The sequence below is a fragment of the Melozone crissalis genome, unplaced genomic scaffold (assembly GCF_028551555.1).
Source record: "Melozone crissalis strain CALT ecotype California unplaced genomic scaffold, PUWL_Pcris_2 ptg000016l_1, whole genome shotgun sequence".
NCBI lineage: Eukaryota > Metazoa > Chordata > Aves > Passeriformes > Passerellidae > Melozone > Melozone crissalis.
The window spans coordinates 30,096,715-30,215,694 of record NW_026535794.1 but is presented as its reverse complement, the minus strand read 5'-3'; the positions used below and the strand labels follow the sequence as shown (position 1 = coordinate 30,215,694).

Genomic DNA, 118,980 nt, shown 5'->3' with positions numbered 1-118,980 from the left:
AATAAATTTGTCTGTGTTCTTTGGAATCTTCTCTGCAGAGAAAAATTGTACAAAACTGTTTGGCATTTTAATTTATTTCTTTAGTGAAGTGGAGCATTGTAGATTGAGAAAGGGAAATTAGGACAGGAAAATAGGCCATTTAAGTAGTGTGGCTAGAGAAACCCACAACTAGGTCAGAAATTAGCTCCTCCAAAAGCACAAAGACATAGCTCCTGTTCAGTTTAATAAATCTAACAAGTGGTTACGAAGGAAGTAATGGTTTGTTCATCTTTGCTCTTGGAGAGACAGATAATGAGTGTATTCTTTGACAAACTTCTGAGCAAAATCCAAATGGCATAAACCTCTTGGATCGAGCCTAAAAGTTAAATTGCTATTAGGAAACTACCTAGAAGGGAGACTTACTCAAGCAGAAGCAGCTACAGGCAAGTGCAAAACTGTTGTCCTGGATGCCCAGCTTTGCTTTTTGAGCCATTCTTTACCATTCCCACCAGATACACCATGCAATGGTGGAAAATAACAGTGGAGTGTAACAATGGCATGTCTCCTTGTTTACTCAGTTGTTGCCTGTGTCTTTTGAATTGTCTCATGGGTAGTGCTTGCCAGGGAAGACAGGCTTGGTGAAGTTTGTCCCTCTAAAGATTGTGGACAGGTGAGGGTGAAAAAAAGCAAAACTACAAAACAAAGAACTAAAATAACCCCAGGACACAGACTTTAAAGGCAAAGTGTATTTCAGAGACCAGCCTGCTAAAATAGTAAAAGAGGCAAATACTTATAAGTTCAGAAGCTATGCCTTGGGATTTCTAAAGATCTTAACTGTAAGAATTGTCTTTCATCACATTTAAGATCCATTCTGAATTAAGCTGATAGAGGATTAGGATAAGGACAGTTTGTTACACCCAATGTATTAAAGAAACAATCAGAAGCTGAAAATAGCAGTATAATGGTATTTTGAATAGTAGTATATAAAATACTTGACTGAAAACCCAGTCCTTCTATTCAGGACCAGGATTCAGAAATGTTCTGAAATGGGGCTGCTTTTAGTTAAGCCTGGAAGAGAAAAAAGCAGAATTCTAGATCCTGAAAGTGAAGTGGTCTAGGGCTTCCTTCAGACAAATCCAAACTTACTTGGCCTGTTACATGTAAGGCACTTGTGTGTCTCTCTGGAGAGGTGGATAACTAGCAGGAAAGTGGCCTCTGGGAGACTGTGTGTATCATCCTTTATTTCCCCTTTATGGGAAGGGGATCATGGCAATGTGCTGGTACCTGACCCACTGCCACATCTCTTCTTCAGGTCTGAAATAAACCCAGCAAACTTAAACAGCAAATGTAAGTTAACAACTCTGTGATTAACAGGACATTTTAATGCTTGTGGACTAACACTGGGGTGTAAGCTGTGAGAGAGTAAATAGCTTTCAGATTAATTGCAGGTGTTATTGGGTTTATGCTATGTCTGCTGTGGGTTCTCATTACCATTGCATCCTGAAGAGTTCCCATTTATCACATTCAGGTGGGAACTATCACTTCATCAAGGGAAAATGGATACCATCTGCTGAATACCCTTCCAGGTGATTCCCTGGGAGAAATTCTTAGAAGCAGAGATCCTAACTCTTTATTAAGTGCATAGCAGAACAGAAGAGGACGGTTTGACCAGGACCTTGTATGCTGGACGTGTAAGGGTGGGGAGAAAAGCTGCACAAAGGAAATTTGAGCACCAAGATTCTGATGTAAGTTGGTTTGCTAAGTGATCATCACTTGGTGTGTGTGTTGGCTGTGTCACTGTTCCTCCTGTGCATGTGACCTGCGTGATAAGAGCTGTGTTGTGCCTATCACAGAACCATGGAGAGCACAGGTTGGAGGGGACTCCTGGGGACCATCTAATCCAACATTCAGCTTGAAAGCCAAAGCACTTTTCCCAGAGAGGCATTCAGTCAAATTTTGAATGGTCCTAAGGATGAAGGGCAACCCCAACTTGTTCCAGTGGTTAAGTACTCTCACTGTGAAAACCTTTCCATTATCAGGATTAACCTTGTTGCAACTTGTGGCCACTGTCTTGCTCTTCTGCTGTATCAAATGAGAAACTTGGCTCCGTCTTCATTTTAAGTCCTTTCTGGAGTTAGAAGAGTTTTTCACTTTCTGGAGTGAAAGACTGCAGTAAAATCTAGCCCCAGCCTTCTTCTTTGTAGGCTAAATAAACACAGCTCCATTGTCATTCCTAGTTCATTTGTCCAGGAGCCAGAACAGTGATTTTTTTTTTTCCCTGTGATACCACAACTGGTACTTTCCTTTAAAATCCTACTAAAGAACAGAAGAGAAATAGAGACATTTCATCCAAATCAGCAATCCCCCAGTGAAACAAATTCACAGGGCAAAGAGAAACACCAGAAACACCAGAACTTGGTATCCTGTCTATCTGTTATATCTTTCTGTGCTTTCTGTAAAGCACAGTCAGTGTTCTCACCCTGCTCTATTAGCATGGCTTAACTGTGGTAAAGGTGAGCTGCTGTGCTCCTTTGGTGAGGTGAGAACTTTACAGAAATAGATTATTTGGTTATGAGCAAAACCTTGAAATCATGAGCAGTAAATGGCTCAAAATTCAGAAGTTAAATTTAAAGAACCCAATTTCTTTCCTAATAGCAAATCTTAAACCAGTGTCATAAGTAATTTAGACACCTGGCGTACATTTTGAAGCAGTTGGTTCAGTGATAATGCTATATGCCTCTAGCAAGTCATCTTTCTTTAAAATATCTCATTAGAATAGCCTGGCTTCTTTTCTTGCAAACAGAAGACCTATAGCTGTGAGCTGCCAGTAATGTGAGTTAAGCCCTTCAGAGCATGCGTGAGGAGCGTATGGAAAAAGCCACGGCCCTTTAGTTAGGAATCGACCTGCTGCTGCTGCCAGCTCTGCTGCATCACCACCATCATCTGTGTGCAAGCTGGGGACAAGCTGGGAAGCAATTTCCTCGTCTGGTCTTTTCCCTTGACGGCACTAAAAGCGTACCAGGTCCTCACATAAAAATTTAAAGCAACAAGAGAGCTCAGGAGTATGTTCATCTATAAGAGCAGCTTTTTATTTTCCAGTAGTCTTCTTGTAAGCAGATGACACTAACAGCAGAATGGGTATCTAGTAACATGGAAATAGAAGAAACAAACCTTGTTTGTTACTGGAAGTGTCAGATGGTAGCCCAGGGTTTGACAGTGAAACCCTGGATTCTCATGCTTATTCTGAATTCTCTGCTTTGCTGTTGATCTATATAAATCCAGCTCCAGTACAGTGGCAGACATATCACTGTGAAAATCAGCCCATTTGTATTGGTGTGGAGTGCATTTCTGGCTTTATGTAAGCTGAGCAGTATATAGGCTTACACATTTAAACTTAGCTTCCTATTTTATCTTACAAGTTAGCTGCTTATGGAGTCTACTGCCAGTGCTTTTTGCTATCAGTGCCCAAACATCTGCATTAGGGACATTACCCAAGCTGACAGTCAGATATGGGTATCTGCAATAAGTAATTAATCCCTTAAGCACACAGGAATTTTCTGTCAGTTGAATTGTCTTGGTACAATTTCTCTAAAATAAAGATAAAGCTGATAGGTCATGGCTTATCTTTCACCAAAGTTTCTTCTTGGCGTCACAAGATTTGTCTCTTTTTACCATCTGCCTTCCCAGTTTAGGTTTTGCCCTTTTGAAACTGTGGGTTTCTGTCAATGTTAATCAAGACAGCCATCAGTTGAAATGGTTTTATATTAATTAGCCAGCTATTAACTTTGGTTTGTTCTTTTTTTTGATATGCAGTTGTTTTTACTATAGTTTACACAAAGAGAATTGTTCTGCAATGTGGTAATACAGTTTCCATTTAATTGTGTATTTCACAGAGGTCAAGAACCCCTCTGCAAGTGGGTAGGAGAAGCAAACAGGAATGAAGGAAGAATAAAGTGGGTTTTATACTGTTCTGTTTTTTTTTTAATGTAAGTGAAGAATCCTAAAATAGAGTATTTACAGTTACTGTGCTTTACAGAATGTACACTGAAATCTAAAGGTGAATCTAAACTTAATTCTGCAGGCAATTTTAAGTGATGGTGGAATTTCAAGTTTAAAATAATTAGTTTACTTCCTAGTATCAGTTGGAAAGTAGTTTTGACACCATCTTGTGTTTTATTTACACCTTCTATATATGAGTGAGAGATGGCAGCTCGGGAAGCTGCCAGCCTGTTGCCACAGAGGTGGCTTTTCTCCTAGAGAAAAGTTGATGGCACAGTTTCTCTGGAGCAGCCCAAGTCCTGGCAGCTGGCAGTGCCCTTGGTGCTGCTTCCTTGTTGATGCCACTGAGACAGACACAGACACTGACAAAGCAATAACCTGGGTGCAGATGGGAAACAAGGCTGCTTCAGCAGTAGGAAACCATTTTAAATATGAACCAATCTTTTTAGAGGACTCAGTCTTAAATTAATACCTACTCTGAATAAAGTGCTCTTGAAGACTCCTTTTCCCCAGGAAATATTTCTTCCAGTGATTTAGGGAGAGCAAGCAGTCAGTCATGTTAGGAGTGGGGAGATCTGGAGCACTGGCACCTCTGGGTGCGCTGTGGTGCTGCCTTGCACCCATTCAGTGGGATTGCTGGCATGAGGGACAAAGGATTGCTATTAGGTAATACAAGTGGTAATAGAAACATGCTGACAAAAGTGGGACAGACTTTATGGTCCTCTTGTCAACAGCAGCAGGCCAGAGTTTGTTTCTAGTCTCAGTTCTGGCTATGGGTGCAAAAAAGCTATTCTTTGAGAAAGAAAGGAATGGAGCTCAGGTCTCTTACCTGCTTCTCATTGCTGTACCTGTGCTGGGGCTGAGATAGCACCACGTCACCCTGCTAAGTCTGTGCTGTCAGAACTCATCCAGCATTTACAGGCATCTTAATGTCTTCCTAAAGTGTCATCTCCATTTCTGAGTCAAAGGGCTGTAAGGTCACAGGTCTGACAGAACAAAGATCCCTTAAAGGATTTACTCCAAATGCTGGATAAATCCTTAACTACTAAGACAATTCTTCATTTCAGTATTTTATTTGCACTCTTGTGTCAAAGGCATGTGCCCTTCAATAACCAAACACTGCACTAACCAAATCACCTCTGCCTTTGGGGTAGAGTACACTTGATATTTTTATTCAGCAGTAAATTTTTTTCCACAGTGCTTTATCACTTTATCTGTTTAATATTATTTTCCTGAGCTGGATGATTTCTTGGGGTTTTTTTCCCTCTGAAGAATATATTTCTGTCTATTACAGACTAGCACAGCAGTAAAAAGTGATTGGTAAGAGGTGTCTGAGTAATAAAATGATTTGTCTCCAAACAGGAAGGTGTCTCTGGCTGTGATGAGAGAATCTTGTTCATCTTGGGGCAGTTATCTGGATTCTTCCATTTTATGGGCTGGACTAAAACCCCTTGGGAATTCAGAATATCTCTGAGTTCCTGATATTTTAAGTGACTTCTGGTGAGAAAAGTTAACATGAATTTCAGTATGGAAACAAATTTCCAGCTTAAAGGTCATCTACAGCATGATTCAGACTTCCCACTGTTGCAGGACAGGCAGGTTGTTGCTCTGCTGTCTGTTTGTAGAAGGCCATGCTTTTGTGCTTTTCCTCTAGTTTACATTTATGTTCCTATCTATACAATTAAAATTGTCCCTAGTGGATTCTTCCTTTGATATGGGAAGCTGCTGTCCTTTTGCTTCCTCTCTGAGGATTAGTGTTCCCCAGAAAACCACACTTTTCCTCTGTGCCTTTTTCAAGTTAAAACTGCAGGGTTGCTTTGCAGCATCAGCACCACCATGTGTTTCTCTTCAGTCAGTTGCCCATACAGCTTTCAGACCTCTCCCACACCCTGGTGAAGCCATTTGGAGTTTGGGGTCATGAGAACCAGTTGCTTTAAAACTTCTGCAGTAAATATATCCATGTCTTTGATTTATCCATGCTGATTCTTCTTGCCTACATCTGATTCTTGCATTTCATCCATCCTAGTCAAGTTTAGTAAGGTGAAGTTGCACACAGGCAGAGCATAAACAAACATTTGGGGTTTTAGTACTTGAAGGGAGGATAGTTTTATTATGTTTAAATAAATCATCCAGATGTATGGCTGTATCATCTGAGCTGCATTTTGCCTGAAGAATCCTTCAGTTTAAAGGATTACCATGAGCTGCTGTTTCAAGAAAGTTTCTTAAAAAATAAATTAGTTGCTGTTACAGCGACTAAATTATAGCATAAATATGACAGAAATGCTACAAAATTCACAAAATTGTAGCCAGTTATTATGAAAATACTAAAACTCACCCTCACAAAAAAAAAAAAGATGTAAGGAGAAATGTGGATGTGATTATGCATAAAATGCTGTTAAAAGCTGAAGTAGGAAAAAAAAAAGTAGAAATAAAGCAGTCTCTGTCCATTAGTAACAGCGATCTGATGTGACTGTAAGAGGAGCAACACATGGGAGTGTTACATAAATGCTGTTTAGTGCAAGAAGGGACAACACATGGCCTTGAATGATGCAGGTATCCTCAATTATCTTTCTGCCCTGTTTTTTGTGTCCTATACTTATATTGGGAATGCTACCTCTCTCTTTCTCTCTCTGTCTCTGTCTTTGGACTGCTTGCTGGCATTTCCCCTGACAAGCTGCTGGCCTATTTGGGATCCCTAGGGACTGCATCCCTACAAGTCTGGCTGCTGTGATTGTTTTAGTACCGTCGCACATTTCCCTGCGGAGCAGTGCCAGATGTGGTTCGTGTGCTTTGCTTCCCCTGGGCCCAGCAGGGAGGCTGTGTGCCAGCTGGAGGGACACCCAGAGGGGGCTGAAGCCATGGCTTTGGTGCCTGCCTCAGCCCCTGGGAAAGGGGGGATCCCCTTTCCTTCCTCCAGGTGAGGGGCTCAGGACGTGTCTCTGCACAGGCTCAGAGCAGACAGCTCTGGTTGCAGGTCCAGAAGTTCAGCTGAGTGTGACAAAATGCTTCCCACTCTTTCTGGAAATCTGGGCCAACCTGTGAGGTTGAGGGAAGGTAAGAAACCACAGTAAGTGAGAGGTGATCTGTCTGGGAGCAGAAGACATTTCCATGTTGGATTTATTGAATTATGTGTGGTTTGTGATGGGAGAGAGAAATCAGGACTTTCTCAGCTGGAAACAGGATGAGATACCCTTTGATTAGAAATCAGCATTAATGGGTTCTTCTGGAAAAGCTTTACAGGTTCAATTTTCTGGATCCATTAATTTCTTAAAGCAAAATGCATAAGATACAAAGTCTGATAACAAGAAGGAAAAAACAAAAGGTTGTTTCTATTGATCACAGAATACCATTGTCTTGATAAAATCACAGAAAACTGGGGTTTGTTTTCAAAAGGTGGGAGAAGTATAATCTTCCAGATCTTCCACTGCTTCCATTTCTTGATACCAGAAAAATTTCTGGTTGTGGAGCAGAGTGTCATCTCCAGGCTCTTTCAGATGTCTTTGCATTGCTGTTATCCCATGGGCCTGGATCGTAGGGACTGCAGGGAACAGAGTTGATGTAGGGATGGGCAGCAAGCCTCATGATAAATTCACCTTCTCTGTCATCAGTAAAAGAGAGAGATTCTGTATAATTTTTTTACCTTTTCTTTTACTGACTGTCCTACTTACTCCACAAATTGTAAATTATCTGCTTTCTCATTTCCCTTTAGAATCTCCTTTAGTGTCACAGAAGCCATCTATTTTCTCTCGGGTGGTCTTACTGATACAAATCTAACTAAATTTTAGATCAGTTTTTCACAGTCAGTTTTTATTTTTTCAAGGCTGCTGCTTCTATTTTGGTCCTGGGCAAGGAAGTGTAGTTGAAAGCTTATTGATTTTTCCCAGCTAGACTAGTGCGTTTAATAACATAGGTCTGGCTAAAAACCTTATTTTGATCATATCCTGGGATACATCAACAATACTGTTTTGTTATTTCTTCTAGCATAATTTATGGCTGTCAGTGCTATGCAAATATCCCAGCAGTAAGTAGTAATGATATGGAGAGTGCTATGTTAGCCCATTTCATCAGGGAAAAATAAACAGAAAAATCTCAGGCAATCGATGCACTTTGAGATGCATTGCAAAACAAATCTATCTTCTTGTTATGAAGTTGCCATGATGCAGTCTTTTATTCACTGTGGATTGAATCAATTTATTTTTTTATTCATGTGTGTTCCTAAATCAGTGAAATTTGGTGTTGAGGGTGTGTTTCTCCCTGCTGGTGATGTTCCAGAACAGTTTGCAGTTTCCTGCAGTCCTGTGGGGTGAAGGGTGCTGAGTAGCACTTGAATCTTGTAACACCATCAGTAGGAGAGTTGTGGTGAGTGCAGGGCACAGCAAGCAATTGTTAACATTGAACACTTATCTGAGACACTTGGGCTGAGGCTATTGAGTTTCTGGCAGCCACGGAGGGACAGATCCAGGTACCCAAATGTTACCTGTCAGCCTGCAGCTGGGTCATTTTAGCAGCTCCAGCCCTGGCCTCTTCTCTCTGTACTGCCCAGCAAAGCCTGTCCATGGGTGGGGACACATCTTGTATGTCTGGAACAGAGCCACACGTGGGTGCTGCTTGCTGATGGCTGAGAGTGTGACAAGTGCAATTCTGTCCTGCCCCCGTGTGGGACAGGCAGCAGGAAAACAAGCACATCCCCTTCACTCCCTAATCCTGATCTCCTGCCATGAGCACTCAGGGCACTGCTCTCCCAGCATGGCCCCTGGGGCCCCAGGGCAGCAGTGCTGAGGTGAGGCTGAACCTGCACAGCTCCTGCTGAGCTTTTGTAAGCTCAGGACTTTTCTTATCAGGGAATAACGTTGGGAAACTGGAAAGGAGCATCTGAACCCCCTGCTAGTGTGTGGCGTGATGTGAGCTGCCAGTCCTCTGTGGGAGGAACCTGAGGCTGTCACCGTGGTGTTAATCAGATTCCTGCCAGGAAAAAATAGCAAGTGAGCTATTTTAGTCATCCAGGACAGCAGTGCAGTGGCTCTGTGACATGTACCAAATATAGATTACATGCACAGCCCAGGAGGGCTCGCCTGCCTGAATCGTGTCTTCTGCAGGTGTTGGCATAACTTCCCCTCCTGGGATTTGTTTTCATTTACATGAAGCTATAAAGGCCCATGGGGCTGGTAAGGAGCAAGAACTAACTTTTACTTAAAATATCATAGCAAAAAAAAAACCAAAAGCCTGGTGGGAAAGTGCAAGAAGTCAACTCTTGGGATCTTGGGGGTTTCCCCCCCCACACTTCAAAGTCAAAAGATGTGGCTTTTTTGGGAAAATACATACTTATGTAATTTGTCCTAATTTTGGTTCTTAATAACCAGCATAGCTCAGTGAGAGCTGAATGGTTGCTGCAATTAATCCATGTAATGTTATTTGTAGCTCTTTTTGAGAAAGGACTGGTTTGTCCCAGCCCACAAGACTTATTTTAGATAATCACCATTTTTAAGTGCAAATGTGATTTTAAAGGTAGTTATTCTTGTCCATGAAAATGACAGGAGTTTAAAAGCCTGAGGCTTAACTGAGCTTAAAAGCCTCAGTTTACCAGTGCCTCAGTTAAGGGCATGCTTGGGAGAAACAGTTCATTTGTTCTCCAAATGTTGTTCAGACAAACCTGGCACAACTGATTCACCACCTGCCCCCCATTGCAGCCACTCTAGGCTGAACCCACTGGTTCTGGTTCTGCTAGGTCACATTTTGAGGAAGAGGTTCAAAGCAGAAATCAGAGTTCACATTAGTGAACACACCGACATTAGTGAACATAAAGGATTGGGCCACGTTTTCTTGCCCCTTGCTTGCCTTGAAGTGCTTGTCTGTCCCTGCTGAAGTGCACAAGCTGCCCTGAAATAAAGCTGTGCTGTTCAAATACAGACACAAAGCAGTTTGTTTCATGCTGCTAATGAAACACCAAAGCTGCTTGTCAGTGCCCTGACCCAGGCATCACCCCTGGGGAGCTGTGCTGGGAGAGGGAGCCCCACGAAGAGCTGCAGCAGCCACCCTCAGCCCAAGTGTAACCTGGAGTGGGGAGGAAGGGCCTCCAACACTTCCTGGTCCATCAGCCCCTCAGTGCTGCTCACTCAGTGCATGGGTGTGGAGGGATAAAATGTAAGAAAATAAAGATAGTGCAGAAGGTAATCTCACACCTGAGGAGTTGCAGCTGTGCTAATCACCAAAGATTAGGAACAGCCCTGCCCTTAACAGGCCACAGCTGTGTCCAATAAGGAGAACAGTGCTACAGAAGAATGGGTTAGCTGGTTGAGAAGGGAGCTGCAGTTCATTGGTTGTGCTGTGGAGAGAGTTGCAGTTTGTTGGTTGCTTTGTGAAGAAGGAGGAGTCAGTGCTGTGAGGAGCTGGCTATGAGAAATTGCTGAGAAGGTATGGAACTTTCACAATAAGATGACAACACATGGGTGCTTGTTCTATCAGAGTTCTGCCTGTTAAACTGGGGATTATGGCAGCACTGAAGGAAAACACACTCCCACACCCATTAATGAGACATTGTTTAATGCTACCTTGTTACTAAATGGACTGGGGAGGGAGAAGGCTTTTCAAGACTTGAGAAAATGGCTCCATATTGCTTGAAGAGCCACTTTTGTGGAAAAAACTGTGTACACACACAAGACCACCTACATACCCCTCCCTCTCCCAGGTGTGGTCATGGAGTGGACCCTGGGATCCTGTAGGGGTTCTCACCTGCCAGATGCTGGTTTCCCTGGGTGTTAAATGCTCAGCCAGCCTGCAGCTCCCATAGGGATGAGTTTGGGGAGTTTTCCATCACTCATTTTGGCATGGTTCTGGCTGCTGGGTTTGGGATGTGCTGGCCAAGCAGAAAAGGGGGATGCTAGCACAGCAGGTTATTGCTTTCTTGGGGGTAAATCTCTATCAGCCAAAGCATGGGAAGGGTGAAGCAGGATTGCTGTTGAAAACAATGGAGGGAGCATCAGCTCAATAATGGTTTGTGATCTGTGGGGTTACTGACTGCAGTGGGCTGGAAACTCCCTTTGCACAGGGCTTGGCATAGTTAGACATGCCTGCAATGCAATAAGGTAGCTGGAGCAGCAAGAAATAGGAACTTTGTCAGATTCATAACCAGCCCTTTAACCAACCTCACTGTTGCATCATCCCAAGGATGATGTGGTCTCTCTCCTGGAGAGCATTTGTACACCAGAGGAATGTTTTAAAGCAATGTAATTGGCTTTCTTAGTTAAAACCTCAGGGAGAGGCCAGAAGAGAAGAATCGCCTTCAAATTCAGCAATCCCCATTTTAAAGTGCACTCTATTGCAATTTATTGTAAAGTAAAAGATGTCTAGTTCTGACCTTAAAATTGCAGTTTCAAAATTGAATGTAATGTTATGTGAGGCACATTTTCTATGAAGTATCTTTTTAATTTTGCAAGACAACTGATTCCATATTTAAAACATGTATTTGGTGCTGACTTGTAGCTTTGATTTCTCCAGCAGAGAAACACTAATTCAAGAGCTGTGTTGAAGAAATGCCTTGGGTTGGGAATATTTTTAACTGAAATGTAGACTCTCTGAAGGCTTCAAGGGATGGGCACTTTACCTGAAGGGAGTCACACCAAAAGCTCTGCCCAGCTTCTCATCTACAGGTTTCCTGGAAAACCTTATCATTGCACACTTTTGTACTGATACTCAGTCTGAAGCAAACCAGATCTATTTGTACTTGTGCCCCTACCTAGCTCAGTTACCAGCATATGTGTGAAATGCTGGATGAAAAAATACACATGTAAGTTCCCATCTGATATCAGAGATTAAGTGGGAAAAGTCCTGAAAACTAGACGGAGAAACTGTTAGTGCCTAATAATTTTCCTGCAGGAGGGCAAGCTGAGAGGGGCTCCCAGGAACCACACATTAGGCATGATATGAACACAGAAGATGCAGGGTTTTGGGCAGTGTGACTGAAAAGTGAACAACTCCTGTCAGCCAAGAGTGCAACTCCTCACCATGCTCTAAATCACGAGTCTCAACTTGGCCAGCAGCCCTGTGCTAAAAACACCCATTTCTCTCCAACACAATGTCTATAAATGGAGCTAGGACAACTGTGTCAGCAATCACAGAGTATCTCAACTTGGCAGGGACCTGAAACCATCATCAGGTGCCCGGCTTGGAGGCACCTGACCTTCAGTGCAGTGACCCACCCAGCTCTGCTTGCAGCTGCAGTGTGCTGGGGCACAGGGGCACAGGCACCCCGGATCTGCTGCCCTTGGCCTCACAGAGCCTCTTGCACAGATGACTTGTGTCTCCAGCAGGTGGCCCAGCCAGCCCTGCCTGGCTCTCCCTGGCAGTCTGAGAGCAGGGAAAGGGGATTGTGATCTCTGCACACTACTCCAGACTGGCACCTTCAAAATCAGCCCAAGTTTAACATTATACAGAAAAGTGGTTTTATGTACACCAAACTAAATATTCCTTAGTATCTCAGGAAACAGCAAATTTGAATTTAAGATGATTTTAGCAATAGTGGCTGCGTATCAGTGACTCAGTACTACCACGTCACAGCTGCAGCGTTTTGTGCATATGTTTTCATGCCCAGCAAATTTATTTTCTGTAATAACAAGGACCAAAATGGAAAGTATGCAGCTAATGCATCAGTTCTGCTTTTTAATGTGACTGGCTCTGGTCTTCTCAAACTTACTGGAAACATCACCATGACATTTTTCCCCTTCCAAAGATCGATGCCTGTTGGGAAAATAAATGCTGTACTGGATGGAAAGCTGGCACTCAACAGCACTTGATTTCCACTTGCTAACTGCTGTTTACAGTAAAGCCAGATACATACTGAGAATCATCTGTGGTTTATATGAAGTGTTGACTTTCCCTCAGAAAGATCTGTACTATCTGCTAGCTTACTGGTTTCTAATGACAAAATACAACACTCCATTAATTGATTATGCCCTGCCATGCTTTTCCCCTGTAAGAATACAAGCCTGGCTTTTTTAAACCTGACGTAAATAAATTTCAGATTTCACACGTAATGACTTCTAGTCGTGCATGTTTTGAAGCTAATCCTTCTAAAATGAGACAACTTCTCTTTCTAAATTCAGCAATCACCAATAACTGACTGTAGTTTGAAATGAGCAGAACATATTATTCTATATATCATTTGCATAAACCGTACCTGAAAAATTGGGACTCCACAGCTTTGTTCCTGTACATATTCTCTGAATTAAGGAAAAGAATTGATCAATATCTGCTATGCAATATGGTTAATCTGTCCAAAGGTGAATGTAAGGATGGGAATAAAGATTTGGCAGTGATTCCCTACACCAGTTAACTATAGCTGCTGATTTTTTGAGGAAGAAGTATGAAAATGGCCTCTTGGCATTCTTGGGTAATTTTTACTTGGAGAATCATAAAAACTGTGGCAAGCCAGAACTTTACATACACACTAATACCACAAAACTAAGATATAAAAGCCATTTATTCAAAAAAATGTGGTGGTGTCAAATCACATACACAAGCCAATATTGAGCTACAAACACAGACCAAACAGTTCTATAAACAGAAATTGGAGTGTTCATATACCATAGTACCTGAAAAAGACCGTTAATAAAAAGGAGTCCATAAGTATTTCATTTCACTTTTTCTATATGGCTCCTTGCTGAATGTCTTTGCCTAAGTTAGTGTACACTGAGCCAGAGGTAGAGTCCCAAGTAAAGCATCTAATGCCTCAGGGCTCCATTAAAAACCTTTATTCTTCTAAACAAAAGGAAAGTCTAGTCTATAGTTTTCTGTATGACACTGAAGTAAAGCCTCTTTGCTTGAACAGTACGGCATTCCCAAGCGCATTTGGCATTAACCTAGATTGAGACTGTGCTCTGTGGAACCACCTCAGTTCTCCTCCCCTTCAGACTCCGACTCTGGAAGAGAAGAGAGTGAAACACTTCATGTAGGTTGCACAAGGACACTGATGTGAGTAATTATATAAAAATAACAAGATATCCTTCCAAAACAAAAATAAAAATTTTCACCACACCTAGTACTTCCTAGGAAAGGCTGGTAGATCAAACAGAGAAAACAAGAAAGAAACACACAGCTTCAGGAGATGAAGATTTACTCTGCTGCCCTCCATGGTGGAGCTCTTCATTTACAGATCTGTCACTAAAATTTTCAACATGTTGCTATGAATGATTCTGGTCCTCATCCACGGAGCCCCAATGTGTACTGGAGCTGAGTTTAATAAAGGATCAGCATTATTTGCTCACTCTGCTAATCTTTATGAGTAGACTGTACTACTCTCACCCAGGAAGCACCCTTGAAACTATTTGCTTTGCAAATATCAATCAGCATCATCATCCAGCTTATCTAGAAAGGCTACCCTACAGAAGGTATGAAACACGTACAAATCGGTTTTTTAAATTGTTTTTATGGCACAAGATAAAGTTCATTAGTAATAGAATCAGAAGAAGTAACCTAGAAGCAGGAGTACACATGCTTGTTTTGTAACCTAAAGCTACTTTGCATCATATTATATTTCTGTGCTCACCTGACAGGAAAGGGCTCACTGCCAGCAAACATTACACCACAGATCAGATTTCTGAGGGCAAACATGGGCTGCGTGTTTTTACAGAAACATTTTGTCTCCGTTTGTACTGGACTTTGTAATTAAGGACATCTGGCAGGGGGGACATGCAGGAAAGGATAAAAATAAAGAGCAGCCGAGGCACACAAGCAGAAAATTTTTTAGAAAAGCTTAATTAAACCAAGCTTGCCCATCCAAAATCCAAGTGTGAAAGCAGCTGCCATTTTTATACAGCCACCTGAACATGTGAATTGCTGCTTTTTTCTGTTCCTAGTGCATATTTCCTCCAAGTTTATAAAATAAATTACATTAAATGGATGCAAATGGACCCTAATAATTCTATCCATATCTATTACACATGGATTTACCTTCCCAACTGATGGGGAATTTTTTTTTCTATGCAAAAAAAGGTAACTTATTCAAGTTAGAAGTAGAAGTATTTTTCTATCAAGAACATGAGGAAAACCAAGTTAGGGACTAAAGAAACTAGTTCCCCTTCTAAATAACCATTTTAAAGCAGAAAATACAGACCACATAATGTTAACCTGACCATTCAGCCAAAGCCAGTTGCAAGAGCCAGGGTGCAGGCAAGCTCATGCTCTGTGCCATTAAACATGACAAGAGCAAAAAAGGCACTGAGACAGGAAACTGCTTGGCTGCAGGTGCTAGCACCAAGGTAGTCGATGCTGTCAGCAGTGCAGAGTTCCTCCCTGCAGAAGCTGAAAGAGTTTATCTATAGACAAGTGGTACCCAATGAATAAAGGACTTCACAGGGACACCACAATCACTGAAAAAGGAGCAAGTGGTGTTAGGCTTCGCCATGACTGGAAACAATTGAGATGGTCATGCCTGCTGTTTTGTATTGTGAGTCCTGAATACTTCATATCCTGGTACAACTAAAATGTGAAAAAATAATTTGTTCTGCAAAGAGACTACTATAGTTCTTCAAATGAACCCATACCTTCTTCAGCATTTTGCAGCCACTCCACAAATTTCTTCATCTGGTCAAGAAAAACACTTTTGCCTTTAGCAACGTGTGCTTCTTTATACCACTTGAGGATAGCTTCTTCACTCAGAACATCAGCTGAAATACAGATCAGTGTTTGTAAAAAAATGTATTTTTTAGAGATTAGCAGATTTTGAACATGAGAGGACAAAGATTTTTTATAAGGCAGCATACAGCTAATATGATTGCAGTGGAATAAGCTTTGCATCATCTATATTAGGCTTCAAATACAGAATATTTGATGCATATAATGGGTTCCAGATGCAATAAAATGTGTAATGTATTAGGCTTAAAATAAAGTATCAAATATTGTGCTTCTGTCAAGAAGAGTTCTTTCTTCATCTGTTTTAAATATACCACATAAGATTGCTGGATAAAAGAAATATAATTATCAGCCTGCACATCTTGGAAGTTACCACAATAAGAATTACCATGCTTTTTCTTGCTGTTGTATCACAGAATTGTGCATGTTTCTAGAAGTCTGAAGTGACAGATTCCTCCTGACGGAACACTTAAGAGACAGCCAGTAGGGATTTTTCGCAATTATTTTCCCCTAAAGGTCTTATATTGTTTTTAGCTAATAAGTTTTAAGGTCACTATTCTGACCACCCATCTAAAGGGACTGGCTTGGAGGGACAGCACAGCTGACATTTTTATGTCAAGAATCAGGAACAAAACAGCTGTCAGTGAGGAGACATGAGGCTGAGTACAATTCAGAATAAAGAAATACTAATAAATAGCAAGGACACTTATTGTTACCAATATATGCAAATGTAGGTCTAGCAACAGACCTCTAGCCCCAGGACAAAGCTCCTGTGATCCAGCCAAGCCAAGTAGCTCAGTAATTGATGGTTGTAAAGGCAAAATCTGGGATCCACAATGGCATTTTGGCAGTTATGTAATACAAGTGGCAAGAACAAACAACACCATCAACAAGAACAAAAAAATCAAACTGTATTTGTTCTATAAAAAGACTAAAGACGGCTTTCTACACCTCATTAAAATTTCCATTCTTTTTGTCTTTGAACAAACTACCCTCCCTGCTCAAAATCACATTTATGTACTTCACTGCTTCCCAGAGCTTCTAGGGGCTGGCCCACCCCCTGGGTATCTGCTTGCCAAGGCACCAACCCTGACCATCACCTTCTGCTTCAGCCCAAAGTTAGAGCAGATGTGGCAGGGAAGGGAAGCAGACAAACTGAAATAAATGACACGAAAACCCCAAATCATCTGATCAAATGAGACAGAGGAGACACATTTCACATATGCTGCTGAATAATAAACAGATGGAAGCAACCAGGGATACATTTGAACTTAAAACTATTCCAAGACATTCAACAGTAACTGAATGTGAATTCTCCTTGAAAATTAGGAATTTAGTAAGAGTGTGTGACTGGAAATTACCTTGTCTCTCAGGAACTTTTCCAAAATAAAACCTCTTCTGCAGTTTACTGCAGCTGACAGTAATGCTGAGAAAATGCAGGGAAAGGGGGACTGAGCTGGCTCTAGGCTTTTTTCCATATATATAAATTGTGCTTGGTGAACCTACAGGAGGGACCAAAAATTTCCACCATCTTCCTGAAATCACAACCTGCCACAAGGAACTTTTTCTCCAATGTTACAGAAACACTGGAGAGAAGAATAAGGTTTTGAACATGTTGCATTAACTTCTTGCTGGTAGTCCTTAGTAGCAGCTCAAAGGCATTACAGTATTTCATCAATCTGGATTTTAATTTAGCAAACCTGAAATATTTCACATGGACTCATAAACCTGAAGTTTAATGTAAAAGTGCATGTGAAAAGATTACATTTACCTCAGAGTCCTGAGGTTCACACAACTATATCTGCAAAATTACTCAGGGTATGGCACACAGGACAGGCAAAGAAAATCAGGAGAGATTTCAGAAAAAAAAGCAACACCCAAAAAAACTAAAGTAGAGCAACCCTGTCCTGAGCTCAAGCTCTGGGGCACTGTGGACATTGACAAGTATGAAGCTGTTGTATAGAAGTGCTGAATCCCATTGCTTCATGACAGGTGACATTTTGATACTGTGCAAGGAAGCACCTTCAGGTAGGAACATAGCTCAGTTCAAAAGTAATGAGACTCAAGTCTGGTTTTTGTCTTTATTTTGATTTGAAGCCTGTAAGCTCAATGATTTTGTAGCCAAAAGGGAGAGTGGAATTTCTCCCTCCCTTCCCAAAACCCCCATCTGATAAAAGCACCATGCACTCTCACTGTGTGCCTCAAAGATTAAAACATTCTCAAGTCTGGAAGATGAAAAATTTGCCTGTATTTAACTCCATGGCAATAAACCTCCTACCCTAACAGAGAAGAACAAAATGTCCTGAACTACAAAAAGGGCAACTGCAATGCTCCTTTAATTTCTAAGAAATGTTATGTGTAATACATTCATGTCTCCAGTGCTCATAAGGGATGGCATTCTCCCACCTGCACAAAGCTGCTCAATTCAACAATCATGCAGGACAGGGTATAGTTAATCATACCTCTAAGTTGCTTTGAAGCAGTGGGAAGGGAAAATGGAAGGAGGAGGAAGGGAAAATGGAAGGAGGATGAAGGGAATGACTCATTTTGTATATATATAGTTATTCCTCATTAAAGTTGATTATAGATATACTTTAATGGCTGAAGCTGAGCACTGCAGTTTGTGGGCGTGTGCACATCATTCTCACTGCAGTGCCAGGTGATGTCAGCCCCACAGAGCTGCTTTTCCTGCAGGTGCAGCCAACTGCCACTCAAACCACCCACGAGCAGAGCCTCCAGGGATGTCCCTCATGAAAGGGAGAAGCTGCAGAGCACAGACACTCAACAGCCCAGTCTCTTTTCTTCAGGGTTAACTGGAAAGTTACTTGAAGTTCAGGTCTCAGCTTTGCACTCAATCACCCGGTTCAAATGAATTCCTGCTTTTAACTCAAACCACATAGCCAGGGGCAGTAAAGGGAAAAGCACACCCTGGCAGCTGCCAACACAGTCAATCAATCTGCAAAATTCAACTCTATTGCAGCTAACTCAGCTGGCAGAACAGAGCCTTCACACAAGGCTTCTTTCAATGCAAGGAATGTCACCCACAGTACAGTTAAGGCCCTTCTGGTTTGTTTTGAGTTTTTCCCAGGAAAATTTTGCATCAAGTACCACAAAAAGTACTTGACTAATTAAGATATTTAAAGATAATTGTAATCCATCAAAAAACTGTATGAAGTGAAACTTGAAGATTCCTTTCTTCTAAGTGTTCCCTGCAGAATCTGAGAATCTCTGTCAGTCTGCATCATTTGGTTGCTGTATCTCTGTACTACAAAAGAATATCTCTGAGGTCTAATTATGCCTCAAACCAGAGTCCTACTTGCAATCAGTTATTTCTTGTATTTTGTAAATCTTGTCTTGAATTCTAATGAAAAAGTACAGAGGCTTTGTGTTTGCCACTCAAAGGGTGAAATTCTGATCTTCATGAAAGGAACAATCATTAATTTCAACAGTGTCAAGATTTCACACTTGAAATTTCAAGGCTATACATAAACTAAAGGAAAGGGACCCACAGGTGAATATGATATATAGCATGTATTCCAATAACAACAGTGCTTATTTTACCCACAGTGAAGGGACACATTGCAACACAGAAGGAACTAGCAACAACACACATCTTACAATGCAAGCAAGGAAGCCAGCAAACTTACTGAGTGCCACTCAGAATTCAGCAATTCTTATTCTGCAGCTGGCTTTTAGATCTTGGTCAAAATGCAGCTGTTTGATAAACAATTGTACTGGCTTAAAGTGAAAACCAGAGGAGCAACATCATAGCTGGGGATCAGTACAGAACTGCACAGGTTATTTTTGTCTATACTGTCTCAGGAACACAAGGGTAGAGTAATAATAATAATAATAATGTTAACAAGCTTTAACCAACTACAGAACTGTAGCTTTTGCAAATTACACCTACAAGCCAGTAAGAAGCTGCTGTTACTTAAAGGAAAATAGGGCTTGGGTTTACATTGGGGAAAAAATGGATGCTCCATCTTGTTTAGAGACAGAATAAGAAATTTTAAAAAATCAACACCACAGACTTTCAAGATCTTCTAGGTGCTAATGAGCCCCAGCTGTCAACATGTTTAGGTATTATCAGGTAATTCACAGGAAAGCAATCCAAGGGCTATTTCATGATGGAAATATGGAAAGCATTGAGATGCAAGATGTTGGACATCCTGATGAGAGTAGTCATAGCTCTAAATTAGTCAAAGTGTGAGTGGCATTAGGTGCCTATCATCACTGCTGGCTATTTTTATGCCCAGGAAGCACTCCCACCTCATAATGAGTAACAAGCAACAAACTGAATGTGGATTCATGCTGGTACAAAGCTGCATTTTTATCTGCTCATTCAGATATTCAGATACCTTTATTTGTCACTAGATGAAGTTCATTAGGGACCCTGAAACCTCTCCAGACCTTGTGCATGTTACCCTTAAGAACAACAGGAAGGGGAAGAGGGGTGTCTGCTGCTCCCTCACCACTGACACAGCCAGCATCAGCTTTAGAGGCTTTTTTCCTGGCTATTAGGAAACAGAAGATACATTGTAACTAGGAATTAACTAAACAAAGCACATGTCTACAAAAGACTCGATGGCTTGTTTTTAGTGGATAGATACGAACTGGGCAGAAGGAGAGGGTGAAATCTACCAGCACTGAAACAAAGAAGAGGCAGGCAGCATAGCACTGCACAAACCACACCATGAGCCACTGAAGCTCGACAGAGTCATGTAGAAGAAACAGGAATTGAAGGCCTAGTGCTCCCAGAATCTTCCCTGGTTGACAAAGCAGCATGTCCTCACCTAATGGACACTGTTAACCCCAAAGCTGCCAAAACCATTTGGAACTGATGCTCCCTGCATCCGGCACCCAGCAGGGCCCTATGGCAGTGGCTGTAGGGTCAGGCAAACAGTTGCCAGCAGGCAGCAGGTTTGTCCAACAGAGCAGATCCAACTTCAGCCTAAACAGGGGCAGGGAGGGCTGGCAGCTGTGCTTCCACATGACTGCATCAGATGGCAGAGGCAGCAGGTGCTTCCACATGCCTGCCCTAGGTATTCCAGGCAGGAATACAGGCACAGCACATATTGGACAGACCATACAGTAGCTCCAAACACTCCTCGAGACATCATGTGAATACTAAACAGTGTTGAGGCACCTGTATGCTGAGGCTGAAGTCTTCTCAGCCCTCCAAACAAGCCTGCCCAAGAAATCTCCTGAGTCAGGACAAGAGCACATGGGGTGAGCAGAGTAGATGGGAACTAGACTCTTCAAGCATATTAAGTTTAATATTCAATTCAGTGATTTACTTTCTTTTTGATTTTAGAATGCTTTGGAATTTCAGGACTGCTCTTGCAGGCTAACACAGTAATGAATCTACAAAAATTCTGAAAGCAATCCTACACAAGACTATTTCTGGCTTGACCATCAGTTATGCTCTGAGTGCACAGCAATTGTGCCTCTCATTCACCATGTCCAAAGCAAATGTTCTTTTCCAAAGAAAACTGAATCCAGTGACTGCTGCAGCTTGCAGGTTCAAGTTGTTCTACAGTCAGTAATAGTATTTACAAACTGTAGGATTTGAGGGCAGAAGGACAAGGTGCATTGCTTTTTCATTTATCATGGAGGCCACACTATATTGAAAGAAGGATAGAAATAAATCCACATGACTCACTTCCTTCTGCCTTCTGAAACCATGAAATTACTGTAACAACTGGAACTCATTTGCCTTGAACATGTACCTGGACTCAACAGGGTGAACAAAGATCAACCTTAGGTTTCTACTCCTGCTGATTTTTCTTCTCCAACTATTTATAGCAAGAACAAACTGTTTGGCACCCACCCATCACACACGGTGCAAGACCATTAGTCTCTATGACAACCTGATCAGAATAAACTTGTGAAGAAGTCAATTTCACAATAAAAATGAAATCCATCAAAACTATAGCACCTGCAAAAAATTGGCAGGAAAAGAATAAGAAAAGCTCCTTCTGGTAGGGAGCGAGTGAAAAAAACTTCCAACTCCAAAGCCCTGAAAAATCTTCCTGCTAGGAGGGTTTGCACTTTCAACGTTTCTTAAAACCAAGCTCTGATCTGTTGAAATCTGCCAGAAATTTATAGAAATGTCTTCCTAGAGCTGATTTTATACAAGGACTAAGCTGCACTTGAAAAGACTGGACAGTGCTTGATCCTGCTCACACTTCTTGAATGGGATGAAAGCAACAGAGGGAGACAAGGGCTTGTTTTGGCTTTTCCTGCTGCCACACACTCCTTTGAACTCTCAAAGCATTCCAGAGTTCAACACCAACACAGCCTTCTCATATGCACTGCTTGGTTCAACATCACAAGAGAGTGGTTGACACTGAGAATCCAAGCACAGACTACAACAGTGGATCCCACACTTTTACCTTTATAGAAGAGTACCACTATCTTCTGAAAGGCTTTCATGAAATGGATGTTGTCATAACAGTACTCCTGCACCTTCTGGAGTAGGATCAACTCTGACTGGCCTTGAGTGCTGAACACAGCAAGTAGGGGGGCATATTGCTGAAAGGAAGAGAGGGTAAAAAATAAAATGCATGTCAGTATACTTAAAAATAGATACACTTTTTTAGAATAAACATCATGAATTTCATCCCTGAAAATGTTTCACTGAAATCTTAGATTTACTTGTACACTGCATTTTCTAAAACACATACAATGCATATACACAAATATCCATGATTTTCTGTAGCATGTCCTGCACGCTTAAAGCTAAAATTCAGTACCAGATAGTAACTGAATTCTGTAAAATCAATTTATAAAGCCCACAATCTGGCATTACTTCTGTCATACATTTCACAATGCAACATTCTGTTCATTCAGGAGTGATGCTTTACAGATGTTCATAACATAAGACATCCCAGGATGAAATACATGAAAAAAAGTCTCTAGTTTCACAGGGGTTTTAGAAGTCCCAAGAAACTGAAATAAAGTAAATCATTCCAAGTTAACTGTGATCAACTGTCTTTATTTTTTCTCATTACCGCAATCAAGAATATCATGACAGCCCTTGGTAAACAGCAACATTTTCCAAGCACAGTATTAACTGCTCATGTTACTCTGACAAGACAGTAGTGGTACATATCATAGTCTTTTTTTGGTGTTTGTTAATATCATAAAAAAAAGCAAAAACTTGTTTTGCAATTTTCCCCTCTTATTTCAGATCTTAAAACTAAAAATTACACGGAAGGACCCCATCTTTCCTTAAAGGCTAGTGTTTATATCCATATCTCTCCAATTTTCTGCCATCTTAGCCTCTGATGAGTTCAGCTAAGACCACAATCTTAAAATTAAGATAATATTAAGAGCATTTTTCAGAGATGAAGTTTAATTACTTTTGATCTTCAGAGACCTCAGCCAAATATACATTGCATATTACTATTTCATCTGCTCTTGTACTAATCAGCCTTTCTTCCAAGTTTTCAGTAACCCCCAGTCTGGCATTCTCCAGCTGGACTTGCAATGGCCTGAGATCACAGAGGTGTGGTCTAGGTGACCAGGGCTGCTGCTGGTGTTAGGTGACAAACCACCCATCACCCACAGCACTGATGGGCATATTTAAAAGTACACTTCAGCACCTCTCCACAAAGGGCTAATCCTGAGGGTTTTCTCCAAAATGGTCCATGGAAATAATTAGTAAAACACATGAAAATCAACTGAAATTTGAAAGGTTGTTCCAAAATGGGTTTTGCAATAATTATCAGCCGTTTAAGAGAGCATGAAATCACAACAGCCACAAGCAGCTCAGCAGGCTGACGGTATTTATTACTCTTGGAAGGAATTCCCTTAAAATGGCCAGATATAGCTAACACCAGAGGCCAGGTTTTTCCACTCCTGGCAGGTACAGCCACATCTTTAGAAACAATGTCAGTGCTTTGGTTAGAGCACTGAAAAATTTGTGCAGGCTGTGAGTAGCTCTTTTTCCCCTTTTAGCATTGAGCTAATCCTACAATTTAGGCAAATTGTAGGAAGGCAGGGCAATATACAGTGCAGATGGGTTAATACTCTCAGCAGAACTCACCCCCATCTACATGTTTGCGAAGTGCTGCTGTCTGTAAACATCAATAACTTCTAATAAAAATCCTAGGTTTTCAGTTTGGAAGTAAATTGTCTTCATTTTGCCACATCTGACTTTAGCCCCTTCACATTCCTCCCTCACTTCTCAACTGGTACAGGCTCACAGTTATGAGTTTTACAGACGTCTAAATGACTAAGGAACCTTCTAATTGCTGGCTGAGCAAGTGGCAATATTATCCATTTGTGTCATGTTAAGGAGCAGGGGCTCAGCACCCACTTTGCTGTGAAGTTCACCAGAACCTTGCCTGCAGTGAGAATTGTCTGGAAGATTCTCACCCATGGAGAACATCTCTTCTCTGCACTGGAGGAGGCCGAGGCACTAAGCCCCAGTGTCACAGTGAGGTTACTGGGACAATGAGGAGCTTATTCTGTGACATCCAGGGTTGAACAGCTTGCCCTGTCTCCTCCTGAGGTCAGCTCCTGCTGGTCCTGCCATATGGATGGCACACATGGCCACCCATCCAGCAAGGCTTTTAAAGACCTGTGAACTAAGTCAATAATACTCTGTGCTCTGACCCATCTCATCTTTTCACCAGGGGTGCCTTGTGTACAACTGACTGAAAGAATCTGGTGAGTTAGAGACTGGTTAGAGACAGATATGAAAGCTCTGGCAAGGTGGTTTGTGAAAGTTACCTGTCATACAAGAATGGAGCCACACAAGAATAAACCCCACCATCTGACATGTCACACATCAAGTATGTATTCGCAGACATCCCAATCACAGCACCAGGTCAAAGCAACTCCCTGTTTCCTGGGACATGGACACACAGCAGGGCACAGAACTGAGCTCTGTACCATCCTAACACTGCTATTCCACTTTCTGGGGTTGGCTCATACACTGAGGTAGCTGAGAGCCGTAAGAGAAGGATCCAGGATGTCTCCACCTATCCCAAGAGGAAGGATGTGAAAAATGCTGTTTCATTTTCGAAGGCTGAACTGTAAAGAAGCAGCTATCAAAGTCTATATTTCTGTTTCTCTTGCTTCTATTAAAATCTTACTCCTGAGTGCAAATAATAAATAACCCAAACAAATTTTCCTCAGTTTTTAGAAAGTGGATGTACCTAGAAAGATGCCTATCTTATGCAGGCAAAATGCCTTACCTAATTCATTGGGGTGATGCATAGAACTAAACATCCAGTCAGCAGGATTTGTACAAAGCCAGCTATGTTTCTCTTTTCCCAGAGTTCAAATATTCCAGAAAGTGTTTGTTAATTTGCCCTGCAGTACTAGACAATAAATCTCAATGGATACTTCGTTACAACTCAGAGAGAGATAATCAAATTTACATCAAAGGAACAAGAAAAACAACGTCTCTCCTCCTTCTGGAAACTATCTGGTCTTTCTCCTGCTATTTGAGCAGATATTACTTGAGAAAACTTGAAGGCATTCATTCTTACCATCAAAGACTACACAATATCCCAAGAGACTGCATTTCTAGGATTACTGATTAGGAAACCAAATTCAGACAAAAGGACAGCAGCAATAGGAGCTAAACCAACATGGGAACACCCAAGTGTGGAGACATCCAATATGAAGAAAGATCTATTTTACCGCAAAGAATGAATCCCGGATTGCTTCTGTTCCAAGGCAAATATTTGAAGCCCTGGCTATGAGGGAGCATTCTCCTGGTCACAGATTACCTGCTTCAAAGACTAAGTTTGCTGAAAAGCTTCTGCTCTCACATCCAGTGTCTTGCACTGCACAATTACTTCAGACTTAGATGAGGAATACCAACGATGGCAGTGATTGATGCTTCTGCATTGGTTTGGTGTTTCTTTTCTATCCTAAGGTCTTCAGAGTTTTTGTACCAACATGGAGTGGTGGTACTGCAATATTGCAGCCTGTCTTTCTCTGTATACAGTTCCCTCATCCTCAAGGACAGTAGCTGGATCAGAGATAACCACACTGTATGTACACACAGTCCAAGCCAGCTCACTTGACCAGTCACTGAGCATCCGGCTACCACAGCCAACATTGGCAACAACCAATTCACAGATTCTGGCCTTGGCATTCCTGCCTGGATCTATCCAGCCCTCTGCACAGCCAGCACAGGTGCTGCCCCACCATGCTCCCCAAATGTCTTTGCTCCTGGCAAAGACATTGCAAAGGTAGCTCCTGCAGGTTTACTAGTCAGGTCTGAGCAGGCTGAGTCCCAGCAGTCACTTAACCCTGCCCCAGTGCAAGGAGCCTCTCAGGGCCCTGGCACCCTGGGAAAGCACAGGGAAGAGAGGCTCAGGCTGTGACCACCTTGGCTTGCCCCGGCACTGTGGGACTCAGGGCACTCAATGATCTGAACTACCTCAGCCCTCAGCATGCATTTGACAGAAGTCAGACTATACACAACGCTTGGTATGCTCAGCATCAGCCTTCAAAAATCTCAGTCTCCTGGATTTAAACAGGTAAAAAACTTTGACAGCCAAAGAATGTATTCTGTGAATTCACAGCATTCTTCTCCTCTTCACCCATGCACGCACCTTTAGATGTTTGAGGGCCTGCTCTGCCACCAGCTCTTCTTTCTTGTTCCATTCCACAGCATTCATGACACAGGTCCAAAGGAGACCAATCACTGCTGGCTCTGGCAGCTCATTTCTTTTCATTTCCTCTTTTACATAAAGCACTACCTGGAGAAGGAAATAAGGGACATTTCCAATGAATCAGAAATGATGCTGACTTTTCAAACACTTGTAGTCATTTACAACATTATGGTGCAGAAGCATTAAGAAACAAAATCAGAAAAAGATCTTGACCCTCCCCTCCAACCTAACAGTTAATGCAGTTAAAGGAAATGCATTCTCAAGGATAAATGAAGGAAAACCACCCTCATCTCACAGACAACCACATTTGGAAATATAGAGGATATTTGGTTGCTTTAGTCTTGAGCACAGAGTGAACGGATGAATAAATTAAAATAGTTTAAAGAAAAACAGAGGAAATCTGTTCCTCTCTACCTAATGTTGATTTAAGTCCTTGATTATTATATAAACAGAAAGTTTTTACCTCCTTAATTGGGCATTCCTGAGAGAGACGTTCTTGCAGTTCTTTTTGAAGTTCTTTACGAGTCCCCAGTGACTGCTGAACTCTAAGGAAATCTGAGAGCTCTTTCAGACCTGCTTCAGTAAAATACTTGGCAAAATGGTCCACATTTTGCCTGTTGGCTGGAAATAGCTCCTAAAAAGACAGGAATGCTGTCTGTTAAATAACCATCTATGACTCTTGACAGAATGGAAAGAACATTTTTTAAGAATGAACAGTGGGAATAACCTGTTACTTCACTTAAAACACTGCTTGTATGCACACTTGAAAAGTCAACACTTCATTCACATTGCAGTGTTTCACTGTAGTGGAGGGAAAAAATGATGTCCAGTTACACAAATAAGCTAACACCCACTCCATGTGAAGTGCATGTACTTATGAACAGCCACGAGCCTAACATGTTGCTCAAAGCAGTCCTAAGAGGAACCATACTTTTTCCAGATTCCAAGGGTCTTGTAGGGAAAGTACAAAGGAACAGATAGCAAAGCACATTTATCATTCTCTCCCAGTGCATCCACACATTTATCTCTTAAGAAAAATACATATTGAACAATACATAAGTGGCCCAGGCACCCTGACCTACCACTAATGCATCATTTAACAAAAATCACAAAATCCACTATGCACTGTTAACATTAACTCCTGTAAGCATTTCTAATTAAAAAGCACTGTCAATTTATTAAAGCCCAGCTGCTTAGAAAAGTTAAAATTATTCTTAAAAATCACTACAGCAAATGCACCATCATGGGAAGCATTTAATGGCATTTGCTCACCATCCATTCTTGGTGTCTTAACAATGATCTGTGGGATGGATAACACTTTTTTTAACGAAGAAGCTGGAGACTTTCCATCTATTTACTTACTGACTAATTAAATTAAGAAACTTTCATGAAGGCATCTATGCTAGGCAACATCATCTGATACTTTCCAGTTGTTTAATTGAGCAGAGTAATGAGAGCCAACAACTGAAAGTTTGTCAGTCAAGCCTGAAATAGAAATAAGATGCAGTTTTCTTCCCTGCCCTCTCCACACAAAAACCAGTGTAATTAGCCCCTTTCCCAGTTAATGGCAAATTATTTAAGACTTGGACACTTAAAATCAAGTACAAATTGAAGAGATGGAGGGGCATGGGAGGCTCCTTACTTAGGATACTTGCTTAATTACATATTACTGAGGTAGAAACAGGAAATACTGCTGAGTCTCCAGGCACTGCTACACAAGATGTATATTTGCTGCATTATCACAGCAGCAATCTTTCTGAAGGATTAAAAAACCCCAAATGCTCTTCAGAAGGACGTGGGAAAAAAGGCACATGAAATTGCTACATATTCATCTATTCACTGAATACCTTGCTACAAAACCAGAACACAGGTTTTGAGTCCTAAGGCTGAAAGCCTTCTGCACTGTACCTACTAGGTCTGCTGCCACCACTGCAGGACCATTTATGCTCCCTAGATGGCTACCACTGCAGAAAATGAGCTTACTATTCATTTACTATACCATTTAAACACTGCTGCTTCAGAAAGCTACATTCACATCTAACTCCTTACACTTTAGATACCATTTGCAAAAGGAAAACATGTTTAAAGAAATAGAGCTTCTCATGCCCATATGCTGGTATGTTTTGTTAGCAGTGGTTAGGAAAAAAACACCATTTATTTAATTCCCAAGCCCCATATACACAGTCTCTCAGAAGGCATCTGACTACAGGAAAAACAGAGACAGAATGTAAAACCATGTGATACTTAATATTCCTGAACCTTTATCAGTGCTACAGCCATAACAATATTGCTGTGTTTCAAAACATTTTAGAAATGCTAGCAGAGTCTGAGGGGGAGTTAACATGCTTACAGCAAACTACCATCTGCATTTCATTTCCTTCTTTCTCCCTGGGAGAGATAAAGATTATTGAAAATATATTGTACTTACTAGCAATCGCTTATCGAGGTTGGCTTTTCTTAAAGCAGAGGTAACAGAATTGGCATCTTTCTCTGCCATCCATGCTTTAAAAAGCTTTACAGCGAAAGAGGCTGCAATCCCTATCAGAGAAAAGCACAAAACCTGTTTCAGCAATTTTCAACATAACTTAGAGCTGACTATAAGAAGTTCAAGGTTACAAAAAAGTTACAAGACTGTGGAATGAAAATACATTTTTGACAACAGAAACAAACATATAGAGCTGAAATGCCTATTTTCTTCTTTAATGCAAAATTAGTTTTCTGAATTATGCTAGATTGTTTGAAAATCTTTTCATTTGGTATTGCCCATCTCCATTTAGTTGTTCAAAGATTTTCCTTGCAATTATTTTTCATACATTCCCAATTCACAGAGGAAGTACAATGCAAGAGGAAAAATTATGCATTAAATGGACAGGAAACAAAGGCATAAAGCAATAAAGAATAATCAAGAACAAGAACTAAAAAAAACATATACTCAGATTTTTTCTTAGCAAATCCTGGAATAGGGTTAAATAACTTTGCAACTTCAAGGTGACTGATTGTACAATGTTCTCCTAGGAGGCATTTAGTAGCCAGTTTTACCAGGCACAAACACTAGTTCAAGTGAAAAAATTCTTTCCTCGAGGCAAAAGTTAGTATTTTGTGTATTAAATCAAACTAACTCTACCTCTACTAGCTGTGGATTTCCCAGGGGAGTTAATAAACCATTAAGCCCACATGTCCCACTTCCTAGAGCAGCAGCACCACCACAACTGCTCCAGGTTCTCCACTGCAAGGGCAGGGAGCTGAAGGAAGCTGAAAGGTCTGGGAGATGGAGCTCATCCGTGAGGAATGCTGCCTGTAGGTCAGTTATGATTCTCCATCCTACACTCACACCAACACCAGGGCTACTGAAGGCAGTGATAATGGTAATGCATAACCAATAGCACTATCCTAGGCTACAGCTGCCCACTGTGGTTTTCTGTCTCACCTCCAGGTAGTCCAGAAGCTCTCAGAGCTACATGGGACCTACTGGTGAGAAGGAGCTTCATCACTCTTAGCCACTTTATAGATAGATATTCATTATTTTTATTTCTAGGATACTCTGACTAAATGAGTCACCAAACAAGAACAGAAGAGACTATTCCCAGACCACTGTAAAGTTCACTGACTTTACACATCTTGACTGTTGTGGCAGTTTTGGCAAGTTTATTTCAGGAGCTTAGTGGTCAGACATGATCCTTAGAGAAATATTGTACAGAACCAGGGATGCAGCATGCCAGACCAAGAGAGGCCTCAAAATACTTCCTGGGCTTGGTTTACATGTTGGACATGATGCAGCAATCCTAAGTGCTGCAAGCTGACTAACCAAGACTAACAAAGCCTGGTCAACCAGTAGGTGACCTAGGCACCTACTGCAAACACCCTTCAGCCTATCCATGAGCTTATGTGCCCAGTACCAAACTTGAATGGAACGGTCTCTGTCCCTAGGCACTGCCCCAACACACATATCCTACACATTTCTGCTAGTTTTAGCTTCAAACAAAGTAAGTTTTATGCCAGTATCAGTATTAGAGGATGTGCTGTTTTCAGCTGGGGTAGAGGTAATTTTTTCACAGTGGCTGTATGGGGCTTTATTTTGGATTCATGCTGAACACTGAATTGATAATACAGATACCTTCTTGTTATTGCTGAGCAGGGCTTACAAAGAGCCAAGACCTTTTCTGCTTTTCCATCTGCCATGCTGGCTAGGAAGTTGGGAGGAGACACAGCTGGGACAGATGACCCCAACTGACCACAGGGATATTCCAGAACATGTGACATCATGCTCAGTATATGAAGTAGGGAAAAGAAGCAAAAAGGGAGGAACATTTAAAGTGTCTTCCTAAGCACCCATTACATGTGATGGCGCCCTGCTCTCCTGGAGGTGGCTGAACATCTGTCCATGGGATGCAGTGAACTAATTCCTTGTTTTGCTTTCCCTGTGTGTGCAACTTTTGCTTTCCCCATTAAAATTTATCTCAACCCATGAGTTCTCCAGATTTTACCACTCCCATTCTCTCCTTGATCCTGCTGGTGTGGGAGTAAGCAAGCAGCTGTGTGGGGCTTGACTGCTGGCTGGGATTACACCAAAACACGGGGAGGCTGTCCTAGGGCTTCACTACCCACATATTTTCAAACTTACTTCTCATTTACAGCCCAAATTTATCACTGGTCTGTTCCTATACTCTGTGCACATGCTGCCACTCTTTTCCTTTAAATAGCTCTTCTCTTTATGTTTGCTTCATTCTTTTCCCCCTTATTTGCAGAAAGTAATTTCAGTCATTTATTTTATTGACTAGCCCCATTAGCTGCTCTTTGCATTTGCATTACTTTGCCAGCACAGGGGACAAGAAGGGTACACTTAACCTTGGCAAGATTGCACCACCACCTAGACCTTTCTCTGTCTCTACTACAAGTATGTCAGCAATCCACAAAAGTATATTTTGTTTTCCATCTATATATAACAGTAAAAGTAGTGACAACACTGAAATAAGGTAATCTAAAAATAAATTAGCTATTTGCACTCAAACTTGACAGACCTCCTGTCCAATCTACCCTTATCTCACTTTCAGCCATTTCTTAGCCAATGTTACAAGTCCCATGCTGATCAACAAGTCCCTCAGCTCACCTGTTTCCTTGTGTATTTTAACCTCACCTGCCTGCAGCATTGTTTTTTTTTGTAAATCAAAGAAATCTTTGAGTTTATTCATTTATGATCTACTTGTTTTGCCTTGCTTTGATCCCCATTTTTAAACTAACTTTGCATCTTCAATTATTCTTGCATAAAATATCTACCCCAGGATACTGACTGAACAATCTTTCCTCAAATGCTGTCACGAATGCATTTTTAGTACATATAAACCAAGAACTAAAAGGACATGTAAGCTCTGACAAAAGTTTAGGGCTCCCAGCAACTTAAGTTACTAATGCAAATAAGAACTGTATGCTTAAAATGCTAAATTTAAAATGCTCAATTTGCATTATTTTTAAAAATTTGGGTTTTCCAATGCCTCTTGTCTTCCCATAACTAGGAAGACTTTCATTTAAATGCATTGCAGACAATCATCCTAAACACATGGATTAGTGCTTTTGTTTGAGATTTTTCCTAGTTTAATTCTGATTTCAAAAGCCATGAGTGATGACAAAGCAAAGCTGCAGCTGTGGCTTTTCTTTCTGCAGCATTTAGAAAACAAATGTAATGGTTAGCATGCTGCAAATGAGAACATGAAGTTAGAATAATTTTTTTTAATGAAAATTAGAATACATTTTAGCTTGTATATAACTCTTTAACAAAACAAAAAAAAGGTCATGAAAACTGTTCAACACAACCAGTACATTTGCAATTGTGCCAGGTAGTCAGAACTGTCAGAGAAAGAAACTGTTGAGCCAGCAGTTTAAAATCAGGTCTCCAAGGTATGTCCTATAAATATATAACAAAATCCTTAAATAAAGTAATTTCTAAAAGGCCTTGTACCCTAACACTGAGAGAACTCACTTATCATGTAATAAACACAAATCCATGAGAAACTTTATCAGTCACTGATCACTACTAGTATGAAGGTCAAATGAGGGATTGATTTTTCTTCTGCAGTATCCCATTGGCCTACATGGGATCTGTCTCACTTCTCACTCACAAGATATTAGCAACACTTGAAGAAATGCCAGATCTATCTCAGGAACAGATACTGTACTTCACAACTTTATAGTACCACAATAATACAAATTCTACAACTTTGCATTCACAGGTATGACTTCCAAAAAACCATAAATCCTCTGGGGTTTTTGTTTTGTGGCTTTTTTCTGTCTGACTGGCCTCTTACAAGATTTCAAAAAGTATGCTGGGCACTGCTGTCTGTTTGTGCTTCTGCTTTAAAATTCTGACTCTGTTGTACATTCACAAGTTTCCAACTTCCATTTTATTGCAACATATATAATATATTGCAATAAAATACATCTCCTATAAGAAAGCTAAGATAAGATATAGAACATTACCTTCTTTGACTATATTGTCAGTGAAGAGGCTTGTTAAAATTGTAGCAGGAAGAGTCCCATTGGCTAACAGGATGCCAGAAAGCATTGCCAGTTTTGTCTGCTCTGTCTCAGTAAAGGCTTTAAGAAACAACAGGAGCTGGGGGCAGACAAGAAAAAAAAGTATTTATTTGAGGCACAGATAGACAACAGGCAGTAATTAACAGCTTTATTTCTTATTTCTTGAGAGGTCTCAATACAAATCACAGCAATCACATCAAAATCTACCCAGAAGCATGACAGTGTCATTTCATTGATCTCTTGTAGTTTCACTTTCTCTAAGAACACAAGACAGTACCTGAAGGGAGCCTACAAAAAAGATGTAGAGAGACTATTTACAAGAGCAGATACTCACAGGAGAAGGGAGGATGGCTTCAAACTGAAAGAAAGCTGGTTTAGATTAGATATTAGAAAGAAATCTTTACAGTGAGGGTGGCAAGGCTTTGGGATAGATTGCTAGAGAAGCTGTAGATGCCCCACCCCTGGCAGTGTTCAAGGCCAGGTTGGACAGAGCTCTGAGCAACCTGGTCTAGTAAAACATGACCCTGCCCATAGCAGTTTGGCCCATCTAGCTTGGAGCTAGATGGTCTTTAAGGTCCAAAGCCATTCCATGATTCTTTAAGGTCCAGCCTAAATCATTCTATGATTCCGTGAAGGATACAACCTTAGATATAAAACACCTATCTTCTCCAAATATATGTGTGCATGTGTAAAGACAAAAGTACCTGCCACAGGCTTGACACACACAGCAATTACAGGATCACAGACAGGAGCCTCCCTATTCCCATTTTCAGACTTCCAGCTAAGCCATGCAGAGTTACAATTTGTTTTCTAGCTTTCGAAAACTATTGCTCATGGAAACAATGAAAGGATGGGAAAATTTCCTGGTTTTCTTTTAGGGAACACAGCACAATTACAACAGATTTTTTTACTAGCTAAAATAAGAAATATATTTCAAGTTCAGACACTATTGATAAAGCGGACAAAGGACAGACAGGAACACAGGCTGATTTAGGACCTTGCTATTCCCAGTACAAATTACAAGAGAAAACAAATAGCTTGAGAAAAAATTACAAATCTCATAATCTTAGAAGATCTGAGCTATATGTACACCTTTTAATTCTAAAACTGGCAATTAAGTCTATTTTTAAAATCTTAATTTCATATGTTAAAATTACTGCCTTGAGAGTGCATTGTTGAAGTACTTTATGCCCTTTTTCCTTTATAGCAGAAAAAAAAAGCCATGCAGAATCAGATTTTGTCAATGGCATTACTGTTAACAAAAATGTTTTCTTAATGTGTTGTTAGTTACCACAATATGGGTGATGGGAAAAAAAGAGCTGAGACAATAAAGGACAGCTTCATTCAATGCAAAAAGCTGCTGATTCCATTAGATGCTAGCTTACAAATGTACCATTGCCACAGAGGAAGGGGAAAAAAAAAGTACTGAAGATATCATTTTCTGCAGTTAAAAAGAATACTCATTTTTTTCTTCACAAGGAAAAACAAATGGCACCCCTCCAAAACGATGTCCTGACCTTCTGCTGTCAGGACACCCTTTTTTCTTTTCTACATGACCAACAAATGCAATTAAAGCAAAACAGGTTGTTTTGATAGAAAATTCTCACCACGTTTCCACATTAGGGTATTTCTTAATTATCAGATTCTATCCATACAAAGGGACAGAATATGACACATGTCCCTGAACTTGTTTATTACCATGGACAGTGAGAGATTTTCTCTGAGATATCCAAACAGTTTATCAACAAATGTAAAACTTTCTGAATGCAGTGATGTTTTAAAAATTCAGGTAACTAACGAAGTTATTAAATCTCATGCAGTGTTTTATGAATATTTCTGCTCTGCATCAGTGAACAGAACTGAAAAAAACCCTCATTCATACAGTACTTACATAATAACATCAGCTTTAAATTACAGCTTACACAGGACTGAATGACTCAGCCACAGACAAATCACTGGGAATTTTTATTTTTTTCAGTGGGCTTCAGCCGAATAAATGACTGCAACACACACTTTTAGCTTAAAAGAACAATTATGAAACTACCAAATCTCAAGGTGTAATTTTATTTCAGCAAACTGTGGCTCAACCACAAAATGCATGAAAATTTGGGATGCAGAAGAATGAAGTTACTGTTTCTAAATATATGCCTGAGAAACAAATGGTGTGCTGTATTTCCAAATGCAGCAACTAACTGGTGTGTATGATGGTGTAGGCAAAGGAACTCCAGGGCCACATTTAATGGAAAACAGAACGTTCTTACAGAATTTCAGTATAATCCTAGTGTAAACTGGAAGCCTGTGGATTTAAAGCTCTCTTTATACAAGCTTTATCAATAATAATGTACTAAAATGAGATCTGCACAAGAAAAAAAAATCAGAATTAGATCTCTTTCCTGGAAGTACTGAGACTGTTAATATAGAGGAAACAGCTTCAGATTTCTCGGTACCCCACTTAAATCTTTTTTCTTTTGCTTCTAAATAACCAATAGATGAGGATTTTGATTAGAAAGTGGTCACACTGACCCCTTTAATGTAACAGACCAGGTTTGGTATACTTCTGAGCTCCAACCTCCATCCTTTTATCAGTAATGTGTAGATCATGAACAATTATATATATATCCATTCGTGTAAAATTCTGTTTTAAACAGAACCTTTATCTTCTACACATCCCTCGCTATTTAAAGTATTGTTGGTGTTACTTGCCTAATTTTTGTTTTACTAATATTTTTCAAAAGCAGCTCAAACCTAGACTTGTCCTTTTCTGCTACTTAAGGATACTATTCTATACTTTCCAGCAGTTGTGAAACAGTTTAGGGGGAGACTGGGTGATAGGAAAACCCAAATCTTTCATAAACCCATTTTAAAAACCATGAAACAGAACCTAAATTTCAGTTCTAAGTTGTTACTTTAGATTTTTATTGCTGATTAATTTAAGCACTCTTCTTTTAGCATCACTATTACAAACCTCAGCAGGGAAGTCACAAAATGTCCAAGACACTTCAGGATAGTTCCCAACCACCCACAGAACATTCTCCAAGCTAATGCTTCCCTGCTGCTAGCCAAGCACAGACATTACTGCTTTCCTTAGATACAAACTCATTCCAGGCATAAAAAGGGCAGCTCTGCCTCATTATTTTGTATTTCTGTGATATCTCTAAGAACTCCCAACCACATAAACAGAAATTCAGAATACTTAATAAGCACAAGACCAGGCATTATGTGATGTTCCATGTTGTTTTTGTCATTAAAGAAAAAGTCTTTTAAGCACAATTTCTGGGTACAGAAGATGTGCCCAAGTAAACACATTCATGCAACATTAAAAAGCACACAAGAAAAACAAGTGCTTCTGATCACCTCTTGCGATCCAGAAATCTTAAATGGTGAAAATTAAGGAACTCTACCCAACAAGGAGCATGGTGTCTTTTTATGTCTTCATTATCTGGTCTACTGCTGACAGTTTGTCACATCTGCAGACAGCACTGAACTGTCAGCAATGGAGAAGGCAGCTAATATAGCAACAGACACCTGCTGACTGAGTCTTGCCTTTCATCTGGCTGACTTAAAGCATTTCTGCTCACTCCCTATCCAATCTCAGAATGTTATTCTCCTCTTAGTTCCTAATTCCTAGCTTAATTTACAGTTCTTTCATTGGGAAACTAGGAACACAAATAGGGGATGTCACAACATCTCCCAGCACTTCAAACATCCTGTTAGGACTCGGTAACACTTATCACTGTTAAGACAAAAAAAAAATCTGCACCTTCTCCCAATCTGATATAAAAAAGTTTATATAGAAAATTGCCCAAACATGCAAACATCCTAAATAGACAGATAATAACTGCATTCTTCATCCAAGGAAATACCTATGTAGAGAAAGAAGAACACAAGTTTTTAACTTAGAATTTTACTGAAATTATTGCAAAATGTCATGGTCTATACCAGTACATTGGGCCATGTTCATATAAATTTAAGGTGCCTACATCAAAACACAGCAAGTGAGCAATGCATCTAAACAACATCTGTTGAAATCGCTTGCACAAAATAATTTAGACGTAAAACTTGGATATATGGTTTGCTGATGCCTTTAGAAAAATGAGTAACTGGCAATTTTGGGGAGACAGTTAAGAAATAAAATAACTCTAAGCTAGAAGCAGACAAAAAGGGGAAAGATGGTAGAAAACAATGTCCCAATGAGGAAGTTGTGATCTAGAAGACATAAAGCAAATACTTGTGCAAATACTGCTATCTAAAATAATCTCCCTTGAAAGAAAAGTCCCACTGACAGCATCTGCTTCTTTAGCTGAAACTGCTGGTATTGCCTTGTTTTTTTGGCATGCCTTTTTCTATGAGAAGAGCTAATTTTCCCCCAAGTGCTCTATCTGCCTAATGAGTCTGCCAGAAACACCACTTTCATTGCTGGGACAACGACCCACAAAAAGAACGTCAACGAGTCACTCTCTTACATATTAAACCGCTGACTAACTGCAGCCATCTTTGGTCTAGCAGAAACACCTTCTGGAAATGCAAATGTATCTATTTTCTGGACTTCCATGGGCAGCTACTCCTGTACAAATTTCACCATGCAGGGATTAAAGGATTAAGTGGTTAAAAACCCTGCAGCCTCATAAATGAGAAAACAGCCACTTTGTGGATTCACACAAGTAGGGGGAGGGAGAAGGTAAGCAAAAGGCACCTGCAAGTAGTCCTCAACGGTTTTAAAGGCAATGGCAGTGGGGGTGCCATAGTCTCATCTTGTCACTAAGAGTGCAAAGTGAATTTTTGGAAGCTGAAGAGGATGCAAAGCCAAGCAAGTTACAGCAATGAGCGGAGGCGGCTTGAATTGACATGGCATTTACTTAATATGCTGAGCACTCTCTGAAACTTGAATGCCGTGAGTCAGCGCTTCTCATGTCAGTGATTACAGTAATTAACAGCAGGAACATTAGATTTGTGTGGGGATAGAGGTAAATTTAGGTCTTTAGAATGATGTACTGAGTAATCAGCATCAGTTGATAGGCATGCTGGCCACAAGTGTAAAAATAATTTCCTGTATGAGCAAGAATGTATAAATCAAAGCCAAATTAATTCAGGCACAAGAAGTGCTGGTGAGGTGCCAAGCTCCAAATGTGCCCTCATTTGACCCTTGCAGCAACCTTTCTAATGTTTAAATAATAAGGAAACACATTTTTATGTTTAACAAACATGACACTTCAGTCATGGGACAAGTTTTGCCACTACCAGCATGCTTGTTAAGTTACAGAACAGTACAGTGTTTATTACTTATTCAGGCCATTAGAAAAAGATATTTACATCTGTTACTAGGAACTCAAAACACACAAAATAAATCTGTATGTTGTTTTTCAAACATTTTTACCCTGGCTTTTCCTGTCTCCTTAGAATTCAGCATCACAAAACAAAACAGTATCCACAAATAGCCACTACAGTCTAACAGACAAATCCTGAGCACTCTGCCACTGGTGAGGACTTTCTCTTACACGTATCTGTGGCCTCAGATACAAAAAACTTGTGGTTAGGATTCGTTTCACAGTGCAAGACTGGTTTAATATTCATATGCCAAGAGACATTCTGCAAAGCAGACTGGCATTTATTTTTTGGAAAAAACCAGAAAGATGTTCTATTTGCATGACAGTAATACCACTTCTCATTAAGAGGTATATTCCAAAGTGTACCAAACTTTTGCACAAAAAAGTCTGGAATAAGAAAGTGAGTTTGGTCACAGCAACCAAAGGACTCATTAATTCAGAAATATGCTACATCAAGTGCTTCCTGCAGTATTCCCACAGAGCTGAATTTGCAGAGTAAAGCTGCCTCCTGTAGATTCCAACCTCTTTTGCAGTACAGCTAAATAAAACACCTAGCAGCATCACATTTGTAGATATACAATTATATTAGAAATATAGTCAAAATATTATCATTACAGTAAAGACTGCCATCAACATTACCTTTTTGATTTCATCTTCAAATGCTTTCTCCAGATATTTGTATCTCCTGATAAGTTTATTGAAGACCTAGAGATAAACACAGATTAACTTAAAAAGTGTAACAATTACAGCCATCTCTCTTTACAAAAAAAAGTGAAGGGAAATACGCAGCTTGCAGAACGATTTCTCTCGTGTTGCCTGCCACGTGGAGAGCACAAAACATCCTTCTCTCAATTTTGTGATAATTGCTTCATAGATGAATGCCTGAATGGGAGAATTTCTTGCAGTTTGAATACTTTCATATTTTTCAAAATTTTTTTTCCTTCTCTGCTTTTCACCCTATCCATAGATAAAAGCAAGGGAGAGAAGGAGGAAGAGGAGGGTAACTACACCCTTCCTCCAATAATGCAGCCCTGGGGAAGCTCTCAGCTGATGGAGTAAGGGTGGTGGGCATCTTCAAAAGATGCAATATCTTGGCAAATCAACTAACATTAATGTTTACAACAAAACACACTACTGTCAGAGAAAGAGGAAGAACATTTGCCAAAGCTTCTACAACAATTATGTTATTGGAACCACTTGTTCTCCAGTTTTGACCATTTGTTTCCCATCATGTGACCACAGACTATGAAACCAGAAACAGCACAGGTGCAGAGTTCATTGAATGTGAAGAAGGAAGAGATAAGAAATTAAATAAACAAATCACTTGCACTGCTGTACGAAGGCACAAAGCATATGACTCACTGTCACAGATAAAAAGGTTTATGTGGGGAACAAATGACATTATTGCCACACTGGATGGGGGAGGAAGGAAAATTAGGTTTAGAAAGCTCCAATTCAGTTTTCATAATATAAAATACATCCAAACATCCTAACTGGTAGTATTTTGCCTCAGAAAAAGTGGAAAATCAAGTGTGGCCATGCTGAGAAGTAGAAACACACAGAATCGTAATAAAATAAGATAAAGATGAAGAAGTAATATTCTTGTTAGTATTTCCAAACAAAATTCTGCATATTTTTTAAGTCTCTGTAAATGACAGAAGCATGACTTCATATGCAAATAATCAGCTAAAATATCAATACTAACTTCAGTTTTTTGAGTTGAAGACTTTTCACTTTTAATCGTTTCCATAACTAAATCCATAAAAAACCAGCCATACTACTTGGGAGACAGAGTAAGAAATTACCTTCTAGGTATCTTCTAGATTAAAAAAAGATCTTAACACTATTTTAGACTAACTCCACATTTTCATAATACAGTAAGAGCTCTATTTTTCATGATGTACGAAAAAATGGCAAGGTCAATAAAAGGACACAACTCTTCAGGCATTAATTACAAAATGTTGATTTATTTTCGTGGCTTTTAGTTTGAAGTGCAAAGAATCCATTGAAAATTCCGCTCTTTCAAATCCTGAGGTGAAGCCTTCCTTTCCATTTTTCAATATGCAATCTTTCACTTTAAATTTCTCCTTGGAGGACTGGCACTGCCAATTTTTGTTCAAAAGACCGTTAAAATATTAAAATTCAAGAAGACAGAATCAATGCATTTACTGGTAACAGAGATTTTCCTGAAGCAGCATACCCTGTTTTCAAGAGATGATAAAGCTGATGCGTAACAAATATTGACTCCCTTTCCAAAAATAAGTATATTTCACTGATTTAGACTATTTAGATATTTTTAAAGGAGTTTTCTGCTATTAAGCAAACATTTTTTACCAATGCAGATTTTGACCTCAGCACTCTTTAAATCAGCTATGCACCTTTCCAGGAACTTATCACCCCAAACACCTTAGCAGGGACAGCAGCTTTTATTCTTTTAGTCACTGTCTCCAGCATTCCAATAATATCCAGTGATTTAAAAAGATAAATACATACTTAATTAACAGTAAGGGTTTTGACATAGGGGAGTTGCAAGGGTATTGCATTTTTATGCAATCCTACTGGTATCCAGAATTGCATGGTGGCTTTGAACTTTCCATAGAATTTTTACTGTAATTTCTCATATAATTACTACCTTCCATTAAGGAGTTGTGCAAAGTTAGTTTCTATTCAGGAATCTTTTAGGGTTCACTGGCTTTTTGTATTAATTTCACATAGGCCCATTTATGCAAGCCTTATTCCTGCAGGAAGAAATTATACATCACATATGCAGGAGAAATGAAAGCTCTTGGAATATATGCCTAACTCCTAACAAGTTATGCAACTAAAGGTTGGAGGCGTGAGCTTTCTAGTTTTTGTCATTCATGCACAGGTTGGAAAAAACCTTGAAGACCACAGAGTCCAACTGTTATCCCAGCCAAGTGCCACTAAACCATGGCCCTAGGCTACCATGTCTACAGATCTCTTCAATATCTCTGAGACTGGTGACTCCACCATTTCCCTAGGCAGTCTAATACCATGTTTGACAACTCTTTCAGTGAATAAATTTTTCCTAATATTCATCTAAACCTCACCTGGTACAACTTGAGGCCATTTCCTCTCATCCTGTCACTTGTTACGTGGGAGAAGAGACAGATCCCCACCTGGCTACAGCCTCCTTTCAGGGAATTGTAGAGAGTGATAAGGTTTCCACTGAGCCTCCCTTCCTCCAGGCTAAACACCCCCAGCTCCCTCAGCTGCTCTTCACAGGGCTTGTGGTCCAGACCTTCTCCAGCTCCACTGCCTTTCTCTGGACATTCTCCAGCACCTCAATGTCTTTCTTGTAGTGAGGGCCCCAAAACTGAACACGGGATTTGAGGTGTGGCCTCACCAGCGCTGAGTACAGGGAGATGTACACTGCCCTGATCCTGTTGGCCACATCACTGCTTATAAAAGCTGAATTTCTGATACAGTGCATGTGTTTCTTTAAATATGGTCATATAAATATTTCAGTCTGCACACAGAAAAGGTCAACAAAATTAGTAAGGGTGGTGTCTAGAAATAGCTTCAACCAATGGTAGACTGTGATAAGCAAGCCTGCTTTTTGTAAAGAAAGCATTGCCAGCTGTGATCAGATTATCTCAAACATCCTATTTTCTTACCTAAAATGTCTGTGTTAGGGCAGATTAATGATTAACGGGATTTTCAATTGGTCTGTAGCTAGCCTAGTGCAGCCGAGACAGTCTGCAGATGTTCCACTCTAATCCCTTTTGACACATAAATGGAAAACAGTAATCAGCTCTGCCTTTACTGACCTGAGCATAATTTCGGATGGCATCATGATCTTCATCTGCAAAAAATACACAGTGGTTGGTCATCTTGGTCTTGTCATTGTCGTCTATGCGTGTTCCTCCGGGAGCTGTGAGAAAGGAGAAAAAAAAAGGCAAGGAATCATTTCTTACTTTAAAGAATGTAAGATTTAGTAAGACTAGTAACTCTTATGTTAATATCACAGAGGCAAAGGGCCACAGCAACAGTTAGCAGGGGAGAGGGAGAAACAGAGACAGACCTAACTTTGCTGAGATGTGGTGGCACCCGACAGAAGGAACACCTGGCTGATATGCTGCACTGCAGAACACACAGTCCTCACAGAGCTGAGTGATTCAGCTCACCCTAAGGAATCTCAGCTGGTCTTGAGAACACAGTGTGATCAAACAACTATGGGTTGGAGCATAACCCTTACACATTACTTTAATTCTTTAAACACCACAATAATGTAAATCCTTCCCAAAGAGAAAAGTATTAGCACTGTGTTAGCAATCTGAGTACTTGGAATATCCTGCTAACTCCCTCTAATGCTTACCAAGCTCATGTAAACATTCCAAACACTGGCTTATTTCATTGAGAGTTTTTCCCCAGGTATTTTCTAAGTATATAGCTGCTGTTTTCTGCACTACTTCAGATCTTACAAAAACATATTTTCTTCTTACATACCAAAGAGCAGGAAGCAGGAGTCAAAGCAATGTAACCAGTAAAAGGAGACAACTTACTCAAAATAAAGAGGAAAGCGAAAAGTATGGTTTTTGCCAGAAGCTGCCACTGATACCTGTAGAAAAGTCCCATGAACATCCACAAAGCACACCTCATTATCCTTCACTTCTCTGAGCTACCTTTTGTTGCACCATCTACAAAGCAAGATTTGTAGCAGCTCTTAACCTGGAGTGCATCTTTTTATGCTAATAAATCCTTCTGTTTCCCCTAGTTAGCATGTCTCATTCTCTTTGCTGTTGCAATTATATGCTGGTTTAGCTCAGACTGAAGGCTTCTCAGAGCAATATCCAGAAAGTACCGAGGTATTACTGCACGACAAACAACAAACAGTGCTATGATATGAGATGCAAGCACTGAAATTGTAATACAGGCTATAATTTCCTCTGTAGAGGAAGACAGCATCTCAAAAGAAGCAAGCAAGGCTGATCATCAACATTCTCTGTCAGATATTCTGCAGGTTACCTAACATGCTGCCAGCTACCAAAATATCAAAGAGTGTGTCAGCATAGCGGCGATAATCAAGTCGGGAGCCTGCTGCATCCAGAAACTTGGCTATAGCCTCCAGGTCATTCCCAGCTTCATTGAGGCCTTGGACAATTGTATCCCTGAAGACTGTGGGTTCAAATTTCTCCTTTTCATCTGAAACAGAGAGAAAGAAGGAGAAGGAGAGAGAGTGTCAGTTTTAAAACTTGTTAAAATCCTGTATCAGTCAGCAATTTAAAGGACCATGGCACCTAAAATACTCTTCTCATTCTGGTCAACACACCAGAAGTTTGTTTGGCTTTTATCATTTCTGGAAATTCTGCAGTGTTTACCCTTGCTTCCCCTCTCCTCATCATCTCCCAACACCAAAACACACATAAACATATGGGAACATAAATTAAGGAAAAGCAACTATTGTTTTCAACTTCACACTCTTCTCTTGTTCTGAGAGCAGAATAAAGGGAATGCCAAGGTATAAGTACATAATATCAATGTATGAACACTTCGTTTTTCATCTCTTGCTATTTTTCTTCTAATAACTATGGTCACATAACTAAAATGTTTTCAAAAAGAGTCTTCAGGAAAAACAGGAGACTGAGTTATTAATAAAACTAGTTTTTGAATAAACATTTAAGGCAACACAATGCAACCAAGAATTTATCCTTTATATTCACAGACCTAAGCAGCACTATGAACACAGCACTCACATTGCTTTTTGCACAGCTGTCCCTTGCTGAATTCAGTTAAGGCATAGCCTGACCCCCAAAGTCTGTGTGTCAAGGTCATTAGTCACAACAGAAACAAGTGCAACCTCCAGATAACTCTTATGTAGATTTACCCATACTTCCTGCTGCCTTTTTGCCCACGCAGTTAACAGCTTACTGTGGCCACTTGAAGCTTCTTAAGAAAACCTGCCCTGCCTTTATAAAAGGGCACAAATGAAATGCCTGTTACTGTTAAAATAACTTGAACTTCAGAAACAAAATTGCGAGCTGTTCTATGCACTCGTACCCAGGGTTGTTATCACCTGCTGACACAAACACTGATACAAGTTCTTGAAAGATTGGAAAATATCCAGAGGATCAATCCACAGACTTTTACTTACTAAGATAATTGAGGATTGGTTAAATTTCTGTCTAAACATATGCTAATGCAGTCTGAAATATGCCAGCTGCAACTCTTGCAGATTTTTTGTGAGAGGTTCTGGCCTTTATGCATCCTCTGGCTGCAGGCTTCTGTTCCCTGCTACTCATAGAGCAGCTTTTCATCCCAGGCCTTAAACAAGAGGCCTTGCTTTTTAACAGCCTCTCTTCCCTAATCTCTTCCTTCCTGCCACGGTACTTTAATGGCAATTGAATAACTGTTTCGCAGAAAATTCCTACTTTTGATACTTTTCTATTTCTCATCCAGCAAAGTTCTCTCTCCTCTCCTGTACCTGGGGAGCACTCATTCTAGCACCTTCAGTACCTCACTCGCACATTCTCTTCCACTTCCAATGCACCCCCTTCTTCCACAGTAAGTGTACCTGGAAGGCACAAAGCAGTCCCTTCCACTCAGTGTCCCAGCCACTGGGAAGCTCAGGGGATCAGTCCACTTGTCTTGAAAGGAGCCAGCTGCAGTTCAAGGGCTGTCTCTCAAGCACTAAGCACTGGAAGACTGTAGGATCCCCTTTTTTCCTGAGCTTTTCATGACTGAGTCTACGACCTATCTCCACATGGATTGCTTCTCCATCCCCCAAACCTGACCTCAGACCAAAACTGAGACAACTCCATGGACATCCATACATATGCTCAAGCAACCATCTCCTCCCAACTCTGGCTCCCCCTGAAGTGATGCACACAAACACAGGGCCAGCCTAGACTCTCCACCAACACGCTCTCAGCACCCAATACACTCACTACTCAATAATGCCCCTTCTCTGGACTGCAAATGACTTCTTCCCAGGCTTTTACTTCACACCAGACCTTGGAGATGTTCAGGCTCTCAGCCATGTTATCTTGACCTTGGCTGTGATGAAACCCTGAAGTCTGTTTTGAGGAACCACCTCTCCTATCTGCAGGGCACAGCCATCAGGGACAAACCAGGAGGTTGAGAGGAGAATTGAAGTATGTGCCTTTGCTCCAAGGAAAAAATGCCCAGAGAGAAGCATGCTACTGGAATCCCTCCCAAGCCACCAGACCTGTTACCAAACACTCAGTTGCAGCTCTCCTCCAACTTGAAGTACAAAACCCAACCCAAACCAAAGAACAAAGCAGCCAGCCAACCAAGAAACAAACCAGTCTTTTACTGAAATAAGTACTTCAGTATGTGTACTTCAGGCAGTTTTACTTGTGCACAAGAAACACAGTTCCACCCATAAACAAGCATCTGAGTGCAATTATTCTCTTTGGGATTGCCAAGTAAGTATGTATTATTTGAAGAGTAAAAAAAATTTTAAAATGCTTGATGACACATCAACCAGCAAGAAGACAGACTTTTTTTTTAAGAGCTGAAAAAAAAAAATCCTGTTTTACTTTTTAAAATATATTTTATGTAAAAATTTATGATGTTCTCATCTAAACTAGAAGGTATTATATGCTTGGTATCATGGGTACACAGTGCTCAGTACAAACACAAATACCATGATTAATATTTCTTAGTTATTTAAAATAGATTCTTTCCCTGCCCCAGAAGTCTTCCTCTTATCTGTAGTACCCTATTATTTTCTTGTCTATCACAATCTAAAAATTTACACAGGAACAAGAGGTGAATTCATTGCATGAAAAATGATTTATAATTTTATTGAAACATTTTCCTACCAAGCTAATGTACTGAAGAGGAATATGCTGATGTATTACAAGAGGGTGAGTAAGAAGCCATCACCAACAAGTGGTGACAGTCTGTTGAGCTGTCAAGTGCACAATTACTAAACAAGCACAGATCCAATCATGGGCTGGCAGAGGCAGGTGTAGCTTGCAGATGTGATGCACACAATATCCACTGCAGCAGTGCTATACACAGCTTTTCATTTTCAGCATGCTCCTAGATCCTTATTTCCTATCTTTTGCTTCTAAGAAAATCACCAAGTACATTCATAGTTTGTCCTTAATTAATTTTATCACTTCAACAGAGGGCCCACAACTGTAATTCTGTGGAAGAAAAAAGATAACATGAAGTAAGAAGAGGGGCCAAACAAGGTAACATAAAAGTGTTAATATTGACTTTTTATTAGATAATTTTCTTGTCTCCACAAATATAGCTCCATAAACACAAGTACTGGCCAGACACCAACTACTGCTGACCCTCACTGAAAAAGGGATATTCAACAGGTACAGAGATTATAGCAAGAACTGACCAAACTATTTTATTTGCCTAGATTGATAGGAACTGTGAGATGCCTCCTTCCCTTGCAAGGTTCTTCCCTTAACAGCATCATTTTTCTTCCTTCAAATCTTTTTAAAGTGATTTGAATGTCTGCCACTATATATGCTGCATGCAAGGCTTATTTCTTTCATTTGGTTGATCAATATAACTAGAGAGAGATTTACAAGCTCCTCCTCCATGGTCCTCACTCAAAGATATTTTACACACTAAGCATACTTTCAAACTTTACATTGAAAACATTGTATTATTCTTTTTTGCTTTCTGAAAGCTCAGAAGTTTTTTACAACCTGAGGTTAGTTGCAGCTAGCTGACCAGTGGTAAGAGCTCACATATGCAATAATTTTACTGGATGCCTGACTGCAGTGTCACACCTTGCTGAGATGGCAGTGTTGCCTGACTGATAAATAACGCAAAACTCGGATAAGTTTTGTGGGTGCTTTATTAAGGGCCCGGGGGTGCCGGCGGACTAATGTCCCAAGTCCGAGCCCCCAATTTCACATATGGGTGCTTCCCTTTTTATACATGCGATTCATAACAAGGTCTCCAAGAAAGAGTTCCCCTTGCCTAGTCACAGTCCCCTTGTGATACATTCCTTAGTTCACAAGCAAGATCATAAATCTTCTGCTTATCTTATTCTAAGAGCATTGTATGCTGCCTCCAGACAGGTTAGCATTCTTACTTTCCTGCGCTAGTTTAAATATTTATTACATTACTAAGACTACCTGCTAGGTTACACACAAACCCAACACTATCAACGGCTACAAAATTGCTTTTAACAAACCAATTCACACACAACTTATAACTAAACTACAATTAAACATTTTGCTACATTTCATTCCTTTTCCAACAGCAGTGCTCCAGGGATCTGCAGAAGGGAAAAGGGAGTACCATGGGACACAAGTGGGTAAAAACAAGCAGCAGCTCACTGTCCCCAGCATGTGCATGTTTCAGACCCCCTGCCTACCTGCCTGTTACACACCACAGTACAGTCTGCAAAAACCAAAATGTCACGGTCAAACCACAGCTACTGCACTCTGTCCTACCTGGGTGACATTTCAGGACTCCCTGATATACTGAAACTCAGCATAAAAAACCCCAATAGTATCATCTAGTTTTAAGCCAAAGACCTAATGACCTGTGGCACTGTTGAGATACAAAAGTATTTGAAAACCTACGGGAATAAACATACTTGGAAGCATTTCTTTTCCTTAAACACTCTGCCTTCTAGATAGAACTTAGTATCTACAAATTTCCAAGCAGGCTATTAAAATATTAAGGCAACAAGGATGGCACCCGTTTGAAGAAGAGATTTTATGCTTTGAGTACAAAAAGTGCTTGCATGTTAAAATTTCTATATTAAAGTCACTTAATATCCACAATCCCATTTAAGAAACCTCTCTCAAAAGAAAAACCCCAACCAATCTTTCAGATGACCCCCCCATGTCTTTTCTTTCTTCCATGTAATCTGTGAGTTATCTAGGGCTACTTCCAGAAAACAGTAATCCAAGGGACAGGCACAGAATTGCAAATCAAGTATCTTTATTTATTCTAATTATTGCTGGCATTAAATTGGAGTGAAAGACCAAATCTGTACTATGACAGATTATGCCAAACTCAGTGGAAAACAAAGTGAAAGTCTCTATGAGAGAGAGAATATTTTCTAAGACAAGTTTATCAAAAAACATATTTACCACAACTGACTGGCCTAGACTGAAAAATACATGGGATCCATCCAGCAGTGTGCACATCTGAGTGCTTCTACTGGCTGATCTGACAGACAGATTTCTTTAGGGGTTGCTAATTCCACTCCTCTGGCCACATCTATATGGTTGTGAGTTACTGCAGTGTACAGCTCCCACTGCATAATGCTCTCGACCACACTGATAGAAAGGTAATCCCACTAATTACTGGAGCACCATGATATTTAATTACAAACAACACTGGTTTCTTTTTTAATTAGTTATCCTTTCAAACATTGCATATGCACCATAGGAAAGACATTTTGCATTTAAGAGAGTGTACTAGTGAAACAAATTGAAGTGCTGGGTGCAAGGCAGGAAAGATGAGAGAAAGCTGGCACTGCTTTTTAACATGACTGAAACCAAACTATTTTGCAATTCCTACCTAAGCTTCATGATCATCCTAGATCTCTAGACACTCATTCAGCTCTTCAGAGCTGTGACAGAATTTGAAATTTTCTGAGAAAGGTTACCAATTCTTTTTGTTTCTCTCATCCACACTAAGAAAATGCTCATATTTACATTTTCTGTCACAAGACATTTAGATAAGCTTTTAAGACATGTTAGCTTTTGATCAGAAACAGGAAAGTCAAGATGGAAAATGGCTGTTTCATGACAGACAGGAACCCCACCTGTCTGCTGTAATAATCTACTATTATACCACCAAAAAATCTAATCCTTCTTTTCACAAACCAGACTTGGCTTTTTGGTGGGGGATCAGGAAGGGAATAAAATAAACAATTAGATGTATTTTGTCACTCTGCCTCAGACTGTTGAGCATTCATGCCAGCCACCTAAACTGCAACAAACGAATTCTGAGCATGGTATAAGCAAGCATGTTAGGATGATATCTGCTGTGCCAGATACCTGGATGGTACAATCAGCACCACTCAGCTTTCTTTAAAAATGGATGCTCTACTGTACTTAACAAAGTGTTGGTCATGTTTACAGAAAATCAGTATCACAATGAGTAAATTGAGACTCGAACAATTGTTTTATTTAAACAATTAAAAAAAAAAAAGACTACACTAACACAGGAGAAATAAATATTTGTGAATATTTGTGAAAGAGGAAGTTCCTGACCTCCTTCTGACCTGAAAGCAGGGCCAGTGAAATGATCCGACCATCTCATGGAGAAGGAAGGTGAGAAAATTCCTTTTTAGATAAGAAAGGTTCACTTACATGACATTAATCTGAGTCAATGAAGTAAAAATGAAAATCAAACCAAAAAAGCCCAGGTAGTTTTCTTTACACAACCTTTAAATAAAAGCTCATATTTTGCTTTCTTAGTTGAAAAGGACATTTTAAGAAACACCCAAACCAAACATCTAACAAGTTCTCTTTATCATATGCAAATATATTATAAATTCATTTAGCATCTAATCTTTAACTGAAGCCTCCACAAGACTTCATATCTCATAAACTCAAATTTGTATCAATTCCTAGGGTATATAGTGAAAAGAATATAATTCATAGAGCTTAGTTAAAAGTAACATCTTCAATCTTAACATGGCTGAAAAGAAGGGGAGAAAAATCCTTTAGCTGAACTTTCCACCATTCCACCTGCTCTGTTTCTAGTCATTTTAACAAAGAAAATAAAGCAAAAATTGCAATGCAACTTACCCCTCTTCCTAGTTTTGAACCGCTGGCCTGTTAGCACCGGCTTCTGATTCTTATTCATAAAATTTCTGGAGAAAGAAAGAAAGAAAGAAAGGGAAAAATATTTATACTCTATCATTTACAGCAAGAATTTAATCTAAAGGCAAAATAAAGACTCAGTGTAGCAAAATCCCAACATATGACAGGTAAAGAAAATTCTTAAGATGTTTTCCAAGAGTAATTCACATTATCTTTAAGATGAAGAGCACTACAATCCAAGGATAACTTCAATAAGATGTGTTTTTCATAAAACCTGGCTGTTGGCATCTCTGTAAAAAACTGTGAAGATTCAGAACTGACTGGGAAGGTGATGGAGCCACTGCCCTTACCCTGGGGCAGGGGTACCCAACCACTGCCCATGCAGCCCGTGGGGATGCTGGGGGCACAGAAGCCACTGAGGCAGAGGGCTGGGAACCATCCTGGTGAGGCTCAGCATGGCACAGGTCCCACCCTCTGGCACAGTCACCAGGCAGATGCATGCCCAGGGTTATGCACTGTCCAGCTCAAGACAAGGTTTTGTGGTCTAACCATAAAGACAGTGTTTTAATCATCAAATTCTAATCAAACATTTCTTACAAGCATCACTGTATCTTAGCAACTTTCAGTTCTGAAAAGCATGTGGGTGTTGTAAAAATAATAGAAGATAAACAAATCCCTCGCCCCATCAACTTTGAGCATAAATACAGAGTTAAGGACCTACATGGCACATCATACAACAGTAAAAAATACTGAGCTTCTATTACTTCAGACCTTTACGGCAAATCTTAACACACAATGTCAAAAAAATTGGGAAGTGATAATATATTAATGTATTACTTCAGACCTTTACAACAAATCTTAACACACAATGTCAAAATAATCGGGAAGTGATAATATATTAATGTCATTTTATCTAAAGAAAACAAAACTATTTTTAAGCTTTGGATACAATCAGTTTCATCGCACAAAACAGCTTATGCAAAGAGCAGCTAAACCAAGAGCTGAATGCAACCAGCAGCAATTAAAAGGAAGCTTTGCAGCACTAGGAGTCACCACAGGTCATCACCCTGTCCTGCCCACAGCACTTGCCAGCCCTGACACTTAGAGGCCACCTACTTCACAGCCTGCAGGCCATTTGGTCACTGTTACATATGAGTTGCTTGTCCAGAATTAAGCCTTCTCATGCAAGACTTTGAGCATGTTCTTCTAATAACTTTAGTTTCACAGAAATCTGTATTATTTGTATTTCTTCATTGTGGACTCTGCAGGTCTAGTTTAGAAGTACACAGATTTGCCAACATGCTTCCTGCCACAAATGAAAAGAAATTCAAGCTCCATGGCTGAGAAAGCCATCAATCACATGTTACTATCCAAGTAGTATTTTCTCTACCCCTGAAAGTTCATTTAACTCTCTTAACAAACAATGCTCCAGGTGTACAATGTATTCCCTTTCACCAGAATTCTAGTGGCAGCATCCCTAGCTGGCCACTTTTGCAGCACTTCAAATGTTTTACTTGGCAAATCACTTCCTTCTAGCCTAGGTTTACCACTTATCCACAGTCAAAAACTCTGCATGCAGGCACATGAACTGGAAATAGCCAGTGGAATTCAGAGTCAAGGTTTGCATCCTGTAAGTCACAGAACCACAAACACACAACAAGCAGTTCAACTGAGATTCACACTCATCACTGAGATTTAAAGCTGCAGTTCTTTAGAACAGACCAAGGAGCATTTCAAAACAACTGCAACAATTAACAGCTCTCTGGAAAAACATTCTGCTCATCTGCAAAGAGTTAAACATGGCCAACCAGGTATCATGGGATCTTTCAAAGTGCTGTAGGATCCAAGAGTGCCTTCACAGCACAGCTCCAAAGGCTCTTTCCCCTGATGAGACAGCTCTGTGTTAGAGGAACAGGAGATGCTTTATAAGTTAATTAGGCAGATAATCCAGCAATCTACAGGGATGAGCAACAGCCCAGCCTCTAGCCAGGGACTGCCTAGATTTGACATACTTATCTGCTTTGTCTTTCTGTCCTTCAGTTATTTGTAAAGAGAATGATCTATAACATTCACCTAGGTATTTTTGACTTGTTTTTATGTTTTGCCTGGACACCTTACGCCTTATTCCAAAAACATCCATTTCAAGACATGGCAAGAGGAAACCAAAAGGCTTGCGAAGAAAATGTCAAGCAAGGCACACAACAGGTGAGAACTCCATTTTTCACAGCTCTTCCAGAGCACAAACATGCTGTCAGGCTGGGGTCACAGTGCCCACTTCCTTAAGCAACACACAAAAGCCTTCAACCCAGCACACTTGTTCTGTTTCCCAGTTTCTATGAAAGACAGAAATGCATACACTGAATTTCTAACACCAGACTTCTTTCCTTGGATGCAGTGTATTTTTAAGTTGCAAAAACACTTGCATGCACCTGAAGCTTGACTATGGATTTTAACTGTTGCCTGTGAACAAAATATATGTCCTTTAAGGCAGCTGGGAAAAAGATTTAAAAAAAAACAGTTAAAACAGGACTCCCAACTTGTGGCAGATTTAATGACTAAACGTTCAGTGCAATAGAAGAGACTCTTGAATAGTTAATTACTAGGAACACAGGATATGCCTTCTTCTATATTTAGCTTTAAATGTACTGTGCTTTAATCTGCAAGAGTGAGGGTCTGGCTTTATAAGGCACTGCCTGAAGCAATGGCCCAGGATCCTTCATTAAGAGACAGAATCTTGAGACTGAGCAAAACCAACCCAGTCATCTATACAACAATTGAGAATGGCATCAGGTCCTGAAAACGAGATTTTAAAGTGCTATTGCTACCACAACAGATGCCTGGATAATAAAATTTACAAAAGTGAATGCAATGCAAAAACTTTTTTTTTAATCAATAAGAAACCAACAACAGTACAAAAGTGGTGCCTGAAGGTTGTAAATTCAGGGTGGAAGCATATAAACTTGCACAGCACATTTGATTGCATCAGAGAGTGCAGCCTACCTCCCAGGTGTCAGATAGCTGTAAAACCTTGAAATCATTCAAGACCTTGAACTATTACATATATTCTCCATTTTGAAAGGTACAGCACCTGGGCTCAAAGCCAATGGCCAGTTTTGAAATGGCAGCTAAAGCAGTCATAGTGGTTTCAGTGGAGCAAGGATCTTAAGGATAGACATGGGTAGGAAGGGAATAGCCTCCAAAGAAAACCCAAACCACCAGCCAAACTTGTATCTTGCAGCCCAACATCCTCCAGGATTTACATGGATTGTCAGCAGGAGAGCAAGTAAGAGATGTGCAAATGTCAGCTCTCTCCTTTCGCAGACTCCACTCTCCAGCAGAAGATGGGAGAGGCTCAGCAATAGAAGCTTTCCTCTCAATTTACTGCTCAGTACTCAAGCAGATGTCAGGGCAGTACAGAACCTGGCACTACGCGCCACAATGGGTTCATTTTTCATACAAACAAAAAATATCTAAGCCTGCTAATTGCTAACTTGCAGCTACAAAATTAATCAGAAAAATAAAAAAATGCATGACTTTAAAGTTTAGCAAATTCCATTCCCACTATTGTTAAGAGGCTTGTATAAAACAGATCCATACTTTAAAAATTCATAAATTGGTGAGTTGGCACATTCTCCTGAGACTGCTTGAAATCCAGGAGCTAACTAAGCTTTCTCTACAGTTGCTCCTCATTTTCATGCTAAAGACCCTAAACAGTTAAAATAAAACTGAGGGACATATACAGCTGTAGATATGCAGATACATATTATACAGCAGTTACTCTAATCAAGCAATCCTTCTCACACAACTAATAAAAATTGTAACCGTTTTAATTAATAAATCCAGCATTAATTAATAAAATACATTTATAAAACCTGCAACAGACAAAGTAAAAGTTTTTTCACCACTTCAGCAAGTATGAACTCACTTAATAGGTTAGAAAAATGTAGTCTTTTATCCACACCACAGGGAAATTCTTATGATGATTAACTCCTGAATTATTAAAAGCCTTGGTAAGGCTGAAGTTTCTACCATTTGTTCTTGGAAACATTTTGCTCAAATTGAAAAAAAAAAAAACTGAAAACCTTTATTCAAAGCAACACTCTTTTTCTAAGCATCATTTTGCACTTCCTTTGACCAAAATATCAGAATCATCTGAGATTCTCCAAACATTAACATGCTCAGATGAATCTGGGAACAGTTGCTTCACAGCAGCAAAACTTCACTGCCCTAGTTACAGAGAGAAGGGAATCAGTGCCAGACAGCATAAGAAAAAGAACAACATTTTAATAAAAACGACCAGCATTTTATGGCTCTTGGTGTGCAGGGCACAAAATACAGCCCAAGGGCAGGCAGTGACCCTCTGGGCAGCCCAGGGGATTGGGGAGGCAAGGGGGGAGGCAGCACAGCTGCACAGGATGCTGCTGCTGCTGCTGTGGGGACTGGCGCCGATGGCGTCTGACTGACAGGGCGATGGAGAGAGCTGCCAGAACACCACCAACACTGCACCACCAGCCTGCACAGCAACACAGCCTTGGCAGCAGCTATTTCCATCTCCTTCCCTTGCTCAGATATCGTGTAAGACAGGGGCAGAACTCATCACAAAGGCAAGTAAAATAGAAGCATAGGTGGGTAGAGTTGCTATGAAGGAAACATCCCAACCCACATATCAAAGGCAATCTTTTCTTTCCCACCAAAGAATATCCAGGACATTAAAAAGCTTTACTGGGTCTTTTTTATCCAGCAATGTTATTGGGTGTTTTCATTGTCTCACAGTTACAGTTCTAGGCTTGGGGTAAAGAGAGTTTTCCACCCCTTTCAGCAGCAAGCCAAGAAGTTACATTAAATGCAAATTACTGAACTTGAGCAGCATAGAGGAAAAGCTGCCTTTGCACTTTTGCCAGAGAGGAAACACGTCAGCATGCAGCCAGCAGCTGTCTCCGCTCTCTGAAAAGCAGCAGACAGCTAGATCATAAGCTAACAAAATCTGTAGGTGGAAAACTTATAAATCATTACCAGTAGAGAGAACAGAGCAATGTGAGGGGACAAGAAGACAGAGCAGATGCAATCCAGACACAGGTTCTCAACAAATCCTCATCAGGCTTCCTGCCTTCCACTGGGACACTGTGCCTGTTGTTCCTAAAACACTGGGATTTTTTTAAGAAGTGACTAATAAGCTGGAGGTCCATAAATTCAACCATGGCACAAATCACCAGGAAGTGCAGCACCAGCAACCAGGCTTATCTTGCAGACTTGCCACAGAGGCACCAGCACAGCTGCCATGTTTATGAAACCTTTAGCCCAAAGGTGTTGTTCATTAGGAACAATAAAGCCACAGCCAGGCTCCTGCCACATTAAAATCCCTTCCCTGGTTTTATAGCCGCAGCAGCAACATGCAGGGACAAAACAGTAACATAAGAATCTGCAGGGTAAACACAATTCACATGGGGGTTTAATGTTTACATGAAATATGAATATTGCTGAACCACATGCCCTGTCTTTCCCTAAAGAGCCTCCCAGAAGCTCTCAAGGCACTTAAATATTTAAAAAATGTTTATTTTTTAATCACAGAACAGTATTGGTCCGCAGTAAAAAGTGTATATACTTCAATAAAAATATTTGTTCCTTATTAGCATGCTTAGTGGGAGAGAGAAAACAAGGAGATGAAACAGAAGGAATTGATTTAATTCTGCAGCAAAATGAATACCTGAAGAGAATGAAACTTACCACACGGTAAATAATAAATAAAAACCTGTGCTCATGCAAGGTTTTCCAGGAATGAACTGGGCATGCAGCTTGTGAAGGGTTATCCTGAGAAGGAGGGGGAAGGGAAGACCTTACTGCTCTTTGCAGCCACCTGAAAGGAGGCCAGAGCCAGATGGAGCTGGTCACTTCCCAGTAAGGAGCAGCAAGACAAGAGGAAATGGCCTCACCTTACATCAGGAGAGGTTTAAATCGGGTGGTAGGAAAATTTTCTTCACTGGAAGAATTGTGAGGCACTGGAATAGGCTGCCCAGGGAAGTGGTAGAGTCACTGTCACTATTTAAAACACATGTAGATGGACTTGGTAGACATGCAGATGGCACTTAAGAACATGATAAACCCAGAAAAAATGAGAAGACAGACTCACTGAAGTCTGCACCATAAACCACATCACCTAACAGCTAAACTGGGATGTTTCTTGAAAAACAGTCAGAAAAAGCCCCAGTTTCCACTGCCACCAATAAATGCACAACCACACACTGCATTAGAGAGCCACCTCACTGCACTTATTTCAGGACAGTAGGTATTTCTTAGGTCACTAACCAGGAATTGCTACTGAAGTGGCTCAGATGAGTAACACCACTGAAGCACTTTCAAATGCACTTCATGGTGTCAAGAGACTGTAAACTGAGCACTGAGACAATGGACTTCTCTGTCATGTCATCAGGAATCATATAAAAAGTGCATGAGTCATGGCACAGTCAGTGAAAGAAAAGAAAAAAAAAAAGAAAAAAAAAGAAAAAAATTCCTAATAACTGGCAGGTAGACATGCAAGTTAAGAAAATTCAATCACACACTCAGGGTGACACAAAAAATGTTGTCATTCAGTAACAAGATTTCTTCCAGGAACTAAAGAGGAGGAATTAGATGTAATTCTTTAAGAACAAGGTATTAGCAGGAGCTTTTCTCACTGTTGAAAGCTCTCTTAGGTGCTATACTCTTAACTGGAATAGGCTGTGATAATGGAGATGGTGTATTGCTACAAATCAATTCATATCCAGTTAACATTCATTTGAAGGTAAAATGCCAACTCCAAGCTTGCATACCTTGCCAATAGGAAAACCTCTTAGAAAAAGAAGGGGATAAACAGCATCAGGCAGAGATCAGGGTCAGATGAACTGATAAAACAATGGAAGAGAGAATTCTTCCAAAGCTAACAAAGTTTTCTCCTCACGCAAGACACCACTTTCAATGGATTGTGTAAATGCTAAAACAGGGCTCTCAAATTTGGAGACATTACATGTCCTGATCATCCTGAAAAATTCAACTGTCTTAGCAATTGCTATAGAGATGATTTTATTACAGGAAAATGGTGTAGCTGAAATTCTGCAAAAGCATGACTGTAAAGATACTGCAGCAATTTTGTTCAATCCTTAATTAATGTTTGGGGGAGAACTACAGAAGCCACTGCTCACAGTATATTTGCAAGAAATCATTAATGAAGTCACTTTATAAGGTTCCTTTGAACCAGCTCTCTAATAAACCAATAAATACAGGTATTTGGAAGAAAACATGTTCAAAAAGTACCAGAGAGGCTTCATTCCCAAAAACAAAGCCTGTTGAGACACAAGAAAACACAGTAACAGTTCTGTAATGAAGGCAGGAAGATCAGCTTTCTCATATAGAGTACCACTCCTCTGTTCAAGTCCATCTTGCTTCGGTTTTTTTTTAATGTATCAGCCCACTGGAAGTTTTTATAATGTTGATCCTACTCATACAACTTCAGTATCAACAATAAAATCAGAAGATGTGCCTCTTCCATTCTTCTTGCTACCTCAAAGCTCTGAGAAGCAGCAAAAGCACTGGAGATCACTTTTGCCTCCAGGACACAGCACTGCAACAGTTGAAAACTGATAAACTAAGAAGCTAAGGTTAAAAATAAATAAATACAATCTGTGCATTCTCCAGAAAGCAATGCTCCCCAGATGCTAGCAGCTCATTATTTAATGAACTAAATACAGTAATGGGAGGAGGGATGTATTAATAGCCAGCACCTCCTACACACCTGCAATTGGTGAAGGCCTTGATTTTAATAGAGCAACAGCTTTAAGCAATAAAGCAAGTTTCAATTCAGAACTCCCTAATTATTTCTTCAAAGCATGTGCAGAGTTCACCAAGATAATGCATGGGGTGTTTTTTTTTACCTGAGGGAAAATGAATCAGCTGCCAGGTATCTGAATTCTGATCTTTCTGGCACAAAGGGCCAGCAGTGAAAACATACAACACTTTTCACCATATCTAGTATTCCAAACATACCAGCTAACACTGGTTATGATGTTAGCAGTATTCACTTGGACAAAAAAAAGGAATCTGTAACTGACTTGTGTCACTCTGCATCCCAAAAGCAGTCCCATATTCCCTGAGGCTGCTTCTTCCTCCTCAGAGCAGGTGAACATTTTGACAGAACACACCAGTTTTGGTAAATAAATTCCTGAAGTGGGGAACAGAAGCAATCAATACTTGGACTTTAACCTGCAAGCAGTTACTTTCTAGGCAATGGTGGGTACAACTCCTCTGAGATCAAGCTAAGATAATCCCATGGCAATAGATACCAATTTACATCCAAGTTGTGTGTTGGGGGAAAAAAAAGAAATAAAGGCCACTCATGGGGTGCCTACACAATCAACTGTTATGCTAGGTGAGTCAGAAAACCAGCAATTACAGACTGAGCAGACACTTGCTATCATAGCCACTGCTGGGCAGCTCCCATACCAGCACTCTCAGCCTTACTTCAGAACAGCATCTCTTCACCTCTGTGTGGAAACCTGAGAAATTGCTATGAGTTTGACAGGACATGAAAGAGAAATGTAGCACTCATTCTATCTACACTGGTTTTGTGTGTTGGCTTTTTTTTTTGGTTTTGTTTTGTTCTCTTTGTTTTTCACCTACCAACACTACAGGCTACTTCCAGAGATAAGACTACAGACCCAAGGCAAATTTCTCCCAGTAAGCCAGGCTTTGGTATGAGAAGGCTGTCTCTTAGATCCACAAACACACAAGGCATTACTCACATTACTCACTCATGACACCAAATTCCACCCAGGAGTACTAGCACTGAGAGTTGGGTGGCACCTGAGTAGGTCAGGTTAGGAGAAGCAAACAAAAATCCCAAGAGGACTATCCTGGGTCAGGCTGTTGTATTACTAATTTTGCAGGAGGACTTTAGTTGCTTTTTGTAAGATGAGGGAGTACATTCAAACCAGTTTTCTTCAGAGAGCAAAAATCTTTGAGACATGTTGTGATTCAAGCCACATATTTCTTCCCAAAAAATGGGGGTGCCCAGAGAGAATATTGTCAAGACTGGTAATGTGAATCACATTGTTATTGTGATTGAATTGTGTGAGTGCAACTGCTTTACTTTATGTGTCATTTACATTTGTATGACATTCGCAGTATAATTTGTATTACTCTGCTAAATCAGAAATCCCACATAATCTCAACAATCCTCAAGTGGCAAAATTAGATATTAAACATCATACCCTCCATATGTGGAATATCTAAAAGATGCTGATCTTAGGGTATTGGACTCTGATACTTTGCACATATCAGAAATGGGAGATCAGTTTTGATTTGGCAACCCAAAGCTCAAATACCAAGCAATCATTTATGGCAAAGTTTCCTTCATTTTGGAATATCATACACATACACAGTCCTGAAAATTCTCAAAGTGCTGCATCTTCTTTTAATTTTGACAGTTTAACTTTGCTTTTCTTGATCTTCTTCCATCTTGTATTTAAACATAAATGACATTAAATGTAAGACTTAGCTGAAAATATAAATGAATAAAACCAATAATGTCTTTGATGGTAACCTATATTCAGAAGACTCTGGAATACATCAAACTGAACCCAAAGAATTCACAGTTGTCTATAAACACAGCACTGCAAGCAATGGCTATTATGAATGCTTCTTAAGTTTTGCTGCTCAAAAAGTGGTAATTATACGCAATTTTGATCATAATTGCAATCAGATGAAAATTCAGTTCTCAAAACCACATTTATATATACAGGTGGCCAAAATCACAGAACTAAGAAACACTGCCACAAAAGGAAGTCAAATAAAGCCACAATATAAATCACTTGAAGTAGAAAAAAATAGAGCAACTAGCCTGTTGTGTCAGTAATTTCTATCTTTTTTTTCCCGTATTAGCATCATCTCCTAACAGCTTAATCACATTACAAGAAGCTAGTAGAAGTTAGTGAGACATCTGTTTCATCCAGATGTAGATCAGAGCAGGTAGAGAATATTTTGCCCCACCACAGAGGCAGTACGCAGTGCTGAATACACTGCAGTGCTCTGTGCCCACGCACTGGTAATGGAAGCACAGAGAGCTGTCAGTCAGCTCAGCTCAATGCCAAACCCAGCAATTTAATTGAAACTGCTGGTGGTGAGCACCACTCCCTGTTTCGCTGTCAATCACTCTAGAAGGCAATCAGATAAACCAAAACTCCTATCGACTTTTCTTGACTGAACAGCCAACTGGCAGAACCCAAATATGGGGTGCATTTGACTTGCCTTTAAAAATTAACTATGACACCTAGTGTAAATCTGCAATTTTTGCATATTTTCACCCTAAGAAAAAAACACAAACACTTCCAGAAAATAGCTTATCTGAAATGTTCTGCTTGCCCATCTTAGAGTGAGATGGATGAACAGCTTCACAGCTTCAGATTTAAGTCACTTTTTATGTATCTGAATCAGATCAAACTTCACACCTGCAGATCGGCCATCTGTGTGAAAGTCTATAGCTCAGTGATACCTACAAACATCTCAGGCAGAGATAGGCATTTAGTTCCCCACCCAAAATGAACAATAAGGCAATTACTATTTGTATCCTATTCAGTTCTGTAGTTAATTCATTAGACCTGCTTGTTCATCTTCCTGAAATAATTCACAGAACTTTCATTGTTGGCTGAGAAGTTCCAAAATGCAGCATACCACAAATAAGTTGAGAGCACAGCCTCAGTATCAGACCACAGCCGTCCACCCACTCCCAACCCAGTTTCTGAAGCCAAGCACTGCTGCAGGAGTTATGGATTTCTAACCAGAATATGTTTAGTATCTTTTTTAAAGGGCATAAAGCATCACTATGCCAGACAGCCTTGCTTCCTTCAGAGAAAGCATGCATCCACTTTGTGGCTGTTTGGCCTATGCCAACGTCAGCTTGGCACAATGATATTTGACACTATTAATAGGGAAATCTATTTTCTTGTTTACATCACTGTTCATGCACAGGAAAGACCAATATCAGCAACCTACTTCTGCAGATAACCTAATAAGGGCTCCATGGAATATGTATCTGTAGGTGTATGCATACATACATTTGTACAAGAGAGCAAAAAACACCAGTAAAAGCTACATTAGATTTCTACAACCCACTTCCTATGAAGATACAAACTATGAATAATTTAAAAGGTTTACTAATGAGACAGCTAGAGGATTTTTTTTTGCTGGACTGAGAAACCACAAGGAAAGGCTTGGCTGGTCCCTCTGAGGCTTCAGAAAGACATGGCAGTTAAATCCTAGAATGCAGAGCCGTTCAGTGACTGGATACAGTCAAACTCTCCAAGTCAGAGAACTGACTGCTGAAGGCCAGGCAAACCAACACATTTGTATCCCACCTCAAACGTTGCTCTGCATAGTTTGATACACTCTGTAGAGCTGAACTAGTAAAGTTAGCATATGTTCTTTGCTAAGGGAGGATAAAAATGCAAAGGTAGGAGTGACAAACTAATTTTTTTTCAATTCTAAAACAGAAGAGAGCAGATACTCAACATGACTTTTAATTGGAGGTTTTGCAATAACTGGTATTTTTTTTGGTATTCTTGACAATGCTTCAAAAATAAAGTTGATATTTCAGATAAAAATCTGTCAATATGAACCTTTACTAACCAAGTGTTAAGAACGTGAATTAAGGTACTTTAGTCAGTAATTTAGTAGTCTAGATTTCAACATAATTTAAGAAATTTATCTTAGGATTACAAAATTGCAACAAATACGCTGAAAACAATAAATGGGGAACATGGCCTAGAGTTCTTGTCCCCATCACCAAGATTTTGCTCTCACTCAGCTTCAAAAGACTATGTTGTCTCCTCATACCATAACACTGCTTTTGCAGTGCCAATACTGACTAAAAAGGTCAACAATTACTAAAACTGACAGGACAAAGGAAAATGGGGAAAGAATGAGGCCTTCCTATACCTCAACAACATACAGCTTAGGGAGAGCACTAAGATACTAAACTAATCCTAGCATCCAACAAGCTACCCATGAAATGCTTTGGCTTGACACATTTGGCTTCAGTGAGCTGGGAGCCACTGCTCACAGATAAAAGTTCAAGAATCACACAACTTCCTCACAGGAGAGACCTGAGAGTCTGATGCCTTGACAATTTAGCAGTGTGAATCACCAGCCAACCAGTCCACTGTCATCACGAACAATCTCAGAGGCACAACAGCAATGCAAAGTGACATACCAAGGGAAAAACACATTGGGAAAAAGGCACTTTTCAGCATACATCAATAAACAATTTAACAGGAATAAACTGACAAAGTAAATCCCTTCCCTTGGCTCCTCAAGAGAACTATGTGCATCCTTTCCTTCTTTTAATTCAGGAAGCCTTTTAACAAGGCCCCGCAAAACAGGACAAAGCCGAAGTCAAAACTTGGCAAAAGACCTCATGCATGTGCTTGAGCATAGAAGTAGGTGTTTCCTCATGCTGGGAAAGCAGCTGAGACCCATGGGCAGGATGATAAATTTGAAGGGCAGAGCCAAGGATTCACATGGCCCAGAGGGCACACTGACTGGGGCCTCTTCTCATACAAAATGTAGAGAAAGAAAGCCACAAACATCTTGTCAGAATATGGTATTCAACAGCATAACATTGGGTTTTCATAGCACTGGCTGATGATTTGGGGATCCTCAGGTCACAGTCACATTAAGAAAAACACCAAAGCAGACCTAAGACAAAAAAGACTTAACACAGGCTTCAGAAAGGTGCAGAGACATAGAGAAAACTAGCAACCAGACAAACCAAACTCACACCAATATTGGTGCACACAGAGAAGGCTGTAAATTGAAAAGAAACTCACCAACCTCTCTTCTAAAAGGCTGACTCCTCTCAAGCATTTAAAAGAAGTAACGTACTTTGTTTTTCTAATTTTCTGTTGCTCAAGGCATGAAATAGCAGTGAAAATAAATTATAAGCCCTATATCTAATGCTCAGTAATATCTTCCCAAGATTTCACCCATGTCTTATCAGAAGAAAATGACTAATGTATAACTTGAATGCACTGAATGTATCTTCCCTCTTAAAAACATTTCTAGAGAACTAGAGGATTTTATTTATGGAAACAAAACCTAAAATGAAAGGATCACTTTAGCTTGCAAATTACAAACCGTTGAACTGCTCAGACTTCTTTTCTGCATGAAAACACATCTAAGGAAAACACATGAGAGAGTAGTTATTACAAGCAAGTACAACCCCAAAGTCATATTTAATTGTTCTCCCTGCAGTATCTGAAGGAATTGTAGAAGGGTGTAACTCACTGAGATTCAAGACATCACAGAAGATGCTTCCTTTCCAATGTCCCTGGCCAACCTCTATCCCAGACTGTGTCTAGCATTTCCTTTGCTGATCTGTCTGTCCTCAGTCCTAATTCTCACTAGAGGTAATCCATCATCTTACAGGCTGAATAAAAGCAGTAATCTTTGTCTGCCACTATGAGCCTGCAAAAACTGTAAGTGATCTCTATACAGAACTTCTCCATCCAACCTAAGAATAGCTCAGATTTTGCAGAGGAAATCCTTATACAGAATGACAAAACATACTGATGTATGAAGGACTTGGTGAATTTTAAAATTCTTTCCATAATTTCTGTAGTAGAAAAAAACCTCATTTCTAATTTCAAAAACTCTTAGACACATAGCAACTAAAAGCTCTCACAGAAAAAGTAGGAATTACTACTGATTTACTTCCTGGAAGTATTTTCCTGACTTGCTGCAATTTAAAAACCAAAACAGTGATTATTTGTTTTATACAGCACATGTGAGGAAGACGTTTTTCTTTATTAAAACCAGCTTAGCCAACAAAAACGAATCTAAAGATGGAGAACAGTCCTGCAATTTGATCTACACGAGCCGCCACACTTGGACTTAGCCATCCCTATCACAAACAGCGACCCAAGCTGGAAGTTTTACCAGCAAATTGCTACCAAAATATGAGTTCCCTGCATTGTGCTTGCACTATACAACCACACTTTACAGAAGACCAAAGCTGTTAAACCCTGAAACACAAGTGTTTCATTCATGCAAGAATGGTAAAGAGCATTTCAGTGCAGTAAAATGGCCACCACAACACTGCACATAGGTACTGAACTCTGCTTGGCTTTTTATTTTGACTTTTGCAGTCTCTTACAAGATCGACAGCTACATTTAAGAACTATGGTACAGTGAGTTCAAAAGGGTTTTCAGGCATGGTAGAAGATTATTGCACTCCACAGACTTTTCTCTAGGGAGAAAAAATAGATTTTTTCCATTTGTCAATCTTCCTCTCACACACCAGCATTACCTCTGAGTGATCCTTGAGTATTTTATTTATCTTTCAACAGACAGTTACTACTTTAATATGTAAGTTCTGTTGCAGTTGAGGAGAAGAGTAATTTTTAATCAACACTGAATCACATGGAAAAGTAAACCATTTCAGAAATTAAATCTAAAATGTAATGGGCAACCATCGCAGTTCACAGGTGATTTATTGCTCATAAAATATAAAAATGGAATTACTTCACCTGTAAGCTCAAGTAGAGAGACAGATGTGGGTGACTGCCTATTGCCTTATGAGCCACACAGATGTAGGAATTCTTGAATTTGCACAGGAGGAATGAGGACAGAAAATGAGGAATAAAAGATGATGCCTCTCTTAAAACAATCTGAATTTAACAGCACACAGCCATTCAATGCATGATCTAATTCCTCTGTCCTAAACAATAACCTTAAGCCTACAAAGAGGTACATATATCTGCACATGACTGTAAGCAGAGTTTAATAATCCTGTCCGGAGGTTAAAAAAATTACTCACTGATTAGATCTAATTAAATGTTTAACCCAAGTGCCTCCACCATTCTTCACCAAAGAAAGGTTTGATTGTCACTGACTAAATGCTGCTACCGCTGTTTTTCCCAGTACTGCACTCACGAATCCCTAAAACCAGTACAAATTCTGTATGTGCTGTAATTTTTCAATCCCCTCCTACACACAGATATATTTCCCTTGCACCTTGATGCAATTTTATTTGCTTTATATTTCTGAAATTTTGAATTTATTTTAGGAACAGCCATCTGAAAAGCAATTGCAAACCAATTCTTACAGAAGCTGTGCTAATGAATTACTGGGTTATTGCTACCACCTGCAAAGCTTAAGAGGGAAAGAATTTAGTCTTGCAAAGGTGCCCAGGCGTACTCTGACACATACTGCTCTGCTGTCACTAAACACATCTCAGTCTTTAACAGCAAAAAGCTGCTTGCACACCATCTGTTCCAAAAAATGCAAGTACCTAACTACGTGGAATTCATAGGCATGAAACAATTTGTTTAAAGCTCAGATTGCTTTTAATTCAATAAAACCACGGTGACTTAGAGCTACACGTGAAAAGCACAAAGCAAGTATTGTCTGAGCAAGCCACTCATACAAGAGCCACCTAGAAAAAACAATTAAGAGAATGTGAACTCAATCTGCAAAAGAGTAATTTACTTTTTTTCCTATGCTGGGTATATAAAAGAAGAAAGAAGTATGCATATCTGATTTTGTTGTGAAAGCAATGCTGACTTTTTCAAAGGAAGTTTTTAACCAGGTAGTACAAATACACATTCATCTAAGGCACTTACATTGCCCATGATCATCACAATACCTGAGCACCTCAAAATTTCTTCTTTGGTCTGTTAATCCTCACTCCCTGTGGGAAGATTCTGGTTGCCCTGGCATGATTAGCAGTTAAAGACACACAAAAATAAAAGCATATGCTCAAAAATGCACTTTGCAACATATACAGATGAACAGCTGAACAGTTTTCTTAGAAGAAAATTCTATAGGTGACTGCTATTCTGGATATATTTTAGGTGCAAAACCACCAAAGCTGGCTCTGCTCAATCAGGTCAAGTCTTGGGGTAAACCAACACCTAAGTTAAATCAGACCACTAAGCCCAAACAGGAGTGCATTACCATAACAGAGACATTCAAGCCCCAAACTGGTATTTTCACACTGCTCTGACCTGTATTTCCTGCTGGAGAACACTGCTCACCTCAACCATGCTCATCCTATAGTCTGCACCAGACAATCTTCTGGAAAATACTTTGGTGTCCTTCTGTCCCATATATGTAAGACTCCTTCAAGTCAGGATTGAAGAGAAGATGAAAGAAGCATAAACCTCATCTTGCCAGACTTTGGATACAGCTGGAGTCAAGTCCTAGATTTGCTTCTGAAGGTCAAAGTGAAGAGAAAGCCTAACTTTGTGCAAGGTCTCACAAGGAATCAGTAACAGGTGGAGATCTCTATTGAGGTCCCAGATTAGCATTTTATCCACAGGAATACCTTGTGTGTAGCTATTTTGGATACACCAGTTGTGCTCAAAAACATGTATCAGTGCTCACCAGTTTCAGTTATTTTTCCGTGGTTTTACAATCTACCCTCTGGTATAAAACAGGCCTTAGCAACGTTGACAGATCATAACAAAGATGAGTGGCTGCCCTGAGATCCAGAAACAGATGAAAGTTGAAAAACATCTCTTACAATATAATAAAAGCACTTCAAGAAATCTGAGTTATACAATGCCAATCAACTGGGCTGGGGGGGCCAGGGAGGTAACTTATCCACAGATTACTATTTGTGAGATCTGAGAGGAAAAAACAGAGGATGTTTCTAGCAATAAAAACCCCTTGAACTTGCATGAACTTGAATTGATCTAAATGAATAATCCTATTAGATCCTCTTAACTTTGGCCAGGATATAATTATAAGGATTGGAGACAGCAGGACCAAAACCCAGTGGGGGTCTGTCTGCAAGGCTCAACTGCACTTGGAGATTTCCTATTGCCCAGGGCATGCAGGAAGACAGAGCTAGTTTACAAAAATACACTTGGCAATAATATGGAATGGATTTTACATACACCCAACACTTCAGCTCAGCAAAAAGACAATGGCAGGGGTCACCACAGGTCTGTCAAGGCTGAACAGGAACCAATTCCTCATCGGCTCCCAGAACAGGAACTAGGGGCTGGGGATTGAACAAAACCATGAAGCAGCAGGTTCACAAACAGGAAAGAAGCAGTCCTCTTTCAAGCAGTCATGGAAGTTATAATCATGGGTTGCTGCACACACACAATTTATCTAAATTTAAAAAGCCTACCAGCCTGCTTTAGGCTGTCACACATAAAGGTAAACACAAAGACACCACTTCTTGCTGAGGAAATCCCTAGCTGAACCAGTGAGATGGGAGCTAGGAAATAAGTCACAGAAATATGTATACTTGTTTGACCTATTATTTTATTTTCCCCTAGACAAAATGGAGTGGGTCAGACAGGATTCTGACCCTGCCAGGCCCAGGCACTGACTATGGGATCTTTGACCTCTGCAGAGTACACGCCCAGAATTCAGGCAACCCTCCAAGACAGAAGTGAGGTAGGTCATTTGAGAGAAAACAGTGAAACCAGTTCAGCATTTCCTCTCCCTCTCTTCCTTGTCCAAAGACTGAGAGCTTCATGGTGCACTCTCCAAGGCATAGGGCAGTCTCCTCCCCCCAAACTGTCCTGAGAAAAAGGTTATTGCTCTGTACATTCTTCCAAAATGAATGTTACTTAATTAAAGAAATCCTTGTTATCTTCTTGCAGGAATCTTACCCCTGACAATTGCACAGGGCACTGGGGATCAGCTACACACTGGTAACAATAGCTATCACAAATCCCTGTGAGCACACCTCCATGCAGTAAAAACAGCAAACTGCTGGGGAAAAATGTCACCACTGGCTCCTGCTTCACAAATCACAAGTACCAGATGTATCACCTGATGAGGAAATAGGGAATTTTTAATAGGTAAACATATTATTTAAAATCAGGAAAATATTCTGAATCACAGTGAGGTTAACATTTCTTCTCCCTCTGTAATACCCAAAACATATATTATTAATTACCAAGCAGTAACGCACATGTCTTAAATATGTGAAACAGATACAGCAGATAAAAGAAAATGCATTAAAGGGAAAGACACAAAGGCACAGAACCTACATTTCATGTTCCAGTGCTCTGCTGAGATAATGACTCCCTACATTGCCTTAAAAAAAAAAAACACTTGTTGCCTCCATGCCTCAAATTATGTTCATAAAATGGAGGCAATGCCACTTCCTCACACTCTCACAAGGATAATCTGAAGATTGTGAAATATCTGCACATTACAAGACTGAAGGTCACACAGAAGCCAGGTAAGAGTGAGAAACATGTTTTAACTAGCACTGAAAGTATTTTATTACCCTTGCAGATGGAACACTCCTGTAGCCTTAGTCACCAAGCAAGATCCAGTGAGGCTGCCAAGGAAAAACTGTCTGTTCACTCTGTGAACAAGGGCAGGATGGCAATAATGACATTCTCATATTAAATAAAAGGAATGTCATATGCATACTTTTCTGTGCTGAATGCATGACAGTTTTTGTGGGTTTTTCCAAATGCAAAAGGAAGCTTGAAGGCTGTTATTTAATAGTGCCACAGAGATTATTGCGGCACTGTAGTATCACAAAATTTGTTCACAGCAGGTAAAATTCGCACCCTGCAGTGAACCAACAAAAGACCACTTAAATCCTAATTTCAGCCTTCATGGCTGAGCCAGTGACATACTTCTGTTAGCACTACATGGGGATCGTTTTCTGGATCAAAATATTAAAAGCACTTGTGCTTCAATGGCATTTCCTTCAAGACATTTTTGGTTTCCCACAAAAAATGTCAAGGGAATCTGTTATAATCTGAAGTCCAAATCAATTTCTTTTATTTACACTTGTTGATGCAAGTAAAACTAGATGGTGGTACTCCCCTGTATTTCCATGATTTTTAAAATCATGGCAACCTACACAATTTGGCTGTTTAGTTAAAATAAAATTGTAACACATTTTGAGTTTTTTTACTCAAATGGTTACAAAGATACACCATATTCAGAGAGCACGCTCTTCTATGAGAGAGACTTCACCATTTCTGAAAGTGAGTCAAAAAGTCATCTACAGGTATCAAAATAGAGAACAAAATCAGTATTAGAAAGAGAAATTTCAAAACGTATTTAAATATTTCAGTATGAGACCTCAAGTACTAAGGAACGGAAAAATTCGGCTTGCTGATAAAGCCATGCCTTCAAAAATTAGTTACAGGAAAAAAATGGATTCCTTAAAAGGAAGGATACAGAAAATACACATTTAAGAGTAGAACAAAAGAGGGTAAAAGTCAGCATCAAGTATCAGGGTCCTGCTCTTTTCTCTGGTATAAACACAGACAAAAATCAAAGATGTTAAACCTCAGTCTCTGTCCCTTGGAGGGGACAGGTCCCTGTGCCTACCCGAGCTTCCACTGGAATAGTGGAAAGTTGGATCTGTAACAAAGATTATTTTTCCACCAACAGTTTAATTTTAGAAAGGCGCCAACAAAAGGCATCGCTCTGACCACGCTGAGCGCGTTCCTTCCCCTCCCGGTCCATCAGCGCCCGCTTCCTCCTGCGGACACGATGCCGTGGCACCACCACGGCTCCATTCGGCCGCTCTAGCCGAACAAAACGCTCTTCCTGCCTGGGAAAAACGAAACAACAAAAAGCCCAACCACCCGACCAACCGCTGCCATAAAAAGGCAGGAAAGCAGGAGCACGGCAGGAAGGGCCGGCGTGCACAAGAGCCCGCACCGCCGCCCTCCTGCAGCGGACCCGGCGCCGCCGGTGCTCCGCAAACCCGCGAACGGCGGCATTTCCGAAGCCGGGCTCCAGCACCCACACCGGGGCTGTGCCGCCGCCGCCCGCCCTGCCCTGCCCCACCATGGCCGCCGCGCCCGCCCGCCCGCCCGGCCGGAGCTGCCCCACAGCAGCCGCCGTGGCCTGGGCAGCGCGGCCGCGGGGCTCCGGCGGGGCTCCGGCACGGCTCCCGCCCGGCGCTCTCCCCATCCCGGCCGCACCTGTCCGGTGGTTGCGCGGTCCGGGGCGGGGAGGGCGAGCGAGCGCGACGGCAGCGGCGACGGCGGAAGACAATGGAGGAGTGAAGGACGGACACATTGACACACGGGCGCCTCCGCCCGCCCGCACCACTGCCGGCACCTCCCCGGGGAGGAGAAACGAACGAGCCGCGGAGAAGTCAAAAAGGGGAGAAAAAAGAAAAGCGTAACGCGTTTCTCGACTTGAAAACAAGAGATAAAAGCGGACAGGCTCCTTCTCTCTGGCAGCACCGCGCGGGAAGCTGGCGGAGGGCGAGAGGCTGGCACGTAGTGCCCCCCATCCCTGGGCAGGAATGGTTCGCCCCGCAGTCGGCCCCGGCTGGGCGGGGCTGCGGGCTGAAGGCTCCGTGAGGAGCGGGGCGGGGGCGGTGCCGCGGGCGGGGGCGCTTCGGGCGCCGTCCCGGGCTGATCCCGCCTTACCCTGCGCGGGGGTCGCGATGGCTCCCCCCAGGAAAGGCGACCTGAGCGCGGAGGAGAAGGACTTGCTGGCAGTGATCGCCACAGGTGAGCCCTCCCGGCCCACGCCGCTCGCGGCCCCGGGCCGCAGCTCCCACGGGCCCCGCTGGCCGTGCCCCGGGAGGGGTTTCGTGTCCCCGCACGTTGGGGGCGGCGGGTGCGGCGCCGTTACCGGCCGCTCGCCGCGGGCTCCCCTCGCCCCCACCGCGCTGCTCGGGTCACGGCGCTGAGGGCCGCTGCCGTCCCGCCCCGCCTGCGGGCCGTCACCCTTCTCCTTCTCCCGGGCGGGGAGAGCGGCTGTTCCCGGGCGGGGAGAGCGGCGCTCCCCTTCCAGCAGGCCCGCGACACCCGGGCGGTGCAGCGGGGGGCGCGCTGCGAGGCTGGGGAAGCTGGGCGGGTCTAACTCTGCCGAGGAAAGCTTGCATCTTACCGGCAGTGTCTGTTGATATTTGCCTCATTATTGGTGTTAATGTCCACTGCCAAAAAGAAAAAAAGTTTTCTTGGGGGTAATCCAGTCTTCTAGCGTGCTGTGAGGTTTATCCCATGTGCTGTTGTCAGACCAAGGCGTCTCTGCAGACACGTTATTCTCACATATCCAGCACTTGAGCTTGTTTGGGGTGTTGTGCGCCTCTTATCCCTTATAATGTTCTATTTTACTATTCCTTATAGTATCTTATATTGTCCTCTTAGAGAGAGGAGAGGAGAGGGCATCAATGTCTCTCTGAAGGAAGGGTGTCGAGATGATAGAGCCTGGTGCTTCCTGGTGGTGCCAAGCAACGGGACATGAGGCAAGGGGCAGAAACTGATGCACAGAAAATTCCGCTTGATTAAGAGGACGGACTTCTTTACTGTGTAGTTGGCCACACACTGGAACAGATTAACCGGGGAAGTTGTGGAGTCTCCCTCACTGGAGATACTCAGAACTGTCTGGAATTCTGGTAATTCTGTGCCATGTGCTCTGGGCCTGCTTGTGCAGGGAGGTTGGATCAGATACCAGGCTGCTGTGGTCCCTTCTAACCTGACCCATTCTGTGGTTTTGCATTTCGTGTGAGTGTCACAGTTTTGTTGCATTGTCTGTCACACATGCTTGTTGCCAGGGTACTTTCTGTCATTTAGGTTTCCTGGTCCAGCAATGTGAATTTCGTAACCCCAACTAAATAGTTACCCTCCAACTGGTATTTTGAAAATCATGAGCAACGTTCATTAGCTGGAGGCAAACTATAAACATTTTGTGTTCTATGCATTTCTAGATGTAGTTTCCTGGCAATTTAAACCCATGAAAGTTTTACTGCAGTTTTGGTGCTTCACTCTCAGTTGTATTAAAATGTTCCTCTGTGTCAGAGACACAAGCATAGGACAAGGACAATGGGCAGTGAATTTATTGTGGACCAGAACCAGTTTGATTGACTCACTTTAATAAGAGTTTTAGACCTTGGTCTTGGAGGAATCTCTCTCTAACTTACCTGGTGCTTCTGATTGGGGTGATGGGATAATTCAGGTTAGAAGAGGCCTCAGGAGTTCTCTAGGCCAACCTCCTGCTCAAAACACATCAGCTGTGAGGTCAAGTGTGATCACTCAGGGCTTTATCCCATCAGGCCTTGAAAACTTCCAAGGAGGAATGCTGCACAGTGTCTCTGGGCAATCTCTTTGCCTTACTGGGCTCATAATCAAAGTGGTTTTCCTTGTCTCCAGTCTGAAACTTCATTTCAGCTTCTGCCTGTTTTCTCCTGGCTTCCTACCATGCCACCACGATGAGGAGCCTGGCTCCAGCTTTCACCTCTGGCCAATTCTAGAAGTCTGACACTTCCATCAGTTTAGTGTCTTGTTTGAAAATCCTTCAGTGTTTTGTCATAGAGAACTCTGAGTTTCTAAATGCAACTTTGCTTTGCTTGTATTAAAATTTGCTTGGAGATCAGCCCTTGAAGACTTTCTCTTACTGATGTTTGTTCTTTGGCTGGGATATTCTTCTGAAAACTGATCCAGTTCTTAGGAAGCTTCTAACATGTTTAGAATATATGTATGTCTGGGGGAGTAAGTTAGTTCATGGTTCCCTGACTGCCAGTCTTTTTTAAGTGTGTGAGATGACTCAGGTAATTGTCTTTTTTTCCTGAAATTAATGAATTAAAAGAAAAATGGTAAAAGTCCATGAGGTGTAGTTAAACCACATCAAAAAGCCTTATGAAAATATTTCCAAGGCTTCTAATATTTCCATAAATAATTTCCAGTATTTCAATGGGATTTTTTAGCCAAAACTGAAGTTGCAAGAGCTGTTTTGCTGAAACATTGGTGGATGACTTCTGAAATAGTGAAGATAAACATGAAAATAATTAAAATAAGTGTTGCAGTGCCTATTTTTATTAAGCACATCACTTCTGAAAGAGCTTTGCTGATGATTGAATCAGTAATTAGAAGTTTGTTAATTTGCAGTAATATTCTCCAAACTCAGACTCTTGGAACGTTCTTTTATTTCTTTGTTCCTGTAGAAGCTGTCTTGGCAATATCTGAATTGTCCTCCAATGGACTTTAAATCATGTTCTTACACCTGTGGCTTAGCCAAAAGGATTTTGGTAGGGAATTGAAAAATAGTAGGACAGTAGAATTAAAAACCAGGTGCAGCCTGTTTTTCCTGGCACGTTTTTTTCAGACTTCAGTCTACTTATGTGTTAGGCAATTTTTAGAAATGTCAGTGATCAAACTACCTGGGTCCTTGTCCTTTCTATCTCTATTCTCCATTAGCAAAAAGCAAATTCTTCCCACTTTTGTGAGTGTGTTAGATTGCAAATTTCAAATTGAAACAGGAAAAATGATGTGAGTAAATGATGAAGCATGTTTCATTCAAACCAAAAAGTCTTTAAAGTGAGGTATTTTCTTTTTTTGAGAATGTAGACTGCTCTTTTAGACAAAAGAGGCTCCAGAAGAGATGAAAGCACAAAATTTGTTAAAATGCTCAGTATCATGATGCTCATTTGGAGCTGTTCATGTGCTGTTTATGTGAGTGTCCCATTTTTGTGTGTGTAGGTCAGTTACTTCACAAAAAATGGATGTTTACGTGTAGTTCATGCTTTCCAACTGCTCTTTGATGTTGTGAGTTCTTGGCTTTTACCTTCTAAAACATAACACTGTTCATTCCTGAGCTTCTTCACTAAGGGCAATTGATTTATTGGTGGTTAATCTACATCCTAAGCAGGTAACATACAAAGATTTTGATTCTAATGAGAAATGGAAATGACCATTTTCCTCCAGATTCTCAGTTTATTCTGTTTCTCATCTCCTTTTCTCTCTGTGTCTTTTTATTTGAAGGAAACACTGAGGAGGCTGGAAGGCTACTGGGGAGCAAGAATGTCCGTGTCAATTGCCTGGATGAGGTACTGCAAACCTGTGCAAGCATTATGCTGAGTTTAATAAGGAGAATGCTAGCTGTGAAGGCCTTCCTGTTGTTAAATAACATTTCTCTAACAGCAGTTGCTGTAGCCCTGAAAATCAGAGTTACTCTCAAGATATTTCCAGCATGCAGCTGAGTAATGAACCTTTGAATAGTTTTACTATGTTTTAAAGAAAGGCTGAAGATTAATGTTACTTAAAGTACTAGAATGTATTTTGTCTCAAGTTCCAGCCTGAGCTTTGTCTGTAAGGTAAGGTAAATGCTACAGCAAAACACGTGGGGGTGCTCCCTGGCTTCTTGTCACCTTCACAAGCAGTGAAGTCCCTGTGCTTGTCCCTCTGTGGCAGGCACAGCACCTGTCCAGTCCCCATCCCATGCTTGGGTCTCATGGGCATAGTTGGAGGGTGAGTAGCTCAATCAGAAATGGAACCACAGCCTTTTATACAAATGGGTGTGGTAAACATGTACCAGATTAAATCCTGAAGTGCTGCCTGAAGGTGGGAATAAGGTTGTGGAGAAAGGAACTTTATGTGATGTTCATGTTTCCTCTTATTTTGATTTTTACAATGTTTTTTTAAAGCATGCAACATTAATATGAAATGTAGCATGCAAGCAAAACTAATTCCCCATCATGCACGTTAAATCTATGTGTAATTTACCCATTTAAGTGTTAACCTGTGGTTGTTTTCACAGCTTTATAATTTCATAGGTATCACTGGGAAATTCTGGGAATGTGTCTAGTTCAGCCTCTGACTCAAAGCAGCTTCAGCTCCAGGGTCAGATGAGATTGCTCTGAGTTTTGACATGTCTGGCCTTGTAAATCTCTAAGGATGGAGACTGTGAAATATTTCTGGGCAACTTGTTCTACTCTCCTACTGTGATTTTGATGAAAAAGTGTTTCACTTGTGTCTGAACCTCAGCTCAGGCTCAGTGTCTCTTGCCCTCCTACCACCATAAGGGAAGAGTTTGTCTTCTCCCTGTCAGCTCTGGCTGGCTGCTGTTGGGTCCCACAAAGCCATTTCTTCTCCAGGCTGTGCAAACCCCTCCTGCAGCCTCTCCTCACTGCACAAGTGCTCAGGTTCCCACCATGTAGTGGTGGTACTGCATTGATTTTGTTGCAGTTTGTCCATGTCTTTATTGCACTGGAAGGCTCAAATGGGACAGGGTATATTGTAGATGTGGCCTCATAAATGCTGAATGGAGGAAAATTGCCTCTTCTACTAGGTATCTTCATGGGGTATTGTTAGCCTTTTTTTTTCTCCCAACAGATCAATTTTCTGATTGTTCTTAAGTTAAATACTAAACCTGAGTTTCTATTGTATGAATTTCAACAAGTTTCTGTAAAACTAGTCAAGCTTTACAATGAGCTTGAGGAACCCAAGACACAGTATAAGTCTGGTTGTAAGTGTGCATTATTGTATGGACATCAAAAGGTTTTCCTTAAGTGTAGTTGCTGGTTGTGCTCAATGATGGCAGCATTGCTGCAGTGTTAGTGCAACATCCAGGATTAGTGTTAAAAGGATGTGGCTTATTCAAAAAAACATGTCTGAGTTATGCCTCAGGCTACTGTTGTAGAAGAAATTGTATTAACAGTATTTACCTAAGGCTCCTATCTGACTAAATACAAATAAGGCCCATAAAACTTTATGCAATGGGCTTCTTGCAGACTCTTTTTTACTCCCAAGAAATAAACATGGTGTGTAATCATGCACATTAAACAGGAGAAGGTTCAGGTTTCTTAAATCCATCAGCTATTTTAGTGTCACAATTTTTCTTTTATAACCCATTTTTGCTCCAATGTGTTATTCTAATATCCATACATAAGTAAGATTGTGTGAAATCCCAGTTAACATCAGCTTAGTCTGTTATTCATTGTTGCCACAACTGGAGACTGCTCTCAGTGCATCAGGTCTTATTTTTTTTTCTGTTGCCTTAGTTGCTTATCTTGAAATTCACACTTACATTACTACTGTTACTTACTTTGTTAATGTTAAGAAGTAAGGATGCCCTGAAGATGGAATACTTAGGTATTAAAGTGGGAGCTCAGTTCAGTTAGGAGCTCATTTCCATCCTTGAGGACTTTTTTTACATGAAGAATTCACAGAATGAGCCCAGGCTGAATGTAATTCTGTCTTCCAGCTGTGGTACAGCAAGCATGCAATCACAATTCAATAATTTTGGACTGAAGAACTCACAGCATCAGAAGCAGGTTGTTGTATGGTGCACTTCCTAATTTAAAAAGAACCCACACATAAACTGTTCCTTTCATTTTTGATTTGACTGTATATTCTAATTACTTGGATTTACTTTCTTATAGATTAAAAACTACTAACAATCAGCTGTCCTTTCTCTGTACCTTTAGACAAGGACCAAGTCACATTTTAACATCTTTCAGATGCAGTGACCTTTTAAGTATCTTGCCTAAAGTTATGTTTCTGCAGCAAGTGAGCTATAATAGTGGCTCTTTTTCAAATCCTTTCCAGTTGTTTTGGCTTCTTACTTTAAAAATGTACATATGAGCTGGATGCAGTATTTCAGCATTGCTTCTGCTGTTGGTACATGTATTTAAAAATAAAAAAAATTACTTTCTAAGTCTGCTTGCTTTTCCTGCCCTTTTTCCAAGACTCCCTCATCCTTCACCTCCTGCTGTCTGCCGAGCTCTGCTGGGAGTGTCAGCACAGAGTAAGATCCCTTCACTCAAACAAGTTTCCCAGATGTTCAGAAGGTTGGAGATACCCAGCAGATACAGTCCTGTTTTTTCTCAGCACCCTTTCTGACCAAATCAATTGTTTTGTTGTGTCTTAGTCAGTGTCTTTATGAAAACAAGTGCAATGGCTTTTCTGCAAAACTGGTCTTTAACAGTTTGGCAACTTTAAAACTTCAGGGACATTTAAGTTCAGGTGTCCTCAAACATTGGAACAAATAGATGTGCTGTAGAAATGGATGTAAAATAAAATCAAATATATTTAACTTAAATGCACACCTTAGTCATTTTTTAATGGAGTGGTTGATAATTTGGAAACTTAGTATTGAAGAAAGTGTTCAGAACTTTTCTTTCCTCTGAGAGCACAGAGCTTGTAAATACTGTGACTTTTTGTCAGCACTTTGCTGACTTGAACTCCATCTGCAGCATGTGGCTAAAATATTTCAGATTGTTATAGAAAGGCAGGCTCAAGGAAGCACGTGAGCTTTCCAGCTGTGGAAGTTTCCTCTGGTCATGTTGGTAGTTAAGGTTGCAAAGGAGTCCTGGAGTTCTACATCCCCTGTTTTCTACAGATCAAGCCAACAGACTTGACCTGAAAAATACATCATTTTTCTCTATTTAAAGTAACTGTAAGGTTGTTCATAATCTTCTTACAGAACTATCATATGGCATTAGCAGCATTACTTTTTTCCTCTAGTTTGGTAATTGAGCTGTTCAGTTTGGTAATAGATCATTTAGAAACAGTCCACTTCTCTATGCTACAGAACCAAACAGTTCCTGGGAATTAAAGCAGCAGCCTGCTTATTCCTGGCTGAGATGTGAGTAGTTTCACTCATAGTGAGTGTGTTCAGTGGAGGGGTCCTCAGGTAATCTGCCTTGCTATTCTAGTGTGAAAATCCTGTGCTAGCAGAAAATGCCAGATCCTTGGCCCTTGTTGAGGAGGAAGGGGTTTGTCTTTTGATGTTTTTTACATAATACTTCAAAATACACAAACCAAAGAAAATTCCACTGCCAGTAAGAATTATCTGGTTTCAGTTCAGGTTGCTGATTGATGTAGGCTTTAACTTTTCATCACTACAGATGAACTGAAAGATCATCAGAGGAATCTAATTTGTTACATATGTGAAACCAACAGCTGAGCAGGATGACTGTAAAGGAGAACTATAGCTGTGATTGACACTTACTGAGCAGTATTTCATATTCTAATTAGTCTATACTTAGCTACAGCTAAAATTATTTGTGCATGTAGCTGTTGACCTCCTTCCAAATCCTGCTTTTAGGAAATTTAAGATGTGTAAAGGCAATCTTATTGAAAAGCTTGAAGGGTGAAATTTCTAGAGGCTTTCATCCAGTGAAGAGTCAAGTTGTATTTCTAGACTAACAGCATTCAGTACAAGAGAGCTGATTTTTGAAGAGATACATCAACAAGTATTTCTGCCTTGTAGCACCTGTTCTTTTTGCATCATTTTTAACCATTCCCCAAATACTGTCTCAAGTAAAAGCCAAACCCAGAGTTATGTGTTTTGTTTATAATTTTCTGACTTGAACTGTTGCCTGAACCTGAAGGGTAAAATGAGACACTCTTCTGTGCTAATGTGGGGCTGCATTCCTCATTGGAGGAATGATTCCAGTTCTCCCTGGAGAAGGGAGAGGTGGATGCTTTAATATTGCTGGCATACAAGTGTCTACAGCACGTTTTCAGCTAGGGTTTTGACAGCCCTTTCACTTTCTTTTTTTTTTACTTTTCCCACTCTATTTAAATAGCTGGTGCTCACATGTGCAATGCCTTAGTGTACCCCAGTAGCTGCTGAGGGACTGCTCCATTGTCATCCAGCCTGCATGCCACATCTTGGCAAGGTTCCATGGTTGAGAAGAAGGGTGAAGTGAGCGTGGGAATGTTGGGAGCACTTGGATTGCACTTTTTGCTTGAGTAACACAGGTTTATGTGGCTGCTTCAGTGGTGGATTGTCATGTTAGCCACAAAACAATACACTCATGATGTCTGTTCTTAACACATAATGAGTGTTTAAATGTTCACAGAATTGAGAGGTTTTTATGCCAAATATGCACATGTCACTGGAGTGGGAGGTAGTGTGTATTTTTTGTTTGTTTGTCCCACTTCCTGTTCCCTTGTCCTGTGTTTCTCCGTTCCTCTGGTTGATGAAGGTTGAGCAGGAGTTTTGTTGGAAACTTCCTTTGTAGTTCCTAGGAGGCAGAAGGTTGCTTTTCCATTTCATTATCTTCATAAATTTGTTGTTATTCATCCTGTTCAAGCACACCTCAGCTGGATGCTGAAGAGAGATTGATCTGCTTTCTTCTTCCTTTGAGCTGGTGGTGGAGTCCAACCCCTCCCTGGTTCTGGTACTCATCTGTCTGCCCCTCCACTGACCCCATAGTTCGTTGTTTGGGGTTTTTTTATCAACTGACTTCCCCTCCATGGCATCAGTTCTTGGAATTCCATTCCTCAGTCTGCTTTTGGGCTATTTTGAACATAAGGAACTGGGAAGGATGGTCTGTAATGGCCAGGCTGGCTGAGCCCTGTTGTGCCAGTGGGGCCTTGTCGGTTGGTGAGCTGGAGAACCCAGTCAAGAGAAGTGCCAGGTAGTTTTTAGAGGCACTAAAAATGCCCCTAAAATGCCTCTAAAAATGCCTCTCCAGCAAACTCTATTCCTCTTGAATGGTGAGACATACAGGAAATACTTGCAGCCCCGCAGAAGAGAAGTTACCATGTAACATACCTGCAAAAAAAAGAAAGCTGGGAAGGATTTACTTTTGTCCTGGGGAGTAAGATTAAAAAGTTTGATTTTTTTGGTCAGAAGAATGTTGCATGGTAACAGCTAGAAAAAGAATCCTTCATCTGATGTTTCGTAGTGGAAAAAAAATTTGTTTCATCTGTATGCTTAATAAACCATCTGCAAGTTTTGTCTTTAATGTACATTGTATTGACAATCCAAATGTTATCTGTGAGAAAACAGAGTGTTGCTGGACCTGTCTTTGACATTCAGGCTGAGAAAAGTATTTGCAATCAATCCAGTTTCAGTGTAGGGACATAATACAGGATACCCAGCATTTCCAGATAAATTTATGTCTTGCCTGACCCTCTTGTTTGCTGTGAATGTGAAAAACTGATATTAATGTGACTTCAAATCCAATTTTATAGCAACCATCCACATATTTTCTGCCTGATACGTTTTTTTGATCCACACCACAGCCTGACACTTCCAAAATTAAATCAAAGGATTTTAAAAAACAGTTTTCTGGGAGGAGAGGATAAAACAATCCCAGTTCTTTACTTTGTCATATAATCTTCAGATCTTAATTGAAACAACTGGCTTTCAACATATAACCAAACTAAAAAGTCATTGTTTTTTAAAAATCTTTCTCCCATCAAAAACTGTGCTGTGTTTGTATTGCCTTACTGCAGTACCTTTCTGTGCTGCTAAGGGAGACAAATCCCTACTGTGACTCCAGGCTGGGATTGGCCTGTAAAGTTGCTTTTGATGTGACATTATGAAATGTAATATAATAAAATATATTTTATAGTAGGACAGAAAGTATTTATTCAACATTTGAGACACCCCAAATGAAATCTAGGAAAAGCAGTCTGTTTCATATTCATGAAGGGATCTCTTTAGGTATTTTGGATCTTCAATGTCATTTTATATTGCAGTTTACCAAAATTTGTGGGTTACTAAAATATTATGCATCAAGTAAGTACTTTGTGTTATTTTCAGTTAGGATGGAGAGTAATGAAACAGTAATACCTTAAAATTATTATACTTTTAACTTTTCCAACTTCCCTCACCTTTAGAAATTTTTTGAAAATTATACTGGTAAATCAGACTTACTTGGGTTTCACTCAGTCATAAATTGAAACAAGAAATACATTAAGGTTCAAACTGACAATTACATTATTTCAGAGTATCACATTACCAGGCATTTACAGAGCTGCAGTAATGTTGTACATGAATGTACTCAAGCCCACAGCCTTAACTGGCAAATAAAGGAACAGAATGCCATTTTGATTTTCTTGAGGAACTGACTAAAGCACTCTCCTGGTATGCAGTGCTGGAGTGTGTTTTTGGACAGTTGAAGTGTCTTGGCTGATAACGTGAATCCTGACCTGATGTTAAGTGAAAACAAACAGCATATTGGAAAAAGCATACTATATTCTGAAAATGGAGTATCATGTAGTTTTATCAACCAGCAGTGTGTTTCTCCCTGCCCTGGAAGAGAGATAGAGAGAGAGCCTGCACTAACAGTTCACCCTAGTTCTGAACATTTCCTCAGGGGTGTGCCCAGCTTTACCTTTATAATCCCACCTCAGTCCTCCTGTGCTGAAGTGAACATTTTTGTACTGGGGCAGTTGAGCAAACCAGCCAGGTTTGTCCAAGTCTGACAAGAGCTGTGTGTCCTTATGAGGGCTGTCAGAGCCCTGGCTGATCATGGACACAATGCCCAAAGGGTGGAGAAGTGAGAGAGAGGTGGATGGCAAAACTATCAGTAATCATGACTAAAAATGAGCAAGATGGGTTTCAGAGACTGAAAATCTTTGTAATGTTTAAAACAACAAGAGCCTATTTCTAATTTTCTTGCTGCTTATCATATCAGCCACAGCAGGGGAGAAAAGAGTAACATAGGAAGCTAAGAAATTTTCTAAACCAAGCTTTTCCAACTGGCAGAAACATTAGCAGTCTTCAACACTAATGTCTTTCATAAAAGGACAATGATAAATTGACTGTAAATGGTTTTCATTTGTTAAACCATGCTCTGTTTTCAGATCTATAGCACAGCATAATAAGAAAACTGACATGGAAATCTGCTGCATGTTAGTAACCATATTTTATCATGAAGATTTTGTGAGGGTTTTTGGTAAATAAAATACTACGTGAGGCTTTGGTAGTTATATTGAATATGTATGGCCAAGTGAAAATGATCAGTGGTATGAAGATCAAGAGATGTAACATTCTTTTTTGTGTGCTACTTGCTTCTCCTTCCTTTTGCCAGCATGGCATGACCCCTCTGATGCATGCAGCCTACAAAGGGAAGGTGGACATGTGCAGGTTGCTGTTGAGACACGGAGCTGATGTAAACTGCAATGAACATGAGCATGGATACACCGCCTTGATGTTTGCTGGACTTTCAGGTAACTCCTTACTACACTCAGATCACTGATTTCTATGACATTAATGGGTACAATTTGCCATCAGTTAGTAATTTAAAAGTGTTGACATGCTTTTATTTTTCAGGTTTGCTGTTATTTATATGAACCATGCAACTACATTATGTTCAATAAAACCCTGTGGGCAGTGCAACAGGAAAGCCTCTGTTCAGACTCATATGAAAATTTATTTTGTTCAGCATTTTGAGGCATGCAGTCTACTTGTCCTGTACCTACTTTGTCCTGTTTGTTTGAGATCTCAGCATTCACTTTCCTGGGACAGTTTTCTTACTTAAAAAAGAAAACTGTGCAGTCTTCTTACATAGACTGTGTTACACTGAAAATGATGCTGAACCAGTAGCTTTTGGTAATATATAAAAACATTGAGACTACTCAATCCAGTATTTTTCAAATTTTGTCTTTCTCCTACATTATTTTTCCAACTGTTGTATGGGCTTTTTAAAATGTACTTAGTAAGTTTTAAAACCATATTTTCCCAAAATAATTTTCACTCTCATCTTACATTATTATTTTTTTTTTGTGGGAGTGCTTACAGCTGTGTATATCTTCTCCTGTCTCAAGTGGTGGTTTGCAGTTTTCCTCTTGCTATTCTTTTCCCCTGATGGCTGGTACAGTAATTTCCTTGAGTGAGAAAAAGACACTACATTAAAACATTATTCCTTTTGGAGAATATATTTGATTTGGGAATATTAGGTTATTTTAAGTATTTTCTTTACTAGGCCACTTATGTCTTACCAAAAATTAAATTCTAGGGGAGTCAGGGTTCTTAGCAGGTAGAGTTTAAACTGCCTTCATTCATCATAACTATTAAAGAGGCTTATGTGTGTGCATGAGCCTTAACTAGATCATCAGATTGTTTTTCAGCTACAACTTTGGTAAAAAGATTTGTGAAATTCCAGTGTTCTGTGGTATTGAGCAATATCACAGCTGCAGCAGATAGATGAGGACAAACTCTTAGAGGCTGTTAAATGACTGCAATTTTATAGAAAATGCTGTATTTTTACCATTTTCTCACAGCTGAGCTTTAAAAGCCTGTCATCCTGGGTGTGAAAGCTTCTAAGTGTTGACTTTAGAGTCTGTTATTTGTGAGCACAAAAGGTACATGAGCACTACTGATGCAGTGACTTTGTTTTTAAACATTCATTTTCATCCACCATCCCCTTTTTGTATTCACTTTTCTGTACTTAGCATCTGCACAAGAATGGATAAAGTAAGAATACCTTTGAAAGCAGAACCAGCAGGAGTGGTGACAAGTGTCCTTTTTTAGTCTCTGAAGGGCACCAATTAAGTCATCCAATCTTCCCATCAAATTTTAGCTCCATTTTCCTTGGTATTTAGCCCAGTCTGAGCACCCAGTTCCCACTGGAGAAAGGAACAATCTGTTCTGTTCACTGTGTTCCTGCTACATCATAGTCCTGAATGTGTTTTTCCTCTTAGAATAGCAAATGTAGTTGAACTGTTAAACTAGATTAGTAGAATTTCCTTCTATACTGCTGTCCTGAGGGACCAACCTCTAGTGTAGCTACATGAGTAGGACTCCCATGAGCTCCACAGGAAGCTGAATGTGCATTACAGAGAGCAGAGTACACTTGCTGGAACTCTAAATAAGCACATGCCTTTCTCTTAATTCATGCTTAAAATAGTGACATTAAGAGCATTCATTTTCCTCAGTGTTGTTCCTGGTCTTCAAGAAATTTAGTACGTCTTTTTCTGAAGCATCGAGAATTACAGGTTCTGATTTGTTCTTGATCATTCCCCATATCTTTCCTGCAAATTCAGGAAACAAAGAAATCACCTGGATGATGTTAGAGGCTGGAGCAGAAACTGATGTTGTCAACTCTGTGGGAAGGACAGCTGCTCAGATGGCTGCTTTTGTGGGTAAGATGAAAATTATTATCATTTTCTAAACTCCTAAAGAAGTGAAGTGTTAGAGTCTGATGCTTTTTTTTGGAGAAACATTATTTAATGACTTATTCTGAACTGACATGTTGTTGAGCTTTATTTTCCACATCTCATCCTGTAAGAGTCAATTTGTGTCCTATTCCCATGTTTGATTTCTTGAAAACACATATGATCTTACCTATGAGAACAGGTGCTACACAATTGTGTAAGTTTTTGTAATGTCACTGCTTTGGAAATAGTAAGAGGAAGCTGGTTGCACTGGAGGGATCCAGAGTGCAGCACCAAGTGCCCATTGGAGCTTCTCTTGTGGGAAAGGACGACTGTAGTGCCGGGAGTTAGGAGCTCAGCTGAGCTTTGCAGCTGTGTGCTGGCAGCATGCCACCCCCTGCCCTTCCCTTGGCTTCTGGGAGAGGGACAAAGTCTTGGAACCTCTTCTGAGGCACTCGCTACTTACTGACCTGGACTTCACTGGAATAAGAGAAAGATTTATCATTCCAGCATGTGAAGTAATCCCTGGCAAAACATGCAATAGGCTTTTTTGCTGTTGTTTTTTCTCTTTTTTTTTTTGCTCTTTTTTTGTTTGTTTTTATACGCCCTTTTCAATTTTTTTACCCTCCTTGACCATACTAGGTTTCTGGCTTAATGTCCCACTTCGTCTCTAGCAGAGAGAATTAATAAAATATTATGAGGTTAAGTGGAGTAATTTTCAATGGCACAGCTATTGCTTCCCAAAAATGAAGACCTGTATTTTCTTTCAAACACAACCTTCTCATGGTGTTTGAATGCCTGAGAATTCCCTTTCAAGTCCTTTTGGTGGTCTGAATTCAAGGCTACTTTGCCATTTAGATTTACTTCCTTGAATAGTGATTTAGTGCTGTTTCACTTTCCATTATCTTATTCTGCTGTTTTAAAGAAGAAAAGGCTGACATTGCTCACTTGAGGTTCAAGCAGCCAAACCTTAACTATTCATTTAAGTATCTGAGAAATCTATTCCTATTAATTCTCCTTTGGATTTGGAGAGTCTTTCCCATATGATGCTGTATGGAGTGAATGGGGAATATCAGCTCCAACATAATTTTTGAGAATTCTTGTAAAAATCTGATCACATCACCAAGGTAGCATAAATATTTTCAGGCATACTGAGATACAGTACTCTGTAAAAGTCTGAACATTGGAATCTATTCCTGTTCCTTTTTTATTCTTTGTCCAATCAACATTAATTCATCTGCCTGTGTGTGGGAAGTGAGGATACTTCTTCCCCTGTCATTTGTCTTACACTGTGCTCTATTAGCTCAGAACTGTCTCTTCTAAAACAGTGGAGGATTTTAAAGGTTGGAATTTGATTGGCTGTGTCTTCTGGTGATTATAAGACAAATCAATCAATTTAAAGAATGTGGTCCTGAACTAGAAAAGATAAGTTTTACTTTCCCTTTAGTCAAGTAATCCATTGTATTGTCAGATGTAGAAAACAAGAAGAGGGTGTAACTTTTCTTATCTTGTTACTTTCATTACAGTCCTTTTATTTTTTGTAAACTTTAAACCTGTTCTGTTCTTATAACTTCTCCCACCTTAGGTTAATACAGTAATACCTGCTTGCAGATCTGAAAGCTTATGAATCTCAATGCAAATGTCATTAATTTCAAAACTACAAAGTGGAAAAATCTTATCTTGAAAAATTATAGCACCAGTATGAGACTACTAGCATAGTATAATCTGGGGAGAAATGACTATTCTTCTAGTTGTGGCTTACCAGGGAAAGAGAATGTAGGAAGCAGACAGGATATTCAAAATTAATTTTCATGAGGGCTTTCCCTGTTGGGAGTCACTAAGTTAATAACACTGAAGGTTAGAGCTACACACAAGAGAATGACAAGAGTTGCCTCTTTGCAGTGCAAAATATATAATGCAGAGCTCCTTTGCATGTGGGTAATTCTCACTTGTATTGCTTATATTACATTTGGGTTTAGGTGTTTTGGTTTTTTTTTCCTTGTTATTATTTCACTGGTTATTTTTTTTTCTTGTGTGCATTTAGGTCAACATGACTGTGTGACTGTCATCAACAACTTCTTTCCACGTGAAAGGCTGGACTACTACACTAAGCCACAAGGCTTAGACAAAGAACCAAAACTGCCAGTAAAATTAGCTGGGCCTCTGCATAAAATTATTACTACTACCAACATGCATCCTGTTAAGGTGGAATAATATGTAAATTTGTATTTGTTGGTGGGGGAGTAGTTTCTTTGTGTCAGAAAGCCTTCTGCTCTTCTGCAAGTTCAGCTGAGATCAAAAGTATTATCTGCTAATTCAGCTACTTCTGAAAATGAGAAATAAGCAGGCTCAATGTTCAGATGTGATTAAAAAATTATTTCAGTGTTTGTATACACCAGAATCTTGAACTAACATCTTTGATTGGAGAGATTCTTACTTCTTATATCAGTAACCATAAAACAGCTGTCTTTTTTGGCTTTATTACTCAGCCCCACTTGAAGTGGAAACATATAACAATTTCCAATCTTAACAAAATCTCATTGTTCTCTCAGTGCTTTTCTCAGCATGTATCTTCCTACCTTCATCACTGGTTTGCCACAGTAACATCTACCACTGCTGCTGTTTCTGAAAGTATGTGCAAGAGAATGTTTATTTTACTTCCCAGGACATTGCTGACAATAATGTCTTTTATGGTTTGCTCCTCCAATGTAGTTCAGAGAAATGAATACACCTAAACTAAAAAAAAAATTCCTTGGGCTTGCCAATCAAAGTCCAGCATTTGTTAACAGTTTCCAGCCAGGTATCTACAATACACAGAGACAGTAGTGCAGCAGTGGCAGCTAACTGAGTGAGTAGAGCACACAGTTTCCTCTTAGACTATTTTATCTAGTGCTTTACTAAGCTACAGGAAGTACTCTACAATTATGTGAGGTTGATGTGTTCTGTGAAACTGCTTACATCATACAAGTCCTTAAACCATACAAGACTGTAGTGTTCAAAAGGAAAGAGATTTTAGGATAGTGTATATAGTTTCTATAACTTTCTTTAGAAGTAGTTTTGATTCTTCAGGTTCTTATTCAAAAAAAGACCAAAACAAAACAAACTTGATATTTTTAATACCAGTCTTAGTTGCAAATGTTTTCTTCTATGGGAACCATGAATACAATATGTTGAATAAGAATGGTAAATAAGGACTGGGAAAAGAAAGAGAAGACTGCATAAGAAAGAAGAATATTAGAAACTCCACTGAAATTTGAGCTAAAGAAGCTTTAATACCAATGCACAAGTCTTAACTGGATTACATTTTCTTCAATCTTCTAGATTGTGTTGCTGGTGAAAGAGAACCCTCTGTTGGCTGAAGTAGAAGCACTGCAGAAATGTTACAGGGTTCTGGATCTCATTTGTGAGAAATGCATGAAGCAGAAAGACATGAATGAAGTTCTTGCTATGAAAATGCACTATATCAGTTGCATCTTCCAGAAATGTATCACATTTTTAAAAGAGCGAGAGGATAAACTAGATGGGTTTATCAAAAGGTGAGTATTTCTACAGAGAGGTCTCAAAGCACATGTGTGCCCTGGTGTTACAGATACCAGGAAAAAGACAACTGAAGGAATAGATTGGATTGGTTTGGATAAAGGCTATGGCAAATAACTTGTTAAGTAATCCCAGCTGCATTTAGTTCAGGGTGGCACTGTCTGCCTTTTTTCTGTGTCTGAAGTGACACTGTCCTTTCCAGGGTAGAAAGGAAACATTCCTGGAATTTCAGTTCTGCTTTAACTGGTTGGAATTTCAGTTCTGCTTTAACTGGTTAGAACTTGGTATTTACATATGCACCATGAAGCAGCAGACAGCAATGTGTGATTGAAAAAAAGGGGAGTGATAGGCTTGAAAAAAGAACAACTCAGTGTCCAGTATGGTTCATCTGGGAACATTTCTTGTGCCCTTTTGCTCTCCAGCAGTCATGCAGAGTCAGATTTTTTTTTCAAAAACACCTAAACAAGTGAGAACTGCAAATCCCACAGACTCGGAACGAAACTTATCCTCTTAAATAACTTAGATCTTCAAAATCTACTGAGTTACAAACCAGCTGCCTGATCTTACATATTAAAGCGACCTGAGTTTTAGAAGGATCATGTTCCCCATACACCACTGTGGATTTTTACAGAAAGCCTCTGTGAGACTTAAAATAAATTATGAAGTCAGCTTTCACATACTGAAATCAAATAGTTTATCAGTGATCCATATAAAAAAACAGTAGCCAAAGAGGCATAAGGACTATATGTTATTATAATAAAGTGGAATTTGTGTTTTAAGGTATTGTTCATTTGTCAGTTCATTTATTATGACAATGATAATTTTTAAACAGTACAAAGCATTTTGATATTTCAGTCAGATGTAGATAGTAGATAGTATACTTATAGATTATTACTTTCTCTGTGGCTGAATTAGTAGGTCCTGATTTCAGAGCACTTATATATTGTGTGTTTCATAATGATTGTGCATTAGAATAAAACCACTTCCATTTGCATTTTAACATATGAACTTAACATATGAAGTTGCCAATTTATTATGAATTCTTACCTATAATCTGAAAGGGGACAGAGTATAGCATGCTGTATATGTTTGTTCTTGAATATTTACCATGTGATTTCTGATTTTACATGCATTTTATAAAATTTAGCCTCTTGAAAGGGAGAGATAAAGATGGTTTCCCTGTGTATCAAGAGAAGCTAATTCGAGAAAGTATCCGGAAGTTTCCTTACTGTGAAGCCACGTTGCTCCAGCAGCTTGTGAGAAGTATTGCTCCTGTTGAAATAGTAAGTAGTTTGAGTAGGGACCTTCTCCTGTCAAGAAAATCCTTTCTCAGTGACTTGCATAGTAAATCCAGATTGAGACATCTTTCTGTCCTCAACTTCTGCAACATATTACAACCCTGCAACCCTTAAGCAAAGGGTTTGATGTCCCTAAACTCTCTGGATCTGGATTTTACTTTTTATATTGCAGGAAAATGCTCTAAAGTACTTCAACTAGTATTCTTTTCATGTGCCCATAACAAATGCATAAGCACCTCAGCTTTTAAAGAAAACTGATGCAATTTTATTTTGTGTGCCAGCACAGAGACTGAGCTGCAAAAATCTGCTGCATAGGATCTACAGATGTAAAGAATGTGGAGTTTATTAATGACTTACAGAGGAAATACTAGAGAAGCTCAGGGCTTACGTTAACTTCACATACAAAAGTTAATCTAAAGACGAATATTAAGTTGTGCATGTTAGTTGAAGATCTCTGATTTGGTTTTATGTTTTTTACTGCTGCAGCAGCTTCAGTGAGACCAACACTCGTGTTCATTGTTTCTGGTCTTCCCTTGCACTCCCTCTCTGCACCAGTGCTGCCTTTTAATCTCATTTCCACTCTTGCCTTTCAGGGCTCTGACCCCACAGCTTTTTCTGTGCTTACACAAGCGATTACTGGCCAAGTGGGTTTTGTGGATGCTGAATTCTGTACAACCTGTGGGGGAAAGGGAGCAGACAAAAGATGCTCAGTTTGTAAAATGGTAAGAATAAAAAAAAATAGTTGCACTGAGGTGCTGAGGATTTTGAATGCTTCTCTATTCACTGTGTGTGTAGACTTAGGAAGAATGACATGCATGCCTGCACTGAAGACGTTCAGGCCATCTACTTCTGGGAAAGATGCCTGAAATTTACAATTAGGAAGGAGTACTTGGATTTCCAAGTGTGTACACTTAAGAATGAAGAAGAAGCAAAAATTCCCTATGTTTAGAGTTAATAAAAAACTGCTCTTTATAGATTCTTATATAGGTTAGAGCTACTCCATATAACCTTAAAATTGCTTAAAAATAACATTAAGTACTTTACATAGACATTTAACTTGCTGCACTAAGAAATGCAAAGAAATTCTTTTCATACATGAAAATTAATTGGTAACTCTGGTAACTTTTAGGTGATGTACTGTGACCAGAACTGCCAGAAAATACACTGGTTTACCCACAAAAAGGTCTGCAAGACCCTGAAGGAAATTCATGAGAAACAAGAACTAGAAGCTGCCAAAGAGAAAAGGAAACAAGAAAAGAAGCAAAAGAAAGGTTAGGATCTGTTGTTCCCTTGCTGAAACTAATGCTGTGTTAACTGCATCACAAAGAGCAATTTAACAGGTCTTAAAACTGTAACAGCTGAGGTTGGGAGAAAAATCTTTGATGAAACATAACAGCAAAGCTGAGTTTGTTGGGATTCTGGCCTTTACATTTACAAATGCTGTATACTTTCCAAATGTGGTTTTTAATGGTGCAGTTACACAGATTTCTACAATGGAAACCTTTTGATTCACACTGCACTGTTTCAAAATCCAGATCTTTAATCAAGCTAGTGCAGAACTTGAATGCTGCTCTGTGTTTTGTTGGAGGTGTTAAGACAAGTTGGATAATAAGCAAGCATGCCTGCTCCTTCCAGTTGCAAAGGTTAACATAGATGTTAAATCTCCCATAACACTTCTTTTCATAATCACAGTATCAAGTTAATTGTGTTGTGTGCCTCGAATGTGAGGAAAGCAAGCAGTAGTCTTTAAACTGCTCATGGTGGTCTTCTCCCTTCAAGAAACAAGTAATTAAAACATAATAACCTAATAAACACTGTATTGCCCCTTCCCATGTTTCTCCAAGTGAAATAATAGGAAAGTAGGGGATGAAATCGCTTTTTCTCTTTTACAACTTACTGGATTTCCCTTCCTTTGTTTTAAGGATTGTAGAAGTGCACTGCACAAATCATGTTGCCTTACAATGGTAATGTTCACTTCAGCTGTACTCAAAATAGCAGGATATAAATCAGTAATGAATCAGTAATAATTAAAGTTTTCAACAGTTTCCTCAGTTGATCCTGTTATGAGAGCTGCTGTTGCATGAGATCAGGATGACTGTGGAAATTGGAGACAAGGATATTAGAAATCCCTGAATATATTGCATACCAGTACACCAAAAGATAATGGGCTGTGAGCAGTGATGCCTCACATGCTGTCCTTTTCAGAGGGAGGGGCAGGATCTTGGTGGATGGCTCTTCTCCCTTCCTGCCTAAAAAGGGAAGCTAACATTTTGTGTTATGTTTCTCCTCCTCCATTATCTACATGTTAATCTTCATTAACTGATTCAAGTAGACAGCCAGCACATTACAGACCTTATCCAATTATGCACTGTTAGTAAGACACTGAAGTCATCTGAGCTTCAGGTCACCTTGTGAATGGTGGTGTATCAGAGCATTTCATATCAACAGCAGTTTAATTTCAGAAAGTTAGTAATACCCCCTACAAATCCTGTACATCAGGAAAGTAATAATCAAAAAAAAAAAAACCAAAAACAAATGCAACTACAAGCAAACCTACAAGTTTAAGTGTTTCTGCTGTACAGGGGTGAGTGTCAAGAAAGTGCCTGTTTCAGCCTGTGCTGAAGGCTCTGAGCTCACTGCCACGTAAGGCTTTGGCAGGGCTGTGGCTAGCTGGCTGTGACTGTTCTTGGCTGGATATCAATCACAGCACAGAACAATAAACCAGGATATAAGTACTTCTCCCAATTAGGCTTTCCCCTCCTTCTTTTCAGAAGTCCTAGCATGCAAGCCCTACTTAGTAGAATCAGGTGAAAAAAGTTATTTAACACTTACTTTTTTTTCAGAAAACATTGCTTGAAGAGTAAAGGTGCAATAGCTTGTTCTGTTCCATGCAGTCAAGTTATGAATTTTAGGATGACTCATTTCAACCAAAGTTCAATGGTTTTTAGCACATCATTTCTTCAGTCTGTTTTATGCAGAAATGCTTCCTATATAGTTGTGCCCATGTCTTTTTCATTTAAAACAAACCCCACCTGTACTCAGTGTTTAACTGCCTTGCAGCCATTCTTTGGGAAGCTGGTGATAAGTATAGTGTCAATAAAGCATGTTTGAATTGAAAGTTAAAATAACTATAGTGCCCTACCCTGCTCCTCTCTATAATAAAAAAAGGTAGTCTGGCAAAAATGGAAGATAAATTAATGAGAGCTTTGTATAGGGTTAGTTCCAGAGTAACCTTATAGCAACTTAAGTAAAGCTTTAGTGTTTTGGGTTTTTTCAATTAAGATTTTCTAATTAAATCACTTCTGTAATTGATGCAAAGTATCCTAGTGTTATTGTTTCTCAACAATAAAAATGTTTGCTTTTAAAGGAGTTCAGTGTTTATTAATTGTGTGATTTCTCTTTTGTTCAGATGAAATGCAACAAGTAGAGGGTAGTTCTACAAGTGAACAACAGTCAGATCCTGGTCCAGATCCTACAAAAAACGAGGATCCAAATCATCCTACTGATGGAACAGAAGAACCTGAACTTACCAAAGAGATGGAGGCACTAGCCCTGCAACCTGAAAGTCCACTGGAGAGTGAAACTGCCTTAGATGACATTGATCTTCAAAAAGTTCAAGATTCTGAGGAGTAAGAAGAGGGTAGGAAGGGACTGAGAGTTCTCAAGGGTACTAAAGAATTTTTAATGCTGACCATGTCTGAGTTCTTGGAGCATGGCTTATGCAAGACTTCTTTTAAAATACAGAATGTCTCTGTTCATCAAGAGATAGAATACTGGCTACTTTATCTCTAAATACTCCAGGTTTTGTCGTAAATTGTCAAGATAGGTATTTATTATCTGCTAAAAATTAGTGGCATAGATCCATCTGTATGTATACCAACAATAAGCCCAGTGAAACTCTTGAGTTTCTGTGGTTAATGAGCCACATAGTGAAAAATGAACAGCATTTGATTTGGATTATTCATGTTTTCCAAACTTAAAACTTACTTTAATTGTAGTTTAATTTTTTTTTTCTGCAAGTGCATAGACCTGTAGTTAAAAGCACTGGAGGGCCAACTATTAAATTGCTTTTTTTTTTTTCAGCACTTTATGAAGCTTTATCTGAAGGAATTCAGTAGCAATTAAGTTTCTGAAGATACTCATCTGAACTCTCAGTTTTTCATGACATTACTGTAAATATTTTTGACTAGTCAGAGCACAAAAATAATGTCTATTTTGTGGCAATTGTAGTAAATGAAACTGCTGTTCCAGGTGTCTCAAGCTGATGGTGAAATGTGTATTTCACTATTGGTTTGGTTAGAAATATTCCAAAGTTTAATGAAGGGAAGACCAGAATGACTCAAAATATTTTGACTGACAAGAATAATGCATTTTAAATTTTTCAGGTAAAGATGCCTTAGAGCACAGTGGGATGTTGCTTGTGAATTATTTCATAAACAAAAAATGCTAAGTGTTTTTCATGCTGAACTGGTCACAGTGAATTAGATAAGAAAATTCATGTGTGCATTGAAACAACTGGGATTTCACTTTGGCTTTCAGATCTAGAAAATAGCTCCCCTCGTTTTTCACTCAGATTTATTTCTGTGTCTCATGACATCAATGGGAATGCCACAACTGAAAATATCACTTGCTGCATAGGGATGGCAAAATTGGAGACTTATTGTCAGCTGAATAAAGGTGTTTTAAAAATAGCAGTATTCTTCTAATTAGAGGAGTAAGGACCATCCTAAAAACAGAGAAAACACTCTTAATTTTTTTTTACTATTTAATATGTTGAAAGTTTTTGTTTAATATTCTGAAAACTGTAAGAATGAGAATACATAAATCCACCTGTGCAGGGAATGTACTTGTGTTTTAATTTCAAGGATTAGTAGATTGTGATGAATAAAGGGAATTTTTTTAAAAGAAAGGGGCTATGTGGCAATTATGTTTCCTGTGTCTGTAACATGGTGACATTCTCCTGTGACATGCAGGGGACTCCTGTAGCTTGAGTATACAAATTTAACTTCTGGACAATTGGCAGGCAAGAAATGCCTGCCTGGAACTCAGATGTGTAGTCATGCTGCAGTCACCCTCCACTCTGAGGTCTGGGAATGCACAAGTGCTGCTGCCTCCCTGTTCCACTCACAGCCTTTGGGGCTCTCAGGGGTGTTGCTCTTCAAGGATTCTCTGAAATCCATCCCTTCAGGGCAAAAGGGTCAGGGTTTTGGAAGTGTGCTGAATCCCCAGCACCAATCCTGCTTTCATTCTCCCAGTGGTGGAGCCTTGCTCACTGGAAATCTTTGATTCCCCATCAGACCTCATCTCCACCCTGGTTCCTGCAGGAAAGCTGGACTAGATAAGCTCCAGAGAGCCCTGCCAGCACAGACTGTCCTGTGGCTCTGGGCTAACTTAGGAGAGAAGGAAGGAACTCAGCAGACAAGCTACAGCCTGAAAGAAGGGCTTGGAAATGTTTAGAAAGCACCATTGACTTTAAGCCTTGACAGAATGGAAGAAGTATGTGAGGAAGCGTATTATAAGAAATAAAAGTATTTATCCTTAGTTTCCTAAAAATTAGTGTGCAGTTTAGTACTTATGGATAACAAAATTATGGTAAGGATTTCATCTCAACCAACTTTTATTATAACATTGCCACTGTTTATCATTTGTTATCTTAATTTCTTCACTCTCTATACAACATATGAAAAAAGAAATGTTACACTAACATTTTTTTTCTGGAATTTCACTTAATTCGATGTGTGTTGTTGTGTACTTGTTTTATGTTAACCTACTTATGGGGTTAACATGAGAGAGAAAAGTAGGGTTTTTTCATCTAAACTGGACTGTCAGCTTCTCAGGGAGCTCTTCTGCTTTGTTTTCAAGCCGCCTTTCTGGACAGGTGGTTACTTTGTTCCAGTCCACAGAGGAAAATTCCATTAGAGATCTTGTCATTGCCCGCACTAAAACTGCATCTTCAGGGTCCTCAAATGGTACTCTGCAAAAAGAACAAAGCAAGTCCATTACCTGAACATTCCCAAACCCCTTCAGAACTAATTCACAAGACACACTCTCTGGAAAATTAAAGTAGCAGTCATGATGACACTAAAGAGGGAGGATTTAAAAATTTTTAATTTTCAGTAGGTTTTCTTCTACCAAATTTAATAAAGCAGAACAAAATGAAAAAAGGTCAGAGTCATGAGATTCTATTTGAAAAAATCATGCTATAAATTATTTTTTAAGTATTTATAGTAGACTTAAAAATGTTTCTTTGTTTTCAATTTTTTTCCCCAAAAAAGTTGTACTTATATACTTTTAATGCTCTGATTCAATGGACATGATTGAAGTGATTTGGTACCCGTTACTGGAAATGCACATTTATTTCACTGTGGATCTTTTAACTAGCCCACAGGCAAATATCCATTCTCCAAGCTCTGAATGCAGATCACTGTGAGCTGGTGTTGGTGTATCCTGCCACAGCTGCTGTCTGGGAGAGAAAAGCAGCAGATCCACACCATCACAGCAGCACTGACAAGGAACCAAAACCTTCCAACTCACATACAGTGTTAAAACTTTGTCTTACAAGAACTTATTTCTTCAAGATGTCCGGTACTAACACACCTCATAGGAGCCACAGGACTGTCTCCACTGAGTGTCATGCACTTTGTCATGGAAAGACACCTTGCAAAGCCTCAGCATTTCCATAAATGACTCCAGGCAGCTGTACATCCATTCTAGCAATGAGGACAGCCTACTGCACTGAAGGCAGGTAAGACTTAATTGTTCAACAGAAATAACTTGATTTTTAAAGAGCTGTGCTCAGAGTACTGTTAAAGGATATTATATGTAGGCTCTTATTGTTTCCTTCAATGCCTTTTTCAAATCTTCTCATGTGTAAAGCTAGAAAGTAACGCCAAGCCCGATACCTAAAGTTTGCTCTTTGATACCTAAATCTGCTCTTACAAAGTTTGCATCTAAAATGTCATCACATTAAAATGCAACTTTTCTCCTGTCTCAATCCAGACACAGAGATAAAACTTCTACATTTATTTCTATGATTTTGAAACTGAACAGAATAAAATTAACATCACATACAGAATAAAACAATTTCATTCTCCAAGTCATAATATTTTCCAGAGAGTGTGTTTTTGAACAGCTAGTCAGGAGAACATTTTCTGGGACATAATACAGAACAGCTATTCTGATGCTCTAATACTTTGAGCATGCTTTTTCTAGTGATCAGTGTTTGATCTTACAAATAAATGGCACTTTTATGTACCCATTCCCAAATGTGGAATACCTTTCAATACTAAAATTTAGAAACAAACCTAGTGTAGAGTTGCACCTACATTGAATACAAAGACCTGAAACTGTTTCAAATGCTCATTTTTACTAGACATTTTCTCTAGTTAGGAAGAGGAAGAGGAACTTAAATGCTTCAGAGATGCAAAAGGAAGAAGACACTGAAAACATTACTTACCTATTAGTGTTATTTCCAAATTCATGACCTATAAGAGAAAGTTCAAATTATGATGTTAATGGCTGTACAGCAATTTGAGTAGCTGAGAATTGATTGCTATCCTGATCCTAAATTGCTTGTTCAAATTAATTGAAAACTAGCACATGATTTCAAATGTTTAAGATAATATTTTATTCAATTACTATGGAAGCAAGTATTTGCTGGGTTTTAAGTGTAGGTAGTTTTAAGGTTTTTGTATTTTATTTCCTGTAGACATACACATCCAGGATTTTTTTTCCTTCACAGAAAATGATGCCACTGTAGATGTATAAGATTGCAGGGCAGAGATAAAGACAGCTGTCTGCCTGCTTTGAAAATCATCAGCAAAACAAATTATTAAATATGCTTAAACTATCCTCCTTTCCCCAACCTCTTCAAAATCATTGTTAAATACACTGCTTTCAGTTTTACTATTGTGATATATACATTAAAAAAAACTTGCAGGTATTTGATTACTTTCTAAACTTTCATCTACACTATTTAAAGTGCTACAATTTCAGTTATCTATGCACAATGGTGAGGTTTTTATCTTTAGAACATCAAAAGCTGACAGGGTAGTGAGGGATTTCAAAGTTGGTTGTGGATTGTGATACAAGTCTCATGGTTCCAGCTGGTATTTCACCTGCTTTCATGCTGCCTTCAAGATCTGAATGGTTTAAGAACCCTAAAAATTGCTTTATATGCTGTTATAAGACATCATTAAAATACTCCCAGCTTGGAAAGCATAAAGAGGAATCTGCTTACAAAACCAGATACATAAAATTTAGAATACTGGAAGAAAATACTTTCTTCAGGAGATGATCTTGTAAAAGCACTAGAGGGCATCAAAACTCTATGATGCTGAGCACTGAGAGTCAGAAGTCGATTGAGATGTTTTAAATAGAAGTAAAACTAAACACAAGACTCTTACTGACAGAAATTTTTCAGTTATCTTTAAGGACAATTCTGTAACTACAGGTATGACTAGAATTTATCTACCACAATACTCTCAGTAGAAGGATTCATTTGTTGCCTGCTGCTGCCACGACTACTTACTTTATGAAGCAAACCAGCTGAGTTCTCGATGCATTTATATTTTATTATTAAAACCAATAATGTTTTATCAGATGAATGAAAAAAACCATTTCTAATTCAAATGACCTAAAAATGCATGCCTTCCTTCGAGCATTATAAATACCTGAGGGCATTATTGGTCTTCTGGCTGGTTGAGTGCATCTGCCAGATCCCACCGTAGTCCCCAGGGCTGTGTCTGCTCTCTTCTCAAAAGCCACTGACTGCATCATCCAAGCCTTTTTGGGGTTATAGAGATTAAGTGCTGACTCCCTTTCTTTTTGGGTAACTACTGTTAAAAGGGATATGAAAAAAATAATTTTATTTCTATCCGTTGAAAAGGCAGCATACAAAAGGTGTACGTTTTCTTAACAACAATAATAATATTAATTACACAATGTCATGGCAATTCAAAATGGGAACATGGAGTGATACTTTCTAAGGCTTTAGGGTGAAGCCTTATACAGTAAAGTATTTTCTTCTGAGTGCAGTAGGATCAGAAGTTTTAAATGAAGATGCTGGAAAGCAGGATTTTTCGTGCTGCTTAAATGAGATCTCCTGCAGAAGTAAGTAAAGATTTGGAAGTGTCTTTATGAATAGCAAAAACAATTCTTGGTTTAAGACCAGTTCAATTCCCATTGGTCAATTACAGAGAAAATCCTAGGAGTGCAATCAGAAGAAAAATTTAAGTTTTTCCTGTTTTCTATTTTAAAAGAAATAACTTTAATTTTTAAACAAATGGTTTGAGGGTGTTAAATCAAATTGGGGATGGTGGCTTAATTTTATGAACCTTATACTAATCTAGTACTTCAGCTATGGAACAGAAGTCAGCTAAACTTTTAGAACAAGTAACTGGCAGAAGGATTTTCAGTTCAGGGAAGTTTTGGAGTCATGGTGTCTAGGGGACCAATTAGGAAGGAACTGCAGTAGTCATGCCTGAAGGTAGTGGAACATGAGCATATGTCTTGTGTGAAGGAGACAGCCAGGACTATGCTGGTAATGTTCTACAGATGGTGCAGGAGCTTTGTAATGTTTTAGAGAAATATTTCACTAAATAGAAAGTCCAGGATACAGCTTGATACAAATTACTGCCTCAAGTCTTAATCCAGGACTAATTACAGTAGAACTGTAGTTAGGAGATGAAGTCCAGGAAGTTTTAAGGAAGTGTTTCTAGACATGTAAATGCAACAAGGATTTTTCAGCACATTAAGCTCCAGTCATCGCTCCCCAGTCAAAAAGTGCTATTTTAGTAACAGCCTGGCAGATGTGCTGAGCACAAGTGTAACACCAGAGCAAGTGCTCAGGAGAGTGAGGTACCTGTGCAGAATGATGACTCTGTGAGCAAATGGGCACCTGGTCAGATCCAGCAACTCCTCATCAGCCCCTGGCACCTGCTGGGGCCCATCCAGCAGCTTTGCTGCACAACAGCTGCACAGCTCCCCAGCACCTGCACACGTCCTGCACCTGCCTTGCTCAGTCCCTTTTCAAGGTGTTGGATTTTCCTTACTGCTTTCTCACAGAGCTGAGGTAGGAATCAGCTACTTTCTCAGTGCTCCCCAGTAATTTTCAGTCCTGTCAGTCACACAGTTCTCCTTATACCAGAGATAAAAATCACCAAAGGTGATTTTCTGGGTACATTGTGGCATGTTTATGGATTCACTGATTTAAAATCTGGCTATTCTTAAGAAGTTTTTTTTCTCCAGAATTTTCAGTAGACAAGCTATCAAAGATGTCTTGATAACTTGTGGATATTTATTATATTTGAAAGCTTGTTCTGCATTTACCTTATCAAAAAATGTGCATATATGTACTTAAACTGTACAGAAACATGTACAAACCTAAGTAAGCACACTCACCCATGTGAATATACCAGTGAATGCACAGAGATAGGTACACATTTCTCAGCACAAGTTTTTATCTTTACTCAAATAGACAAAGCTACACGAAAAACCAACATAATTTTAAAAGAAACCAAAAACATTTGACAGTGTTTATGCCATGCAAACTCTTTTTTCTTGATAAATCTTACAAAAAACAGGTATCTGGTTCATTAGTTCCCTTCTCTATCAACAAATGCATGTGAAACAACAGACAGGGTAATTTCAGCTATGTTTCCAAACTGGTTAGAACCAAAAGCAACTGACAGTGCTTTGTGAGAGAGGAAAGCAATCCTTACACTTCCTGTCCAGGAGCTGAACTGAAGGAAGGAAGTAAATCACATAGAGCCTGTAGTCTGGATCGTATTCCAGAGGGTTATGGAATAGGTCTGCAAAAAAACACAGAAAAAAAGCCCCAATGTCACAAAAAAGCAAATCCAGCAAAACAACAACTTTGCAAGGCAGGACAATTAAAGGTCACTAGGAGCCAAAGATTTTGTACAAAATATCAAATTCAGATTGTTCTTAGGCTGCATAAACACTTTACCCGTGTGAAATTACTCATCTAAACATGGACTGCAGGAACTGACTTACTGCAGAGCATGCAAAATACCACAGGCAAGATCTGAGCAAAGGTGTCATCGTGCACTCCAAACCTTTATAGCAAAAAACACTGATGTGTTTGCCTTTGATTTTCTTATGTAGTGTTAGGTAATCCCTATTTTAAATAGCAACGGTCTTTTATGTGTGACAGCTTAAATGTAAGACACAAATTTTGTAGGAGGAAGGAGTTTTTAATATCAGATGATCACCTAGGACACTATCAGAGCTGATAAGAGGCTGTATCCCACAGATACAATATAAAATGCAAATACACAGCCTTCTGATATTTTGACAGATGATGAGTTTGAAAACTCAAGAATCATAAGAGAATAATGTTTCAGAGGGCCTTAATTCCTAAGAACCTGGGTTCTAGTTGCATTCCTTGACACTGGAGATACCAAGCTCCAAAAGCTCATTAGCAACTTGGCTAAAATGTTTATGTTCAGGTTCACACTACCTGTCTAACCAAACCTTTTCAACACACAGACAGGTATCAGCCCTGTGCTGCTGCTTGGCCAGGTGTGGAACATGAGCCTAGCTCACATGCCAAATCAGTTTGTTTAGTGACAGTGATATCTGAGGCTGATTAAAATAGAAACTGGCTCATTCACAGATGAGCTAATAAACAAGCAAGTGTTGTAGGGTGGGACCTCTTTTCTAAATAAAAAACATTATAATGCTTTTTATCTCCTTATACAAATGCTGTTCTTCTAAGACAGTAAAAATAATCAGGAGGCTGTCACCTTGACATGAGAGCAGGGTAAAAAATCCTAAATTAATCATCTTTACAACTACTGCTAGTCTGCAGTCATCTGTTTTTCTCTTTCTGAGGAGAGGCTGTGACTAATACTTGCTCTAAGGTAAAAAAAAATATGTCATTTAGCAGTTAGGGAGAGGAGGATGGTATTAGAGAAGCAAGTAAGAGATAGTAGAAGAAAAAAGTCAGAAAATATTCCACAGAGATTTGTAATGTACAAGATGTAATTTCATGTTCTTCAGGACTGCTGAGAGGGCTCAGTGTTTGATGGGATTTAGCAGGTATTTTGAAGATGCAACAAGGCTGGAATGAGCATTTGTCCTCTCCTTCATAGAAAACACCTGTTCATGTATTCAGAGAACTTTTGATTTTAATTCTTAAACATATTTTTAAAAATTGCTGTACTTAAAATTAGTAAAACACCCACGAGGTGGCAGCAAAAGAAAGTTCTATGTTAACTGAATGATTTTTTTTTCCCTAGAAAGTGTTAATCAGAAAGAATATTATGTATGTATCTGATAAGTCTATTCTTGAGTTGAGAAAATATACCACAGCACTCCAAAGAGAAAAATGTTTCAGAAGGATCTCTAAAAGCAGGTATGTTTGGAAGTGGAATAGAATAAAGATTCAAGAGAATATTTTCCAAGGCACAAAACAGGTCTGATATTAAACTTGTGAATCTGGATGCCGCTTGGATTATGTCTCTGCTCAACAACACTGATTTGTAGGTTTGTTTTAGAGAATGTGCACTTTTCTACTACTCATTTTTACAACAAATTCAACCCTTGTACAGATCAAGATGGTTTTGTTTTACAAAACATCTGGGATCAATTTCTGGCTGAGCTATCTCCTTTCTTGTCAAGGTCATGCAATTTTAGTTGTACAAATTAGGATAATGCTTTCTTCCTCCACAGTTTTGTCTGTTTTCTCTATTTGGAGTGTAGGAAAACAGTGTGCCTCTGCCACATGGGGCAGAAACATAGTGAACAACAGAGTTTCCTGAGGTCTAGCAGCAGGATGCTATCAGCTGTGGACAATAAATCAGTTGAGGCAATTTACAGAGTACGTAACAAAAATCTTGGATTCCAAAAGGGAGATGTGAGCACAGGGTGAGCCCATAAGGCAGCACTCTGAATCTCCCAAAAGGCTGCAGTTGTAGGCAGCACGTGCAGTAAATCTTCTGAAGCTGAGTGTCTTCCCTAGACACCTGCTGAAGGATGGTTCTTATGCTACACATCCAGCGCAGGGCAGTGGCTAAAATCACAAGAGAGTCTTCAGCAAGAGAAATGCAACATTTTGGCAGCTGGATGCCACTCCTGAAGCAAACAATAATAGTGTGTTTTAATAGTTCTATTGTCCCCAAGAGCTACAAAATAATAAAATGTTAAGTATCCAGAAGCTCTATTGAGGGTTAGCAAGTGACTTTTTTTCTTTAAATCAGATTAGCAATAAAAAAGATCTACTTCATAACAGTGAGAAGATCTACTTCATAAAAGTAGTAAAAGTAGTAAAAGTAGTAAAATATCTACTTCATAAAAGTAGTAAAATTAGTAAAAGAGAAGATCTACTTCATAAAAAAGATCTACTTCATAACAGTGAGGTTTTGTTTTCTAAAAGTGAGTTGTGGACACAGCCCTTTGCAAAGCTACACAGTGCAAATTCTGCACCCCTTCAATATTTATTAATATTGCAAGAAGGCAGATAAATTATATAGTAATACAATAAATAGGATATGACTTTTAAAATTTATTTTGTTCATTTACTAATTTAATTTACTTCAAATATGAGAGAGCATTTTATTAACCCAGTAGAGACCTGCTAATTTGAGAATTCATCATTACAAAATCCCCTTGAAGTAAACATGTTGACAATCTTTTTCAGGACTGCAAAGATCATGAAGGAATGACTTTAAAGTTATGATTATTAAGGTCATTAAGTTTCTCCCACTGATTACTTTTTATTCTTGTACAAATATTTGAACTAAACAACAATTTTTTTTTTTAAATTAGGGTAGATCAGTATATTATATATATTGTTTGATTGTTCTTTCAGACACTTCTGTGGTGGTGGCTGGTCCAATTTGCATACAATTTTCACTGTGCCTTTGTAACTGCCATCTATAATAACTCAGCAGCACTTTAACTATCTGCTCTGTATTTCCCACAGATGGTTGCAACAAGAACAACAAACTTCCTGTGCTTGTTGAAGCTCCTTATTAATTTGTAGAGCTAACATTAAATTCAAGTGACTGCACCATTCATACATAGGATGTCTCTCCAGACGCTGCCTAATCACTTCAAACAACTGCACTCTTAAATGGACTCATTTTTCAATCTTGCATATAATGACAAGAATTTCAATAGTTTGGCTGGCATGTTGTCTTCCTAAATACTTGATTTGTTTTTATTAGTTTCAGTTCAGGGTCAAGTTCAATTAAAAGTTTAATTTTTCATTCATATTTTCCTTTCCCACAATCACACATTCAGTTTTCTGAATGCTTAAGGAGGTGTTATGGCCTGGTGACATTCTGACATTCACCTCCTTAACCATGTCACCAAGGCACAAAACTTGTTTACTGTCTTCTCCAAGCACTAAGCATTTGGCATGACCTACGTTGACATTCCTTTAAGAATCATGGAAAAACACTGCTTATATTTTCATTTTCAATACCTTATTAGCATATAATCCTACCTTCTTATATTGTAACTTAGTGGCCACCAACACTGTCTTGCATGACTTCATTTGAAATTTCAGAGATGGTGCAATTTTCATTTTCAGCCAGTGTATCAGAAAGTATGCTCCTTAACAGACATTGTTATGAGTAATACCTAAAGTACATTTACTAGACTCTAGAAATCCAGTCTGCCAAAAAGATGCAGAAAGGAAGTTCTATAAGCAAGAGAATTAATGAGGCAGGAATCTGGGCTCTATAAGCTATCACTCACAGTCCCAACAGCAGTTAACACCCATTTTTCAACTCCTTTCACCTCTATGATAATCTCACCCTACTCCTGGTTCCATTACAGAGAGGCAGCTGTAAACTGCTTAGACACCATCCAAGCTACTGGCAGCCAGCAGCCAAAAAGTTAACTTCTGAACTCACTTAGCAGTTTTTCCTCAGTTGAGGTACTCTTTGTGGAATTTTCATGTCTTAGAGATCTCTTTCTTCTGTCCAATTTGGCTGAAATTGCTAATTAGCTTCAAAAGCTATTGGCAAATGATGTGGAAATAGACAAGAAACATCCTGATAAGACACTAAAAAGCTACTACTTGCTATTCTGCAAAATAAAAATAAGGTATTACTTAGAGTCTGCAAGCTTATCATTCCTTTCAATTCCTTCACTGTTTTGCCAAGTTTTCTTAAGTCGTTGTTGTGAAGAAACAGAATCTGTAAGGAACATAGGTGTTTCAGAGCACCTGAAATAAAATGAAAAATAATTAATCATTCTCACCATAGCTGCCTTTATTAGAACATTATTTTGCTATGCTGTACACTGAATTTGGTATTTTAGTTATCTATGTATGCCTGTCTTTTAGTAACACATTGCATGAGGTGTTAATTAAGCAACAAATTAAAGATATTTCAATAGTTCAATATTAATTAAACAATAAATTAAAAATATTTCAATATCCTTTTCATCTTTCTAGTCACATCCTTTAAGCACATGCCTTTTTTTATTCCAATTTTTTCCATTTGTCCACATTACCTTGCATCAACAAATCAGCTTCAATTGCAACCTCTCTTCTACCTCCTTTCACTCCTCCTATATCTCCGTAATCTTTGGTTAATTAATTTCCTTTTACCTTGACCTAATATTCCCTTTGCCTGACAAAGAACAGTGTATGCCTAATACGACCTTTGTCTGACAAGTAGTAAATAGTGCATTCCTTAGAAAATAGTTCTGTCTCAAGTAATTATTGATGTATTAAAAAGCTGTTACAAAATATTGCTTTGACCCAGACTGTGTTCACATCCTCGCAGATCAAGATATCTCATTTTCCAAATAATATACAGCATTTTGTTCACATTTCTTTACTAATGATACCCTTCTGTTTATCCATATTTTGTTATCATCTGTATTGTCTCTTGTATCTATGTTTATGTCTTTCAAAGATAAAGTTTGTTTGAAATCTCACAGAAACAAATCAACATCATTTCTCATCCAGCATTTCATAGGGACAGAAAAAAAGATAAATTAACATTTTATATGTCTAAAATAGTTTGAAATGTATTATGCTTTGGCCTGTTCACTCACAAATTTAGAAGTCTGGTAAAGCCATTTAATCTACAAGGACAAGCAAAACTAAAATACAAGTATAAGACAGATGCATTTTTAAAATAAATCAAGTTTGGCAGTAACTTTGCAAAATACTTCTGGTTATAAATTCTCAATATTAAATATGATCATGCAAGATCAAAAATATTTCACAATTGCCTGACATAAAGTGAATGACATTTCATCCCTTAAACCAGAATAAACAGATCACCTTATTGTCACTCAAGTATGTTGGAAAAATTAAATATCTAATAATTAACATGTATTAATTATACATACATAGGATCTTTCAACCAGTAAGTTACTTGCTGTAATCCAGTTTTATAAATTTGAATGCCAATACAGAAAAAAGCAAGTATAGGCCTCTGTTCAACAACTTAAAAAGGGAAGATTGGTACCTGATATATCTGTCAACTCATTATTGTTGAGATAGAGTTCAGTCAAGTAACAGTTTTTGATCAAGAAGGTTAAATCTTGGATCTGAAATTAGAGTTAAGCAAGCTGTTATATGTCACTCTGAATGTGGTGTTGGAGAATTATAAACATGGCCTCTGGAAAACTGTTTAACCACAGGTAGTTCCTTATATTTCTGTTTAAGACTCTTGGTTTAAGGATTCTCTTGACAACTGAACCTTCATTAGAAGTACTAATTACAAATCAAATATAAGCAGTAGAGCCTTACCTAATTTTTTGAACTACACATTTAGCATTTGTATTTGGAAAGAGATTTCTTCAAATGACTGGTCTCCACACTTTCTCTCCTTCTATTCATATTCGAAATAATTTTTATTGTTAAAAGACCCTTGTAGAGCATAATTATTCTATGTTGGTTTAAGAATATTCCTGAAATATGTCATTTGAATAAACCCAGCATCTTGTTTTTAAATTGCTTTTTTACCAGCAAGCTCAAAGAGCACAAAATGGTTCTTATGGTTCTTATTCATCAGAAATGTCATCTAATCATACTCAGAGAATCAATTAGTTACAGAATAAAAAATCAGTATGAATATGGGTGTGTTCCAAATAAAGAGTTATCTTCAGTTCCTATGGAATCACTCCTTGTTTGGAGAAGCTCAATTCCAACACACTTTTGACTCCAGTGCAGGGTAAAGTATCTGCAGTGGGACAGCAAGCTGACCTTTATAATCACTGAGAAATGGGAGTACTAATGGTGCTGAACTTTTTGTCTTACAGTTTAAATGCAAGAACAACAAACAGAATTTCATTCCTGACTCTGTGAATTCTGTGACAAAAAGTAGTTTGTCAGGAAAGGAATTATTTCAGTCCTTGAATTTTGCCACTGACTCTGAAATCAATGTGCTTTGCTCTGTGTATTAACAGCACCTAAAAGCTGGAAGGAAGAGCACAAGACAGAAGTTTTTCCACTCCTTTGTACAATGGTTTTCCCTATGTTTGGCAAGTTTTGTTTTCAGAATCATTGGAAGTTTGTTTTTTTTCTGATAAAATCATTAAGTACAGAAAAATATGCTGCTCCTATTGAGGCATTTCAGTAAGACTTCTATGAAAAGCCACTGAGTGACTTCTCCACATAAGTTATATAGAACAACAAAAGAATGTTCTTTGTTACTGCTGAGGTAAGAAAAGTGAGAGTTGTGGAAAACTCCAATTTATTTATTTTTTTGATCATCAAGAGCAGTTCAGCTTAGTCATCAGGCCATTTCTTCTTTTTCTTTAATGTCCTTCCACTATACAAGGAAAAGCCCTATTATACCTGTGATTTTAGTTTAACACTTTAATATATCTATGCATTTTCTCTTTTCATAAATAGTTAGTAGAGATCTTCTGATGAATTGGACATAAGATGCCATATAACTGATGTTAGCCTGGGGCATCAGATATACATGTACTCTGAAGTGACAGGGAATGCAAATTTATTCTTTCTGCTGCTTGCAGCTCTACTTATTTACCTGAGCAAGCAATTCTGGAGATGGAAGAATTTGGGCACACTGTAGGAGTCATGTAAACTACAGTACAGTAAAATATTCATACCCTGTCATCCCTAGACCTGCAGGAGTGCTTCCTGTGCACAGGGAGAAGCTCATTTCACAGAGTTTTATGTCACTCTCATGTGCATGACATCAAAAAGGAGCCTCACCTCAGCCACCAGCCTGCCAGGAAATAAACTATGCATGTCTGCCAGAATATAAAAGAAGAGCCTTGCATTTTCTGCACTCCACTCCTGTCCCACAGCTGCATCACTCCTCAGCCTGTTCCAAGAACTGCCTGCTCCAATTACACTGGGAGCTCAGGAATTAGCACAAAACCTCATCTCCTTAAATAGAATTTATAAATCTAATGTGAATCTAAAGGAAAATATATAGCTCTGCAATGTCAAATTAAAAAAAGAGTTTTCTTCAAATCTGTTATATTTGACAGTTAAATTAGCCTGGAAATTGAAAAGAATCTATTTGTTTGACAATAGATACAATACTTTATGCTAGAAAAGACCACAAAATAATAATCAGGGAGTACAGATGCATTGTTCTGCTCTTTAAAGGAATATCTAATTACCTTATTGTTGTTAATCCACAAATACCTTAATCTGCGAAACTGGGATAGACTTGGGATACTTCTCAGTCCTCTGATGGGAGAAAAACAAAAGAGTAATAAATTTCTTAACATTAATAATGCTTACGAATTTGATAAATATTTTATTTTCCATAAATAATATTAGACAAGAACCAGAAAGACACACTTCCTAAGAATGTATAGTACAGAAAGACACAAAGAGAAGGTGGCAGAGACAATGTAAGCACTCTGCACACCTGCAAACATAACAAGGCAGCAGGTGGCAAAGAAACAGGAACAAAATAAGTGATACATTAATTGCTTTTCCATAACAGCATGAGTTATGAGTCTGAGTCACATGTACTTTGCACTTTGTAGAAATCCTGCTCAGAACACAGGAGGAGAGGTTTGGCACCCTGGGGACATGAAGCTAAAGCAAAACTGCTTTGAAGGTGCAGTGGGGATTGTCCAGCCACAGTGCCAGAGGAGCCAACAGAAGACAGACATCAAGCATGTCAATGTGCATTTTTTATTATTCTTCATATTAGTGTATATTGTGAAATTTTGCCTTTTTCCATTCCTGTCCTGTTCTCATGGAAACTTAGTACATCCACTGAGGCTGAAATGATCTCCCCTGTGCTAGTATGGTTTTGTGTTCCATTGTGTATCTAGCACTTTGAGCTTGCTAGTGTGCTATAAATAAAAAATTGCCTACTGACCAGAAAATATTAGTGAGCTACCAAGTGATTTTAACTAACTGCTCTTCTTTATTTTCATTGCTATAAATAAATGTTCTTAATTTCCAGTAGAAAAATTATAGATTACTTTTACCTGACAATTTTTAATCGCCATAATAAAAATTTTCTTGTGGATTTTAATGTGTTGCAAGATGAAGGCCAGTGTTTCAGAAGGTAAAAAGACTGATAAAAATTTACCTCATATCATCAGGCTGAAGGCATGTTTGTTTTCCAGCTGTATAGTCTGGTCTCTATCTTTCCATGCTGTCTTTTTACTTGTTGGGTTGTTTTTTTTCCAACACACCCTCCAGGTACAGACAAAGGGAGGGTGGATGCCTTTTCTCATCTTGCAAATGAAAAGTCTGTCAAGAGCAAAGCCTACAAAGTTGAGGCACTGTACTTTTAGTCCCTTGTATTACTGCAAATCAGATTATCCTCTCATGTTGCTACTTTAAACTGTTTCTTTGGCTTCCTCAGATAAGCCATAGGAACTAACCCTGCAAACACATACTTAATGTGTCTGCTGTCACAAGTAACAGAAAAAGACATTACTGCAAGTGGCAGGGACAAGCAGATGGCTGATGACAGGACATGCAGAGCTCCTACAGAGCTCCTGTTTAATTCTCCTGTGCATCCCTGAACTACATTTCAGGTAAAAAAGCCAAAATTTTTTATATTCTTGGTCACTGCCACTCTATAACTAGATATAGATTTACATTTAATTGGCTTTACTCCCTGTCTAGTAACAGCCTCATCTTCACTATTTCCAAGGCTCAATCTGTTGGTTTTTTCGTTTTGGTTTGCTGCTTTTTTTTTTTTTTTTCATATTAAGGCATTTAATTTGCCCCAGGTAGAGCTTAATTCCTCTAACATTTTAAAAGAGCCTGTCCTTTTCTACATGCCTTCCAGACTTTGTATGTCTTTTATAAACTGATCCTTTTTGGCCTGCAGCACTCTTTTTCTACCTACTGCTAAGTTAATCAGTTTTCCGGGGATGACAGCTTTCAGCGTCCAAAATACATTGTTTCATGTTCCTTTAATGGTAGTGGTTTAAAAATATAAACTCATTCCCTCTTATTTGATTAACTTCAATTTTTTTTCCATTTTCTTACTTCAGCTATCAGAAAAATATGCCAAACCAACACTAAAGGAGGCATGATCTGATACTGAGATTGGCTGGGGTTCAAGTTTATATAAACTGATATAGAATAAAAGGAGTTCATTTCTATCCAATCATGAAAGAATCCATCTGGCATCATCTTTACCAAAATGGTTTAATGGGAAGACAGATCACTTACTTATATGCTACGTGAACATTTCTTTTTATTCTATACCAAAAAAATACTTGAAAGCTAGTGAGGGCACACATTTAAGCATTTAAAAATAGAAAATATGCCAATTAAGATTGTATACACAGTCTTAATTCTTTACATCTGTGGTATAATAATTGTATTGTTTAGAAAGTATGTAGATATGCCCCTCGTAATTTTCTCATTATTGAAACTTCTCCCTTAAATTTTATCTTTTTTCTTCTTTCTAAAATGCACATTTTAAGAAATCTGACAGTAACTATATGTTTTACCTCACAAAGCATGAAATACTTTCTTGATGTAAATCAGGAGACGTGATAAGGAATTTAAACATATTAGTGAGCACATTTAGATTTTCAAGACCATATAATTTCCACTAAAAACAGACTAGACAATACTGAAAGCCCTTAATCCCTTAAGACTTTTTTTTTCACTCATTGGACCAAGAGACCTTAAAAACCCTGTCCCTGAATTATGAAACTAGGTTAGTTTTTCTATATGCCATCAACCATGTGAGCAGTGGATGCAGTTGGGAGGCTGCAGACAGGTATGCAACACTTGGAATTGTGCCCTGGCCAGAAATTCCAAGCACGCTTTCCCAAAACTTTGAAGTATGTCCTGTCATGTATCCATCCCTCTATGGCAGCCTCTCAGCGTGTTCATGCTGCAGCACACACCTCTATCAACCCAGATCACCCACAGGTTCATGAAAGTTTGCCTTCCTTCACTCAGCATGTCTTCTCATCTGCCCTACATCTCAAGCTGCTTCATTAAGCTCTCAGAGGAGATCAGCTCTCTCATCAGTACTGCCTGCCCAAAAGAAGTGTTCTTGTGCTTGGATTCACTTTATCTTGCCCTGCCCTCCCTTCAGTTCTCAGCAGTACAGATGCAGGTAATTTCAAGGGTGGTACCACTGAGTTTTGCCATTGCAGTAACACATTTCTTCAGGGAGGTCAGAAATTTGGCAGTTCCTAGACTGGGCAGGTCCCGTGTTCTTTCATTTGCCTTCTTGATACTCCTTCCACCCAGACTTATGTGCCTGTTGGAACAGGCAGAGATCAGCCCATCAGCTCGCCCTCCTCTGCTCCCCATGGCAGAAATTCAGGTACAACTCTGGGAACTCACAGACCCTCAAGCAACTCTGGGCTGCTGGAGACAAATTGTGTATCTAGGGATGAGGCTGTTAGCTGTGAGCACAGTGCTGCTGTGTGTCTGTGCACTTTTACCATTTCTTCATTCACAACATGTATGGACTATGTAAGAACATGATTTACTGGTATTTCAAATATAAATGATGTTCAGAGTTCCTGGTACAGAAAGCACTGTGAGAGATTTCCATTTACTGCGTGCTCTACTTTTAGTAAAAGTCAAAACAAGAAACATTTTACTTACTGTCTAGCCAGATACAGTGCCACGACATCCACATTGCTCTTATAGCCACAAATCTTCAGCTGCTTTTCTATTGCCTGACAGTACACAGTACATTTGTCAGTATAATATGCTGCATCTCTATGGAGTCATTACATTGTAACATATGTGAACTCAGTGTTTAAAGTAACCAAAATTAATACATGTATCACAGCACCTTATTACAGCAAACCGTAACATAATCTAAGAGATAGAGCGGTATTAAATTTCCAGTCTGTATTTTAAATTGATAAAAATACTCTGGTGATTAGGCTACACTCACACTAATTTTCTTTTCCTGTGGAGAATCATAGATGGTAGACATGAAACGAGAAATTAACATATGTTAACTGGAGAATGGGCTTCTCGCTCAGGTCAGCTACCCCAGTACTTGTGATAAGCAAGGAAACTGCTTACTTTGCACTACAGTTGCAACTTTATTTTATGCAGCTTTACTTTAAACGATGCACGTGACCTTTTAAAACTACACATCTAGAAAACTCTGCTTGTACATTTAACATTGAAAAACGCAGACACGATTTTTATTTTCAGAGTATATCCCTGTGTCATAACTTGCAAAAGCAACAAAATCCATTAACGTAAGAATTATGGATGTCTCTTACTAGTGGTTGATAAAAACTAAAATGCCTATCAGAAAAAGTGGGTTTAATACACAAGCTATTGTGCCCAACATCATTATGACCACTATTGTTTAAAACACAAAATTGATACAACTTCACAAGCACAAGATGGCTTGGAAGCACCGACAGGCATGTCGAGAGTGGCCTGTATTGGCTGCATAACCACTGCAGCGTGTTCTGGGTGTGCTAAACCGACACAAAATAATTTGCTAATGAGTGAGACGTGTGGCAGTCTCCGGCCAGAGGCAGCCAGGCACACGCAGGCCGCCTGTTCCCCACAGCGCCTGTGGGACCCTGCCTTTTGCCCAGAACTGGGCACGGCCAGCTGCCAACTGCGGGTGTCGGGAAGGTCTGGAAAAAATGGCCATAGTTTTGTTACTACACGTGCACAATGCGCCCATGGAACACCAGGTGATCTCTGGAGAAAAGCAGCTGTGAGACACCCCAAGTCAGGCACTGAGGGACACAGCGATGGGGAGTGCCGACCTGACAACGGGGCACACCTACGGCAGAGAGCACTAACCCGGGGCAGCGTTTCACAGGAAGGCTGTGCTCAAAGATCCGTATTTCGCACGCTCCGTTAGGCGACAGCTCATCCTCTCCCCACCCTGGAGCCCCGGCCCTGTCAGCCTCGGCCCGGCGCCGCAGCACCACGCGGGCCCGGGAAGGACAGGGAAGGCTGCCCGGGCTCTCTCGGATGATCCCAGCCGCTCGCTGCCGCCCCGCGGGGGAGGACGGAGCGCGCCTCGCCTCGGGGTGCGGTGGCGGTGCCGAGCAGAGCGAGAGGCCGAGGGCCAGGCCGCTGGGACCGGGCTGGTGCGACGGGCCGGGCCGGGCCGAGCCGAGCCGGAGTGGCCGCCGTTCCGGGCGGGGCCGGGCGGGGAGAGGAGCGAGCAGGGCGGGCCGAGGGGAGAGGAGGGGCCGCCCCACTCACCTGCCCGCCGGCCGTGTCGGCCGCCGCCATCTTAGAGCCCTGCTGTGGGCGGCCGCTGGCCAGGATCGCGAGATGCGGGCCGAGCTGCGCTGGGCCGGACGGGCCAGACCGGCCGGGCCAGGCTGGAGTGGGGTTTCGGGGCTAGGACCCCCGGCACGCACCTGGAATCACGGAATCGGTTTAAGAAAGTACCTCTGAGATAATCAAGTCCAACCTATGACTGATCACCACCTCCTCCACTAGATCGTGCCACTGAGTGCCACATCTAGTCTTTCCTTAAACATCTCCGGGGACAGTGACTCCACCACCTTCCCGGGCAGCTCATTGCAATGTCTAACCACGCTTTTTGTGAAGAAATTATTTCTTCCTCTGGCACAGCTTGACACTGTTCTCTGGTCTGGTCACTGGTTGCTTGGGAGAAGAGACCTACCCCCACCTGGCCACAGCCTCCTTTCAGGGAATTGTAGAGAGCAATAAAGTCTCCCCTGAGCCTCCTTTCCTCTAGGCTAAACAACCCCAGCTCCATCAACCACTTCTCATAAGAGTTGTGCTCCAGACTCCTTCCCATCTCACTTGCTCTTCTCTGGACATGCTCCATCACCTCAATGTCCTTCCTGAGCTGACAGTCCCAGAACTGGACCCAGTAGCAATGGTGTGACACTGAAATGGGAGCCCCAGCCTGGGCGTGAATCAAGGCAGGGCTTCATGCTGGGGAAGGGGCTTGATGGCGAGCGAGGGGTACCCACATCAGGAGCCAGGATTTGGGGAAGGAGCTTGATGGCAAGCAAGGGGTACCCACAGCCGGAGCCAGGATCTGGGGAAGGAGCTTGATGGCAAGCGAGGGGTGCCCACACTGGGAGCCAGGATTTGGGGAAGGGTCCTGGGTGGGCCAGTGAGAGACTGTGGTGGGCAGTGGGTAGGGGGAACTGGGAGAGACCTCTGATACCTCTGGGCTGTCTCCTGGATCACATTTGCTCAAAACTCATATTTGCTTTTTTTTTTTTTTAAACTATATTCCTATGGTTTCTTTATTTTTAAGCACAGATCCTGTGTCTATGTACGTATATCACAGAATCACAGAATTAATTAGGTTGGAAGAGATCTCTGAGATCATTGAGTCCAACCTATGACCAAAACCCATCATGCCCACTAGACCATTGCACTAAGTGCCACATCTCGTCTTTCCTTGAAAACCTTCAGGGACTGAGACCCCACCGCCTCCCCGGGCAGACCATTCCAATGTCTAATCACCCATTCTGTGAAGAAATTCCTCCAGAATACATGTCACTTATAAAGAAAACACTTGTGCATTTAATTTACAGCTAATTCACACCGTATGTATTACTCCCTTGCAACTTGCAAATCACCTTGGTGCCTGAGAGCTCCTCTCCCGTGCCGGCTCCTGGAGTGGGCCCACTGCTGTGACAGTGCTTTGGATTGAGTTTGGCTGTAAAGGAACACAAAATGTTTATGACATCCACATGTGCAAGCAACTGTTGCCATGTTGCTATTTTTATAACTATTTTACTGCATAGCACAAGCTGAAGAATAGAAAAAGCCATTTCCAGTGTGTGTGTGTGCACGCACTCATGTGCAAGTAGGACAAAAGAAAATGTTTGATCAAGCTACAACGAAAATATGTCTGAAAACTTGGAGCTTTATTTAGAATTTAATTTATGCCGAGTACTCAAGTTAGCAGAAATAGTCATTGTAAATTATGTGTAACTGATATACAAAGAACAAGAGTTGTGTGTGCAAATATATGAATAAGCTGTCCCTCATGGAATTAATTATGTGCATGCCTCTGCTTGTTCAGACCACTGAAGCTAGATGTAGTGTGTATGATGGAGGAATGGAACTACAGTACAAGTATTATATTGCAAATATCTAATTTTCATAGAAAAAATTCTGTGGGTGGCTTCCATTTCAGCTAGGTAGCTTTAAACAAATAGAAACCTCAAATAAGAAAACTAGACATGTTAAAGGTATAAAACTGACAAGAGGAATTGCTTTAATCCCTTATTTTAGTGTCTAAAAATATCTCTAGGGTATTTAAAATCAAGAAGAGAGGGACTGTAATGGAGAAGAAGAAACTGGTTCAAGAGTTCTGTATTTTTTTTCATTCTACATTCAAGTTCAGTGTTTTCAATCAACAAGATCGAGCTACCAGTTTAGAATTGTGAAAGGCAAGGTAGCTATTAAAGTCATGTTTAATAATGAAAGTGACTTATCAATTAGTCCAATTAACATGACAGGACAAGAAAATTCAGTAATTAAATAAGGGAAAAGAGAGAGAGAGAGGGAACTTCTGGAAGGTATTTTGTTGTATTCCCTCACAGAGGTGTGATGTACATGAGGTGAGGGGTTCACTTGATATGCTTTGGGGTTTTGAGGTGCTTGTCTCTATTAGCAACTGGTATTACAGACTTAATCTGGATGATTACAAAGAGACTGTCTCAAATTCAGTAAAGTTAATATCTATTTCTTTCTGCATTTGCAAATCGACTCTTAAAATTCCCAATGAGTTTAAAGGAATTTGGGAAGAAAATGATTTTTTTTTATTCAGACTGAACTGTGACCATATTTTGCAGTGGCTTGGTATTGTTTTTTTCCCCCCAAAATACGTAGCCTACCACCTATTTATTACTATTCCTGAATTGAATTGCTGTCCATAAGTGAACAATCATTTTTCCTTTGGGTTACACAGAATAATGGCTGATTTGTTATACATATTTTTTCATATTTATGTAGTAAAAGTATTTTAGGCGCTCATGCATGGATAAGCAGTTGCAACAACACAACATGACTTTATAGAATGTGGTAACAGAACACAGAAATAGGGGAAAGCACAGACAGATCTGCTTTTACTGACAAAGGTGATAGGGCAGAACAGGAGGTTGCTGATTTTGTAAATGATCAGGCTGCAGGTGCCTTGGGAAATGACACCCTTTGTTCTCTACTTCAGAGGCCTCCTGGTATGTCCATGCTTTGGCCAAACACCACAGATATAGGAGATTGTCATTGTATTGTTTTAAAAACCACGTTACAGAAACACAGATTTGCTAGGGACAATAAAATTCAGATTAAACCTGTTTCTGTTGGATGCTGTCATGTTCTGCCCACATGCTTCACCATCTCTGAGGTAAACTCTTCTGTGGAAGAATTTTATCACAGTCTAGCAACTGACACTTGGACCATAATGATTTACTAAATCATTCTGCCTTTTTTTTACTTCTCAATGATTTTGACAGTACTTTACTGAAAAGCCAATAGCACAATAGCTCTTTGTAATTTAACCTGTTGTTCAATGGCTGTGAAAGATGAAATATACTAAAACCAATGCCTAATATGTGATATTTTTAATCACCAAAGTTTATAATTTTCAGAATTCAGTTATTCTTTGCCAATGATATTAGAAAACGTACTGTGCTGTATGGTTTTTTCACAAGGCTATTTTTAAAAACTGCATCTATATGTAATAGACTCACTTAATTTACATTGGAAGGGATTTCTGGAGGTCATCGAGTCCAGCCTCCCAAAGAAAGTAGATTCAACTAGAGAATTACTTTCCATCTCACATGTTTGTGCAATTCTGCTACTTACAGAACATCCATCAAAGAATAAAAACACTATCATGGACGAATTTAAAATTGCCTGTGTTATACTAATGATACATAGAAATTAGTACAATTAACTTGTTTTTGAGGTTATTCAATACATTTCACCTGGAAAGTGAAATGCAAAATATTGCAGATAAATGCTGGTTTCCTTTTTTTCTTCTTGTAACCGGAAATATGTTATCAGTGTTTATCAGGTGAAAGCCAGAAGCCCGAGGAAATATCAGTAGTATATCCCACCTGCATTCCAGCTATTGCTCCAGAAGAGTGCAGTAACCTCCTAGGTCCAGTAGCTGAAAGCCCTGTGCAGATGTTTCAAATACTCAGCACTGTCTAAAGCATTCAGGAATTTGAATCACTTCTCTCACTCATGCTATTAATCTTGCTGATGGCACTGATAACATCCCAGTGACCCTTTACCAGGTTCAGGAGCAAAATTTTGGGATGTGATTTGGTTTTTTCCCCCAGTAAATAGTACAAGTTGATCCTATATCTAAACAGGTCAGACTATTTTCAGTTTGAAGGTAATGGTTAACTGCAGTGGTTAGGCTGCTGCCTGGAAACATTATTAAATTTTTCTAGTATTTTGTGTGATATAAGTTCATATATGATACACAATGGCGGGTGTACAGAAAGAAGATAAAACAGTCCAGATGCAACCTATGACAAAATTGTCCCAGTAGACTGCATCTTATGGATGAATCACCTTGTTTGAATCCAGCTTCACTCTGACTTGACAACTGAATACTACCCTGGAGAATAAAGACCACCATCACTGATGTGGACAAGCTTCTGGAGAGGAGGTCCAACAGCTTCATAAATATTGTCTTATTGTTCTATCAGCACAATTTGGACATATCTTTCATTTCAATGTAGTCAACTCTTGCCTTTGTTCCCTGGCCATTCTGCATGCTGGAGTGCTCCTGCAGTTTGGCTTCCAAGTCTGATCAACAGCTAGAAAAGAAATTATTGTCTGCTGCAGCTATTTTATGGGTGTGTAAACAACATTCTGCAAAGAACATCCTTATGGCAAATGATCCTGCTACTCTAGTCTCAGAAATTTGCATCCTAATCTTTCAAAATGTTGTATGTGCACTTCCACAATGGTTATGGTTTATAACTATTTTAATATTTATATAAATATTAAATATAAATATATATAGTAATATTGATGGTATTTTTCATAAAACACATTTATGCATGTTTAAAATTTTTAATATGAATTCCTAATGAAGTTTACTACCTTAACCTCTAAGTAATAACTGTTTTCTAGAAGAATATCTGCAGAGCTCTCTGTAAGTTGAAGTCAATACTGTTCTTACTGATGACTGATATGGTGTCTCTTAGTTCAGAGAATTTTCTGTCAGTGAGCTGTTTTGTAACCTCCAGATACTGAAAAAACCCCTTAACTTTTCATTTTCAAATAATATTTAATTGTGATATCTGCCAATGTAATTATCAGATGTAAACTTTCAGTATTCTGTCTTTTTAATATGCTGACAATGAGACTGTGCTTATGTGGTGCAAGACTGAAACACAGAGGGATGCACAAAAGCAGTTCTGAATCAATTTCCTTGGCTGTTGGAGGCTCCGTATCCATTGCTGACCCCTAAACTCTCTGTGGAGCCAGGTGGGTTTAGAGAAAGTGCTCAGAGACCATAAGCATCCCCAATAACAAGTGTAATAACTTCATTGTCAGTTAATGCCATGAAGATGATACATGTCCTGTGCTGAATTCATGCTGTAATATTAAATAGATACAAATGATTATATGCAATATGAAATAAAACTAAAGTCTGAAAAGAGTTTGAATTTATACATGAAAGAACTTGCATATACATTCATTCAAGGGAAAATGAGTGCAATCTTAGTACCAAGACTCTTAAAATTATTATCTGAATTACAAAAAAATCTTTATTTATATAATATTGATCATACATCCTTATCTAAATATGGGATACATTGTGTGTCTTGGCTACCTGACACTGAAATTGGTTCTTCCTGTGTTCTGCCTTGGGAGAAACTCCAACTTGTCTCACTGATTTGAGATTTTGTTATCCTGTGACTGTGTTTAGCCTATCAAAGCTCTACTGACCTGAACTGTGTGAATGAATTACTTACACACTATGTTACTGCTACTGTTCTTATTCTACAACTCTTGCCATATACTCAGTACTGTACCTAGGCTAAAGCTTTGAAAAAGTAGCTAAACCTAGTAAAAGAGTTAGCAACAAGTGACTTATGGACTCCATAGCAGTGCATCAAAGGCAAGTAATGAATTAATTCTCCGTTGTCTCTTAAATTTTTGTACATGGAAAAAGCCACTATTGCAGCATTGTCCTGCACAGAAAATAGGATCTAGACTTGGACCAGATCTTCAGGATCAAGTCCACTGTTTTCCTCTTAGGTTTATGTACTAACATTAATAAATTTGTCATATTTTTGTCAATTTGCAGCAGTATGAAAGTACCATAATTATGTTTCTGATTTTGTTTCTTCTTTCTTGCATTCATGTTGGAAATGAAGGGAGCAGGTAACATTGAATGGTGAAAAGCTGGAGGAGAGGCCTGAAGAGCAGCTTCATGAACTTCAATGTTTTTCACAAACTACATAATTGTTACTGATTTAGGAGGTTTTTCTACAGGTGGTAGGCATGATGATTTCCCTGTCACAGAGGAATAGTTTTATAAATTCAGATTAAAATTTTCTTTTGCCCATTTCTCATTTTTCACAGTGATTTTGTGCAATGATATCTACGGGTATGGTATGTATATTGATATGTAATGGCATTATTTAAGCCCATGAGTAACAAAGATACATGTCCAAGTTCACAAAACTGCACTGGGAAGAAAAATACTGAGAGTAATTCTGTTACTTGAGCAAGTAATATTCTGTGTAGCAAAACACAATTTGAATCCTATATGGACCCTTTAGAAATCTGCAAAACATAGAGGAATTGCTTAAAATACATCAACTATAAAGAACATTTAGACAATTGGAATTCTAAGTGCACTGGCACCTTTGAGAATTTTACATTTTGTCTGTCAGCATAAATTTGTGATTTCTTTTTTAAAAGACCAGCACAAATTATAAAATCACATATCAATACATCCCATTTCCACCTCTACAGAAAAGTCTGGTTTTTTTAAAAATGTGCTAGATGTGTTCTGTAAGTATGCCAGCAGATCTTAAAAAGAATTGTCATCCTAGACATTTGTTCTACCTTCAAATAGTCTGGTGTATGAAGATGTCTTTAATCTGTACTACACCTCCTCTCCTCAATGTATCTGATAGTTGCTCCAACCCCACAGTAGGCTAACTTTTAAACCCCTGAGTTATAGGAGTTTGTTTTGTTGGAAAAAAGTAGTACTTCATGATTGCAGAGTCTCTAAGCACCAGCTGAAGTATTTTTGACGCATTTACTGTGTTTATATTTCCCCAGGCTCCAGTTTGATTCCTTCTTAGGT

The 118,980-nt window shown here is 39.6% G+C and overlaps 3 protein-coding genes across 4 annotated transcripts; 1 reads left to right on the top strand and 2 right to left on the bottom strand.

The window, feature by feature from the left end:
• Positions 1-13,435: 13,435 nt before the first annotated feature.
• On the bottom strand, positions 13,436-69,899 carry BZW2 (basic leucine zipper and W2 domains 2). Its single transcript, XM_054274319.1, has 12 exons — positions 69,795-69,899; positions 49,834-49,898; positions 43,088-43,264; positions 41,890-41,993; positions 38,738-38,803; positions 32,718-32,853; positions 28,675-28,784; positions 26,710-26,880; positions 26,187-26,333; positions 22,002-22,140; positions 15,516-15,638; positions 13,436-13,892 (listed from the first exon to the last, which is right to left on the bottom strand). Exons 2-12 carry the CDS (start codon positions 49,889-49,891, stop codon positions 13,864-13,866), a joined length of 1,260 nt encoding a protein of 419 aa, XP_054130294.1. The 5' UTR covers positions 49,892-49,898; positions 69,795-69,899; the 3' UTR covers positions 13,436-13,863.
• Positions 69,900-70,123: 224 nt separating this feature from the next.
• On the top strand, positions 70,124-93,203 carry ANKMY2 (ankyrin repeat and MYND domain containing 2). Its single transcript, XM_054274103.1, has 10 exons — positions 70,124-70,334; positions 73,587-73,651; positions 81,380-81,518; positions 83,334-83,432; positions 85,489-85,649; positions 86,766-86,980; positions 88,129-88,264; positions 88,873-89,001; positions 89,409-89,550; positions 91,689-93,203. Exons 1-10 carry the CDS (start codon positions 70,124-70,126, stop codon positions 91,910-91,912), a joined length of 1,521 nt encoding a protein of 506 aa, XP_054130078.1. The 3' UTR covers positions 91,913-93,203.
• An 88-nt stretch (positions 93,204-93,291) lies between these two features.
• LRRC72 (leucine rich repeat containing 72) lies at positions 93,292-111,930 on the bottom strand. Of its 2 annotated transcripts, none has more exons than XM_054274104.1 (9): positions 111,897-111,930; positions 110,307-110,380; positions 106,871-106,940; positions 104,737-104,818; positions 103,365-103,478; positions 99,001-99,090; positions 96,952-97,116; positions 95,736-95,763; positions 93,292-94,253 (listed from the first exon to the last, which is right to left on the bottom strand). In XM_054274104.1, exons 1-9 carry the CDS (start codon positions 111,924-111,926, stop codon positions 94,088-94,090), a joined length of 819 nt encoding a protein of 272 aa, XP_054130079.1. In that variant the 5' UTR covers positions 111,927-111,930; the 3' UTR covers positions 93,292-94,087. The 2 variants fall into 2 exon arrangements, with proteins under 2 accessions (XP_054130079.1, XP_054130080.1); XM_054274105.1 differs by having other exon boundaries at positions 96,952-97,113.
• Positions 111,931-118,980: the final 7,050 nt, after the last annotated feature.

What these genes read in the sequence shown, in the direction of transcription:
- ANKMY2 (XM_054274103.1), top strand. Translation starts at nt 70,124, where the DNA reads ATGGTTCGCCCCGCAGTCGGCCCCGGCTGGGCGGGGCTGCGGGCTGAA. An exon ending in GATGTTTGCTGGACTTTCAG is followed by an intron (nt 81,519 to 83,333) that starts GTAACTCCTTAC and finishes CTGCAAATTCAG; the next exon opens with GAAACAAAGAAATCACCTGG. An exon ending in CCAACATGCATCCTGTTAAG is followed by an intron (nt 85,650 to 86,765) that starts GTGGAATAATAT and finishes TCAATCTTCTAG; the next exon opens with ATTGTGTTGCTGGTGAAAGA.
- BZW2 (XM_054274319.1), bottom strand. Translation starts at nt 49,891, where the DNA reads ATGAATAAGAATCAGAAGCCGGTGCTAACAGGCCAGCGGTTCAAAACT. An exon ending in AGGAATGCCCAATTAAGGAG is followed by an intron (nt 26,334 to 26,709) that starts GTAAAAACTTTC and finishes TTCCTTCTCCAG; the next exon opens with GTAGTGCTTTATGTAAAAGA. An exon ending in AGGCCCTCAAACATCTAAAG is followed by an intron (nt 22,141 to 26,186) that starts GTGCGTGCATGG and finishes TCTTCCTTTCAG; the next exon opens with CAATATGCCCCCCTACTTGC.
- LRRC72 (XM_054274104.1), bottom strand. Translation starts at nt 111,926, where the DNA reads ATGGCGGCGGCCGACACGGCCGGCGGGCAG. An exon ending in TGAGTTGACAGATATATCAG is followed by an intron (nt 103,479 to 104,736) that starts GTACCAATCTTC and finishes ATTTTATTTCAG; the next exon opens with GTGCTCTGAAACACCTATGT. An exon ending in AAGACCAATAATGCCCTCAG is followed by an intron (nt 95,764 to 96,951) that starts GTATTTATAATG and finishes TTTCTCTTATAG; the next exon opens with GTCATGAATTTGGAAATAAC.